This window comes from Electrophorus electricus, chromosome 3 (genome assembly GCF_013358815.1).
Source record: "Electrophorus electricus isolate fEleEle1 chromosome 3, fEleEle1.pri, whole genome shotgun sequence".
In the NCBI taxonomy this organism is placed as follows: domain Eukaryota; kingdom Metazoa; phylum Chordata; class Actinopteri; order Gymnotiformes; family Gymnotidae; genus Electrophorus; species Electrophorus electricus.
This window is the reverse complement of record NC_049537.1, coordinates 15,615,395-15,759,573: the sequence shown is the minus strand read 5'-3', so window position 1 is coordinate 15,759,573 and position 144,179 is coordinate 15,615,395. Positions and strand designations below refer to the sequence as shown.

Here is a 144,179-nt window from a genome sequence, read left to right as displayed (position 1 = left end):
CTTAATGGTGTACCACTTACTAATATTTGGCTGTGATCCCAATTACTTATCATTTGACACAGTGCGTGGCATTCGGGACTGACACTTCTTTGATCCCCAGTTGACAAATTCAAATGCTGAACTTAGAAGCAGCTCTTCTGTGGCTCACCTGGTAAAGCAGTTAGATGCAAGGTGCTAGCAACATAGACATATACATAGACATAGAAATATGCAACATAGATGTTATGGCTTTGGTTCCCAGGGAAGACGTACTGTTATACTGGTAAGTAAGTCAGTCTGGATAAGAGTGTCTGTTGTAAATGTATATATTGTTAGCTCTCTTAATGTAACTGCACACAGCACACAACATCTGCAGTGCAATTGTCCAATTAGTTTTGTCCCCATAAAATGTGAAGATTACGTTGTAAATGACTTATTCATTAGGATTAATCTGGTTTTTACATGCATACAAATTAAAGCTGACAGTCTATACTTTAATTTAAGTCATTGTTTAATCTTAGGTTCAATGTGCTGGAGTACAGAGCTAAACCTGACCAAAACTTATGTATTCAAAAATTCACGGTCCACACAAAAGATCAAGTTAAAAAACTAATTAAATAAAGGATATTCCAGTTTTGTTCTCTTACCGTTATCCACATAATACAAAAAACAAGCAAGGAAATGAATAGTGGCCTGCAGTTTTACTAGCAGCATAATAAAAAGCCAGAAAGGTGTTTCACTTTACACTGAAAATGTTGGTTCACATTTTAGTGAAGTAACACGTGCTTTTTTTTTTTTTTTTTTTTTTTTTTTTTTTTTTTAAAGTCATCCATGACTTCCTCTCTTACGAGGTAATAATTTGAGGTGACCAACAATAGGGAAGCTCAAAGAACACTTAGATAATAGTAGTCAGTAAATACCCACCAGCACTACTATGCAATTTTTAAAACTGGAGAGATGTTCCTTTCTGGAATAAGTTACAATTGTGTAGCAGCTAACCATCTCCTATACAAATGATGGGGTGCCCTAGACATCCCTAAAAAGATAAGATTCAGGGTATCCACACAACATGGCAACCCTGGTGAAGGTATATATTGAATAGCGACATTAACAGCCAGCCCGTTGTATTTGTATTACTAAGGTAAATAATGCCTGTTAAGCAATGGACTCTGCAACAGAGTGTGTTTGTGTGGATTCTGCACTTACAATAGGTAACCTGTTTTTGGAAGGAAAACTGACCTATACACTGCATCAGCACAATACCGTAATAAAGTTATTTCCTCAGGAAATTAAAGGAACCCACTGTACATGTACCCAACATGTACTATCTGTTGCTTTGTAAGAAACTACAGGTGCTGGATGTTAGACTTACACCAAAGCCATGTCCCAGTACCTAGAAATTCAGTTAAATACCCGAGATCAAACAAAACAGACACTGGGCAAGGAAAGACCATAAAGGGGATACATTTGCTCACATAAATGAATGGTTTCTGCATAAGATCACGGTCACCAAAGAACACCAGGTAAACAGGATGGAAAGGAGTATTGTTTATTTGTATTTACAAAACTGTTTACAGCATGATTTTCTGCATGAACTGTAACCCCCCACAGCACAGGTATGGGTGTTTTTGGTGCATTACAATAGATTCACCATGAATACAAACTGACAAAGGAGAAAAAAAACCCTGAAAGAGGACCTGAAACTTAGAACAATTAGGGGATGTCAATTCTTATGTCCAAAAAGGGATTTTGGCAGCCTGAAACAACAGACCAGATATTGGGGATTTATTTATGTTTATTGTCTCCCCTTATATGTTTTACCAATGTAAATTATGGGGATGTATATTTTGTGCCAAGAAACTCTGCCCTTCCTCATGCAGAAGCATGTTGACCAACAGAAATAATTATCCATTTCATATCAAGCGATGCCAAAAGTGGAAACATGATTGTTTTCAAATGAACCTGTGAGAACGTATATATTTTATTATCTAACAATTTCATAATGAGATCCAGACAATGTGGTCTATGTAGCATGCTGTAATAGCAAAACAAGGGAAGTTATTAACCAGGTTACTCTGTAGGGTGGGGAAGGGAAAAAAAAAAAAAAAAAAAAAAAAAAAAAATTTACACGGAAATCTGAACACCACCCCACGTGTCTTCCTCTTTAATCAATCAATGAAGTTTTTGTACTCTCTCGCATTGAACGAGAGAGCAGTCTTCCCGAGATTTCACAGCGCAGGAAGAGGACAGGAAGATAACAGTTTAGATAAGGGTATAGAACAGGAGGTGGTTCAAGGTAAGGCACTTAACAGCATTACCAGATTCTATTATGGTATCAGAATTTATTAGGCTTTGGTATCCACTACCCGAAACCAGGAAAAATTAAGTGTGGCTGATGCTTTGGGTTTAGAGAAATACCACATGCTAATTTCCAGGAAGCAAAATCAAACCAATCAGGTGTAAACTATGCCACAAACCACCTGAAATGCATTATACTTCTATTTTTAGCAGTTTACAGTTTTGCAGAGTGTCTTAGCTTGCAGAGGAAATATGACCTTCATACTGGTAATGCATTTTCAAACAACCATCTTTTCACTTCTAGTATACAGAGGAAGTGTAAAACAAGCAAACAACCCAACACACCACCAAATTATTTAAAGGAGCATTACGTACTAAATCTTAAGACAATATGTGATTGCATAATATGGATGTTTTGACCAGCATTCTCTAAAGCTCCATGTATCTAGAAGACAATCTAGAAATGGAATTACCAGTAATGTGACACTGCAGTTTGGGATGGAGAAGTGAAAGACAGGAATTACACTAGAAAGTCCTAATCATTGTTCGTCTGGTTTATTGACTTTCGCATCTCCTGACCCCAAACTACTTTGTCTCACGACTTCATTGGTAGCTCTTGTTTCAGCTCCTGTTGGCCAACCATCTTTAAAATACATTTATGACTTCAAATAAAATCTTTAAACTGATCAACACCCAGCCTGATGGAGTTACTTTAGTTAAAATTACTTTTAAAGATGTTTATTTAATATGAGATTGTTAATATGCACTTGCCAATTAGCTAAATTCACAAAGTAACCAAACTGAAATTAAAACAGATTAAGAGCACACTAATCCTGAAGAATTCATTACACTGGGGAACTTGAGGTTCTTGTTTATTCAAAAGTCAGTTTATGGTGGAATCTAGCTTCCATAGACTTTTGAAGCAAGTATCTGTTTCGCAGAACGTTTCTGCATTATTTCTTAGTACAATTTCCACAAATATGACACACATCAATTGCAGCAGGATGAAGTACTTAACTTGGAAAAACTGGCGTTTGAAAAAGGAACCAAAAAGATAAACTAACAGAATAAAGGCCAAGCATACACTGACTGCGACAATACATCTTTAGTAAATCATATGCCCTTGAAAAGTTAGGATGAAAGATTCTGTCAAGTGAAAAAAAAAAAAAATATATATATATAAAATTGAGAATAAAAATAATGAATTCAGCACAGGAACAGAGTGAACCATCTGAAACACAGTCAAAAAGTTGTTTTGTTGCCACAGCAACTACTGTAAAAGGCAACTGAGGTGCATATACATTCCAGCTACAGGTGGCACTGAAAAAAAAAAAACAAACCCCAAACAACAAAACAAACAAACAAACACATGCCACCTGCTATACTAATAGATGTGGGATTGCTCAACTCGCCATGTACTTAAAGTGGGGTTTTAGGTGAGGCAAGGTGCTTATACTGCACAAACCAAAAGTAACATCTGCCCACATTACCACTGTATGTAAACACTCCTATGCATGTATACATAAAGCACGTTTCAACACCTTTCATTCATTGCCGCAAACTGTGTCAGGCATTTTAGCCAACAGTAGTTGGCTGCATCAGTTTAATCACCATTTACCAGTTTATTAAGTCTAAATTAAGAGGCATTGCTTTAATAAAATCTTGGTGGCTCCAGAATCCCCATTTTAGCAAAATTGTGCTTTGAATGGACCTTTAAGCATTTTAACTGCAAACAGTCAGTAGTGTAATTAAGGCTACAGTAGATACTTTTGGTTTTTTTTCTCCCTTTTGTTTTGGACAACTCCTCACTTACTGTGTTTTTCTTCATTTCATACAAGAACCGTCCCATTTGCTGTGAGGAAGTGGGTGGGATTTGGGACCTGTAGCCCCACCATACTGTGGCATGCTGGCTGGAGAAGTCATCTCCCCTTACTGTGGCCAGGGAGCATTCACCGTATGTCTTTGAAAGGGAGTCAGCACCTACATCACCAAGCATTTCTTCTCCTCTGATTGGGCATTTCCATCTGCTTTCTCCATTTCCAGAATAATCCGCTTAAAAACCTCTACAGCCGTCTGTGACACAAGTGCATATAACTGTTACATTATATAATTGTGACTGTGTGCAATAATATATTGTATGTTACTGCTGATTGCCTCCTTTGCAAAGTCAATTTGTACATTTCAAATGTATTTGAACACAATTATCCTGTGATAAGATACCCTTTTCTTTCATTAAAAATAGCATTTAATAAAAATAATACATTAACAAGTTAAAACACTACCTGGTTTTCTTTAGCAGACGATTCCATAAAGGCAGCACCCCAAGAATCAGCTAACTTCTTGCCTTCTTCTGGTTTAATCACCCTGAAGCAGAAATTAAAGTTGTAAGACTGGATGAAACATTCTTCTCATGTTCAAGCCTTGAACATGAGGTTGATCAGCCTCTTCATGTTTACCTTTCCATGTGAAGATCTTTTTTGTTTCCAACCAGAACAGTAGGCACCCTGGAAAAACAAACAATATTTCATAACCACATTTTGTTTCACACATTTAACACACGTTAAGCGCAAACACATACTTACTGTATCTTTCCAACCATGTCAAGCAGCTTGTCATGAAGAATTTGAATCACTTCAAAGCTGACATCAAAAGTGAAAGTTACATGTGTGAGGAAAAACCAAGATATAATAAACTCCATGTTTATGGTGACCATACTACATGATTTACTACAGGAGACATCATCTGAACTAAAGCAAGCAGAGCACTAACCTTTTCATTGAAGTGACAGAGTATACCAGAACATAACCATGAATGTCCATTGAGTGAGACTGTGGGAAAATGGAATACTCATCCTGAAAGAGACAAAAAGACAATCAATACAGGGCCTTTCTAGCAATACTGCCACATACTCATATATACAGTAACAAGCAGGCTTGTAACATCTGACTAGCAACAAACACCTGGCCACCAGCTGAAATCATATGTTGATACAGGTGAGAGACTTGGCTTGTACACAAGACATTTCTCTTGCTGCATTGTTAGTTTGCTACTTTACGATGCATAGCATAACGCCTCAAGACCAGACTAAACCTACGCCTACTGTACTGATACTAATTCCGACAAATCTTCCCAATCTGAAATAAATTTCAAGGTCAGTAGCTCTATCGCAAGGGATTGACAGCACAGACATCCACCAATATCAAATGTTTTATATTTATGGTTCAAACTGTTTACGGATCCTACAATGCAATGTTAGCAAAACAATTTAATGAGTAATACTGGCAGTAGACAATGAGAGCACTGGAAGAATAAAATAAAAATGACAAGGAGATAGACAGGCACAAGTCAAGTGGAACACAAAGATGAGCTACTACTATTCTGGCAAATGTATGAGTGTCTCTATAACGTCTTCTGTAAGAATGATCAGTCTGTCTTCCCCCCCCCCCTTTTTTTATGCATCCTGTATGTGCATGTAAATGCACAAACAAGGTCTGCAAGATCCAACACTTTTACCTCCATCTTTGGTTTTGCTATGCAATAACAGTATTCCACAGATTCTCTCAAGATTTGTGATTCCATGGATATTCTTAGCTGTAATGAAATTTGTTGTGTGCGTGATACTGGTTCTTTGCCTGATCTGAGTCCGTGCGCACTTATGAAAGACATTAACTGCAAGATACTCTGTTTTTACAATCTGTTAGGATTTTAAAAAACATGTAGTGTATGCCCAGACTAAGCCACAAGTATGCCCAGCAGCACAAGTATGCCCAGAGACCATGCTGACTAATATAGCAATCAGGAGTGTGGGTATTGTTCTAGCAAGGCTTATGAAATGTGACGTGATGGTGCACAGTAAGATCTGTTTATTTCACATATGAACCATTTATATATTGGTTACACAGCAATGGGAAATTTTCTTTAGAAATGTAGGCATTTGCTGAAATGACAATATTCTTTATATTTTTCTTGGTACAGTACAGTACACCCCCACCCCACCAATTTTTTTTTTTACCTGTCCAGCAGTGTCAACCAGTTGAAGATTAAAGTCTTGTCCATTCACAGACACCATTTTATTAAACGCTATAATGGCAGAAATAGGAACTGGTTAATATAACGCATGTGAAAGGCTGTATGATTCATTGTTGCCCTTGTTAACGTTGAGTTAGAAATGAGCTTTTAAAAAAGTCAAAAGGTCTGAGAACCTAAGAAATCTACATTATATCACAACATCCAGACAAACAATACAAGATACAAATATTTCTGCATATAACTTCCCTTTAAAGCAACTTACTATTTTCGATTGTAGGGTCGTAGGAGTCTACAAACTGTCCTTCGACGAACTGAATCGTTAGAGATGATTTTCCTTTTTAAGGGGTCAAAAGGTGAAAGTTAAATATCATCACTGATTATAAGTTTAAAAAGTTTTATAGCAACTAGTCGTTCAAGGGCAATTGTGTCCAATTAAAGCTTACAATAATGCGCATCAAGCGCTATCCAATACCACATGTGACTGGCATTGCTATGCGGAATCGGCATGTTTCGTATGGGCGCGAGTGTTTGACTAGGCAGTTGAGTAGTAACGTTAGCTAGCCGGCTAGCTAACTTTAGATGGGTTGGAAAGTTCATTTCAATCGAAAGACTGTGTATATTCAATACACATTTGTCACTATTCATTAGTTACCACTGCCAATGTTTTAGCCTCTGACTAATCTAGGTAATAATTACACACGTTTTTAAGAGTGTAAGGACGGCAATTTAGCTAGCTAGTGCTAAGTCACCATTATTAGCTTGCTAATTTCCTAGCTACAAAAGCAGGCCATTGGCCAAGTTAACAATTGTAAACCAACTTACCCACTGATCGGTATCCCAACACAGCAATCTTCCTATATTTTGGTTGAGGCATTCTTTGAAAAAAAAACTGTTAAACGCTTAAATCAAATATGTGAAAGTAAAATATACAAATAGATAGCCACACTTTATCAGCACGTACGTATCTCGTCACATGACAACAACAAAACTTTTCCAAGCTCTTCGTGCAAGCTCGTGGGCCTCGAGCCTCAACTTTGATTTTAGCGAATGGTCTCGCGTGTCTTAAAATGACCAAAAAAACGACACCTACGTTTACTCTCGCGTTTAATATAACTATCTAAATCAATTGTCGGTATTACATTAATTTAATACTTATTACTAAAATAAAAAGAGATAACCGAAAAAGGCTTATTCACTGCCGAGGCGCCTTCGAGCCACTGTCGGAAATAAATTTTGTTGCAAGCTAGTAGCTGTCGTAAAGTGATTTCGTCACACGTAGCCTTCCCCTCATATATTTTTCGCTTTGGGGGTGGGGAAATGTGGAGGACGAGCCTTTCTCTGTTTACGTCCTTTGTTTAATGGTCAGTAATTCTGAAGGCTTTATGAATAAACCTGGATTAGCAAATTAAGCCTATTTCAGGAACAAAAGCGCACATCACCACTCCCTTTTAAAACTGATTAAGTATCTGATGAAGTACTGATGAAATCAACTTGATCAAAGCGTCTGAAACACTGGATTTTGTCCTCTTTAGCAGTCCTCAAAACGGTTCCTCCTCCAAGGCTTTTCTCTCTGTATCATCTTTTTTTTTTTTTTCAGTCAATGATAGCTCCCTGAAGATATTCAAATGATGACACCAGAATAGTATGCACTCAGTACAAGATGACATCTCACTTAAGATGACTCAACTTAATCAAAACCCAAGAGAAATAATCACAGAGAAGAGACTCCCTTCAACTAAAAAACACCACAACAGAATGTTTTTAGTTTCTTGGCACAGTCATTAACAAGTTTCCTAAGTGGAACACACATACACACATCATCATCATGCAAGACACATCATAATCGCTACTTTCTCAGGCTGGTTTATAAAAAAAAAAAGGGGGGGGGGGGGGGTTTAAACAGCAGCTTCTCATATTCAGTTTTAAACAGCCATCAGCTACAGAATTCTAACATCTACAGTGACCATATTATTGTAATTATTGGAGAGTCAGTCTAAATACAAATCACAACATATTGTTAACAAATCCCCCAATAGGTGCCTGCTTCCCTCAGTTGAATCTGTATATGAATCTGTATCTGCATATTCAGTGGCCATCAAGCATACCACAGAATATAATTTCTGACTTCTTTCATCCAACTAATCATTTCTTTCACTGCCATTACAAAGATTTTACCTATCCAGCAGAACATCTTGCTCCAGATTCTTCTTCTTCTTTCCAAACCTTTCTAAGTGCAAAGATTAGCACTCATTCCATGTAATGATTGTTGTTGTTCCTTGTATCCTTTGCTTATATTAGGCAAGCAAATTGCCACGACAAAAAATATACCAGCCTTTGTTGCATGGTTAATAAAGTGTCAGTGTCTTATTGGATGTTATTAAAAAGGAAGAAACAAAATATTTGACATGAGCTTTTTCCTTCTCATAACAAAATAAAATATGTCCAAAGAAAATGTATCTTTTGACATTGGTGTTCAATTATATCGAGGTTCTGCTCCATCCTCCTAACTGTCAACTGGATCAAGTTAAGTAAAGCTGCATGTAGGTTCAGTTTAATACAGCTGGCTACTGGTACTGCATGAAAAGAACAAATGTGTATAGGCCAACCATATATTTGTTTACAATTGAGCAAAACAAAATCTCAGACAATTTTAGGAATTGTATGACTCCTGACCAATGTGAAATTTAGCCAATAAAATCGAATATTCATTAAAATGTCATTTTAACTCAATGTTTTCATGAAGGCTAGGTTGTTTTTGAGTTGAAGGAGATTGCATTAGTTATATGGAAACTGTGTGGCTTTTGCAGGTAAGGGTAAACCAAAAGATGCAGTGATTTTGTATTTTTGTATAGTAAGGACCACTGCTCTCATTGGCTACCTCTCATTGGACATTATGGAGTGGTCAAGAGCTCTGTAGTATTTATAGAAATTATTTATAGAAAGTAGCAGGGGCACAAGTCCCACAACTGAAATATATGCTATCACCTGTTGGCTCTACTGGTACCGAGAGCTTGTAAAGGTGAAGTTGTATCAGGCCACATTAATGATTGTGTTGAATGCAACACTTGCAGTTGTTCACAAGGAAGGTTCTCATTTGCAACACAAAGCCCCTCCTGGACAAGCTGCAGTTAAAAAAAATGAATGGGAAGCCACACTGCATAAAGCCAAGGTATTAGCACCTGAAATGGGCATTCAGAGCAATGTCCCATGGGTTTCTAAATTGCTGCCCGGATTTGTCCAATTCCAAAGCAGAAGACAAGGGAACCTACTTTGTAATAATCAGAGTTTCTAGATATGGCTATTGTTACTGCATTTGCTAATACATTTGAGAATAACATTGACACCAGCATGCTCCACTCACAACTGAAATCTGCCCAAGCTCTCCACACCATAGCTGAGATGAAAAATTCTTCAAGATTATCAAACTTTCCAGATGGGTACCTTGTCCAAATCAGCTGCATCTGATAAAAATATTCTTCAGTGTTAACATGAGCCAAGAACTATTTGGATCCCATGTCATTGATTCATTTAATGGTGACACACTACTCAACTGAAGACACATGATTTAGATCATAATATGTTCTCCTTAACAAAGGTCTGCTTAGACTATTGCCACCTCGTTTGGCACATTGTATTAGAAACTTTGTGTGACTTGTGTCAGCAAAGCTACTGCTTCACCAAGGGCATTTACCAGAATTGAAGTTTTCAGTCCCTAGACCTCTGAGGGGGTAGGAGCATCTTCCCATGTAATCAAAACTCTGTCCTATGAAGTCTTTTTCTTATCCTCCCCCAATTCTGTGCTCATCTGTGTTCTCCCACAGAGATAAGACTGATCACCTCACAGTGGCCACTTTGGCCCTGCCCAGGGGTGGAGCTGGAATTTTCACTATATGGGTGCACGTGAGAAAGCCTAGATTCAGGCTACAAACCTTGCTTAAAGCCTACACTAACCAAATACATAGAACTGTAAATGTACTGTAAAAAGGTTACAGTAAATATTGGAGCAGTTGTGCAGTTAAAAGTGTCACTACTTTGTAAATAGCAACAATAAGCATAAATTAATGTTAATGTGTTTATTTCATTTTGATGCTCAACCAAATATGTGTTTAATGCGATAACATGGACATGTTGGACATGTTTAATGTATATGACATATTCTGATTGACTCTTGAAAATATGCTGCATGATTCCATGGAAACAGTCCATTTAGTTTAAGCAGAGTGGTGGTATGTCTGGAAGCAGCATGTTCTCAGCTGTTTGTAACTTTTAACGAGTGCAAAGATGAAAGAAGCATGAAGAAGCAGCTATAGTTTTATAGATTGTGAACACCAGTTCTCTGTAACATATCGTCTTTGCTGAGCACGGTTACTAGGTTAAACCATAAATTAGGCTAGCTGATCAGTAAGCCTCTGACAAATTTTATGGGACTTTATAAAGTTCGCTACCCATATTCTCATAATTTGCACTGGGCTATGCAATAGAACATGCTGTCTCTACCATATTTGTTCATTTTGCTTTCAAAATGTCAGACATACTCATTGATCACACAGGCAGTACTGAACTGTCTGCTCTGGCACCTTGCCAGTTTCCATACTGATGTAGCAGAACCACTGCTGATAGAAGCCAGTGCGAATGACTCAAGTACAATTTTTTCCTGTCAAAATATGCCAAGAGTATTACCAGAATATGGTGAGCAATAAAGAATGCAAATACTGTGAAACTGGCATGGTTAGCGTAGGGTGAAGTCACTGGCAGCACAGTGAAAGCTGAAATTGTTAATGGCTGTCTTCTCAACTCCTCTCTGCAACCAGCTGCTTTCGCCAACAGTAAAAGTGCGGTTTAATTTGTTCAAGCCTATAGACTTAGCCCACCTAACACTAAGGCATTACTGCCTTGTTGATTGAATCAAGCCACTGCACTTCATGTTTGTTATGTTGTTTCAGCTGCCAGTTTCATTAGGCAGTAGAGTTCATTAAGGCGATGTTCACATAGCAAGGTATGATGTCATTCTTAAATCTGATTTTTAAACCGAGTACCCACATTGCATGTAGTGACCTGATTCAATTTTTGTTTTTTAGACCGTAGTTGTGTTTTGCATGAACTGGTTGTCATGGTAATGATGCAGGCATGCATACACTATGTGAAGGAGGCATAAGTAGCTACATAATGTGGAGATTTCACAGGATTATATTTTCCATAAGCGCAATGTCCATTCATGGTTCTGAATATGTACAGTGCTGACAATAACATCAGAAACCGAATTGGGTGGCATGTGGCTTGTTACCTGCTGCTATTGGAGTTCATAAAGTATTACATTTGGCTGAGGGCCAGTGTTGGTTTTCATTCATGCTGTTTATGACATCACAAATTCTGACATCAAAAAGATCCATGCAACAAATGATGAGTAAAATAAATATATCTCACAAGTCCAGAGATCAGATTTGTATCAGATTTGAAACCATGGGAATCTCATTATCTGAGGAGCCCTAAAATAGGCTTAATGACACCCCTGCTCACAAAAATACACACAATTCTGTTACTAGGAGACAACAGACAACAAAGTATGGTAGATAAACACTGAAATTTTTGTTTACATATGTATTATATATTTACAATTTTCATTGAGATTTGAAGGGGTTCATTCAAATTTGAGTCAATAACCAGCATATCTTACTACATCATGTGTGAAGCCTGCTCAAGCAATAAAATGTGTTTGATATTCTCTGACTGGTCTGACACTACATTAGAAGACAAGGAATTAAAGTCCCTTATAGTTTTGAAGGCAGTTTCTGGGGAAAACTTAGGCTTAATAACAAAAATCCACAGGATAGAAACTTTATTTTAGCTTAGCAGAACATGAAGCAAAAACAAAACTGAAACTTAGCTGCCTTGTTTGCATGACTCCAGCCTCTCTCAGTGGCTCTTAAAGGGCTGGAACACCACGTGTGGGTGACTATGTGTGTGTATATGTGTTTGTGTCAATTAGGCCTATATATGCACAGGAGTGCCTATGCATGACCCCCAAAATCCACAAAATAGACATGTCCAGCCATAGAAAGGGCGTAGCCACCCAAACAGAATGGCTTTGGTAGTCTGGGGCTGAGGCTGGAGGGTACCTGAATCTGTTGATGTCATGGTCACCAATGTAGGAGTATTGAGGGAAGTTGCTGAGACAAACCTACTCTATGTTGCCAAAAGTATTCACTCACCCATCCTAATAATTGGATTCAGGTGTTCCAATCACTTCCATGGTCACAGGTGTATAAAACCAAGCACCTAGGCATGCGAACAGCTTCTACAAACATTTGTGAAAGAATGGGTCACTCTCAGGAGCTCAGTGAATTCCAGCATGGTACTGTGACAGAGGTCGCCAACTTTCTGCAGGGTCAATCGCTACAGACCTCCAAACTTCATGTGGCCTTCAGATTAGCTCAAGAACAGAGCTTCATGGAATGGATTTTCATGGTCAAGCAGATACCTCCAAACATTACATCACCAAGCGCAATGCAAAGCGTCAGATGCAGTGGTGTAAAAGCATGCCGCCACTGGACTCTAGAGCAGTGGAGATGCGTTCTCTGGAGTGACGAATCACACTTCTCCATCTGGCAAAACGATGGACGAGTATGGGTTTGGCGGTTGCCAGGAGAACCGTACTTGTCTGACTGCATTGTCCCAAGTGTAAAGTTTGGTGGAGGGGGATTATGGTGTGGGGTTTTTCAGCAGTTGGGCTTGGCCCCTTAGTTTCAGTGAAAGGAACTGTTAATGCTTCAGCATATCAAGAGATTTTGGACAATTCCATACTCCCAATTTTGTGGGAACAGTTTGGAGATGGCCCCTTCCTGTTCCAACATGACTGTGCACCAGTGCACAAAGCAAGGTCCATAAAGACATGGATGAGCGAGTTTGGTGTGGAAGAACTTGACTGACCCACAGTGCAGTCCTGACCTCAATGAAATAGAACACCTTTGAAATGAATTAGGGTGGAGACTGCAAGCCAGGTCTTCTCATCCAGCATCAGTGTCTGACAAAAACTGGGTCACCATCATATTAAACCGAATGGATTAAGATTGGGATGTCACTCAAGTTTATATGCATGCAAAGGCAGATGAGCGAATACTTTTGGCAATATAGTGTAGGTTTAATAACGAACAAAAGCAACCAAAATTTAGCTGCTGCACTTGTACAACTCTGGCCTGTCAGTAGGCTCTGAAGGAGCTAGCATGCCTTGTGTAGCTGACTGTCTGTGTGTGAATTGGGCCTATATGTGTACAGATGCCCCTACATCCTAACCCTTGCCCTCTTCTTGATTTTCTGTGCCAATTGCCAATTCTGACTGCCCCAAAATCTGAAGACTAGAGCTGACTAGGACAGATTTAGTATGACTATGAATTGTTTCTGTAATCATAGACAAAGGTACAGTATATAGTTTATCCATGGCTTTTAAAGTGATGTATTTTTTACTTTTTTGTAAAGCTCCTAAAGAATGCTTAAACTTTGAAGGAGCCACCATTGCCTCCAACTATAAGATGGCACTCCATTATGGGGCCAAGACCTTGAATCAATGTCACCAACTCTCTGTATAGTGACAACCAATGTATCACATAAAATGACTTTTTAGCAGTTTCAAGCTTTTTGTGCTACTCCTGAGTGCCAAAACACATCAAGTTATTTATATTTGTATAAAATACATTGGTATTCTAAAAAATAAATGCATTGTTGTACAATGTTTCCTGTATATACTATATACAGAAAGCATATGAAATGAATATGGCATTATTCTTATTATAATGAATAAGAAATATGAGATGGAAGCTTCATGCTACTAGATCGACCAAGTTCCCGATATTTCTTGATCTCTCAGGAGCTTTTGACATGGTCAACCACAAAATCTTGCTGTATTTCCTCACAAGCTTGGGATTTCTGGCCCAGTGTGGTGATGGTTTGCTTCATACCTTGAATTCATATCACGTGAAATAGAGGGGATCCACATCTGTTCTATCCAGACTCTACAACGATGTCCCACAAGGCTCAGTGCTTGGTCCTCTCCTATTCTCCCTCTATACCCATTCTCTTAGCGAGGTCATATCCTCACATGGTTTCTCATACCACTTCTATGCTGATAAAACTCAACTTGCTTATTCCTTTCCACCCTCCAAGACACAGGTTTCTGCTTGTATCCTGGTATGCCTAGCAGACGTGTTTTTAACAATGGCAATTCGTCACTTGTTGCTACATCTCAACAAGATTGAGCTGCTATATTTTGCAGGAGATGCCTCCCCAAGTCAAGACCTTGGGATTTTACTAAAGAACTCTTGGATCACTCCAAGTCCACTCCAACAAGGAACACAACCTTGGGGTACTTCTGGATAACCAACTATAATTTTCTCCTCATATAGCTAACGTAACTCTGCCATGCAGCTTACAACATCAGGAAAATTCAGCCATTTCTCTCCACGCAAGCCATTTTGCTGCTTGCTCTGTGCCTTGACATCTTAAGATTGGACTACTGCAATTTGCTTTTGGAAGGCCTTTCCTTTTGTGGCATCAGACCCTTGCAACTCATCCAGAATGCAGGTGCACTACTTTTTTTCAACCTCTTGAAGTCCTCCCATTGCACCCCCTAAATTCTCTCCAGCCTGTGTACTGCTAGAGACACTGGCTTTAAAAAAAACAACCCCCCCCCCAACCTTTTTTGTACTGTTTGCTTTTCTAGCCAGGGCTTTAGACTGAAAGTATTCTTAACATTAAGCTATCTATTGTCACATAAGGATGTAATTGATAGAAACTACTGCTCTTTACAGGGGTGTCTGCCAAATGTTGTAAATGTAATTAATGTGCATTAGTAACATTAAAATTACAACTCTGGGCCTTTGTAATCCCTTATTCCTTGTATGTTTTTGAGCCATGGACTGTTTTCTGGTTTGGATTTTTGGATTGCCCATGGTTTATTAGAGTATTCTCTGTACGTTTCTAAATCTGCAATTCGATCCTAACCCCTGGAGTCATTCCATGTACAGTTATGGCAGACATAAAAGTACATATGTAATTACCATTAGTGTAAAAATGCCAATCATTGCTCTTAAACTACAGACTTTAGATAATTAGTTATTCCTAAAATCACGCAGTGGAGTCACTGAAATTTTAATCTGCATTTGATGCAATATCATCTTATAAATGTCTTATTAGCAGACACAATGGACATAACCGTCAACACCAATAACTAAAATTGTCTTAAGATGCAATATAGCTTCATAATTTTGGGGTTCAAGAGCTTTTTTTCTTTGTTGAACAAGTAAGATATTTTAATCTACAACTTTCATTACCCCATTGTTAGCACCAATATACAAATGATCATTCAAATTCAGGAGACATTTTTAATTCAAGTCTTGTTTAACTGTTCAGAGTTCTCATTGATTGTTTATGTGAAAACAGTCATCAGATTTTTCAAGCCTGGGGAGAGGTGCGCATTGTAAATAAAGTTCCAAATTGTTCACAAGTTGCTTCTGATTTTCCAGAGATCCAGATGTTTTCACTTAGGCTTTAGGCAGAGAGAGAGTAGCATGCAGAGTAGAACAAATGGAAGATAACAGAAAAATATTGTCTAAAAAAAAATGGCATTTTTTAAAGCCCCAAATAAGAATTTATGATAGAAACATATATCATGTGTATATCAGAGAATTTTCTCCATACAAGTTATACAAATATTAGGAATAGTCTTTTAGTGAAAATAAAAATAAATAAAAAAAGAAAATATATATATATATATATATATATATATATATATATATATATATATATATATATATATATATATATATATATATATATATACACTAATTAGTCCAGCCTGCTATAAAAAAAGTCAGAAGTGCTGAATTCAACATCTATTAACAAGAATTTTTGTAATGTGCTGAACGATGTATCAGATTTGCAGTCATAAATCTGTAGACATCTATGTAGTAACCACCACACTTTTTTTTCCAATTTCTCTCACTCTTTGCTTAGAAACCTGATAAAGATACATTAATGCCATTAAACTGGCATTACTGAGGAAAAAAAAAGAAAATGTTAACCATAAACACATGTAAATGAATAGATCATTATTAAACTTGGAACTAGGTTACTAAGAAGCATACAAAATCTGTAGTGAGCGTGGCTGGCTCAAGTTTGCTGCCGATTTATCATGACCTACCACTTCAGTGACATAATCCAAAAACCTGAATCATCAACCAGTGAGAAATGTAAGCATAAATTATTTCTATCTATAGCCCTGATTAGGGAATTTATCTATTGTGTAGAAATCCACTTTGAATGTGTAACCCCTTTATTGTGTGTCTGTGTCTGTCTGTGACCATATATGATATAATCATGACTCTCCACACATCATTGGGTTGAGAAAATGTGTCGTATTTGTTGGCTGAAGAATAAAAATTATTTAGATTGTGAAAAGAGAACTTCTCTCAGATCCTATTCAGCAAAGTGTATACCAAGCAAACCAGTTAAGTAATTGTGCCTCTTACTTGGCGTGAAAACATTAGTAATGTTCACATTAGTTATTCTCTGCATATTAATTTTCATAACCTCCTCCCTGAATTTTGCTATAATAGCCTACACTTCAACAGTGCCACTCAATAAAATAGATTTTCATGAAGATTTTAATGATGTATGTACTGCTTTTGTGCACACAAAACATTTGGTAAATCTGCACCTACGTCTATAAACATGAATGAATGAATGAATGAATGAATGAATGAATGAATGAATGAATGCTTATACATAATGTCTGGTGACCAGATTGCCACTCAAAAACAAAAGCAGCATTTTTAGGCACAAACTCACCTGGAATGCACATCATTATTAAAAAAAAAATTAATAGTAAATCATTTTTGAACTTCATATAAACAATACTCATGGCTCAGCCTGGCCGGTACCCAGCCAGCCCTCTCAGACCACTTCCTCATTCCAAACAAACATTTATGAAATCATCACCTTCACCTGTCCTTCATTTACCATGTCTCCCCACAGGTGCCCAAGTTCAGTGATTTGCAGTGATGTTCCCTGGCTACCAGTCAGACACCTTGTTGAACTTGTTGCCTTCTTTGCTGAAGACTTGCCTTTATTTATTTTGCAAATAAAGTACTTTTTGAGATTAACACTTGGGCCTTGCTCCTGTCCTTCAAAGTCACAGTTTCTGGACTACTTATGAAAATGAAAGAAGCTGTGTCATCACTATAATAATAATAATAATAATAATAATAATAATACTGATATTAACAACAACAACAGCAGCAGCAGCAGCAGCAGCAACAACAACAACAACAACAACAACAACAACAACAACAACAACAACAACAATAATAATAATCCACATACATAGCATCCATCCACTGTTATTTAACAAATATACCCTTAAGGGCAGTGTAGTGTCATAACATTTTGGCATAATATTACAGCATAACTAGTATCAAATGTATATTTACTTGTCTAGTTGCACTGCTTTCAGCTACAACTTTTGGCAGTCTTGAAAAATCAGTGGTCTCCCTGACAGATTTCAAATGTAAAACATATCTTGGGGCCTGTTTAAAGAAGAAACAAATTGAACTTTTCTTTGTTCTTGTTAGTTTGTGTAGTGAAGTTACTGCTCTAGGTGGTCCTACTGTTCCCGAGGTATCAGGTTGTTGCTTTTTCCACTAATCACCTACACTTGTGCTTCATTTCATATCCCTATTACACATTTAGTATTCTATGTTTGCCTAATGCCTTTGTGAAGTCTTGTGATACTCCTCTGCACTGCTTGTGAGTCCCAGGCATTAGTTTTCCTTTCCTGTGTGGCTTTGAACTTTTTCTTTTTTATTTATTGGTTAAAAACCTGCCTATGAATGCACTGTCTGTCTGTGTTTGTGACCATGTTGCACATTTTTACAGCATCACTTGGAACATCTCAGGTTATTCTCAGCCTCCATCTACATACTGTCTGATGTGTGCTCTATGTTTCATTAACCCGCTACTCCTGATGAACGTTCTGCAGAACCTTCCGCAGATTTTGGTTGGTCCTCTCCAGATACCTTCTAGACCAACTTTGACAGTTGTGAGGTTCATTCAGGAAAAAACTGCATCAACCTTTCTTCTGCTTCAGCCATATGCTCTCAGGAACCATTATATATCTGAGCAAGGATATTGTGGTCATCTGAGACACATGAGAACAGTCGTAATGTGCTGTATGTATTCCTTCATGCTGGCTGAATATATCATAATGCCATGAATGTGCATGGCTACAAAACCTCCACTCATATTTCTTCAAGTCTTCAAGTGTTAACAAATGCCCTAAAGAGTGAAGATGCATTGGACAGACGACAACATGTTATTAAATACCTCATTAGGTACTAAAGACCATTTCTTTTATGGACTCCTCTCAGATATGAATTGGGTTACATTCACTATCCAGTTTTCTAGTTCATATGAGAGATGTCCCAGTGACAGAAAATAAGTGAGACGGCAGGATTATCAGGTTAGCTTTGGGGTCAGGTTAGTGCTGTATTGCCAGTCCTTGAGAATAATATGGATCCTACAAGATGCTGGCTGCAATGTGCTGGAATGTTTTACATGTGAAAAGGACTACATTGCGCCATTGTACAATCTGAGTGTGGGTAAACTGTCGCCGTGAAGGCGCTAACTTGAATGCTTTCAGATATTTTTCAGCAGGGCTGCCCTAACATGTTCCAGGAGAACCCTGACACCGCTGGCCTGTACCATAGAAACACAGCATGATGGAACCATGGGTTCATGCTGCTTGCGTCAAATTCTGTTACTTCCATAAGCACAATGAAGAATGGAGCTTTTTCCACTCTGCGGTGGTGCGGTTTTGAGGCTCCAGTAACAACTGGAAGCAATTTTCTTTTCACTCACTGTCACCGGCGACATGGTCTTCAGCTGTTGTAGCACACTGAAGACAAAGTCCAATAAGTGGTGCCCTTGGAGATGATGTTCTGGACAGCAATGATGAAGTCATATACAAATTGCCTTGGTGCCTGCATGATTCTTGTCATTGTCGCTTGGTCTGTCTGATCCACAAGTTGTGTGTGTGTGTGTGTGCACAGGATCCTGAGGGGACATTCTGAATCGCATGGGGGACATGTAATTTGTTTTCTTAAACAAAGCAATGAAAGGTAAAAAGTCCAAATTGGATTTTAGGCAAATGGGACAATTAAGGTAATCCAGAAATCAACAAATGAGAAACAGATTAAGACACGGGTGAACATGCTATTACAGGATAGGCTAAAGCAAAGGTAGGTAAACTGTATGCTGTAGAGATGCAGGCACCATTATGATTTAGAAACTTCTGTAGTGAGAGACTTCACAAAGAAAATAGAAACAAAGAGGTTAAGAACCATGATGGTTAGTGAGTTTGTAGTACGTGTCATACATCTCATCTGCACATCCTCAACAATACACCACCCCTGATTATTAGTCACCTGATGCTTGTTACAGTTCAGTGTATGCAATGTATATAAACCAGCTGCTCCATCTCAGTGTTGCAGTCTGAACACCATGACTCCTGTGTTGACTGTGCCACTTCATGGGGCTTCCTAGTGTGTGCCTTTTCATATTTGTTTTGCTCTCGTCTTGTTTTATTGTGTTTTGTTTCGTATTAAACTTGTTCAAGGTTTCTACACTGTGTCTATCTGAGTCTATGCAAGTATGAAAGAAATGTAAGAGATAAAAAAAGGCAGGTCAGTGTGAATGAATAAATGAAGTTATATAGCGCCTTTCAAGGAATCCAAGGTTGCTTTACAGTTATGACATGCACGGCATTTACATCCAGTCACACAATGTTGAGAAGCCAATTGCACATATTGCACTCTCATCCAGAATCCTCAGATGCCTTGTGGGACTGAATCAGGTCCAGGGAGGGGAGAGAGGACAGAGCACCATCCACCACTGGGAGAGAGGACAACAACTAGGACAGAGCACCATCCACCACTGGGAGAGAGGACAACAACCAGGACAGAGCACCATCCACCACTGGGAGAGAGGACAACAACTAAGACAGAGCACCATCCACCACTGGGAGAGAGGACAACAACCAGGACAGAACACCATCCACCACTGGGAGAGAGGACAACAACCAGGACAGAGCACCATCAACCACTGGGAGAGAGGACAACAACCAGGACAGAACACCATCCACCACTGGAAGAGAGGACAACAACCAGGACAGAGCACCATCAACCACTGGGAGAGAGGACAACAACCAGGACAGAGCACCATCCACCACTGGGAGAGAGGACAACAACCAGGACAGAACACCATCCACCACTGGGAGAGAGGACAACAACCAGGACAGAGCACCATCCACCACTGGGAGAGAGGACAACAACCAGGACAGAACACCATCCACCACTGGGAGAGAGGACAACAACCAGGACAGAGCACCATCAACCACTGGGCACACACACACATACACTCACTCGCACACACTCACTCTCCAGGACAATTTATTAGCCAACTGATCTAACCTAACAGTAGGCCAGCAAAGCAGAGTGCAGTGGGGCAGAAGGCTAGGTTGAGAGGTCAACACAGCTACTTTTTAGTGAGAAATATAAAAGGTTTAAAGACATACACAAAATTGTAGCTTAATGTAATAATAAAATGGCAGTTTTAATGAAAACATAAACTTCATCAGCAAGAAAAACATTACTTCAGCAAAATCGGAAAGGCCAGTGAGAAGTTGATCTAAAATTTAAAAAGAAAGACACCTGTTACTCTCTGGCCCTATGAGGGATATCATGATCTCAGGTCAGAGGGTGTAAAAACCCAACTTAATGCATGGATGAGCTTAAGAACAAACAATTTTAATAACTAGCAAACAACAAGTTTAGGTGGAGTCTCTCTTCTGTCTATTGACGGTATTCATTTAAATATTTAGCAAGAATTAACCACAAAAAACTTGGAAAGTATTACAGATAATGTCCAGTTTCTTATAGATAACAAAAAGCACAGATAAACAGCTGTTGCTTATTACTGAAGAGCAGGATAAGGAGAGAGCTTTCATACATCTTGTAATAAGTGGGGACATCATGAGATGTTTGTACTGAAACAGGCAGATTATTTAGACAGTACTGAATCCTTTTTAACCGAGAGGTTTAATCTGAGCAGATGGCTGCTTTTTCAGAATAATCAGACAAGCTCAATAACCTTAAGAACCTCACAGAAATATAATCTTCTGTGTTTTATTAAAGTTGTACATTTGGTCACTGCTTTTCATGATGGTCTAAATTCTAATTATATATAATCAACCAATGATCAGATTGCAGACCCCCATTGCCAAACTAATGATATGCTTAAGAAAAGCACACCATTTGAGAATTTACAAGAAAACAATTTTAGACAAAAAAAAAAAGTGCACACATGCAAAAACTACTGCAAGGGGACGTGATGCCATCAGTCAATTCTCCGTGGAAATAAATGCTTCTGGGTGTAAGAAGCCATGGTAAAGGTCAGACAAAAATATTTGCACATCACAGAATCCATATAGCTCATTTGAGCTTTATTTCAACATGGGTATGTTATGTTATGTTACTCTATCATGTCATAGGAGAATTTGAATAAATGAAATTCTGTTGTGATTTTAATTCTTCTTATCTTTTTGTAAACTGTCCCTTGCTCAGTGTAAGTGAATGACCTATCTGATATGGTCCACAAAATTAAAAAACAGTTTAAAAGAGAAATGGGTGACTTGATGTGTGGAAAGATAATGAAAGGAGGTGTTAAATCTGGGAGAATAAAAACTAACCAAAACTGACTACAGAATAAATGGCCTCAGCCTTAAAACTGTAGCCAGGACTTGGCTAGCCTATTGATTGTCTGACAAGGTCATTTCAACACCTTGGGTTGAAGCTGCCCTCTTTATCCAATATAATGTATTTAAGAGGTTTTAAAACGATCGAACTTTCTGATAGATTGCAAAACAGCAACATGACAATAAATGTGCTGTAGTGCATATGATTATACACAGCATGAGGAGTTATATTTGAAGAAAAAAAACTATATAAAAATAACATATGATCTCCCTATAGCCTTATTATGCATTATGTAGGCAATGCTTTTTTTGTTTCTTTTTTTTTCTTTTTTTTTTTTACACGCTTTTATTGTTATACATGATTATACCTAGGTGGTGGCTGGCTGTTCAGCTGGTTACATACAAACTTGCTGTTGTACCAGCAAGTCTAGAATATAGATGTCTTATTAGCCAATTTAAGTGTATGGTGGAAATGCAAGGTATATACTACATGTAGAAGAGGCTCAGTGGTTATGGTATTTGACTTGTATTCAGAAGGTTGCCTTTTCAAGCCCCACTGCTGCCACGTTGCCACTGTTGGGACCCTGAGCAAGGCCCTTAACCCCCTCTTCCTCAAGCTGTATTCAGACATGACAAGTCTTTTTGGATAGAAGCGTCAGCTAAATGCGGTAAATTGTAAATACTGCTCACCACAATTAGTTGTTTACTGCCATCTAGTGGTCATCATGGTCTGTGGCTAAAAAAGCCTAGATGGATGTGTTAAATGAGGATTCACAGGGAGAGTCCCCCCTAATTCAGTAAATGAGAGTGTTTGGATGTTTTAAGATCCTTTTATATTACCTTAAATCCTATTTACCCAGTGATTTCCATAATTGTATGACACTCCAATTACACATAGTGATAGAACCCATAATTTGAAAATTACAACGCTTCATCATTATATGTTCAAGTATTATGCGCTTAATCTTATTTAACAATGTAATGAACAGACACTCTGACAATCTCTTGATTAAAATTAGTTGTGCTTTGTGTAGAAGTGTTTCACAGATTACATACGAAGTAGCGTTTTTTAAATTTTTGTTTTGTCCCATTCTTCATCCTTAGAAAAAAATATTATTTACTGCTGTTCCAGTGGCTACAGATCACTTGCATTGATTTTGACACTTACAAATCCAAGAACATGTGCAAGGGAAGATTTGTCTGTTCAGATGTGAGCAGATTACACAGCAGGCCACTGCATGGTGATGGAACAGGGAGAACCCTCTCTGTTCATGGGCCTATATAGAGTACTCATGCCCCCTCCTGGACTAATTTAAATTCTGCTTTCGTTAACAAAAGCCAGACATCATAATACTCTGCTAAAGCCATAAAGCTTTCTGAATGCAAATCACCTTTTTAATAAATAAATAAAAACAATAAAAACACCAATAAAAGGATACATGCCAAACACATCCTTTCACCCAGATGCTTTAAATAAATAAATGCCTTGTATCTAGGTTTTCCTCTGAAAGACGATTGGATTTCAAAGTAGAATGAATTTGTTATACTTTTCATTTTGTGCATAAAATGCTTTTCTTCATATTAAATGTGTACAAACCCTCATGATCCTTTGTGAGTCAAAGCAACAAGTAAAATTCTTGTATAACAGAATCATATGTGTTACAAATGTCAAATATAAAAAAAACAAAATGTGTGTAAAAATTCCCCCTGGCCTAATGGTTAATATGAAGCTTGGGGTAACACACTTTAAGCTTCTTCACACATGGTTAGGAGAACTATCCAGTCTACTCACATAGGTAACCCACTCCCAACCCACTCTTTAGAGTAGGTCCATATTGACTACTACTGATAACCAAAAATACTTCTAAGAACTTCCAAATTATAGATAAAAATATCATAATTATATCTTATAGATGTTTCAGTGAGTGAAGAAGTTGACAAAAGGTCCACTGGTCTAATGAAGGATTACACACTCCATCCAGGGTATCACCCTACACAGTTTAGTTCCAACTGCCAAGATACTAAAGGCTTTCATTAACAGGATATGGCATGCTAAATTACAAAAACTTGCAGACTTATCCCTTTGCAAAGAAGACTGCCTATATACCTGACAGCTATTTTCCTACCCTTGGATTTATGCTAATATAACTTTTGCAGGTATTCATTTTTTTCTATGTAAAAAAAAAAGAATGAACAGAGACTGAGAGAGAGAGAGAGAGAGAGAGAGAGAGCGAGAGAGAGAGAGAGTGTGTGTGTGTGAGAGAGAGAGAGATGGAGAGAGAGAGAGGTGAAACGTGGTCCAAACTAATATCTGTCATACTATTCAAGACGTCGAGGTCAATTGTCTATTTCAAACCCATCATACATCACAAAAAGAAAAGCTACATTTACAAATTACAAAAATAATAAGTGTTCAATTATTTCCATATTCATTATGTATGCATCAGTTTATTTACAAGAAGGTAGTCTGACTAGCGTTACGACCTCAGGGTCAAGGTGATAGCAAAAAAGGTCATACATAAAAAAGGCCAGAAAAGGCCAATTAAACTGGACATAATTGGGCAATAATTATCATATATATATATATAAACTGGAATTATCTACTGACATTGTACATCTCTCATGCAAGTGCCAATGAGCCACAGAAAATAAAACAGTGGCAAGCTGCTGCCTCAACAATCTAGAAATCATCATCATACACAATAGAACAGAGGCACAGAATTCCACTGATGACAGCCACACCATCAATGCCAGCAGGCTCGGATACTGCCAGGCAGCCCAAACCTAGACAGGAGCAACTGATGGTTAAGGACCTTGCTCAGGGGCCCAACAGCAGCAACCCCGGCAGTGGCAGGGCTCGAACCAGTGAACCTTCCAAGTCAAAAAAAGAGAGCTGATAACTTAACCTAGGGTTAAAACAAAATTACCCTAACTTGAAACCACACTACCAAACAGGGCACACACTTCCTATTCCCAAAGCACAAAGCGGCATGTTTTATTTCGCATCCATTTGAACTACACAGGAATGTTGGGTTGATCTAGCCTGTGGGTGGGCTTATGGCATAGATGTGAGGCTGGAGCAGCACTCCACTGCCCTCATCCCAGTCTTTTCCAGCCCTTACATAGGTTGAGCGTCCTCTACTACACCAATCAGATGACTCTATGGATTTTCCTGTAATAAGGATAGATAAATGATCAGCAGAGCAAAAATCACCAATCCACAAATACTCAATTGGCTTGTAACACTAGTTCATATTTGAAAAGTGCCATCTAATGTTGGTTAGGTTACTCAATGGATTAGGTCTTATATGAGCATATTATATCCTTTAAGTGCAATTCTGTAATATAGAATTTAACCAAATACTTCATAGTAGTGTTCTAAAATTGCTCACACTTCAGAGATAGAAAAAAGTATATACTCTGAGTATAATACATGATTTAAGACACAGCATGCATTTTTATACAACTAAACATCTTTGTGCAGAATTTAGTTGGACTTATGTGCATGTTAACATAACTACTGGTTTACATGAGTTTCGCAATTTCTTGGTTTACAACTTCTTATGTTCACATAAATGTAACTATTGGTTTACACAAGGGGAACCCTACTTGCAGAGATCTACATCTCATCAAAGTATTAATACAATGCATTTATATTAACTCACCTGCTGTAGTCTGAGTAGATAAAGGCTTTATTTTATGGTTGGAACTAAAAAAGTTCTTAGCAGCACATCTCCAGAACAAGGCTTAGATTCTCCATATTTCTGTAGAAGTTACATTTTCAGGACTAATCTTGGATATTTCAGCAAGTCATCAGTGACAATAAGATTGTTCTCAATCTCAATACCAGTTTTGTAGACCAGTGCTTAATTCAAAAGTCAGGGCGTCAGAAAAAAAAAAACTTATCCTTGGTCACCTCTCAGCATCAGTAAGTGTACATTTACAATAGTGCAAAACATAAAAAAACACCAGTTACTCCACCATCCCCAATCTCTTTCTCAGGTAACCTTCAATTTAATTCAAATTTGTTTGTATAATGCTTTTTACAACATGTGTTGTCACAAAGCATCTTTACAGAAATCATATACCCAGAGAATTCAGGTCCAGGTCCCTATTAAGCAAGTCAAGGGGACAGTGGCAAGGAAAACTCCCTGAGAACATGAAGAAGAAACTTTGAGAGGAACCAGTGCTCAGAAGGGGAACTCATCCTCCTTTGGTCAACACCAGATGGCAAACTAATAACATGAATTGCTTTTGCTTATAACTAAAATGTATAAGAGTAGTTTACAACCCTTAAGAAATAACTAAGAAATATTTGGCAGAAGTACTCAGATTATTCACTGGAGACCAGTTCAGTGTCTGCACGGGAAATATAGTCTAGCAGGAGAGCCGATAGCTAGACTTCTCAAAAGTCTCCATGGCACCCAGTAACAGTTTTTGATCTTTTCAGGAGAGTAGATAGAACATGCAGATGATCCAATAAGGTACAGCTGGAGGGTCCTTGTTGGTCAGGCTGGTCTGAAGAGCAGACAAACAGGAACTCTCCTAGAGGGTTGAGCTTACATTAGCATCTGGATAGACAAGAGAAGCAGTTGTTCAGCTCGGAGTTAGTTAGCTCTGTTCAGAATGCACTGGACAGTTTTATATGATTAATAGAGTACAATAGAATGTTTGGCAGAGCTAGCTGAAACAGCTTAGCTAAAAGGGGAGAGTCAGATGTAGCACAGACATGAGGCCTCCCTGAGACATCAATGCCCCTCCACTCTACTGTCAACAAACCTGTGTGAATGCGAGATTGGTAGGATGTCAGCACCAACATCTCACTTTACCTTCATTTTCTGTTTCTATGAAACTGAAGATCTGCACCATTTATCTAACATGAGAATTTATTTCCAAAAGCTTGACCAAACAAATAAGGTTTCAATCTAGACTAAAACAGAAACCGAGTCCAGTGTCCATGTTATTCCACAGCAGGGGGAATTTGTATGAAAATGCTCTTCATCCTGATGTAACATTCATAATTATATGTAATAATAGATAAGCAGCATCTTGTGATCTAAGTAGAGATCATGGTTCATAATACAAAGTAAGTTTGCTTAGATACTAAAGAGCAAGGCCACGTAGAGCTTGCATGTTACTATGGCCACATATGTCAATAACAGAATTTTATAATCAATGCATAATTTTAGGAGTGGAGTGTTGATAATATGGGGGGCTAAGATGATCCGACTTTCTGGGTCTTGTAAGCTGCCACATTCTGGGCTAACTGAAGTTTGTTAAAACTCTTACTAGAACATTAAGTTAGCAGGGCAATACAGTAGTCCAATCTTGAGGAAAGATAAGCATGAACTAGTTTCTCTGCATCATGTACAGACAGTGCATTTCTGATCTTTGCAATATTTCGAAGATGAAAGTTAGTTACCTTAGTAATATTACCTATATGCACATCAAAGGACAGGTCAGGATTGACTGTGACAACAAGGTTTTTCACAGTTGGGCTTGGGCTATAGCAATGTAGTTATCCTCTGGCTCCTCGAAAAGCCTTAAAGCTACATGTATTAAAGACTGGTAAGGTCAGTAAGGTATTTTTTACCTACTGATAATAAAATCCAGAGTTGAAATCAATTCTGCATGAATTAAAGATCATGTCGGCTACAACTCTTGCATCCTACTCTTTTGCTTTTGGGGAAGTCACATCGGAGCACCTTTCAAAGTCTGCTGGGGCCCCGAGGGGTCCGGTCCCCTCGCTTGCTCTCTCGGGTGTATGCTGCACTTGTACAAAGGATGGATGGTGCCAAAGAAAGGCCACTTCTTAGGCTGCAGCTAAAGGTTAGTGAGATGTTCTAGTGAGAGTGGGCATAGCAAGATTTTAGCCTTCTCTGAAGCTGCAAAAAGCTCAATGTTACTGAATCACACCTGTCCCTTTTGGGGCGAGGACTTCATTGGGCACCCCATATTAAGTAACAGAACAAGACCTCTCTTCCATGGGATCATTCACTCATATCCTAATGCTCATTTCTAATATGCACTTCTAGGTATCTTAAGATGGCAAATAGGACAAATTCCAGCAGGACTGGTAAATGTTAATGCAGCTTTGATTGTGCTACCTAGTTACAAAAATTATTCATTCACTATTGATCATTGTAACCTTTTTAATGTGAAATACTTCAAGACCCATTTTTCAGTAGAACCATTATCTGCCTGTGATGGTCCGTTATGTCTCTTGAAACTGAGCTGTTTTTCTGCAACCCTCTTTGAAAACCATACATGGATATGGTATAAGGAGCCTGCTTCCTTGGGAACTGGAGAGCAAGAAAATATCTTAACAGTTCCACAGAGACACCTTGACACTTCTTAACCTTTATTTAGCCATCATGTAGGAATCCATCATGGTATACTAGCATTTATTATTCCCTGTTGTTTGCTTAAAGATGGAATGGTAGCTGTCCACCATCCACAAAGCGGCAGCAGCGGTAACAATCACAGAATGAGTCATCTAATTAAATCATGTTTTATCTTTATAATGATTTTTCTGTTACTGGTCTAGCTCCTTGAGCCCACATTGTGGGTATTTTCGTTTGGGCCAGGTGCCCCCAATTAGATTTTTCCAGTTTATCATATGTTTAACACTGTTATTGTTTTTTGAACACTTGTTTTTTTGTGTGTTTTTCCACATTCCTACAATTTCCCCATATGTCCAATAAGAGAAGAAGTCTTTATTGTCAACACACTGGTGTACAGTGAAAATTGGTAAGCTATAACATTTTATGAGGGTGGACAGCAGTGACAGGGAGATTGCAACAAACAAGGGTTAGCTGACCTAGTCTTTTTTACTAGGTGTTAAACATTAACCATGGAGAGTCAGCGAGAATATACTCACATAATGTTATCTGAAACTCTATACCAACTGTCTATTTATAGCAAAATCTATTTGTCTATTTGTGATTTGTAAGCCCTAAACATGTTCCTTAATTAGCAGACAATCTATTATTAGGCTGTAATTATTTAATTAAAATTATGTGTGAATCTTGGACACCTATCTGATTTTTGTATAGTGCTTTAACAATAGGCCATTCCATGAATTTTATTAGTCCAGTAAGTGATACCTTTGTAAATGCTTTCTGTTGATAAACAATAGTGTTTCATGTAAGGCATGAAATGTTACTATTTTATGCTTATATTACATACAGAAGACTTTCTACAGTTTACCTGGGAGATTAAAAAACGTGCATATCCCTGTATGCATCGGACTAGTGCTAGAAATTTAATGTGATGCCACCTGCTAATACAGGTTGGAATGGTATCTACATCCTTACAGTCTCTTGGCACTTCAATTTGAGGCTCTCTTTTGGAAATTGTGGTTCCTTAAACTGCCAGAGCACATTCATCCACTAATTAACCCTCCTTCTTGGTTCTGAATCGGTTGCAACGAACAAATCCACATCAAATTCCAACCAATTTTTAAAAGAAACAAAAACCCCCCAATAATTTAAAAAAACTTTATTCTTTGACCTGGTATAAATGCACACCAAATAAAATAATCTGTGGATTTTACAGTCAGATTTTTGATGATGTTATGATGTTGTGTACCGTGGGGGGTGGGGGTGGGGGGGGGGGGTAGGGACAGAGAGACAAACAGACAGATGGAAAGAAACAGAAAGAGAGGTAGAGATGGCTACAGCAGGCACACACATATACACAAACCCCTCGAAATGGACACCTGTATTTCTGGACTTTTGCATGGTCACAAGCCATTAAGTCTGCAGCAAATTAACGGATATGGAGAATAATACACCAACATGCAGAGTGACACAGCCACATTTTTCTCTTTTTCATTAGGTAAAAACTAAGTACAGCTCTTAGGAAACTTTCTGTTGTTTTTGTTTTCCCCCTTAAATATAAATTCTGAAATATACAAAAAAAAAAGCATGTTATACATTTTTTTTTTCCCTTTGAGTCTTAGAATTTCAACCTTTAGATGTAGCCTACATCTTATGAACCTCCACCTGACTAGATTACAAGCTAGCTATTATAGGGTACCAGTCCCACATGACATTGAGAGAAAGGAGAACAGAAAGGTCAGCAGCAGATTAATTATATCTTTTCTAAATGCAGTCCAAGGCCCTTCTACACGATACGCTGTATTGCCCTTAAGCCATGGATAACAGCGTACAATTGGTACAGTGTGAAAAAATTATAAGTGGTGGACTAGGAATGATGGCCCAAAACCTTCAATGGGAAACCCAAAACCCCAGCTGACTGTAAGCCCCCAGCCTCCTGCCCCAAGCCATCTGTGCTGTCTCTCGGTGTGTAGTACTACTACTCTGTAGCATGTTAGGAGATAGCACTAATGATGTGATAAGTTAAGGCTTTTTTTTTTTTTTTGAGGACCTGAGGATTTTAAGACATGAGACGAGGCACAAACGAGGTGAAGAGAAGCTCTGGACGTGTCACAAACTAAACGGTGAGGCCAAGAATGAGATGGCAAGAGAGCCATGTGAATGTCGATGTTGTTTTTGTGCAGGTGACAGCAGAGTTCGCTGATCAAGTCAAGGAAGTCGAAGCAAAGAGTCTTCAAAGAAGACCACCTCCATGTGCAGTATAAGAGACATTCTTGTAGGTTCCTAGTCTGTCACTGTTACCTTCTTTTTCCCTCTTTTCTTCTTCTTTCTTCCCAGCAGAAATGAATTCAGTTTAAGGATCCACTCGGGGTGAACGCTTAGAAGTCCTGGACAACTCTCGGTGTCTGGGCCCCTTAAGCAAGATCTATGTCATCTTACACTTTGTTTACTGCCACTGCTAAGGACTAATGGGTCTTGCTTTAAATGGTAAAGGATTGGAATACCTGCACTTCCCTATGAAACATTGTAAATGACATGCATCTACAACAATTTCTACACACCCTAACCTCATTGGAACAACAGAGGCCATTTGATCAGCTAGATCAAACCCCAAAACAGGATGAAAATGTAGTTATGGCATACAAAAATGAATAAGATGTATTCTAATATATATATATATATATATATATATATATATATATATATATATATATATATACACACACACACACACACACACACACACACACACACACATATATATATATATATATATATATATATATATATATATATATATATATAGTGTATTATCTGCTTTGGTAACAACAAATTCATGTCCACCGACAGGCATCCTGTTCTGAACAGTCATCTGAACCGCAAACCCATATAATCATTCCGGTATGTTCTTTCCTTGGGACCTGTCCTTCTGACCTTTTTCCTTCTATAATATGAGCGGGTTTGATTGGGTGGAAGTTTTCATTGATCCGTCCAAGTCTCTTCTCTCAGAGTCGCCTACCTAACGAGAGTGTCTCGTCTGGAACCGGGGCACCTGGGCTGCTTTTTGTCATAAGGACGTCCGGGCTGTGAGGGACAGGGCTATTGTACTGAGTGCAGAGAGAGTGGACACACTGGAGGCAGATCCGATTGCGTTGGGACCTGGGGAGGAGCAAAGACAAAAGGGAACGTGAAAGGGTGCTTAAGGACAAATGCATTTAAGGGCAAACACACTGAAGCTGAGTGAAGTGGATGGATGTGGGAAGTCTTGGGAATTTGGAGATTATCTTTGTTGAAACAAGTAAAGGCAACATAACCACAGAGGTCACTAATCATTATTTTGAGAACAAATATGCTGTTTTATTCAGGACAAACACAAACCACATTTGGTGAGTGAGATGAATTCCACACTCAGTACAATCAGACCAAACACCAAAATGTTGAAAGCACGAACGTTGAATAAACTTTAAAATGTTGAAAGCACATCATCATAATAATTCATTAATTCAGTAATTCAGTCAATATTTCAGTAGTTTTGTGATGCAAAACTAATAGTTTGATGCGCACATGTTTTGCCAGTAGCTGGATCTGAACATAATTGTGTTCTGCATAATCTTCTCCTATTGTTGGTGTTTAAATTAGTGCACTCGTATCCTGATGCACTACCCACAGGTCCTCTTCCAAAGATATGTTTTTAATAGTTTGAGGAGGAGTAAGTACCTGATATTCTTGGGATGGTGATTTGTCTGCTGCTGCTTCCTTCTCCTCCCTCCCCAAATGGTTTGATCTGAATGATGTATTCCTCGTCAGGAGGCAGAGACAGCTCCACAGATGTGGTGTTTGTCTCCATGACTCGAGTCCGACTATGACGATTCTGCTTGTACAAAACCTACAAGGGAAGTGCACAGGTCAGAGGAGCGTTCTTTAAGGTTTTGCAAGAAGGCTAAAGTTTGAGTCCAATGATTCGGCAAGCAGAAAGATCCATATTTATGTGAACTTCATAGTTCAGTTTCAGTTCTCTTATTGATGGAGCTGAAATGGACTGCAAGCAGGTCAGTTCCATTATTGACAGGAAAAGAACCAGAATGCTGCTCACCTTATATCCCGTAACCTCCGATTCATTCTCCAGAGCTTTCACTTGCTCCCAATTCAGAATGATCTTGGAGTTGGATGTGTTCCACATGACCTTTACAGGGGGCTGACTGGGAGCTGGAAATGAATGGTAGAAGAAATACTTTTAGAGCTTTCCGAGGGGGGGGGGGACAGAAAACACTGTAAATCATTTTTCTTTACCAGTAATTCTGTGCTAGAGCATCCATCGATTCACCTCTTGTAGGCACATTTCTAAAACTTGTTTGCTTACGAGGCTTCTTAGTTGTCACGTTGACCGCAGTGCTTGGTGGCCCAGTTCCAGCGGTGTTGTAGGCCCTCACTGTTACATAGTAGGTGCTGCTCCCTCTTAACCCCTGAATAATGGCTGATGTCCGATTTCCCACCGTCCTTAGGACACTAGCCATATCCTCTTTCTCCTTCTTCTCCCAGTATCTCAACTGAAGAGATAAAACCATAATAATTCCTTCATGGCCAACTCAGCTCTGATTTATGTAAAAAAAAACAAAACAACAACCCAAAACTGAAATGCTTGTCCATATGATTAAAAATTCACACACACACACACACACACACACACACACACACACACACACACACACACACACACACACACACACACACACACACACACACATGCATACATATATACACAAAATTTCTGTCAAATGCCCCTTGCAGATTAGAGTTTCTGCCTATCAGCTTCCCAATGGAGAAGGAGATTTGGAGGTCTGGTTAAGTAGCCACTGAAGTGTAAGAAGTATTTAAATGACACTGTCACGGGTGCATCATGAAAGGTGACATTTCTTAGCTGTCGGGTTTACTGATAATACCTGTCTGCCTCTCTCTCCCAGGATTGTCCTGGGATTGCCCTGGGAGAGAGCGGCAAAAAGGCTGGAGGAGAAAGCAGCAGGTGCTGACACAAATAGGATATGTCCTTCTGCTCATTGTGGAACTGTTTGCGGAGGATGAACTGTGCGGAGTGCATCATACACCTCAGTGTCTGGGCCTCCTTAAAACTACATACTGCCTTTGAATTCCCATGTTCTGTCAACTTAAAAATACATGCAGTCAGCAAACAAAGCCAAAGGTCAGTGCTACAAATTCAGTTATATATAAATAAAATATAATAAAATTATATATATATATATATATACACACACACACAAAGGGGGGGAATAAATATATATATATATATATATATATATATATATATATATATATATATATATTCCCCCCCTTTGTGTGTGTATATATTCCCCCCCCTTTTTTCTTAGCATCATAAAAATTTGCTGCATCAGCACTGGCAGCACAGAGGTAATGGAGAAGAAAGAAAATGAACAAAACAAGTGCTTCAGGACCAAGGAAGACATGAAACCACTTGCAACATGCTATTAGGTGGGTTATCCGCTGCCCAAAATGCATGAACAACTTGACAGTCATCAATACTGCAGCAGAGCCAAGATTTAAAGCCTTATTAGTTACTCAGTGTAGCACAAAATCCCACACTCAAGCCACAAACACAAACATGGATTTTTCTGAGGGGTGGGTAATGGGGGGAAAATGAAAAAGAATCATTCTTGGGGGTGAAAAAAAACAAAACACCCACAGCACATTCGGTGCAGCCTTTGTGTGCTACGCGGTTAAAAACACAATGGAACAGCTCCATGATGTCACTTAGTATTAAAAGAATAGTTCAGCCACAATAAATGGGGTAACTAATAAAGAATAAAATCTAGTAAGCATTCGTTTTCAAAATAGCGTTCCTAGTCCTCATTCAGAAATACTGCTACAATGTATGTTTTAGTGCACTTCCTTTCCCAAGTACACCTGACTTAAGTCATTCACAATTCATAAGGCTTAATGAGTTTAAATGGATGTTGAAGCAGGAAAAAAATGCAAAAAAGAAGTACAGGTAAGGGCTCCTGTTGGACTGAGAGTCAGAAACGCCAGCATAATGTAAATTAGGGCTTCCATTTAAGCTGTTCACTGCTAGCAGATGGTGCAAATTGAAAGTGAGTGCGGCAAATGAGTGACTGATGAGGATGTGCATGCGCAGAGCCAATGCTTTTAAGGGTGGGGAAACCCCGTCAGTTGGGAAGGCTACTCATTCAATCTCATGTTCTTGTGGTTGGGAGTGGATGGTGTGTATTTATCCTTCTGTGTTTGGCATTTTGATTCAACTTTGGAGCTTGCCAGAGCAGGTGCTTTATGACATTCTGGGGATTTGCTTTTATCAAGTTTGATTAAAGTTTCAGGGTTTCATATTGATTATTGATTAAGTATTTTAAGAAATTCCAAGTGTCATTTTTATTTGTTTTATTATGTAATTTAGAAGTATCACGTGCACTGAATGAAAGTACATCAGGGTGTGGGAGATCTAAAGCATGCTTTAGTCTCTGTAAATATTTAATGCACCATTTTGCACATTTCATTAGTTTGGTTTAAATGAAAGCTAACTGCATCTATTTTTCTTTGTTGATAATATGGCTAATGTTTTTTTTTGGTTTTTTTTTTTGTGTATCTTTTATGTACAGGGTCATGTTTTTGTTCCTACTTAGATTTTTTCCTGTGTGTTTCCATGACATGATTTTATACCATAGCTTCACGCTTATTGATCACTTAGTGTGGCATGTGGTTTGAAGATTTTTAAGGAACAACTGAAGGCTTTATTTATAAGGATCTTAATTCCCATATCTAATATTAGCCATGCATGTGTGTTACGTGATTCCATTTGACACTGAGACCCAGAACTAGACTAGTTTCATTGCTTGCTGCCATATTTTTTTGTCCATAAAAAGCTGTTGAGTGAAACCTGATTCTGGTGGTGGTCTTTTTTAAAGGACACAAGGTCATACCTGTTACACATAGCATTTTATGCTATTTTTTTCTTGTACCTCATAGCCAAGAACACGCCTTCGACTCGTGCTCCAGGGGAGGGCTTTCCACATCACCTCCAATTCTGATGCAGAGAGGCTCTGTGCACGAATCCTGGTCGGTGCTCTGCCCGGCTCTGAGATCAGAGAACAACAGCTTATCACAGTTTGATCTGCCACACTCCTGAGAAAGAGCACCTCTTTTCCACTAATCCAGTGGGGAGACAAAGTGCAAGAACTGATCAAGAGCACCATGACGTCAGTGGAGTACCCCCAGGGGTGAGCTTAAACCATTAAAAATGTCTTATGATGAACCATAATAGGTTGAGCCTCTTATCTGACATCTCAAGTGTCTTGTTTCAAATGAAAATGTGAAATTAAACCAAAATATAATTCTGTATAATCAGAATTAGCCAAACAGGAGCATTTAACCATTTAAAAGCATGCTTTTTTGGTGCAAGGGTTCTTTAAGGTATTTGTAGCATTGCAAATATAGAGGACATGCACTGCAAGATTAGTTACAAAGATGTATGCAGACCCACCCTCCTCAGCAGAGTAGATGGTAACTACAGGCCCAAAAGGTCCTTCGCCCTTGTTGTTGTAGACTCCAACTTTGACCTGGAACTTGGAGAAAGGCTGGATGCTTTCATTCTTGAAGACGTATCTGGAGGCTTCAGCCGAGGGCACGGCTGCTTGCATCCATCCTGTGGCACCGAAAGGTCGAAATGCGACCACGTAGCCAAAGCCCGGGCCGTTCTGAAGTTCCTCTGGGACAGGCTGCGACACACGTGCACACGCACACAACCCAACCCCGCAGACCAGTAGACATGCAAGCACATGTACCCACGTGCACACACACACGTGCCAACATGTATGCATAGACACACGCACACACATGCAAACACACACATTATTAGCCCCCTCAGCATTGCAGCTCTTTTAGAGTTAAAACCCATCATAGCCTCTATTTCACCTCAACACTTTACAGGGTGTAGCATTTCCTTTACCAAGTGTGGTAGGCCCTAAAGGCCCAATGTTTAGACCCTGGCACGCTCATGTCTGAAATGGGAGCCTAGCAGCTGACTCCGCGGATGGCTTTTCCTGACACCTGCCAGGCCTTGACGCCTCACATGCTATGTGGACTGACACTCTCTGCTGGGAAGAGAGCAGCAATTCCTGTTCTGGTCTTACATATCCAGAGGCAGGCATACAGTGAACTGCATCTTCTACAACTGGCTGCTTTTGGTGCTTGTCAAAATGTAGATGGGAAATGGTCCCTAGTGCATCAGACATGTCTGTCATAGAAAGGGGCTGCGTTTCAGATTGTCGGTGTCAAATTTGATCATTGGGCTCTACTCGGTGCAGCCTGTATGTGGCCATATGTGTTTCCAAAGATGTTTGCCCTATTGCTCATAATTTTAAAAGCATGCTCATTAATGCTGCTTTTTAGAAGAATCTTACACGGCACTGCAAACAGAATTATTGAAACCAAATTAAAAATGTAGAAACAGATAGAAATAAGTAAGTAAACAAGGATTCTTTTGAAGGATTGATTTTCTGGAAAAGAAAACTCAAAGAAATGGGAGTGGTAAAGCTGCTCATGTTACTACATCACCTTCAAGTAAAAGATACGTGAACGAACACCACATATTCTCAGTTTGTTACGCCAACACACACATGTGCACCTGCTTTGAATATCTCTGCATGAAGTAAATGAATAAATGAAAATGTAAATGTAATCAAGCACTCTGCCTGCACCTTGCTGCTAAATAAGACACTTTACACAACAATTTACCAAAAATGAAGCCAAGAATACAGACATGCAAGTATACACAAGCGAGCGTGCCCTATCTTTAACATGGTGGGAACAAATTAAAATAATGAATAGGATTAAATGTGCTACCACTGCAGTAAAAAAGGTACTGAAGTATTGAAGTTATTATTTCAAAGACAAGGCACTTGCAGAGAATTCCATCATTTGGCAGTGAAATATTTTAACCTCAACAGACACTGCCGACGTTTCTCACACTTAGCTCTTCAAAACCAGAACAATAGAAAATCTGTTATAAAAACAGAATGACAGACAGCAAATATAATCTTTTAAAAATTGGTTCACAGCTTGTTAGAAAACTTCTTAATCTTATTAAGGGCTCAAAAGCGTTTCTTAACTTTCTCCAAGTTATTACTTCTCAGTTATTGCTTTTTAGCAAAAATGATATTGCCATGCCTTACACAAACCATTTTTTTACTGTGATTTCCAAAAGCCTAGATAAGATGGTGCCTAGTCATGTTCTGGGATTAGGTTTGTTTATGTGAATTTTAAGGAGAAAACAGAACTGACTGTGTCAGGAAAATCACATGAATGTTAACCTACCTTATAAGAACCTGTAAAATAGTCCTGGCATTTACAGGACATTTACAGCATTTAGCAGAAGCTCTTGATGTCTCCACTGAAGTAATTGGGACAAAGTAAAGTAATATGAAATACAAAATCAACAACTGAAAGAGTAAAAACTTACTTTTTGGTTAGTGAGGTAAAAGATAGGGTTAGGTTTAGGATTAGGATTAGATTCCCATTACATAAAGGATTAGGATTCCTATTACATAAAGGTGATTGCATATGTATGATCCACATATTAGAGGTATACTCCTGTAGCTCACCTTGTAGAGCAGGAAGAGTATGGTACTAGTATCACTAAGGTCATGAGTTTGATAAATATGTAAGTTGCTCTGGGTGAGTATGTCTGCCAAACTCTGTAAGTGTAACTTTATAAAAATTCACATAAACAAACGTGGGAGTGCGTGCACACACACACACACACACACACACACACACACACACACACAGTTGGCCAGATTACCTCCCAAGTGATGACTAACTCTGAACGACTTCCACCTCCTCCGCTCACATTAGCTGGAGTGACTTTCGGGACTATAGGAACCAGGAAACACACACACACACACACTTAACTAAGGTAGGCCTGTTAGTTAACCCTTACTTCCACACCACAGATTATATTTAACGTCATTATGGACATTAACACAATCAAGATAAAAAACAGTGGGCCAGTATCACTTGCATTAACAATGAGTTCACCATTATGCATTTCTGTTATGTATTTAACTGTTTATTGTCTATAATCTTTTTCTCTTTTTATTTTGCATGTCATATAACATGTACATCATGCAAAAACATTATTTGTCCATATTGTGCATCTCTGGACTGGATCAAAGACTGAATTAAAAGTTTCCTGGCAAATTACTAGTTTATTTTGGTAAAATATTTCCAAAGGTGCAGTAAAATAAAACGACACCACTGAGTGCACCCATAATGGATCTCAATGTGAGCTTACATGCAACCTGCCTGCAGCACGTTTGGTTAAGCCATCTGAAAGAGCGGCATGTGTGTGGTGCAGGTATAGTGTGCATGCCCGAGAAACTTACGTGTGGCCTTTGTCCTCGCCTGCTTGGAGGGCTTGCTCGGCTCGCCGGTGCCCAGCACATTGCTTGCCAACACCCTGAACTCGTACTCCACCCAGGGGCTGAGCTCGATTACTGTAGCTTTCAGTCGCTGACCCCCCACCTCCTCTGGCACTGGCAAGGAACAAAGCACAGGCGGTTAATCAGGAGCTGTCCCGCCGCTAACGGCAGCGCTCTGGTTGTGCACAAGACGATAGCACAAACAATATGTTGGTCTGTGGCTGGAGAGACAGGTGGTGAAATGCCTTACAGGAAAACAAAGACCATAACACCAACACAAGCCATGCCTGGGGATCGTTAGGTTAGCAACTGTTAGCAAGGCTGCATGGCGACCTAACAAGGCTTTAGTGCTGAAGGATTTGTGTAACAGCTGTATATTTTAGTACATATGGAGCGTAGTATCTCTGCATAAAGAACATAAATGACTGCAAAACTACACCCAGAATATCAAAGTAACTGTCATTTTGTGATCACTGCTCACGTCATGTCCAAGTGATATTTGGCAGTGGGGGAAAAAACCAAACAAACAAAAAACAATGTCATTGGAATGTGGAGTGGTGGTGGTGGTGGGCGGCAGCATGGTGCAAATGATTTGATCAGACGCCTGCTGGTTAGAGGCCATACCTGTAGTGACAGCTTGCCAGCCCAGGGAGAAGGGGGTTCTGGCCTGGATGGTGTAGGCGGTAATTGGACTGTGATTATCAGGCCCGGGCTTCCAGGACAGAGTGGCGGTGGTATCTGTGAGCTCTTCCACATGGATGCTGGTAGGAGGCCCTGGGGGGCCTGAAATAGGAGGCAGCCACACACACATGCACACAAACACACACAGACACAGACACAGACACGCACACACACACACACACACACACACACACACATGGGCATGTTGTCTAAAGGCTTTCTTATCAACAGCTGCCTAAAGCAGAGAGGTCCAGCTTATAAGTTATGGCAAAAGGTGCCTTTTGTTTGCTTGAATCATTCCAATTAGTTATAGCTTCCTCCCTGCATCAGCCCGAGCGAGAATGGTTTGAGCCGGCATTTCTTAGGTCTCTAGGTCTCTCCGAATATTCATAGTGCACGTGGGTGGGAGTTTTTATTTCTGCAGCACTGCGTCATTGGCTTTATGAGCGTCTGTGAGGTAGCTAACAGCACAGATCCGCAAAAATGGGGATGATGCAATGAAAGAGAAAAGAGAAATGATCCCAAACATAATCTGTAAATATCATTTAGGCACCTGTGCAAGTGCACAATATTTATGCACTGGGGTGTTATGGGTGTGACAAAGTGTACATCCCTCCATCCTGGAGCTCTACCCTACTGAGGATGGATCTCACCTGGGTCAAGTCACCATACATGAACGTACCGACTGGCTGGACCAGGTGCTTTAAGTTAGGTGTGGGATTGAACTTTCGGAAGGAGATTCTCCAGGATCTTAGACAGATGTCCCTAGGGTGCTGTACGATACGTTTTTGCATTGCGGTTGGTACCTCTGACGATCAGGTCCGTGGCAATAGAGCTGCTGTCCACCTTGGTCTGCACAGCACAAGTGTATTTTCCTGCATGCCTCATTTGGATGTTCCGGATCATGATGTCACCCGAGGAGCGCTGTGGGGCAGAGTTCAGGGAACATCAGTCACTTATAAAAACCTGTGCTTCAAGATCCATCCACCAGAACCCACCCCCAGTCCACAAAGTCCATTTGAGCAAAAGCTTGAGATGACCTGGACATTTGGCTCTCTGCACTGATTCTTAAACTAAGAGGAGTAGCAGCCTGAATATCATTTGTGTTTCTCTCAGAAGTGTTGCCTTTCATATACACCATTCCCCATACAGTGAATGCACCAAGTAATGCGCGAGGGCTTTTAACGTGAAAATTAAGTGCACCAATTTCTTCCAAACTTCCTCACGGTGGAAGACTGTTGTGGTCTTACTGGTGTCCCATAATATGCCTTGAGTTGAGAGCCAAAACAATGAATCGGCTGAAGCTGAAGTAGTCATGCAATTCCAAACAAAAAAAGAAAGAAAGAAAAAATAAAAGATTCATGAACTTTTAATGAAAATCAAATAAAAGTGACTCTAAAGTGCTATAATAAACATGAGCACACGAGAAGCCCGATCTCACACTATATTAACACATTTCAGCATGTCATTTCCCATGCATAATGAGACTTTAATATTGCTAGATTCCTTTTTTTAATAAAAAATCATGCTCAAAACCTTCTGTGACGAATATAGCTGGAAACACTGAAAATGTTCAGGTGACAGTGCGAATCATTGCCACAGACTAGTGACCAAAGGTAAAAAGGTAAACCCAGCTGCTCTTTTGAAGTACATGCATGAGAAAGTGTGCATATGCTAGCAGATACGCACTAGTCTTCAGCACCGCTCAATGCAAGAGACATACATTTACAACACCAGTACTGTCCAAGACCAGAAAAATCAATAGTTTTCTGTCCCTAACCCTCGAACAGTTGCAGTTTCTTGGAAGATAAGAGTATTATAAATAATGCATTAGCCTTTGTAAGATAGAAAAAACACTAGGGCCACTATTCATTATGGGTAACAGTGGCAACTGTGGCCAGGAGAATAATGCATTCATTACTTATAATATGATTCCCACTATACAGCTATTAGAAGTACAGTAGTTTGAGTGCACTTGACAATAGCTATAATGCATTGTTACTTTGCTGTGAAAGTGATGCCCTAAATCTGTCTATACATTTTGCATGAATACTCGTTTGAGGAAAGTCAGCGAATCTTTAATGTTTTTGACATGAATAGGAGTGTTGGGATTAGTATGGAACAATGTAATGGTCCTTATTGGAATTATTCATTCATTATAAGCGAGCACTGTGTTTGACATCTGTACTTACTCCACCGACTTTCTCGAAGTATCCACCATGGTTGCCAAAATGAATGAGCTGCTCATTGAAGAACCAGGTGAACTTGAGCTCCAGTGAGGGGTCGTGGGCCACTTGGCAGGGCAGGACGATGCTCTCGCCCACGGTCACGTCCAATGTGGATGGCAGGGTCATGATGACGGTTGCCTCTGCAAAGTACAGTGTACAGAATTCTGCTTAATGCTCATCGTAAGAGCTAGCAGGCTGTGAAAACAACACAGCAATTCATCATTTGGTTGGCTGTCGAAGGCAAGTGCTTGAAATGTCCTCTTTACTCTGCATCATGCCCTACAAGGATAGCAAAGAATTGGCTGAAAAATTTGCCATTTCACATGAGCTGTATGAAAAAAGTAGAGAACATTCTCTGCAGAAGAGTAATTGGTGAGAGATGGTAGGCAGAAGGACGGCAGACCCTTCAAGGGCCCTCCAAGCTGCGTCATGTGTCACTGTTGGGGCTCCACCAAAGCCCTCGGAAGCTCTGTCTGTGCTGCCCCAGAATGCAGTGCTCCCTGTGTTGTGAGGGTGCTAGTGCTGTTTTGGTGCAAGGTGACGGTGAGAGTGGGGTGCAAGGCTGTGTTTCTTTCTCACAAAGCTCTTCAGCACATACAGCATATGTATGGAGAGGGACAGTGCAAAGGGACTGAGGTGGGTAGAGAGAGAGAGAATAAGAAAGAGAGAGAGAGGAAGAGAATGGATTTGAACTGAATCAGAAAACTCAAAGCTTTTTGTCCAACTGCAGAAGACCTCTTCAGCCTCATGGGGGTGCTGTGTGTGTGTATGTTTATATGTGAGTGGAATTTTTCTCCTGGACTAAATTAAGCATGGAAAACGACACCCCTATGAAGGCCCCGAATTTAGGTGGAACGTATCAGCTGGCCCATCGGCTTTCAATCTGCAGCTGAACATGTGGATTGTATTATAGGTCCCCTACATACGAAACAATCTCCCTCATCTCTTTTCTGATATCAGACGGTGATGGCAAGGCTATCAGGAGTGCTGCCGGGGGTTTTGTGCCAGACACAATAGGGAGGCGTCACTTCTTTTATTGCGCGGATGAGATCCCACTCCGACCGTCTGTCAGAGTGGCACAATGGCTGACAACACCGTGCAGCATGGTATTCTGATGGCAGCTCTTAAAGTGGATCTGCAGGCACTTTCATTCGACATGGGAATGTGTTGTCGAGAAGAAGGAATGGTCCTTGTGTCGGAAAATGCCGCCCGATGCCTTGTGAGAAGCACACTTCCAGGAGAATAAGGAAAGGTCTTTCGTTTCCAATCTGAGGGGACTTCCCTCTCTCTTGCTTTCTTTTTTCCGTGAGCTGTCCTTCCATGAAGAAATTTCCTTCATTATTGGTCTTTGTCTTTCCAAAGCGATGGGAGATCCCCTGATGGGAGGAAGGATGGGAACGAATAAATAAGGAAAGGTTATATTTAAACAGTAGTTATATTTAAGGTTATATTTATATTTTATATTTTAGGTTATATTTAACCAACCTATCAGTGACTAATCTGTTTAGATATTTGTAATGGAACAGCACGTTCTGTGTGAGAATATAGGGTAGTCCAGGTTTAGGCTATGCTCTACATACATACTACAGTGGACATTTAATAGAGCTCGCCACCCTGGTTGGGTAGTTGGCAAACCTTCTGATGCAAGATGAACTCATCTGTGCCAGACTGACCCGGGAGGCTGGCTCAGGAGACACATACGTGGAAAAGGGGCCTTATTATCCTACTCCATCATCATTTGTGACAGATTGCATGGACGACCCCTGCTTTATGAAGCAGACACTCCTGCCAGCACTCTCAAGTATAATCTGACTGATAGCCATCAATATAATACCTTGTTATGGACAGACGTTTGGCTCGCAGGATGGGTGGGGTGGGGCGGGTAGGCAACCTTCACTCGCTGCAGAGGTCTATCAAAGGCAAGGTGAAAAGATCTTCGTCACTCTGTCAGATTCCATGGCTCTCTCTGGGGGGCAGAGTTGCCGGCTTCTAGACCGAGCGTCGGTGGATGGGAAATTACACAGTAATCGGGCTAAAGGGAAAGGTCAGTGGCAGCAGGCCACGCTGTGTTTACACGCCACCATTTAATGTGGCTACCAGCTCAGGGCGCGGTGACAGGTCGGACATGTCTCAATCTGCAGGCTCCTCTGTGTCACACACACATGCACGTGCACACACTCACACACACACACACACACACACACACACAGAAAAGGTGTGCTCATGAATAATGGCTAAACCCTGCACAGTAAAACCAAAGTGAGGTAATGCTTCCATATTCCCCACGTTGCTCATCTGGTTCCACCTCTCCAATGGGCAGCTGACTAATGAAGGGGCTTCTCACAGGGGGGTATGAGCATGTGAAACTCAAGGCTTAACATGGAAAAGGATCAAAGTCAGCCTGGGTCAAGTGTCCCTATCAAGCTGCAATCTTCTTTTTGTCATTGTTATGCTACAGCCAGGTCATGACAGAGGTAACAAGTGGACGCCCTGAGGCCTGAGACTGACTGCATGAGCGGCACTGGTGAAGGAGGGCAAAGGTGCATAATCAGCGCTGATTACAGATAATTGGACGACACTCATGGTGGAGTTCTCCACCACAGCCCCTCCACTAAATGCAATGTTTTTCGAATTGATGCTGAACTGTTAGGTGCTCAGCAGTGTGGCTATCTGCTCTGAAGGTTATGGTATTGTAGCCACACAGCTGGTGCTACAGTGAAGTGCCTATTAAAATTTCCCCTATCTGTAAACCTGCTTCCGTGGCAGGGGAGGAATAGTTTAGAGCTTATTACTCAGACAAATCCAGTGTCCTAACAGGTTTTGAATACATTGTCTCATCTCAGAAATTTCCTGCCTTCATTTCAGAACAAGCATCACGGAAGATCGGGACAGAGTGAAGTGAGAGTGTAACAAACTCTGAAAACTTGAACGATGAATAAACTATGCCACCTTTCAGACACAAAGCCAGCTCTTCCAGTGATGACAATCTGCAGCCTGCAAAGAAAAGTCACACAACCCCCTCCCACAAACCACTGTCACCTTGACCAGTGCATTACAGTCACTGGGAATCAGCCAGTGAGCTTCATCTGCAGCTACTGGTCAGACTGGTAAAAGGGTTAGATGAAGCTCCGCCATGAGCATAGTAGCCACCATGGAGACACGCGCAGTAAGTCCTTCAACTCCTTTTTGCTCTTGGTTGTTAAGTCGAAAGGCTGCTATAACAGGCCTAAAGCTGTCCATGTGTTGCTGGATTGAGGATTTGGAGGAAAGCAGCACTTCTGAGTTTAAGGAAAAATGGTGTAGATACCACCAAAAAAAAAAGACACCACAAAATAAATGTGGTGGGCGCTGGGCATTGCTTTGAATAAATATTGTCTGATCATGTTTGGAAGAAGAGGCTTTGTCTGAATGAAGGGTTTCCCCATAAATTTGTCTGAGTGTGAATGTTCTTAAGGGCAGGAGATTGGATCCAAGGGTGGGGAGATATTCAGAAGGCACAGACATTTTGACTGGCTTTTATATTAAAGGCCAGACTTCCAAACACATGATTTGATCCTCTGTTAATCTCTGTCCAGAGAAAGTAATTTCTAATTAAGACTAATGAATGTGGTTAATATCCTCTTAACATTCAGATAATTGGGACATCACTTGAACTGATAAGTTGCCTTGCATCATTTGCTGTTTGGGGGGTATATATGTGTGTGTGCCTCTATGTACGCACGCATGCGTGTGTGTGTGTGTGTGTGTGTGTGGGTGGGTGTTTGTGTGAGTGTCTTGCATACACTTAGCTAGGAAGTATCTGATGTGACAGGTATTTTTCAGGTGTCATACCACAGCAGTCAATTTAAATAAACTACTGTCATGTCCCATAAGGGCCACCACAGTCTCCAGTATGCACACACACACACGCACCATGGGCTCTGATCCTCAATGAAATTGTGAATGTAAATTAGCCCATCCCATTTCCTGTGCATTATTGATACTGACAGTGAGGAACTAGATCATATGAGGGTGTATTTGTACACCAGCCGAGGATGCGGGAGCACTTAAATAGGATGATGGAAAGCAAATGCTTAGGGGAAGCTTGTCATACAGCGACCGGCGTTCCTCCGCCATGTCTATAAATCTGAAGATTATCACACAGTTCAGGCGAACAGACACAGGTGCATCTTCTGTCGCTGCAAAGATGGATAACAGGTTGAATACCCTGCGGCTTGTCTTTCGCAACATGCAGCAGCGTATTTGCCATGAGAGTAGCCTTTAAGAGCACAGGAGAGGTTGGGGTCCAAGCACTAGATGAACGGCTCCACGAAGAGCATGTTGGAGGGAGGTGAGAACGTGGCACAACGGAGTGAAAGGGAGCTGTGTCTGATTACCCAACAGCATCGGTGCGGAAGGACGACCATGTAAGGCCACGGTATCCATCTGGGAAATAGCTTTGTGTTACTATTCTTTCCTGTTCAAAGAGGCCATCCCTGATTAGAGACTGCGGATCTGACATATTAAAGGCTTCTGTGTATAAATACATAAGCAAATCTGTTAACACCTCTCCAAAAAAAAAAAAAAAACCCTGTCCAAGCTGATCTTCTAACAGCATCTAGATAGGATTGCATATCTGATTATGTGTGTAAATTAACACGCCTGAAACCTAGGTACTGACCTGTCGTGTTGTGTCTGCTGTCATTGTGATGTGAAGGAGACGATGAGGAATGGGTAATATATGTCCTCATTTACAAGGATTAAGTCAAGTGAGTCACGTTTCAGCAGATATAAGTGAACTCTGCTTCTCTCGCCCTTTCACTCAATCACACTCTCTCACTCTGTGTCACTGACCCATAAAATATAGTATGTATCAGGTACGAAAGGCTTATTTTAAATCATAGTATGTGAACATATGCTGACTAAGGTTTCACCTGAGCATACCTTTGAAGACCACATTAACGAGCTTCTCTGTGAGTCAAAATATGTTAAATACAACTTATATTTTGTACTCTTCAGGGTCTCCACTAAGTAGAAGGGAATCGGCCACCTTCAGCAATAATGATATGAGTCATAAAGCCTCTGCATACCAAATTCCCAGGTCTCCTAGAGAAAAAAAAACAGCCCAAGAGAGGAAATCCAAGCAGTCTCTATAGCAACCAGTATCAACCAATTGTAATAGGACAGCTACCCCAGAAGGTGTTCTAATATAGTTCCCACATTGTTGACTTGGTGTCTCAAAGGGACTTTTGGCGAATGCTAACTTGTGAGGGGCCAGGAATAAGCAAATTTAACAGATTGAACTAGTGAGTAAACATGACAGCATGCTCGCCTTGACTCTATTGTTGGCAGAGGAAGACTGCATCGAAGTTCAGACCCAAAAGGAATGTCAAGTATTCTGAGTGCTGGGATTTAAGCTCTACCTGAGCACACTAGGAAGAATGGCACTTCAATTTTCCTGACTCCGCACTTTTCGCATTGCTTTTTGTCAGTTTCCGAGAGATGACGTATAGCTGTCAGAGGCACAGTCACTTAAACCTACGACTGCACCTAGTTTAAGGCGACATGTCTGCCATTGTATGTTAATCAAAATCTTTCAATCTCCCAATTTTCTGTCTTGCCATACTCACCAATAATAGCCTGACACGATACTCATTGCGAATAGTGATGAAAGGGAGATCGATGTTTTGTTGACATACAATAAGTTGAGGTTAAAATATTTGACAGTAGGTTAATGAGATCGAACTCTCCACTGATCTGAAGTGAAGAAGCCCTTTGACTCATCTTTAATTGAGGTATTATTTTTTCTAACGCAATGAAGAGAATGTGCAAAACAAGAACTAAAGAAAGGGATTTAAAAATGTGCATCATATTGAGGTTTATGGAACTTTCTACCATTTTGTGTTCAGGGTCACGTTACTTCTATCGCCTCCTTCAACGATGCAAAAACCTACAGCTCCACGCCTTCTCATTCATATTAAACATGGCCTAAAAACTCTCTGCAGCAGAGACATGACATAAATCTGATCCAGGCTCCCCCAGGGTCTACCACGTTGTGTTTGAGACAGTGCACTCCGTTTTTGTCTCATTAGGAAATAAAGCATTTTTTCCCCTCTCGCTGCGGTTCAGCATCTCCTCACAGCCTTCCGCTAATCGGGCGGAGGGAGCCGGCGTGAGGCACTGCATGAGGAACTGCCGTGTTTGCCCAGCAAGAACACAGGGCACACAAGGCCATTCAGCTTTCCTAATTCAGAGAAACAAAAGCAGGAAAGGAATAGCTAGTAGCAAGCACAGAAGGAAACTGACTTCAAAGTAATGAGAGCAAACATGGAGAATGGATGCTCTGTAAAGTATGTTTGCATGCATCATTTGCTTTGTATTTTTTATTGTGTGTGTGTGTGTGTGTGTGTGTGTGTGTGTGTGTGTGTGTGCGTGTGCATGCATGCATACCTTTCACCATTAGCATCCCTGTGCTGCTCGCTTCCCCAAACTGGTTGTGTGCCTCGCACGTATAGGAGGCTCCGTCGGACTTGGTGATGTTCGCTATCCGCAGGCTCCCGTTCTCCAGGACGGTCACCCTGAAGGACAAACAGCTGTCCGTGACAACAGGCCAGGCTCCAAAACACAACCTTTACCTATCCAGAGGCAAAAGACTAGGCCAATCCCTTTCGCACAGCTAGAGGGGTTTGAAAGCAGCACAGACACAGCGTGCAGACACCCCAGCAGAGCAATCACAATGTCCCCTGCATCCAGTTTACAAATCCACTTTTGTGTCCTCTTTTCCGTGTTTATCAGAGCTGCCTGTAACTAGATGGACTTAAACAACAACAAACCCACCCTGAAGTAAGACAATAAAGCATTTCAGCATCAAGGCTGAAAATCACAGTAAGACAAAAGGCATGTCAGCAATGGGACCACAGTGCAAGAGACAATAAGGGATGTCAGCAAAAAAGAACACTAAAAGAAATGGTTCACATCTCAATGACTGCAGTGTTCCTTTGACCGCAGAATACTGTAAGTGCATTTACCGTTTTCATCATCCACTCATATAACACAGAATAATGCATACAAACATACATTTACCTGATGCTTTTATCCAAAGTGACTTACAGTTATGACTGGGTACACCTTGAGGGTTAAGGGCATTACTCAGGGGCCTGATAGCGGTAACTTAGCAGTGGTGGGGCTTGAACCAGCAACCTTCCAATTATAGGTCAAGCACCTTAACCACTGAGCTAGCATAAATTTCCAAATATACATAGTGAAAAAAAGCTTGTAACAGTTTATTGGGAAAGCTGCTTCTTCTAAGTGACAATCTTCTACCCAGCACTGTCTACCCAATGGTGCAGAAAAGGTCAGTGATCCTTAACAAAGCGGGATGCTCTCCAAGCTAACAGGGAAGACATGGATCTGTTGACCTTGAGAGAATAGAGAACAGTGAGGACTTCTTCATTAAGCCATGGAGCAGCTCTAATTATCCCAACTGCTCTGCTGAATCTGCAAACTGTAAATATGAAAATATGAAAAGGCCCTGGGCTGGGTTGTAAGAGAGAGAGAGAGAGAGAGAGAGAGAGAGAGAGAGAGAGAGAGAGAGAGAGAGAGAAAGAGAGAGAGAGAGAGAGAGAGAGAGATAGAGAAGTGCACCATTAACAGCTCATACACTATTAGGAGTCTCTAGTGTGTGTATGCAAGTAAGAGAGAGGGAGAAAGAGAGACACACACACACACACACACACACACACACACACACCCACTCACACACCCAAACACAATTATGCTTTGTCGCATTAGCGATGCCACCAATTTGAAATGCTCTGATTGCTTGGGAGAGAGCATGCTTAATTGGTGTGGACAAAACATGGAATATGAATAATCCATTTTCACTAACTGTGGACTGTATTAACGAATGCGAAGGGAATGATCAAAGCAAACAATATATTTCACGGTAATTAACAAGGTTCCAGTGTGTCGAAATGTATCTGTTTGCCCAGAGCTTTCAGCTAACTTTACTGCATAGAATCACAACCAAACTGGAGAGAGGATATCATTTTATTTTAGAGACTGTGTGGGTGTTCCCCAAAAAGTTTGCACACAAAGCCTGGCGTATTCAAACAATTCAATAATAAAATTCCATGCTACCATTCTGTGAAATATATTGAGAGATGGTACAAGATGATGTTCAATGGCTTTTTTTTAATATAAAACATCCAAGAAGGAAATGCACCTGTAAATAAAGCAAAAGACCTATTCTTGATTGGTGAAGACCCATTTAGGGTTCTGTTCCAGGAAAGAAACTATTAGAATCTATTCTGGCATTGGATGTTATATACAACTGAGGATGTTTCTGATAACCTGAAGTTGGGCAAACCATTCTAACACTCATGTAACATAACACTCAGTGAGACAGGATGTAATGGGCAGGCATATGTTTTGAAATTGCAATTCAAATCAGAGACTAGGCCATCTATACACAGGAAAAGGGCCCAGTAACTTAGCAGACCTTTGAGAGACTTTATGAAGACAACTGGAATGCAGGGATATATATATATATATATATATATATATATATATATATATATATATATATATATATATATATATATATATATATATATATATATATATATATATATATATAATCAGTCTTTTCTAATGAGACCATATGGCAGACTAGGTGTGACTGATAGTGGGATTGAGACAGAGATACTGCATGTTATTAATGCAACAGCCTGAGAATGTGTTGTGAAGATGTTTAGCCAACCTGCTCTTTAACAACAATTTTTTTATTCACAGTGTCTCCTTTAGTCTAACATTTGATGAAGATGGTGCATAAAGTTGATGACTTCAGTTGTACTACAATGGCAGGTACTGGAATTTATCCTGAATGCTACACTACATGTTTTCATGCTCATGGAAGTTTGTTAACCTGTGGCATTTCCTACTTTCCATTCACCAGTCTTTCTTAAAGCCAAAAATAACTATTTTTCACAAACTTCATTTCGTCTGTAATTAGAGAGGTTATCCCAATACATTTCAGTAAGGTAGACTTAACTTACAGAAAAAAGAATCTAAAAAGAATTTAATTTAAAAAACTTTCTCCACCAAGAAAAGATGTAGAAAACTATAATTAATAACTCTGAAGGACTTTACTCTGAACTTTTCATGGTGTAGTTCTGAACCCAAAATATAAAAACAATGTTTGCATTGTTAGGAAAAATGAATCACTGCTCACTGTTATGATGTCCATTATATCAAGTACAGTGGAGATGTTTTGCTTCTCTAACTTCTACTGAGGAAGCTCAAGAGACAAACAAAGAAGGCAACAGCAGCACAGCACAATATCTTATCTAGATCAAGCAATGACCTGGTTTTTCTTCTGGTTTCGCAGCTTCTAGGGATACATTAGAGCTTTCTCTCCCACATCTTCATACGGACAGTGTCTCTGTGTTCATCACTTCAGGGCAGCTTCTCCTGCCACACGGACTGTCTTTACCCACAGTGAAGAGTCTCCAAGTGTCTAATTCCCCAAAGAGGTCTGACATATCCAGGTTACACTCTCTTTGAGATTTGTTAAATAATCATAGCTGGTTTCAGGTGTAGGAATAATGTAGAAGTAATTTGTATGAAAGAGAGAGAGCCTAGATGGTGAAATCCGTGCGTGGGCTCCTGTGTGAACTAAGACGTCTGGGGTACGGTGTGCTGTGGAGTCAGATTCTTCAGCTCATCAATACTAGGCCCCAGAGAGCACTTCTGTCTCACACGTATGCACACACACGCACACGCGCACACACACACACACACACACACACACACATGCACACACACACACGTACGTCTGCAGCCAGCTATCCATTGAGTTAGTGCAGAGAAGAACGTATCAATAATTCACCAGCACAGTGACTCTGAGTGTGGCTCTTATCTCAGGATAACACTGGCTAAAGAGTACATCCATAACCTTCCTACCAGGAGGCCCATACATGTAGCTCTGGTGGATGGGGGCAGGGTGGAGGGGGGGATGGGCAAGCTTGTGAGCAGATCCCTGAACATCGGTCTAAATGTTGTCCAGCACGGTGCCACGTGTGTGAAAGGTTCAGAAACCCAAGGTGAGGAAGAGCAAGGAGAGTGTCATTCCTTTTCATCTCTGTTAGAGGGGGTGCTCGTAAGAATGGGCCATAAGAGTGTCCGACAGTGCTTTCCTACACTTTCTGCTGCTCTGTGAAGGGAAATTGAAGGTACTGAAGGAAACTTGCCTTGTTATCTACCCCCATGAAAAAAGAAAAAAAATCCATCCAGAATTCCATGTAGCTAGTCTTCTCATTCTTGGATGGCTTTTACAGATTTTATTATTGTTTTGTTTTTTAATCTAGTGGAATGTTTGGGCTCACAGTGTGAAGTCAGAAAAACATCGATTAAAAGCATGCAAAAACTGACCCTGGAGTTTTGTGGGTATGTTCTAAGTTGTCTTTGAAAGTGGGATTGCTGTGGATGTAATAATAAAATTATGGTTGAGCTCACATCTTCGGTAAGGGCGGCCCCGTGAGGTCGCAGCTTAATTGTATCGTTTAATAAACTTCGAGCCGCTCTCGTGCATGCCATTCATACTCTAGCTCTGTTCCACTTGACGTAACCTATCAACCCGCCACCTGTTCAGATAGAGCCGCTATCACCTGTGTCAAAATCCAATATGACCTATTCCAGCGGGACCCAAACCTAAAATGGTGATCCCTCGCATATACATGTAAATTTCATCATACTGTCCGATTACCATGAAAACATCATTAGTAAACATGAGGCAAGAGCAAGTTATTACTAGATCTTGTATACTACTTTGATTCTTCACCTCATGGTCGACGATATATTCAGGTGCACGCTTCTCAGAAGCCTATATGCAATCTTCATTAGCAGGGTAAATAACACCATGATGAGAATCAGGGTACGGTTTGATCAGTAAGCCCACTCAGGCATGTGGATTGGAAAGGGTGGGCAATTTTTTGCTTTCCTCAATAATTATTTTTTTTTAAACAAAATAATTAACCTTGTGCTGTGGCGCATTAAATTTGTTGTGCCTTTACAGTGTGGCAGCTAGACACAGCAAACACCTCCACCAACAAGCACCTGCTCTTCATGAACATATACAGGGCAATCCCCAGGACCTGTGACTGAGTGGAAGAGGTGGAAAATACCACAGACCTCAGTTGTGTTAGCAGCTTGTTCATATATCTGTATGTTACCTGAGTTATGCTTTTCACTCCACTATATGTTGGTCTTGGGTGGGTATTAGTTGTACCACACTGACATATGTTACTATGCTACCACTCATCCTAAATGACACTTTATAACCACCCCTCTTCTATTACCCTTCTATTAACCTTGGACTTGTCTTCAAAACAAACCCAGAACATCATACATTTCCATTTATGAACAACATTTTAAGAATTTAATATCATCAAACAAGACCAAATAGGCAATCGTGCAGGACTTCAGGAAAGCCATATCCTAAATTCAGCTGTGTAGCAGACTTTCACTACTTGAGGATTCTATGTCATGTTATCTGCATTTTCATGGCATTTTTTAGAATTTTATATTTTTCTCAGTGGTAATAACAGAGTGACAATGTGACAAAGACAGACCAGCCACTGAAATCAAAAGATTCTCACTTCTCACACCAAAAGAATAAAACAACAGGCCATCTCTGACCTACCCGCAGGTGGCATTTCTAATCATGATCGTATCGAAAGATTAAGCACAGACGGGAAGGAAGGGCGCGTGTGAGCCATCAGGGGGGAGAACAGCCCAGGTCTCAACGTCTCAGCCAGATGTGCACCGAAGTGTGCATCTACACTCCGGTCCAGTCCCAAAGCAAAACGGAAGGGAGGTTTCTGCAGAGGAGGAGAGCGAGCTCCTCTCAAGGGGCAGCTGCCTTTTGATTGCAGACACGTCGGACCGGGGCTCAGAACCTGCTGAGGTCTTGCAAACTGTTAAGAGGGACTGGTTGACGCACCTGCCTCTTCTGCCGTCTTGGCCACCTCAAGGTTAACCCCCCCTCCCTATTACATCCACATGAAAATATGTGCTTTTATCACCGGAACAGAGCAATCACTTGTTGTTGGTAGGAAAAAAGAAGGAGGGGGGGAAGGTTCTTTTCCTGACAGTTCTCCAATAGCCAGGTAATTGATATTGATTTTTTAGTGTATATGGGCCTGTCTCAATGACTCTTAAACTGCAACATTCATTATGTTGCTATCTGATGAGCACATAGCCAGAGGTTGGAGTCTGTTTTCAAATAAACCGAATGGGTTAAAGCATCCATCCATGCTTATTTAGGTGCCAGGGCAGTGGGGCTTCTTCCTTAATCTACTCTAAATTAAATTAAATTAAATTCATGTAAGTTTTATATATTGTATTTAATCTCTGAGCATAGAGACATAGTTGTGGGTTGTGCTGACAACTATATATGACAATAGGAGGACTCGGTGGTTCCAATCTTCTTTCTAACCTTCTTGAATACTGGTGCAGATATTTATAGTAGGAAATGAGCTGGAAAATGATCCATGGTGTTTCCTGCCAGTTCATGCTGCATTTCGTCAGCCAGAACTCACAGCTGAGTGCAAGAACACGAGTGTTGTTCGTCCCACATCGCATCTTAGGGGCTCACGGAGCCAGCGATAAGTGGCAACGATAACGAATGACTGACAGAAAGCGTCTAGACTCGTACTCTGCCTCCCAAGAACAGGCATGGTGTGTCTATGCGTGTGCGTGCCTATAAGTGTGTTTTTCTCTTTTCCTTCTGGTTGTATTAAAATAACAGCAGAAAGACACAGTTGCAGGCCAAAGCTGGAATGGCATTTCACCACACGCTCTCTGTGTTGACCCTTGTCTCCAGGCGACTATGTGGTATTATGGGTTTCCATGGAGATAAGGAGAGTCGTAATAAAAAGCCAAGGCTAGAGGGGAAGACCTGGGAGCTTCAGATGGAAGTACCATATTAATCTCTCTTTTGTAAAACAAATACAGACCAATGCCAAACATTTATTGTTATTGTAGCACAGGAAGGAGTCAGATTTGTCTGGGAGAAGGCATTGTAGTTTTCCCTACATAAAGTCAACTGGGTTGAAATTTTATTTTATTTCTTTCCCTTTAATAGAGAAGTACATACTGACCTGATACTTTCCTGGAGCTAATTTTCTTAACACATTTTTTGCTGTTCAATAATTCAGTGTGCTGATTTAGTATGGGAGCTCCTGATTCGGTTCAGTCCACAAGATGTTCTTCATTCAGATCTTCATCTGAAATAAATCCACATAGCCCTTAGTGGAGACTAGTGAGTGTGTGTGTGTGTGTGTGTCTGTTTGTGTGTGTGTGTGTGAGAGAGTATGTATATACCTGTGAGTATTTTAAAATGCCAAGGAAATACATACTGCTTTCTCTTATTTTTCCCATCTCCAGATAAACTAAACTGCTTTGTTACTAACAACACCACATGACAATATCCATGTATCCATGTTATACAGCTATTGTAATAAACTAGACATCATTGTAATCTGATTACTTCTTAATTTCAGGAGATGGTTAGATATCCTTGAATTAAAGAGTGCATGGAGTTCAAAGAGTATTAAAGGTGATGATCTCAATTAAGCCTTCTCATTTAGCCTGCATCTTTTCCCAGCTGAAGAAGAGAGACAGTGTTTGTAATTAAAGTAGGAGACAGGGAGCAAGAGAGAGAGAGAGAGAGAGAGAGAGAGAGAGAGAGAGAGAAAGAGGTGTTTATCAGAACTAGACACAGTGGTGTATAGATATATTCTGCAAATTGGTCTCTTGCTTTATTCCTTTCCATACATAGTAGTAGTCTCACTTTCACTCTCTCTGCCTCTCTGTCTCTCTTTGTCTGTGCAGGAATCCTTCCAGGAACAAAGAACATTACACGTGCGCTGCCCGAAATCTGCACAGGGACCAAGATGGATTACCGGTGCTGCGTTGGATGAGTCTTACTTTGAAAAATGATATCAACCCCCTGGTCCCCTAAGATAAAACTAATCCTACTGAGTCCAACATGGCATATGGAGCAGTAAAGAGCACAGTGACCTAATCTAAGGAAACATCTTTACCTTCACTTGTAAACTGGAGAAACTTTTTTATTTCATCCAGATGTATACAGTTCTGAAGTCTTTTTTAATGAAGAACAAGAAGAACTAGAAAGAAAATTCACAATGAGGACATTATTGGCTCGTAAAGACCTCCTCATAGAAGTTCTTACTTAACAAATGTGTTTTTCTCCTATGCCTTCAATTAATGTTGAGTATCAATTGTGTAAGTCTGTAAACATAACATTAGCGGCGGTCGATGGCCTGTCCACCATTGTGATTGACCAATTGACTGTTGAGAAAATCCATACATATGGATCTCCTGTGGCACAGCCTTGCGATGTGCCATATCAAATTATGCCCCACTGGTTAAAGAGTCATTTAGTCGACATTAGCAATAAACCTGTCTACAGGAAGTAATCCACATTCCTTTTGGCTTTTTTAAAGGGCAAGTGATGGGCTGTTTTAGAAACAGAAGGTTGATGTTAGCAGGGAATTACAAGCTTTAGGGCATGTTACAATTCTTTGCTGAGAAGAGAGTGCTCTCCTTCACATGACATTCCCAAGATTAAACATGCCAAATTTCCCTGGCGGGAGAAGAGGCCAAAATTTAAAGCAGCAAACATAAGGCATCCATGTAAATATTTGGGCAGGTGAACGCATCCCTTCAAAGTGAGGGAAAATCTGGATGATGGTGAAGTGTGTTTTTGTTTGTGTGTGTGTGTGTGTGTGTGTGTGTGTGTGTGTGTGTGTGTGTGTGTGTGTGTGTGTGTGTGTGTACATATGGGGTGGGGGAGTGCTGGTAGGACCTGATAGTCTCTAATATTCTAATCTGACATGATGGTCTCTTGCGAGTGATTTAGTCTCCCAGTTACAAGCAGATGTTAAATTAAAGCTTGTGCAAGAACATTACAGGAGAAAACAGAACAAGACATTTAAAACATGACAACCATCATTTGCTTAAACAGCAGCATTTCTGATCATCATGTGCTGATGTTATTTAAATAGTATGCTGGTGTAATTCCGGAGAGACCAAAGTGTCAGGCAACATGCATCAAGAGGCATCACAGAGGCTGTCAAATACACACATTTAGTGCAGGCAAACAGATCATAAATGCATCATAAATGCAGAGACAGGTAACAAGGTCGAAACCAGAAATTCTACCCAGATAAGAAGTGGAAGTTTGCAAGAGGCGTAGTAAATCATCATAATTTTGCCTTGTGTCATTAGAATCATAAGTATATATGACAGAAACAAAGGCTCAAAAAATATCAGGGGAGAGTGAGAACTGACGTGCTCCAATCAAGACCGAAGAAACTGGTGTGGACCAATCAGGAGTGAAGGAACTGGTGTTGAACAATCAGAAGCGAAGGAACTGGTGTGGACCAATCAGGAGCGAAGAAATTGGTGCTGAATCTCCCAGGGCAGGACCTCCATGCTGACTAGGTTCCCAGTGCCATAGTGTTATTAAATGGAGCTCCTTTTTCCACAGCAAGCCCAGTATCTGATTAGCATTTCAGTGATAAATCATTAAATGTTAGAGTGACGTCTCATCTTACTGTGTGTAAAGAAAAAAAAAAAAAAGACAAGGCCACATTTAAGAGCAACACAGAAAATCAAATTAAAGTTCAGTTCCAATATAACAAGACAACAGAGAATGGACAGGCTGTAATTAGATAAGTAAATGGATCTCGGCTATTGGGCATGTCCTCTGAATCAGGAATGACAGTGGCACTGCTGGCCTGCTGCTCCTCCTCCACCTTCGGCCCTTTGAACTAACGTTCAGCGAGCCTTGATTCACCTGGCACGGAGCCTTGGTGACAGATGTGCTTTTAAATGGAAATCATCCTGACAGCAATCACTTCATGTCCAAGAGTGTACAGTCGTGAAGGCTGACTCGTTCCCCTTTCCTCTGTCATGCTCTCTCTCATTTTTTTTCTCTCTCACTTGCTCACTCGCTCGCATGCTCTCTCTCTCTCTCTCTCTCTCTCTCTCTCTCTCTTTCAACACAGTGGGATGTACACGTTCTGCACGTGCCTGGTCCATCTGGAACCTTAAAGTTACCTGAAGGACGTGCTCCAACCTCAGCAGTACCCTGTGTCAGTGATCAGGGCTGCATGTACCAGCACGCCATCCCCCTGGGACATGGCCTGAGGACCTTCTTGGGTCACGCAATGTGTCGGTGGGGCCCCAGTCACCGCTAGCCACTGCTTGGAGATCAAAGAAGCGGAGCCTAAATTTTTCCCTTTCTAACTCATTCTTGAATACATTAGGTCCAACCTTTCATCTTCTTTAAAAGAAACAAGGTCTATTCTCTGTGGAAGCAATCCCAGTCACATGTAATGAAAATGAACTTACCATTAGATTGTCGCTTTGTTTATAATTACACCTCTGTATCAAACCCCTTCTGTCTTTCTATTCTGATATGAATGGATTTACGATGTGGAATATGGGACATGAACCCATATATAAATGACATTTTACACTTATGTATTTGGATATATTGGGATTAGTCCTCTATGAATGCTTATTTCCTGTTGGAAAATGCATTTAACACCATTTCCTGGATGCTGTCTAATGAAAAGGAAGGGACCTATAGGTAGGTCAGTCTAAAGTACAGATCATGGAAAACCATGTTAATCCACTGCTGTTGTGCTTTACTATAAGACACTATCCAGGAGCTAAAGGCTTGTTTCGCATCTGACCACTGTAATGAAGCCTCTTGGGTTGTGGAGTGTACGGAGTCATGGCTTTGGGTGAGCTCATTACACAGCACTGCCCGCAACACGCATGCACGTTAAAAAGAGCAGGGACAAAAAGGAGCTGCTGCCTTAACCGGCAATGGGCTTGCGCCACACTGTCTGTTTGTCACTGTGGGAGTCATGCACAGTTGCCCCTGAAAAGACCGGGAAAGAAAGATCATCGCCACATCTGCAACGTCAGCGACGAAATATCAACACACCCTTAATCCCAGTCTTAACTGAGAAACAGCCAGGTGGGTGACAGCTCATAGCTGCTTTTTTTTTCTTCGTTATGCTTAACATCACTTATTTCCCTACGGCAGGAAGCATATCGAATTTACGTTGGAAGCACTGGGCCCCTCCCACCCCTCCCACCCTTTCCCAGACAGTTGTCAGCCGAGAGCTGCTCTCTGTCATCTCAGCTGCTTCCTTCATCTGATGTCATCTAAAGCACGTCTCGTCTAAAGGAAGAAAAGATGGATGCAGAAGCCCCCCAGCCCCCTGCCTTTGCTCACTTGCTTTTTGCTCTCTCTCCTTCCCTCACTCTTTTTCTTTTTTCAAAAAAAAGAGAAAGGAGGAAAAAATTGTAGTGGAGGGAGGTTGGGCTCTGCTATGAAGATGGATTACCCTGCCAGTGACACAGACTCCCCTCCTTCCAGCTCTGCTGAGGAGAGCTCGCGCAATTAAGGCAATTAATCTTACACAAGGAGTTCACGCACACCCCGCTTTGATTACTCTCAGCTCCTAGACAGGTGCATACACGTGCACACACACGCACAGGTCCGCATAAAAGAATACGCCTGATTATTTATTAGTCTCGAGTGTCATTTGTAGTTAATGAGAGTGGCAGCTTTTTTATTGGTAGCTTTCGCAGAGCCGAGACCAGGTTCCACTAAGTTCATAGGGTAAACGGGATCATGGGCTGCGAGAGCGAGGTAAAAATGCAGTCAAATCTAATACTAGAGGGGTACAGCTGATATAATCGCTGTAATATAACATGTGAAGGTTGGATCAACAAGCCACATTTGCAACAAGGGTTTAAGATGGAATGGGTATGTGGGCACACACACACACACACACATACACACATACACACACACACACACACACACAAAGCAACCCACCATTCTCCAGGGGGTAAAGAGAAAGTCAGCATTTTCCAGAAATACATTCAGTTCCGCAAAAAGGTTCTTTGGCTGGCATCCAGCTATTGACAGTGCAATCCACCATTCTGACAAGACTTAATCCCCCACAATACGACCTACGATGCACATGCACAATGTGTGATCTACACATTTTTCTTTTTAATTACCCATGTGTCAAAGACCAGGTAAGTGGGCTGAACTACACTATGTTTACACAAAAAATAAATAAATAAATAAATAAATTAATTAATAATAATAATAATAATAATAATAATAATAATAATAATAATAATAATTTGGTTTGGTACATTGAGCCTGGGGTAAATAAATTAAATACAATTTATATATATATATATATATATATATATATATATATATATATATATATATATATATATATATATATATATATATATATATATAGAGAGAGAGAGAGAGAGAGAGAGAGAGAGAGAGAGAGAGAGAGAGAGAGAGAGAGAATGTGAGATTTCATCTCCACCATACTAATACATATTCAAACAGAAAGAGTGTTTCAGGAGTGTTTCAGGAGTTTCAGCAGTGTTTCTAAAACTTAATAACATACTATAATCTTGTGAAATGTCAATGCAGTGTTTAGTAAGATGAAATGTAAACACTTTGCAAAATAATTTAGTTGATTGACATATTTCATTAACTTCAATCAAGATCAAATATTTACCACTTTATGTGTAAATCTCACTTTGTATCTCACTTTATGTGCAAATGGAAATTTTATTAAAATGGGTAGCATCCTTGATTCAATTACGACAGTAAGTTTGGTTTCAAGTGACATTTATTTTACATTGTAGATTTCCACTGATTCCACCAACTTCTAAGTGAGTCAGATTAACAAATACCAAGGGAGGTAAGGAGAAAAGGAATATGTAGTCAGATTAACAAATACCAGGAGAGATAAGGAGAAAATTAATATGTAATCAGATTAGCAAATACCAAGAGAGTTAAGGAGAAAAGGAATATGTAATCAGATTAACAAATACCAAGAGAGGTAAGGAAAAAATGAATATGTAATCAGATTAACAAATACCAACAGAGGTAAGGAGAAAAGGAATATGTAATCATATTAACAAATACCAAGAGGGATAAGGAGAAGAGGCATATGCAATCAGAATAACAAATACCAAGAGAGGTAAGGAGAAAAGGAAAATGTAATCAGATTAACAAATACCAAGAGAGGTAAAGATCCTGTCTGTGCCCAGAGAAAAGAAGCAAAAGAGATTGTTCAGTGAAGTGAGAATGCAATGCTGAATTGAAACTCTATTTCAAAGTCACACCTTCTAAGTGCCGGGTTTGTGTGTTGAGTTTCGAACTACCTTGTTCCTCTTGGGTGCACACGCGCATGCAGAGAACAGCTGAAGGACACCAGCAGCGAACCCTCCATGCAAACATACCACCACTTTGTTTGACAAGCACCAACACCGACTTTGGATATGTAAACTGCAGGCAGCTGTGATGTGCTTTATTTCTGTCGCTTTCTCTTTTTTCTCTCTATATCTCTCTGTTTCTTATACATTTAAACACACACACACACACACACACACACACACACACACACACAACCCTGTTGATCTGACCCTCCCCCCCACCTCTTTGCCCCTGCTTCCAGTTTGGCCTGTCTGCTAGTTTCAAACTCGCACAGGGATGCAAGACTGCTGATAAGGGCCAGGGTGGCAGGAACCATGACCCCCCCCCAACAAGGCTGTGGAGAGAGCCTGATTACCGTCCAAGCCAGCCTCGAGAGGCTGTGGCCATGGTCGTAAACTCAAACTGCTGAGCCCAATAAGCCAAGTGTGTTTTATCCATCAGGTGCAACACATGCAAATATTGACAGTGTCATGCTATACTGAGGAGGTGGGATTTTTATTTATTTTTTGATGTTTGAAAGAGATACAGTCAAAGAGAAATGAGAAATCAGTTGAATAAAGGAAGAAAGAAAGAAAGAAAGAAAGAAAGAAAGAAAGAAAGAAAGAAACAGAAAAAAATGGAAACAATGCTAACACAAACATTTGATTTTTGATGTGTAAGCAACCATAACTCATTACTCAGTTGCCTGAACACAGTGATTCATATATTTTTTTTCACCAGGTATTTATGCTCCATGTACCCATTATTTAATTTGAGTAAAATTTCTTGTGTATGCTTTTGCGCTACTGTACCCATGTGTGTGAACACGCCACTAGTGGCCTATATCACAGTGACGCTTCTCCAAAACCTTTGCTGAGCATGCACTTCCTGGAAAACTTATACTGCACTGCTGCAGCTGGAGACAAATGGCCGTAATAAGCATGTGTGCTTTTGTTGCTGCAAACAACAGGAACAATGTGAACGAGACATTTAAAAAAGGGAGAAAGAGAAAAAGTGCTTGTTTTGAAACAAGCTAGCAGTGTGTCAGGGGGCTTCTCAGGACACTATAGGGGGTTATCATCTCGGATCTAGCGCTGCTTTCAGAGCCCTACAAAGGAACTTGTTACCGAGCGATAGGATCTGTGGAAGGACTACGGTGGGCTGGGGTGGGTGGGGGTGCGGTGGATGGGGCTGGGGTGGGCAGGGGTGGGGTAGTCTAGGCTGGGCTGGGGTGGAGTGAGGTGGGGGGGATTAGTGCTCCAAAGTACCTGCTGGTTTCTTTGAGAACCTCTGAGCCTTTCCTCCAGGAGACTGTACCCCATGGGGACATCTTGGGCCTGCAGTCGATGAGCACATCGCCTCCTTCTCTCACAAGGGTGTGACTCCTCAGCAGGTGTTCTCCGAAAGTCGGAGCCACAGCTGAAAAGCAATGGAGGGTGCATGGATTAGACCATACTATTGCACAGCCACTGTGCAATGAATGTTGTATTTAAAAAAAAGTTTATAATGCAAGTTTAAGGTTGATTATAAAGCATTGACACATGTGAAAGACTAGAGGTTGGCTAACACGAATTACACCAAATTGACTACTGACTAACTTGCACACATACAAAAGTTTACACACATACATACATACATACATACATATATATATATATATATATATATATATATATATATATATATATATATATATATATATATATATATATATAGAGAGAGAGAGAGAGAGAGAGAGAGAGAGAGAGAGAGAGAGAGAAAGATGAGAGGGAGGGAGAGAATTGTACAGGTTCCCAGAGAAACAGGATGTTTTGAAAAACGCTCTTTCATCAGCTGCGCAAGCCACTGTGTGTGTGTGTGTGTGTGTGTGTGTGTGTGTGTGTGTGTGTATATATATATATATATATATTTATCTGATCTGGCAGAGTTCAAATAAAATGGTCATGTGTGGGCACATCAACATGACCTGATCTGAGATCCAATCTGATGGCCCTGTTGCAGTGATACTCTCCTGTGTCACACGGCAACACCCTGGGAGTGGCAGGGTGGTACTAAGATCTGAAAACGAGTGTGGTGGTTTTGGTCTTCAAATGGAGTAGCTGGTTGAGACAGTCAGGACCTGTCATTGAGAGCCCGATTCCACTCCAGTCAGTGGTGTAACCCTCTGTAGGCCGGCGTCCAAGCAAGCACGAGTGCTCTCTGGGCAGGAAGAATGCTGATTTACAGCAGCACTGGCTAGATCCTGAACTGTGCGCTCAGCCTTCTCCTCTGAGCATGCTCAGCTGCCTGCACCCAGAATGCATCTCTGCATTTACGGTTCAAGGTGATGTGGTGGCTAGTTTCACATTCCTCAGGGAAGCCCCGTGTTTGCCTGCTCCCAGGGTGTGTCCTGCTCCCAGGGTGTATGACACAGGAGAGTATCACTGTTCGCTTTACAGTGCTGCAGTAATGGGTGCTGCCAGATTGGATCTCAGCTCAGGTCATGATGTGTCCACACATGACCACTGTATTTGGAACATACTATCGCACAGCTACTGTGAAATGAATGTTGCATTTAAAAAAGTATATATATATATAAATATATATATATATATATATATATATATATATATATATATATATATATATATATATATTAGTCACAGTCAACAGTGGCTCGTGATGAGAAACTGACCATCTCTCTCTTTTTCTCTGGTTTGAGAATCTCAAATAAAAAATGGGTTAGCTGTGTAGTCAGAAACCAGTAATGACCATTAATTAACACAGCGGAAGGTGTAAAGAAGGTACTTATACCTTCTAAAATGGCGGAAGGTGTATGTACATATTTGCTGATAGCAATGTTCTGTAATGTGATGTTTACTTACAACTCATCAGCAGTTTACTATATACTTCTTCAAAATGAAGTAAACATGTGCAAGTGCATGTGCACCTGTCTGCCTCGGCATGTGTATGAGTGCCTGGTCCAAGATGGTGGAGGTTGAGCTAAATATACACACCTTAATTACCACACATTCATTTTCTTTGGTTGGAAAAACACAGAGAAAATGTCACGTCCTTTCACCCCCCGCCCCCAATTCAAGTGCGTTTTTATTGTGATCATTTCCACTGTACTGCATTTCCACTGCTTCTCCCTCCGCTTTTTAAAAGCTACTTGATTTACTGAGACTGTCTTCAAGAAACCGATCTGTCAATTACTTCTCATCCCCTTTCCTTTGGCTTTCGAATTTTGGCTTTTGCCTCTTTGGCTTTTGAATTTTTCAAGCCGACAAATCACAAAACAATCAGACAATCAGGGGCAGTAAGATGAAGAGAAGGAGAAAACAGAGACAGCTCAGGAAGATGGAGGAAATGAGTGGGTTTCACGGCTCACGAGGGTCTGGCCATAGCCACAATGTACATCATCATTTTTCCTAATCGGGAAGCCCACACAAACACAACAATACATTAGACTAGACATCACTTAATGAGGGAGGAACTGATGGGAGGAAAAAATGTCACCTTCCTATAATGATGATATGCCATATATATGACAATGACAATTCTATTTCTCTCTCTCTCTCTCTCTCTCTCTCTCTCTTTCTCACACACACACACACACACACACACACACACAAACACACATTTTTTCTCTGTTCTCACTTGGCCAGAATCAAATTTCATTCAAGTCCTATCTTGCACAAGCTTCACACACAGCCACAATCTACACTAAGGGACAGTGCACACTTGCAATCCCTTTGTACGTGCACACAGCAAACTTGCAGCATGCACTAGTGTGTAGGGTCTTATTTCTTTCAATTCAATCAGGCTTATTGGATCATTGACACTCAGCAGCTTACCAATCACCCTGAGCTCTGCGTTGGAGTAAACCTCCCCGTGCTTGTTCCCGGCCACGCACTGGTATATCCCGGTGTCGGACAGTGCCAGGCGGCTGATGGACAGGGCGCCATTAACCACCTGCACCCTCTCCTGTTGAGTACAAAGATGAATTAAGGGTCTTTTACCGAGATTGCTAATCTGCATAAAAGCGGTCGGCATCTGGGAGCATGAAATATGCTTCTGGGCTGGCTGTCCGTATATTGGGCCGCTCGTTGCTAATGGGTGGGGGGAAAGGAAGCGAGAAGGTGGAGGGCACACTGATGAAAAAATTGACTGCAATGAATCTGTATTTAGTACTGCATATATTGTATGATAGTGTTTCCCAAGCAGTGTTAAAGTTTCGTTGGTTTTTTTGGTAAGAGGAGAGAGAGAGAGAGAGAGAGAGAGAGAGAGAGAGATGGAAGAGGAGGAGCTAGGTAGGTGAGCCTGGCTTATATTTTTAATCTCAAGGATGTGTCCCCATATTAGATCCACCCACACATTTGATGAGTGATCCTCTTGGGTATCATTAGATAAGAATAGATCACATTTATACACCTAAAAACTCAAAGGACATTGTTCTGTTATGACTTGGCACAGGATTGTTATAGAAACTGTTACAAATTTCAAGGCTTCTAAATATAAAATCACACTAAAAACCATCATAAACTCCAAGTCCACCATGTGTGCTTTAGACACCTCTCTCTCCCACTCCCATTACTATTCTCTGGCTCTCTGCCCTTGATCTCATGTTTTTCTTCAGACCTTGTCCCATAATGCTGTTAACGCACTTTTCCGACAATGCCTGTGGTCAGAGACACACACCGGCTAACCTTAAGCAAAACCTCAGCTGTTAATGTGCCACGTCTATGCGGGGGTACTCGCATAGTAGGGTGCTCTACCCTGCCCCAATCCAACCCTGCAGGGGCAATATAAGGGAGGGTGGTGGGACGGTGCCGGATGAGAAAGACGCGTGTGTGGTGGCATGCGTCTGTCTAGCACAGTTTGGCCAGTGCTATTAATTAACCTTGACAGTATTCTTAAATCAGCAGTTCTGCAAGGAGGGGGACCAGAGGGGGAAGCATATGCATGCCTTATGCTGAGTTAAAGTGATCGGCAACAGCTTTGATCACTTTGGTGCACAGGTGAGGCAAGGCAGCTGCTTGGAGCAACATCTGTGCTGTGGCAATGTGTACATTGTCGTACTCTATATCTTGGGCTGTTTTGACTGGTCTTGAGGGTTTAAAGATCTATAAAGGGAAAGTGAAGTGAAGACACAGTTGATCTTTGATTGAAAGGAATGGGCATTTAGAAGACTAGTTAGTGTATTTGTCATTATTGCATATCAAATCAAAGTCATTCAACTGCGTTCAAGTGCATTCCCACAGGCTAGCTTAGCTTAGCAGCTAACATCCCACCACACCAGTTCCATAGGAACTACAGAAATACTACAGTAGTAGTTCCATAGGAAGCTTCCAAGACTGACCAAGAACAGTTTTGAGCAGGTCACATTAGCAATGCTATATTTCAGAACACAGGGCAGAATGAAAAAGGTCCCCATTGATTAAGCATAATAAATGACAGTGAATGGCAGAACTTGATGCTTTCTACTTAAACAACATCAGTGACCTTTAGTTATCAGATTGATTAGGCAGCTGATGTTGACAATGACATTTGAAAATTGCAATACTCCTACACTGATTAATTCATTTACTTGACTGAGAAGCAGTGGCACACTATACCTTTCTGATGCAAAAGTCAAGGACCTCAGCTCAATCAAGCATTTAGCATTTTTCCAGCAAAATATTACTCGATTTAATATATATAGCACTTTTGATTGCTGTGTCTAGCTTTATAAACACAAGCTTCTGAAATTCACGTGTGCTTTGCAGGTATTGTGAACTGAATCAGTGAGAGAGTGACTTTTCCGATGAAGAGCCTAGAGTGAACTTCCCTGAATCTTGGCATTAAGACAAATGTATTATGCACAATGACATTAATACCTCTAATACCCCTGAATCATTCTGCTGGAGGTTGGAACTTTTCTTTCAATAAAGCACAAAGAAACCAACTGACAGAATGTTAATTATGCAGTGCTGAGAGCAATACAAAAGTGTTGGTGGATGGAAAGATGGCTTTTGCTGGGAATTCATTTGGACAGAAATATAGTCCCATTTCATATATATATATATATATATATATATATATATATATATATATATATATATATATATATATATATATAAATAAATATAATCTTTAGATGGATCAGTGCTGTTTTGTTTGCCAACGTATTGCACAATGAAGTAAAGTGTCTTTATTTATTTATTACATCCGTGCTGCACTGAGGATCTAGCGATCAATCTCTACTGAATAATGCTGCTTCCTAATGGCGGAATTTGGTTAGAATTCTGGGAAGTGGAGTATTTTGTAAATGCATCACTCTACAGGCCAATAACTCATCCAAGAAGTCAACAAATAGTGGCTGAATATTATCAAGGGTTGTGTTACATTTAAAGAGATAAAGGTGAATCACAGTTTATTGTATTCCAGTGAATTGCTATAATAGAGAGAAAAAAGCAAGGAGAGCATGTTTAGTAGACAGTAAAGGTATATTAGCTCTCTTCCATTAGTCTGTAGGGAAAATAGGATTACATTTTGCTCTGCAATTTCACAGATTTAATGGAAGATCACTGTGCCTCTGTCATAACTGTGTCCTAGGATGAGTATATCATGCAATAGATTGTCTGCTGCTAGCTACAAGAGACCACATTTAAACAATTTTATTCAACAGAATACATGCATTAATTAGAAATGGATTAATACTACTCATAGGATGACTCAGCATTGCAAGTTCATAGTCAAGGACAAAGGTAGACTGGTAAAAATCATTCCAAGGGGCCTTGCTATTGTTAATACAAGTTAAACGTTGTCTGCATTTGGGTCTGTACCAAATGAGATGAAACCACCAAAGCTCATCACGTCTCACACTAAACATGAGACAGGACCCTCTGCTGGATGGGCTATCAGAGAGGCCCCAGAGCCACCATTAAGGGCACTGTAAGGAAATGGTACCAGCTGTTTCAGGACAATTTTCATAAAAATTCTCATGTAGTAAGAAAGTCTTGCCTGCTAAAGGTAAGATTATTAAATCACGGCTATGTTTTACTAATCTGTGCAGTATCTTATAGTCATGAATTACAGAGAGAGAGAGAGAGGGAGAGAGAGGGAGAGAGAGATAGAGAAATGACAAACCTCAGTGGGTTCGAGGTTCTCTCCGTTCTTCATCCATCTGTAGGAGGGCTTGGGTTTGCCCGTGGCCATACACTCCCACACCAGAGAGTCATCGATGGCCTTCTGCACATCCTGCGGCTTTTCAATCAGCTGCGGCGGAGCTGGCAGAGAAAGGCAGGCACGGGAGTCAAGCCAAGTCGTGCTCTTTGCCCAGCCAACAAACAAACAAACAAACAGACACGCACATAAACAACAAAGCAAAATGGCTGATCGGTGTTTACAGGATGAACCAGGCAAAGATGTGCCACTGAGATGTGCCGCACTGCAATGATTGTGAGTGATGGTATGATGGGGTGGCCCCATGAAAGGTACCGCCATTTTGTGTATCATAGGAAAACAACAACAAAATAACAGCTACAAAAATAATCAGAAAATTGTGGGGATTTTGTGTTTTGCTCCACTACACTGCTAAGGGCAAAGAAAGGACGTTAATCCGAGCATCATTCGTTTGTGTGTGGGCCATACCATAAACTACTTTGCTCGATGCCATTAAAGTAAATTATGCCTTAATTATACATGAGTTGTATTGATTCCTATCTTTAAAGGCATGTAACTCAAACCTGGTTAATAATTGAGCAAAAAACCCAAGAGCACAGTCAGAACATCCTTTACGGACATGGTTCCTGTTGGGAAATAAATACATAAATAAACTGCAGAAATAAATAACTTGAATAACTAAGAGAGACAGACAAACATACAAATAGATAGATGCTGGAGGTCAGTTTCATGCATTTGCGCATTGCATTATGGCTCCCCTAAGACAGATAACTTCACTTGTTGTATTTCAGCACATCTGTCATAATTATGCTATAGTGGCCCAGAACCAGTCAGAAAGAAGCGGATGTCTTTTGCACACTGTGTACATGATGGCACTGCAAGAACGCCGTCGGTGTGCGGCCTCTCCCAGCTTTGTATTGTTGTTTGGTTTCTCCCTTCTCTCCTCCCTACCCTTGCTCCGTCTATCTCTCCACCTCTAGGAGAGTATTGACTATCAGCCCCCATCGCCTAAATCAAGCCCGGCAACCCGACAGCCAGGCAAGCCCAGCCTAAGCCCTGCAGAACACCAGTACACCTAGGTTTTTGCCTAGCAAAGAAACTGCAGGTCAGCCTAATTGGAATAAGTGCAGCGGGGTGCATTGTTCACGGACTGACCCTAGGTTGATTTGACATGTCCTGGAATGTACATTTCCACAGCCTTTCAATAGGTCTGCTTTATTTTATTATTTTTTTTAAACTCCAACACACTGCAGCTGGTTAAGAATATCACAGACATGCTAAAATGGACAATTAATAGCCCTCCTTTTCAGGTGGCCTTTGAATAACATAAAAAACTGCTGTCACTCTCGCCTTGCGAAGCAGGCTGGGAAAGCACTAATCGAGTTGACATGGGCAGAGAGGAGCGGGTGGACACGTGCTGCGTGGCTCTCGGCGAGAGTGACTATGTCTCCCTCTGCCTCAGCACTGCTGGTGGAAGTGATAAACATGAGATACACTTATTGATCTGCACATTCCCAGGCTCTGCTGACGAATGTCTTGCAGGGCTAATTCCACGGGACTTCAAAATAAGATTACAGATTTTTATCACCTGGCTGAGAGAGAAGTGGGGGTGGGGGGGAAAGAGAGAGAAGAGAGAGAAGAGAGAGAAAAGAGCGAAACAAACACAGAGAAATCTAGTGATAGACAGAAAAAAAGAAAGAGAGGACCAAGGCAACCGCAGAACCTAATCGTAGTTAAAATACGATTCACTGCTATTTGGCTATACATGCACCACAGAGTCCTTTATTTACTGGCTAGTGGTACTTTCAAGTGTCTTGTAAATAACAGCAAATTGTTTAATGCACAGAATGAGTTATAACCACTGGATGACCATAGGTGACATACAGGCAGAAGCGGGAGGGGACCCAATTGATGAGAGTGCGGCTGGTGCTGAAGGAATATCAAGGCGAACGGTTGTAAATTATCAACCCTTCTCCAAACGAACTGAGGCAGGTGGGTTGCAGAAGTGTGCGTATCAGCAAAACACAATCCTTTCCAAATAAAAAAACAACAATAACAAAACAGGCTTCACGACAGGGTTATGCTAGCTTCCTATGACACAGGGCTACTTCTCTAATGAACCTACTTGTATAAATCAGCACTAACACACATTTTATGCTAATCCTTTAGTTCAATCATGGGCCTTTTTTTGATGAACCTGTCCCCTCGCATGCACATGTCAAGGGGAAAATAAACAATGAGACAACGAGGCTAATAAAACATTCATCTCCGCACAGGCTATTCCTGTAAATGGGCCATTGGGCATCGGTGGTTGCGGCAGCGGAGCTAATGCGAGCGCTAGTGCCAGCGAGAACTCCCATAAGAGGAGGATAAATCCCACTGCTCTGTTGCCTACAGGTACTTACTTAATAGGGAGCTGTCTCATATGAACAATGCGGCGGTGCCAGTGTGGCGGTGAAGGGGAAAAAGGTCACGAACCCTTCATTTGAAAGTCCATATTAAACATGCTTCTCCTCATATGCCTGCTGGACAGTTATCCATGGATAGGAGCACAGGGGTCTGGTCATACACAATGAAAGGCTTGTTTTTACCATTAAAATATATATTCAGTTAAAACAGACTATAGAACAAATGTGCACTAAAGTTTATTGTGCAATTCACATAATGCAGACGTGTGAATTACTGTAAATTCTGTAACCATTTTTCATTCCTAGGCAAACTACAGTCCTGTAGGCTTCGAGTTTTCTTGTTTACCAAACAGTGACTTCAAACAGCCACGTAATATGTTAAATATTTCATAATTTCCTCCATTACTGAGACAGTATAGTGTGGATTAAAGAATTTCTTCAAAGGGTTTGCAAAGTAAATAACGTAAAGGAACAGATTAAAATAAACCTGAAATTAATACATAAACAAATTCCTAAGGGATATAATTGAAGTCAACAGTAATAATATTACTGGATGAACAAAACCAGGTGTTTTTCTTGATCCACATATTGCGTTTCAGTGTGTATTCCTGGCATATGTGGCTCCAAGAGAGTAACAGATGATCTAGACTTGACTTGGATGTCAGTCCCTGTGCCATCTAGTAGAGCACGCAAGCACACAAGATGAAAACCAAGGTCGTCTCCTCATTCTTTTTAATCTGGATAAAAAAATATCATAGGGCCTTATGACTTGAAAGCTTTAATCATTTTGATGCGGTGGTGAAATGCGGAGTCGCCCACACTCCTCCTTACGCTGATTTCCTGATGGCTGCCATTCAGGGAGGGGCGTAAGATTATGACTTTTGCGCTGAAAGAACGTGACACATGGCAATATATAGTCAAATATCTGGTGGCTTGTGGGTAGCCTTACCATAGAAGGAGAGCTTTCCCTGCACTGAATTCCTGCCTTTCGAGTTCTCTGCAATGCACTCGTAGATGCCAGAGTCCTCCGGCTGGAAGTATGGTATCTCTAGCACGCCGCTGACTGTCCTCATGTCCACCTTTCGAGAGAAGGGGACTCCGTCCACCCGTCGCCAGGTTATGGAAGGGGCCGGACTAGGTTGCAGGGTGAGGTGGGTGATTGGTGGGGTCATAGGTAGAATAAATAGGAAGGCAGGAATTGCCACATTAAGCCTGAATGCACAACACTATTTCATTTATTTGACATATTATTTATTTATATATCCCCCTCCTCCCCAAAGGCAAGTAATTTGCAAATTATTAAGTTTTTTGCATGCAGCCATCACTTACTTGCCCAATGCAAAGCACTCCAATTTCACTGTGGAGCCTTTTGCCACCTGGACCACCTCTGGAAACTGCACTTCAATCTTTGGTTCATACTCCCCCATAACACCTGAAGAATAAAGCACTCATCTAAAGACACATCACCTCGCAGGTACCTGCTGAAATGCAGGCCTCATAGTTTTATTACGTCTGCAAATGTTGCTACATATCATATTATATTCTCACTCATGCTTTTGATGTTTGTCATCTATTTTTCTTCATGAGTCTGTTTTGGAGACGCTCTGGATGAGCGGCGTGGACAATGTCTCTGATTACGAGACGCTTACGTTATCTGGAAGCTGCTGGGCTATGTGAGAAAGATTTAGGCAGATCCTCAAACATTCTACCAAACTGGTTGATTTCCAGACCTGTAGGCATTATTTTCTACTGTGACTGACTGCGAGCAAGGCTGTTTAAATTGACCCAGGATTTCAGATTAAGAACAGAAGCAGTTCTCAGATGTGATCTGGTGATCTTTTTATGTTTGTCAAACTGACTATTCCTACTAAGAAAATGATGACTCATTAAATGAAAACATAAAACCTTGTCCCTTGTTACTTGTGTGAGGATTACACTGGCAATCATTTTAGGTATAAACTGTAGTATACACCAAGCAATCAAGACAGGACAAATGCATTAAAGCTTCTAATAGTTCATTGGTTTCTTATCAGATAACTACATTCATTAAAGCTTACGATATGAAACCAGATAAATTAGGAGCTATTGTAATATTTGGCCATTCCTTATTTATAACCCCTGGTGAATTTGACTAATCTCAGTTGTTAACCCATAAGTCAGGAAACCCACAATTAGATCAGCACAGAACAAATGACCTTTCCATTCCAGGAACTTTGATAATGCCAGCCCATGGGGTGACAAAAAAAATGTGCACGGTATCTTATCTTAAATTTTGCAAAGAAACTGCTCATTAACCTTTGAGTATTGTTTGTATACCATGAAAAATAAATAAAAATAAATTAAATTTTGGCAAAATAATGCCTATTTTGCTTTATTTAATTCTGAAATGGAAGTTTTCTTTTTGTGAATTCTTTCTAGGGCAGGGTTTATCTGTGATTCATGAAAGACGAAACTGTCAGTCATATACCTATACTGCTACTAGATTATTGTAACAAAAATAACGATAATTATAATAATAAATAAGGATAATAATAATAATAATAATAATAATAACAGAAAGAAGAAGAAGAAGAAGAAGAAGAAGAAGAAGAAGAAGAAGAAGAAGAAGAAGAAAAACAAGAAGAACAATGAACACTTCCATGGCTGCCATGTTGACTCACCATCTATGCGCAGTATAAGAGGTGTGGGCGGGCCGTGTACATGGGTTTTTGTGACAGTATTGGTCACGACACAAGTGTAGTTTCCCACATCAGACGGTTCCACCTTAGCGATGTACAGGTTCCCTGTCTCCTGGGACACGAATCTTCGCACGTCCTGTTTCACGAATGATGGATACTCATTAAAAATCCAGCTGAACATCAACGCTGTTGAGAGAAATGGGGCGGGTGGAGAGACAAAAGTTGGCACTTAACATGAATTGAAAAAATATAAAGAGGTCATTTCACAGCTTGGAAAGCAGAGTATGTCGTGACATTTTCTCCTCTCCACTGAATCTAAATGGCAGAAGTCAGCACTGCTCATGAATCTTGTGCCTCCCCTGAGTTGCTAAATTAGCATTGGGGCTACATGCTAGGGTGAAAATTAATCAGGCTGAGGAGGGTTGTGGGGCTTGGCGGGTGAAAATTAATGACAGAAAAGGATAAGCAGTGTCCTGCCATTACTTGGCTTCCAGTAAAGAGGAGAGCAGAACTACTGTAATGATGCCTAACATCTTAAAATGTTTGCTGTTGTTTTTGAAAATTTTGTATCCACTTTTTCACCAGGAAATTAACAAAATAAGGTATTTAATCATAAGAAACTAAGGCATTATATTAGTGAATAAGGATTATGCATCAAAATGTCTTCTACCTGCACAAAAAAGAGGCAGAACATCACTCAATATTACATATCAATCAAATGAATAACACAAGATATTCATTGTGCATCCTGAATCCAAAAATAATACAAAATCTAAAAGTTATATGATGCTTTCGATGATTCACCATTCCACACAGTTCATTTCTATAAAAAAGGCATCTAGCTGCAACGGGCAGGGCTCTCACTCTGGGAAACAAGCTGGCTTAATTCACACTAGAAACATCCTGAAAAAAATTCTGCCAGAAATCTTGTTGACCTGTAGTTGCCACTCTTCATAGTCATTCTCCTACATGAAATGGCAGCATGCACTTAATGTCGTATCTAAAAGTGGAAGGTCACCCTACCGGCACAAAACACACAGCTAGAGACATGACCTTTGGGAGTTACAATTGCTTTGCTTTTTTGCTGATTCAATTACCTACTATGGCTGCCAGTCTTGGTTCTTTGCGAAAGACGGAAGAAACCAAAAGCTATGAAAGTAGCCTTTCAGTCCGTGAATATCAGAGCACGACTTGAGTCGACAAACACAACTGTTCTTTTGGAGAAAGAATGTTATATAGTGGAGTTGTATTCCTGCAACATTCAAGATCCTAAACGAATGAAACGTGATATTTGATTATGAAATAAGGCCTACAAAAGACCATGATAATATAGGTTAAGGGAGGCATGTGAGTTTTCCTTCAAAGTATATACAATGTATATTGCACAAGTTGTCTAAAATGAAAAAAAATGTTTTTTTGGTCTTCCAGCAGAGTCTCTGTTTGTCGTATCCCTCTTAAAGGTCTGTTGTGCCACCTCATGTGTCCCCATGAGGCTCATCATGGCTATCAAATCATATCAAGTAACTGCAGTGATTATGACGATCCCAATTTTCAATGCATTTTCATAATTTTTATGCCATCTCGTTATATTGCTTTTCTTTTTTTAAAATAACAATAACAATAAAGCACAAGCATAACAAAAAAACTAATTCAGAAAAGATTTAAAATTAATAAAAGCATTTTCTAATAGTACTAATATTATTTTATGTTTACTTCATATGTTGCAAGAAAGTTCAATTAGCACAGGGAATGGTACGGTTTCTTTAAGAGACCTACTATGTGTCTTGCTGTGTGACTAAATGTAGGTTCTGTGTTATACACTTGATGCACATGATGAAGTGTTCAGAGAAATAATGATTAATGAATCAGTCTGAAGAAGAAATGTTCCATGTCTGTTCTGTTTGTTCTTTAAACTGTGTGCTAACTCACTACCTCACTGAGCCCCTGAGGAGGGTGGGTGTCACTCGTGGGAAGAAAGTATTCCTACAAAGGCCCAGAAACATATGACACAAGTATCTACATATATGGTTCTTGCCGTTAGTAATGCTCTGAGTTCAGACAGGAACAGAGTACAGAGGACCCAGTCACAACATGACGCCAGTCTGAAAAAAAAGGGCCAAAAGTGCAAAAAATTGGAGGCAAAAAACATTATTTTGGTTATTTTAATGTAGCTTTAGTGTGAGTGAATCTTCAGTTTGGACTAAGCCATTTTCTATACCTTCTACACTATCTACACATCCACGATGTCTACGCTTCTAAACTATCTACTCTAACTATACTATACTATACTACTACAAAAGCGAAACTCTGGCTCCAGTCAGAGTTTTATTTCCAAGTCCTAGCGTGTTACCGGTGTTACAACACCAGCAGGCTCGTAGCAGAAGCAGTGCTACTGCATTGGGGGAACAGTACCTTACTCCACTGCGGCGCTAGGTCGAAAGCAGGCAAGTTTCAGGCTGGCTGGTGCAGGGCCACGGTTCCCATGGCTTCTGGAGTTTTTGCTAGGCAAGTTGAGAAGCCTTTCTCCCTGCTACCCATCTGATTTGTGCAATTAATACCCAAGACTTCAAAACCAGCAGCCAGGCACTCCATCAAAGAGCTGAGGACATCTGCTGCTGGAATCTGCCATCCTGTAGACCCAGTGAGACTTAGAATGTTTGACACTAGGATTCTGAATTTTCACCACTGAGACCTTACTTTATTTTTCATCAGGAAACCTGCATTTGTCTGTTTGCTTTATAGGCTGCTTGAAAACTATCCAGAAATGGGACTTCTTCCCGCAGTGGTATGCTTTATACCAAGAGGGATTTGATTCCAGTCCTCAGGGTCCAGGTCTTAGAAATTTTCCACTCTGCCTTTACATGAATCCAGTTACCAGTTACATGAATCTATTAAATCAACTAAGGGATTACAATAGCCAGGACTGGATTAGGATTCGTGGTCCAGATTTGAATGCCACTGTTCTAAATGTTCCCACAAATGAAATTTAACATTACATGTGAATAGTGAATACAGCCCACAAGTCTTCAGTGACAGATCTATTTTAAAAAAACAAAAAACAAAAAAAACCCTCTAATGTTGTAATGTTGTAATCAACAGTTCCCTGATCAAGTTGGATCTTGGCAGCCTGTTTAACTGACAGACATGTAGCATCTCCCCCTGCGAGCCCAATCAAGTCAGTTTGCTCATTAGCACACCGCTAATTACAGAAAGCAGTCTTGAAGGACTCCTGCCTTAGCTCTCTCGAATTGCCTGGTCATTCATCACAGTGTAATCCATAGTCACAGACCTGGGTCCTATCATGCAGAGAAAGGGAACCAGAGCAGGCTTTTCAAACTATTTTCCCCATGGTGAGTTTGGCAGAGTCCTGAGGGTGGAGGGAAACACAAAGGCTAACAGAACAATTGAGAGAGGCGCAGAGACCTGAGACACAATGAGAGGCAGAGGAAAGAAAACTTGTTTCTTCTTCTTTTCTCTCTCTCTCTCGCCGTCTTTCTATCACTTTCTATTTGACGCTTGCAGACACAATGATTACAGATCAGTATGCTGCTACCATACATGACTGAGAGAGGGATAAGATGTAATCAGCTAATGATTCTTTACTGTAACCGACTGCTGACTGACTCTTTTGGCCCCACTCATTGGCAATGATAATGTCACACTTTCAGAAATACTGCAGACTCTCTAAGTAATTGGATAGTAACACTTTTTTTGACTCAGAACTCAAGCACACTGAACATTAGGCTAAGCACAGAATGTCAGTCTTAATGTTCGGGTAGTACAGCGTGCTGGAACTATGTAGTAATCACAGGCATTTCTTGCTTCAAAGTCATTTCAGGGAAAAAAAAAGTAATCAGACCATCCACTCCTTGTTTGTTCTTAGCTCTGTGCTGTTACTTCAATAGTTTAGAAAGATAACAAAACATGTGGACTTGATTCTAGATGAGGCATTTGTTCCTGTGGTCTGTTGCTGTTGCTTCCTTGAGCACAAAAGAAGCATAATAAGGCTGAATAAATCAACTAGGGCCAAAAAATTGGATATGTCAAAATCAATATTTATGAACTGTTTGGATTTTTTTTAAGAAGCAAGAACCAGTATATTTAACAACAACAATGACTGGCATATCACAGAACCTGGTATGGTAGTGCATGGTCTTAATCAAGATATTTAATGAAGATAAATTTCTATACAGTTCAATCTCATTATGCAAGCACAAATGTGTCAATAAACTGAATGCACCAGCAAAAATCTCAGGGGACACAAGATGAAAACCACTGTTAAGCAACAAGACCAGGTAACACTTGCTTAAAAAGTGCACACACACACACACACACACACACACACACACACACACACACACACACACACACACACAAAAAAAAACACCTGTTGCTAAGTGAAAGGAAACTATGGGGAAAAAATCCCCACAAGCCACCTGGCTGTGTGTGGCTGTCAATAGGACTAGCTCACTTGTCTTTGCTGATGATGTAACTGCAGGATGAATTCAGAAGCAGACAGGGACATCTTCACTGCTTAGATACAACTCAATCCTGCAAAATGTAATGCTTTACCTTACTGCAAGGCACTGAGCCAAAATATACCACCAAAGCCACTATGGGCTTTTTCAAGGCTAAAGAATGGAATGCTCCTGACTGAAAGTCATGACTTGAGCTCCACTGAGCATGCATTTCACTTACTGAAGACAAAACTGAAGACAAAAAGCTCCTGAAACAATGAGGAACAGGAAACAACTGCATTAGAACAGGGCTGATTGGCAGAGTTTCACCAGGGAAGATACCTAGCATCTAGTGATGTCTGTTAGCTGCAGAAGTCTGACCCTGTGCATGTGAACTTTGCTGTCACTTTGCAGTTTGATCCAGTGTGTTGGAATAAAACAATCCAGAAACGGTCACTGTCCAATTACCTACAGCACTAAATTGTATTGATATAATAAGATTGTAAATTACAAAATACACATCTAAATAATCATACAGGTGCATGCCCAACCCCTTCATTATACAAGATGAGAAGAATTTCCAAAGTTACTTTGTGATGGCAAAGGCATATTTCACAAATACATGTTCATTAATGTTTTTTCCTACCAGGTGCTCTTTCAATAAACTGATGGTGTTCCCAAAAAGGAATTATGAATGGTACATGAACTATTGCAAGAATATAGGGACATCTATAGGCTTTGCCATAAAGAAAGCTTGAGTCTTCTCTCTTTGGAGGAGAAAGCTTGAGTCTTCTTTCTGAGGAGGAGAAAGCTTGAGTCCTCTCTCTCTGAGGGAGAGAAAGCTTGTCTTTTCTCTGAGGAAGAGAAGGCTTGTCTTCTCTCTGAGGAGGAGGCTGTCAGCTGCTGAGAAATACAGTTCACATTATGGCAACTCTGCTGGGCTTGCAGAAGAAAACAACAAAAAAAGCTGTGGTGAAGTCAACAAGGAATGAAAAGGGAAGAAAAAGGATCTTAAATGATTTGTGCAAATTCATAGGCAGTCCATTTGTGTGTGTGTGTGTGTGTGTGTGTGTGTGTGTGTGTGTGTGTGTGTGTGTGTGTGTGTGTGTGTGTGTGTGTGTGTGCGCGTGTGTGTATGTGTGTGTGTGTGTGTGTGTGTGTGTATGTGTGTGTATAGGTGGGGAATGTGGATATGAAAAATCCAAAAAACCTACAGAGGAGCAAATTCCTAACTCTTGAAAACAGAACTGTCTCATTACTAGGAAACGAATGCTGTGAGAGCCGCTACCATCTGATTAGTCACAATATCTACCGCCAGCTAAGCAGAGTGAACTCTTTTGGGTATTCACTGTTGAATCTGCAAGGAGCTGTCCAGCGCTGGTTAAATGAAGCAGCATACCTGCTATTCACCAATATCCACCAACCACTGCTTGCTGACTTTCTTAAAAGTTACCTCTGTAATCATTCCAAATCCAGAAAAAAAAGGTGATGGCATTTAAGGAAGTATTTTAGAAAAAATGTTTTGCACTTCCCAATTCTGACCAAGTGTACACAAACTGGTGTTTAACAGAGGCAGTACAAGCTTTTGCTCATGTTATGCAATTCTATTCAGATAGTCATTGTATCAAATGGTGGTCAGTGGGATCCAATGTTGCATTTAAAGTCTCCTCAGTGGATTAAATAACAAAACAAAACAAAAAAAAACATTGAAGTGAAAGTTTAACCGATTAAAAAACCACCCTGTTTGCCTATTAAGGCTATCCTCAGCATGGAAAGCCAGAAAAGCAATTAGTCCCCCCATAAGCACGAACTGATTAAGGTGACCGTGTAATCTAGCCTTAATGACAAACAAGCTCAAACTGCTTGGCCAAGCAGTCCTTAGGAGTATACAAGCCGCATCTGGATCTGGCGCCGTAACGTGCAAAGCGAGGCCCTCAGCTCCGTTCCCGCCATCTCTTATGATTAATATCAACACTCGACACCTTGCTTCTTCCACTTCATGCTCTGCAGTTAATGCCTCGGGGAGACACCTGTGCTTTGCCAGCACTTTTCCGTTCTTCTCTTTCAAATACAATACGTCGCAGACTGAACAAGCCAGGCAAAGCCGTTTGTTGGTAATCAGCCGGGTATCTATTTAAGGCTTCATTTTGCACCCTGTCACATCATATGGAGCTAATGGAGTTTGCACGTGTAAGGCGTGCCCATACGCGACGCGCTGTAACTGCACGCTATCAATATTGGTGCTCTCGGTGGATTTTAATAGCAACGCAGCTACCCGATCATCTTGTGTTAATAGCATACCTGAAGCGTGTCATGACAGCAGTACGCATCATCTGAGCTTTCTAGCAGATAAAAAGGTAAAAAAATAAGAAACACAGAACTACAAATAGTACATCTCTCCGGTTTCTGTGTGTACATGTAATTTATCATGCAATGGCAGATCACATGAAAGGTCATTTTGGCTTTATTGTGACAGAAGTATATTCTCCTTCAGTAAAGGAACTGGTTTCACATGCACTCATTTGAATGTTGTATTAGAATATCAAAAGTGCTACGGTGGCAATAGATGCAAGCGGGTGCCAATCAGCATGGTGTAATCTGCATAATGCTAATTGCCCCATATCATTATTAGCAACATTAGCATTTATGGCTAAGTAGGCTATTCTTTTAACATATTCTTTATTTATTGTGTTAACACTTGAGCATTTTTTGATACACTGAGCGTCAGTTAGGTTCAACTCTTAACTGCCACACTACTCTGTACCATCTTGCTAAAAGAGAACTAGAGAGAAAACCCAACACAACCACCACATTCACTCCACAACTCTGCTCAAGGTCTTGTGAATCCCTCCCCTTTTGTGCCTCCTTCTCTCTCTCCCTTTATACGCAACGAGATAGAATAATGCTTGCGGTGTGCTCCACCATGGCCTGGAACCCAAGAAGAGAGTGACTTTTCCATCCCTCTCAATTCTCAGGGTGGCACACGCAAAGACTTTCAGTCTTGGCTACACCTAAAAGCTTCTCTCTCCATTAGAAAATGGAGGGCAGCTACATTAGGTGCTCACACTAAACACGGTAATTGTGGAATATAAAGAGCATGCCGGGGTCATGTGGAGGAAGGCTCTGTGTTTGGGATGTGGGGGTGGGGTGTCCTGAGGGCTGAGACAAAGGACTTTGAGAGATAGGGGAAGTGACATGCCCTCAACAGCCTGCCTGTTGCTAATGGGAACTGACTGTGTGTGGCAAGTGGATTGAGATTTGATTCCACAGTTGCGCTTTTGAGGAGCGTGCGCACACACACACACACACACACACACACACACACATATACACATGCACCCACTTGTACACAATCCATTCTGGCCACTTAAAAGGGATGCTATATTGAGTGCTGTTTAACAGATGTTAAACAGACATACAATAGTCATGATTTTTTTGAAGGTGGGTCTTCTCCAGAACATTGCACTTTGACTGTGAGAGCTCTTTTAGATAAATTGACATTCAGGAATGTCGAGTGCAATACACTGTGGAAGCATGAAGTATTGCATTTTAGGGAAAATTTGCTTCAAATGACCTTAAAGTCAGGGATAATGTTGCAAAGCTAATACGGTTCCTTATCTTAATTCCAAGCCTAGCTAATAATCGGTTGTTTTTGTAGTCGAGAGTGAGTTTTAGTGTATTCCTGCAGGGCTGTGTTCACTCCCACAGGCACTGATGGATTAGTGCATGTGTGCGTGTGTGTGTGTGTGTGTGTGTGTGTGTGTGTGTGTTAGCAGGCAGCCTCAGGGACATGGTAGTGTGTAACTGGTGTCTGATGGAGAGACACGTGCTGTTTACAGACACCAAGTCAGCATTAAGGTGCTCCTGCAATTCTGTTGTAAGTCATACAAATCTTTATCAGCATATGAGCCATCATATGGAAATTTCAATGCGGCTTTAAGAAGCATTTGCTCTTTAGGTATCCTGCACTAGCATATATAAAAATATAATGCAAAGAAAATGTACTAAATAATAAGTCCTGTTTATATTCTTAATGAATTTAGAAGCCAGTTAGTACTCTCAGAAGTTTTCACATTCTCTCTTTTTAAAAATGTCTTCACATTTAGTAGGCTTTTTTTTTTAATTCCCGCAGTGTACAGATGTTTCAGCATTTCTATGATAAAAATCCTAAATTGATTAGGTTAATTATTAACACAAAATGACATTTGATTATATCTTAAACACTGTCAGACTATGACATCAAGTCATTAATTCAAAGCAAATCCAGATGTTTGCTTACATGCTACAACTAGGGATTTTTCTGAATTAGTACATTTGGAAGCTCAGTAAATAAACAAATAAATAAATTCCTATGATGCATGATATAGTTGCTTACTTTTTAACTTATAAGTGGTGTTGTAAACTCACGTCTCTTAGAGTCTTTCTGTAAAGGAAATTTTCCCTTGTGTGTCAATGCAGGCTGAACCATATATTTCACAATGCGTTTAAACATAGCTGGACCTTCCAGCAAACATGCTTGCGTGTGCTCAAAACGCGCATCGAAGGGAACTGCAGTCTCCTCCCAGCTCTCTCTCTCTTCTCTCTCTATACTCCACCCCCCATTCTCTCTTCTCCTCTGTCCCCTGCCAGTAGATCATATACAGCTCAATCAGCATGTGCGAACATAACCTCTGCATGCAGCCGACAGCCCGGGGAATGTCAGAGGCCAGCTGTCTTCTCTACCTCATGGCTCTCCAGACAGCCAGACAGCCTCCCTGGCATCTGGGCATGGGGTGTGCTGGCCAGGGTGGATAGGGGCATGCATCTCTGTTGAGCAGAAGCTGTTCTGGAGCCAGTTGCTACAACAGACCTACGCCGCTGTGTTTGCTCCCTACCACGCTTCCTACGGTCTAATTCAGGACAGGGGGTTGCCGATGGGGGCTAAGGAGAGGGAGGGGCTGGAGTGGGATGGAGATGTGGGGTTGGCGTGAACAAAGGTAGAGTGTTAACATCACTTCTCAAAAGAAGTTGGTGGTTTGAGGGGTGACAGTTTGGAGTCACATGATTATGCTACGTGTTTATGAATGTTTCAGTACTAATTAGCAAGTGACTGATTCTTGTCTCTTGGGTGTATTACAGTTTACGCTTGGATATGAAAGTGTGTGTGTGTAATACTTCATGCGTGTCCTTAAAGGGCACAGCAGCTAATGAAGCTAATGTCTCCAGTCAACAAGATCTCATGCATCTCCGCCCCCCGCCCCGCATATATTATTATCATAATATTACACTGCTTTTGTCATCTTTACACCAACATTCATGTGTCACCAAGAATCATGTGTCATTCAGGTGTCAGCAACATTCAGTTTACACTAACATTCAGGCGTCACCGAGAATAAGTTCCCCTTTTGCTTGGCTTGGCTTCTTTCCAGATTTTTCACCTGCTGCTCTCATTCTCAGATAGCTTATCTGAGGTCTGGACTTGAACTTCTGTAAAGCTGCTTTGTGACACAGCCCAACATCGGCATTGCGTGCTTGAGTTACAGTTGGCTCTTTAAGTGTGTCTTTTTATATAAGAAGTTAAAACAAGAAAGTCTATCTGGCTCCATTCATAATACCACTTATACAACAATATGGTAAAAACATAACATGCAAAGAATATTCCATGTTCTAGCTCAAAAACCTGATACTTGCAGACCCTGCACACAGCAGTCCTGCCCTGTGGAACTGGCTTGAAAGTGGCCAGTCAATCCAATAAAACAAAAAATAAGAAACAGTAGTGAAAACTTCAAGAAAAACAATTGACATTCACTATAAACCACTATTTTTGGTGTTTTTTCATCTTTTGATAGTGGATGTTATCAGTTTCTTAATTGAAACTAATATTTCATAACTTGGGCCCTGTATGCCAGATTCATAAACCATAATGGTAAGCATGCTACACCTCACAAAATATAGGACACAGTATTTAATTCCAATTCATGAAGTACCATCAGAAGGTGATAATTAGCACCAGTGTCAGCTTACTGCTGCACTTAATTCACCTGTGCCTGACGCAAAAGCCAATCAAAGTCAACATGTAAATGGTGCCATGCATATTAAAATCCTACACCAAGAGTCACATGACTGACAAACCCCAGTCTTGAGACCAGTGTTGCACTGAAAATTTCCAATTACATAAAAATTTAACTTATTTGTAAATTTCATCAAGACAGATTGTTTGAAAGCATGGTTGTGCAGAGCCGATGACTTCAATACCTCTTCTAAATCATGGCAGAGGAACATGTATTTTAACCCTGTCTTGTTCCCTTTGTCTTGGCTGTTCATTGGATGTTTGAATGACTGAATGTCTTTATGGATGTCTTTGAAAACCCGTATCTGCATGTATGTAGGTTTGTACTCCGTGCCTCCTCCTCTGTATGGTTATCCCAGCCTTCAAGTTTCTTAGCCTCTGTTATAGCCTGCTCCCCCCGTTTGCCTTCGTGTGCTTTTGTTTCTTTGTTGTCATGTATTCTCGGAATCTCTATGTTGGCTGTATGACCCTGGACTACCATAACGACTCTGAATCTGGATTTGTCCCTAATAAATCTTGCTCTTCTCCGCACGTGTCCGCTTCCTTACCGCTCACTGTTACAATGCTCACTCAGAACAGACCAAAAATGTCCCTTTTAAATAAATTAGTCAATTATCTAAATAGGTGCATGTGCAGAAATAACACCAAATATTGTTACAGAAAAGCTCAACTAATCCACATTAGCTTCTTACCAAGACATTTAGCACTGGACAGGTTTAGGTGGTATTTTTTTGCAGAGTGGTGTTCTAACATCATATGCAAACGAGGATGAAATGCAGTAGCACCCATATCATGCAAATGGTAAAATATACCAGCAGTCCACATTTATGAATGGGGAAATGTGTTATGGTGGCACTAATTACTACTAACATCATGTTAAATAGGTTTGTATGAATTTAGCCCCACATGTTTTACTACTGATATAATTTATTCATAAATGAATGCTAATTAACACTAAACCTCTTATTTCTGTTATGTTTCCTTTGGTCTGTTTATTTGGATTTTGTGGCCAAGTTTATGTGTTTGTTGTTGCTCTGAGTCTCAGACCATATATATAATGTACACACAAACATACACACTCACCAGCCACTTAATTAGGTACACCTGTTCAACTGATTGTTAATGCAAATATTTTATCAACCAATCACATGGCAGGTTCTCGATTCATTTTGGCATATAGACATGGTCAAGACGCCCTGCGGAAATTCAAACCAAAAATCAGAATGCAGAAGAAAGGTGGTTTAAGTGACTTTGAAGGTGGCATGGTTGTTGGTGCTTGACAGGCTGGTCTAAATATTTCAGAAACTGCTGATCTACTGGGATGTTCATATACAACCATCTGTAGGGTTTACAGAGAATGGGCCATAGAAGAGAAAATATCCAGTGAGTGGTAGATCTCTGAGCAAAAATGCTTTGCTGATGCCAGAGATCAGAGGAGCGTGGCTAGGCTGGTTCAATAGAAAGGCAACAGTAACTCAAATAGCCATTCGTTATAACCAAGTTATGCAGAAGAGAATCTGAATGCACAACACGTTGAACCTTGAAGCAGATGGGGGACAGCGGCAGAAGACCACACTGGGTGTTACTCCTGTCAGCTAAGAACAGGCAACTGAGGTTACAATTCACACATGCTCACCAAAATAGGACAACAGAAGATTGGACAAATGTCGCCTGGTCTGATGAGTCTTGATTTCTGCTGTGGCATTTGGATGGTAGGGTCAAAATTTGGCATAAACAACATGAAAGGATGGATCCATCCTTGTATCAACAGCTCAGGCTGGTGGTGGTGTAATGGATAATTTCTTGGCACACCATGGGCCCCTTATTACCAAGTGAGCATCGCTTAAATGCCTGTGTGATTCTATAATGTGGACCAAAATCGCTGAGGAATGTTTCCAGCATGTTGTTGAATTTATGCCATGAAGAACTAAACCAGTTCTGAAGGGTGTGTGTGTGTGTGTGTGTGTGTGTGTGTGTGTGTGTGTGTGTGTGTGTGTGTGTGTGTGTGTGTGTGTGTATAAAATATTTGTTGGTATATCATTCACTGTAATACACTGATTGCACTGATGAGCCTGAAATTCACCATCACAGAACCTGAAGTGCAGCCTGCCCTCTTCCGCCAAAAGCAGTGCTAATCGAATGACCCAGACTCCTCCCGCAGATATCAATAAACTCCCACGACAGAAGGGGCCACAGCTGGCAACGAGCATGTCCTGGCTCGAGCAGGGACGTGCGCAAACCGCATGCTAATTCCTAGCTGGCCCCGACCGCAGGTGGTGGCGGTCCTGTCCAGATCCCTTGCAGTGTGAGCGTCGGTAGTCTCAAATGAGTGGCTACACGTACGTGACGTACCAGTGCATGGAAAGCAGTGGCCATGTGCGACCAGGTCATGACTGGGCCATTTCTGTCCGGGCTGTGCTGAACAATTTGGGCTCTGGAATGTGAATGTGATTTGACCCGTCTTGAGGTCAGACAAAAGTGTGTGGTAACTCATATAATCACGGCGCAGAAAGAGAAAAAAGAAAAAAAAAACAGGCAGACCTTGAGAAAGGGAGGCTTTCTAAAGGGACGATACAGGCTTTGTTACACATACTTGTATCTCAGCTCTGCTTCTCACTGACTGCTCTCTTTTTGTCTGACTGAAGTGTCTTGCACCAACTACTTCCATACCCCAGTCTCTGGCTTTTCCTACCCATCTGATATATTGTTCTGCTTAATTATTCCTGCCAAATTTTTGCTGAGAACTGGAATAGCATTTTGTATTCCTCTTTGTGCCATGACTCTGCTCTACACAAGCACAAGAGAAATAATTAAGGCAACTTCTTTAATCGTATTAATGGATCCCAACCCCTGAAGGCAAAAAAACATATTGTTTGCTGCATTTTGAGCTCTTGGTAAATATAGTGTTGAGAAAGGTGCGCAGAATATTCGCCAAACAAGTTTTACTTTAGATGTTGTGGAGTTTGGTGGTGGTGGTGGTGGTGGTGGTGGTGGTGGTGCAGCTGTTCCTGATCTGCCAGACCAGACCAGAGATTTGAAATTCTCAAATAAAACTGCTGCAACTGTCAATTAATAAAGGCTCCAAAACAGAGTTCTGCCAGGCATCAATATGCCTTTTTTGCTGCAGAAAAGAATTTTTTGATAAGCATCACTGCCAACACCATTAATAAGCTGCTAAAACACATGCCGCATACTGCCGGATTAATTTATATGGGCTATTACGTTGATATGGCAACGTTAATGAAGACTTCAGCTTGGGAGGTAGAGAGAGAATTTGGCTGTGGGTGTTACAGTAAGACAGCATAGGAATACAGCTGCTCAGAAAGCTTCTATGATGTTTATGCTGTATTGAATATAGTGCAGGATGCTGGCTGTCAGTGTGTGGAGATGGACAGGAGAAAGTAGCTCGCACATAAACACCCAAAGTCTCTGGAGGTACACAGGACATGCCCGCACTCGCTGGGAGAGGGACTGAGAGATTCAAATTGGAGCATATCATCTGCTACTGAGGCAACACAGCACTGGGAAGGGAAGCTAGGAGATATCATAGCTTTATATTTGTGTAGTTATCATTGGGTTGTGGGAGGAAATAAAGAAAAACAGTTGGGCTGGGGAAAGGGTTGACAGCTGTTCCTTTTGATTCCTCTCATAAAATCTGAACAAATTTAATAGAACCAGTTTCCCAACCTCTGAAGAAAGATAAAAGTGGGAAAGCCTAAAACATTAAAAAAAAAAAGATATATAGAAATAATAGAAACAGGAGAGGCAAAAAAGAGACACCCAGTTAATTGGACTTCAAGGCACTAACCTCCAGAGTGGGGAGGTGGCCCACAGAGAAGCACCACCCCCTGTCCCTCCCTCACAGACACTGCACTTCTCCGGTGAGTCTTGAAGTTTTCTAAGTCTAGGGAAAAGAAAAAACACACAAACAATGAAATTCATGAATAATTCACTAGGTTTTATATGTGTGTGTGAGAGTGTGAGAGTGAGAGAGAGAGAGGAAAGACAGAAACAGAGACAGAAACAGAAAGAGACAGAGGTAGATGGAAAAAGAGACATAAAAAAAGACAGTAAGCAAGACAGTAAGCAAGAAACAGATAATACATTTTACTGATTGATGTACTAACCCAAAGCTTATACAAAAGCATACAAAACATAGAATTAGCAGTCTGTTCTTGTATTTTGAGGCAGTGTAGATTTTTAGAGCTGTGTTGTTGCTCTGCCAGAGTTGGGACTTCAGTGCGGAGAGACTGTATAAACAGCCTTTAGCTCATTCGGTGGCTGTACCACTACCCATCATATGTGTTTATGCAGAAGACTCAAACCTCCTGCTGGCTCAGCCTCAGAGTTTGAGCATTTTGGTTAAAGTGGGTGGAAGCAGTCAAAGACTCCCTTTGGCAAGTCCACTGCTTAGCGTATCTTATGATATCCTGCTGCCTGAATGTAATGTGGCTGAATTTGAATACTCAAATGATGCAATCTGTGAAGAAACCAATGACGGATGTCTAGATGACTCAGATTAAAAGGACACAATTCAAAAATGCTGTCAGTAAATGAAAGCCATGAATCTTGTTTGCATACCCGACACTTTTTTGAAATGTATTATTTCATCCATTATTAGGTACATTTGCGTATTTCAGTGCAATATTCCATTGACAGATATAATTAAAAGAGAGTTAGATGACTGTTTGGATCTGAGTTTGTTGATAAGGCTACCATACAGAGATGTGGCTTAAATCAACTATGATTTAAGATTTACTGTGCTCTAAGATGATGCACATATTCTCCTTTGGAGAAAGGGAAAAAAAAAATTCCAAAAGATAAAAGGAAAAAAAACCAAAAAACAATTCTGAAACCAAAAAGGAAAAAAATAAAACAATCCAAAACAAAAACCCATTCAAAAACCAAAAAGGAAAAAAAAAGAAATTCTAAAAGATACTGCAGTAGGAAAGCACTTTGCTAAATGCACACAACATTCTGCTGTTGCGACAAAAATCTTGTGTTTGTTTCTGATGCTTTTGAGAAACAAACCTTAATCACGATGCATAAGATATATGAACTGGATCTATCATAGTGGGAAAAACAAACAAAAACCGAATGAGACACTCGGCTAAATGGTGCTACTGAGCTGCAGCACTAGGGCACCTGCCACTGAGCATTTCAGAGCTGTCCCCACTCTTACACACCTAAATTAGCATGTGATAGATGCAGTAACTTGCTGGTGCATTGAGCTGATGGACCGAATAAAATAGATAGATAGATAGATAGATAGATAGATAGATAGATAGATAGATAGATAGATAGATAGAATCACTCAAAAGTTGCAAAAAAGCCTCCAGCTTGTGCATGATCTAAAACAATTCTCATCCTCAAACATAAAAAATGAAACTCTTTCTCATGTGCAGTTTTATGGGATTCAACAGACTGATTATCCAAAGGTGGAATCAATAACAGGCCCCAAGCAGATGAGCGATCCACTGCATACCGCCATGGCAATGGCAGAATTCTGCCCAGCATAAGTCACACATCAATGGCTTTAATGTCTCCCCTAGTTATCACGCTGCCTTTCTGTTCTATTCTACATGGGTTCACCGGCATCCACCACAAAGCCATTCCAAAAATACTTCAGAAGCTGAAATTACCTCTTCCTCTGGAACTAATTTAGTTTTTGACAACTGATGGAAAACAATAACATGCCTAGGAGTCCTGGTTTTGACTCGTGGGACCACAGGGCGTAGAATGTTGGAGGATGGCAATTTGTGGAGTTAGATATCCTATGGTTGAGTGGCCTGTGATGTCTCAGGTGGGCTTTGTACAGAGGCTGCTACATTCCACAACCCCTCCACAACCCCTGTTCTTGATTAGGTGAAACGCAGTCAAAGTAGAAGTTGTTTAGCTCCCTCCCACTACTGTTTAGGGTAAAGTTCTTATCTGAAAAAGGAGGGTGTGTGTAAAAAGGAGGGCTAAATGTGTGTAATGGCGTCCTGTTTGCAAATCATGGCTCAGAGACACAAACGGTGTCATCAGTGTCTTTAAAGCCTTTGATCTTGATGAGGTATGTTCCTGGTTTTCCAGCTGAAAAAAATGGACCTCAAAGTTTCAAAAGCCTAACTTAACTTGAATGGTTCAAAGGCAACCAATAAAAGGCAGCTTCGCTTCTCCAACTATCATTATCTAAATCACAGTAATAATTATTTTGTGTCAAACACCCTTATTCACTGTCAGCACCTGAGGCATTATATGTAATGTTGAGACAAAAGTCACCCAGGCACTGAAATTCTAAGAACATATAATGCCCTATCAGAAGAATTAGCTCTCATTAAACTCCCTTCCAATATGCCTGACTCGGTGATGTCACCTGGAGCACTGGAGCATGGATGAAGGGGCTCTTTGCAAGCTAAATCGATGCTAAGTCTCCCTCAGTCTAGCTATCATCCTCCTCTCTCGACGCAGACTTCTGATTGGTTCCGCTCCAGGGCCAGAATTAAATGCAGAACTACAGAGGTCATTGATTTATGAAGAGTGCTATAAGGTCAGCTAATAAATGTCATGTTGGCCACAGAACAAGTCTATTAAGTGGCTTTGCCTTAATTATTATGTAAAATGTAAATCTCTCTCTTAAACCTTGGGAGCCACTTTGATTTAACAGCAAACCGCGGCACTGCCAGCATATTAAGAAAAGAAATTCACTTTTTTAAAAGCTTAATGTGGGATTTGCAGCCACGGTCCATCCAAATCTGTAATAAACAGGTTGCATTTAAAGTTCTTTGAGCAGAACTAAAAATAAATTAGCGAGCCATTGTTGAACATTGTCAAATAACTAAACAAATACACTTCATGGCTTGAAAAATAAATGTGCCAAATAAATACCATGTCTGTAGCAACCTCAACAGCATGGAAAAGCAAAAACCAAAATAGCACTAAGTTACATGAACTTCCAAGTCACATAAAACTTTCACTGAAGTATATTTAACAAAAAACCTCATTTGTACTCAATTACATGCCGTTATGCTTCTTTAACCCGTCGACACACAAGTTCTTATTCTCGTAAATGGTTCCTACACCCTGGGGTTTCCGGAGGCTGCTCGTGCTTGTCTGATGTATTTCACTGCTTACACACATCTGCAGAGTATCTGCAATGTACCGCCTAATCAGCAGGTAATAAGAGGGCAACGAGCTGACTGAATGCTTTGCTGAGTGAAATTTAAAGCACGACACTGTTCTTCATAATGAGGAGCTCCAAATTAAAAAATAGTGATGGTTTTCTTTGTCCAGTGTTTCTTTTAACATGCTGTTGGCACTTAATATACCTATCCCAATGCTGACTGTGTGTAATAATACACACAGTGTATTAAGGTGTGTAATAAGACCTTAATTAAAACGTGTCTAGACAGGCTGGTTATTGAAGCAAAGAATTTCTGTGAGAAGTTTTCTAAGCTATGTTTTTAGGTAATATACTTTCTGTTTGAAGAATTACAAAATATTTATGTAAGGTGTGATTTAAGAAAAATTGAAAAAGAAAGAAAGACAAACACAGAGAGAGAGAGAGAGAGAGAGAGAGAGGGAGAGAGAGAGAGAGAGAGAGAGAGAGAGAGAGAGAGAGAGAGAGAGAGGGAGAGAGAGAGAGAGAGAGAGAGAGAGAGCTCTCTGTCACCATTGGAAGGTACACTCGAATATGTTCCAAAATCACACACTGTCATGATGTGATTATCTAGTTTCCCATATTTGGCACTGGTATTGGTAAAAAGGCCTACTGTTTTGCTAAAATTAGTCTGCATTTCTATTTCTTCCCTGTTGTTTTTTAAGGCAGTCGGTTTTAGATTCTGTCCTGTGTAAAAAGTAGAGTAACCCTCTTCAAATAGATGCTAAATCTTTTTTTTATTTATTTATTTTTTTTTTATGCAGTGAAAAAGCCTTCAGGCAGATGATCTTATGTGAGCTATAAGTCATAGGGACTGATTTTAGAAAGCTTATGTAGGAATCCTTGAATTCGGCTTCTTGCTATCTCTTACTACTTCAATCTGCTGACTGAAGATTTAGAGCTGCAAGGCTTTAAATGCATCACATCAGAGACCTGTGGAAATCACACTTATTTGGTGATTCTCTAATGAGGGCTCTCAGATGGATAAGGGCGGAAGATATATCAACCTCCTGTGCACAAAAAGGGCTAAAGCTTTTACTAAGCTAAATCTTTGCTCTCACTATTCCTATATATTCACAACTGTCTAGAAAATACATTCATTTAAAAGGAACATTAAAAAGGAGCTATATTAAAATTTCATACTAAAAAGAGCAAGATCAGGCAAAACAGGCAAAATTGTTCATTTCCTAACCAGTAAAATCTGTAAATTGGTTTTCATTCACTCAGCTGATGGTGAGTCACATGTTACAGAATATGACCATCATAACTGGCAAGCAGCTAGGAAGGATTCAGTAGTGCATAAAAATATAAATATAAAAGACAGGGCTTTGAGTACAACCACCTGTAACATAAATTTGGTGGGTTTCTCTTTTTTGCTTATTTCCGATCAATACCTCATTCACTTTTATTTTTGCCCTTTTCTTTTTTTTTTGTTTTAGTTAGAAACCCGACCCATTCGTTTGAGCAAGCACGAGCCCAGCAACCCCACACGATCCTGGCACTTGCGCACGCGAGATCGCTGGCCTATTGGGTCCAATCTGGGCGAGGACAGACTGGCAACAAAGGCCTGGAGTGGCACTTTCATGTGTGGCGCAGGACAGGATGTTAGATAAAAGCCTCACAGAAGTCAGAAAATTGAGAGCCCACGAGAACAAAGTGGACAAACGCATTCAACATCTAAGGTATTGAATTAATTCCCCAATACTCTCCACCCCCCCCCCCCCCCCCGCACCCCCCAAAAAAGAACAATCTTTTTGGGAGGATATTTTGGAGGGAGATGAAAAGGCTGTTGTGATTTGTGGGTTTGTGAGAGGATGCACATGGCCGTTTTGAACAGGACAGCCGCGGGGCTTGCCATCACCATCGGGGGAGGAGCTTACCAGCCTAGTGATACAATCGCATCAAGGTGTGTATCAAAAATGGTCCCATCTTTTCTTCCCCATGTCCCCAAAAAAAGGAGCAAATGGAGTACTGTTGGGCGAGAGTTGTCCTCGGTGGGGAATCTGAGCAAAACGCACCTTTCAAACAACCGAGGGAGAAAAAGGGCGGGAAGAAAGAGCTGCCACTCTTTCTGTTATTCCTTTCTGTAGACCCGTATGCACTACAAGGCTACCATCTTAGCTGTCAGAATGCTAAGAGCTGTTTGTGGACTGGAGATTATAACAAATACAATATAAGTGCAATAAGCCAGGACTGAATTTTGTTTTGTTTATTTTTTTGCATTACGAGTAAGGTTAGTTGTGCCAAAATCGTGAGGCAAAATTATCCTTGTACCAGTAAAATTATGTGCTTTTAGCTGATGTTTTGCTCATTATTAATCCTAACAGTAACCCTGTAAAAATGGATGTATCATTCTTTCATTTGTCTCTGACTAGCTTGGCTGAGGCTTCTTTAGTGGCAAATCATGATGTTTTCCCCATTCTTGCCTAACACCAATCTTAAATGCATATCGCCTTAACGTCGCCACTATTCTTTGACATGTTCTCCAGCCCTACACAGTTGCTATCACTTACCTTCTATCTGCTATCACTTATCTTCATCCCGAATCTAGCACCAAATCCACTCTCTGACCATCTAACTGCAAAACACCCCAACAGTAATAAAAAACAATCCTGCAGTCCCCCCCAAACATCAGGCAAAACTGATGACAACACATACGTCAATCTAAATTAATCTGAATAACATGTCCTATTACCATTAGCAGTCATTAAATACTGGAACAATTTATCACCATTCAAGTGAGCTGTCATCCCTCCATAAAGACAAGTGATTCAGGCCAAGCAAGCACCACCCATGGAAGATCACATATGCAAAGAAGAGGAGGGAGTCCGTTCTTTCACAGAACTCATTCCGTTTAGAGGAAAGGCAATCCATCTAGCTGGCCAGGAACAATGAAACAGATCGCTTTCTTGGCACTCAAGATTGCATGATGAAGACTTTTTTTTAGAAGATGGCAGGGTGAAACGCACTGTCAAACACGCAGTGTATTTTCCCTTGTAAACCAGATAACTACACCTAACACCAGATCTGCTTCTAGCTCTGATCTCATCCGTACCTATCTATACCTCATACTATCCAGTCATTTTTAATTCTAAGTGTGTATATATATATATATATATATATATATATATATATATATATATACACACACACACACACACACACACACACACACACACACACATACACACACACACAGGGCCTTGAAAAAGTATTCATACCCTGTGAACTTTTCCACATTTTTTCATGTTGCACCTACAAACTTAATTGTATTTTATTGGGATTTTATGTGATAAACGAACACTAAGTACCAATTAATTGTGAAGTCAAAAGAAAATGATACGTGGTTTTCAAATTTTTTATAAATAAAAAACTGGAAAGTGTAGCGTGCATTTGTATTTTCCCCCCCTGCTGGAAGGTGAGCTACAATGGAATGGTTTAGATCAAAGCACCTTCATGTGTTAGAATGGCCCAGTCAAAGTCCAGACCTAAATCCCATTGAGAATCTGTGGCAAGACTTGAAAATTGCTGTTCACAGATGCTCTCCATCCAATCTGACTGAGTTTGAGCCATTTTGCAAAGAAGAATGGGCAAACATTTCAGCCTGTAGATGTGCAAAGCTGGTAGAGACATACCCCAAAAGACTTGCAGCTGTAATTGCAGCAAAAGGTGGTCCCACAGTCAGGGGGGCAAAATACAAATGCATGCTATACTTTCCAATTTTTTATTTATTAAAACATTTGAAAACCACATATCATTTTCTTTTCACTTCACAATTACTTGCTACTTTGTGTTCGTTTATCACATAAAATCCCAATAAAATAAATTTAAGTTTGTATGTGTAACATGAAAAAATGTGAAAAAGTTCAAGTGGTATGAATACTTTTTCAAGGCCCTGTGTGTGTGTGTGTGTATATATATATATATAGAGAGAGAGAGAGAGAGAGAGAGAGAGAGAGAGAGTTGGTTTAGGTGGTACTGGTCTCGTCTTTGCATGGTTCACAGGTGCACTTGCAAATGACGTGGCCGTGCTTGAATGTTTGATGGTTCATGAGACTGCGGACTCTCACGCTTCCTTTTCTGCTTTCCCCAGGCTTAGGAACCCCCACAGCTTAAAAGGAACCTGCTTAAACCGCCATTTCTTTAGGACATGCCATTTGACTTACTTCACTCCTGTTGGCATCACATCTAATGCTTCACAAAGGAGTACTCCCAGATAGGGGAACTTTTTCCTTTTTTTATGCCTTTATGCTTCTGCAGCAGCGGTATGTGATTATGGCCTTTTCACGTGTGTAACCTTGGTATCACCTTCACACATTGTATGGCTCTGTCACGATATGGCCCCTCCCCCCGAATGCCTCTGTGTGTGTGTGTGTGTGTGTATGTGTGTGTTTTTCAAAGTGGCCACGCCCTCCCTATGTCTCACACCTGCTCCTCATTGTGTCATTAGCTTACATGTATAAAAGTCTATCGTTTATATGTTTGTGTTGTCGGTGTTTAACCCGTTAGCCTATGTGTTAAGTGCTATATGTTACGTGTGCAAATAAATGTATGTTCTTGTGTCTGCAACTCGTCCCCACATCCTGCTTGAACCGCCTCGTTACAGAAACACTGACCGGTGAAGGATGCCTGGGAAAGGAAAGAAAAAGAAGGCTAAGAAGGGAAGTAAACGCCCTCCCACAGCCCTCGCAGGGAAACCCTCCATGTTCTTGGGGACACTCCTGACTCCCACAGTAGGGGAGAGCAGTCCAGGTGAGTGTGGTCCTTCTGCGGATGCTGGGGAGTCGTACAGAACCGCGTCTGGCCACCGGGACTGGTACAATGATGTCCAGTACTCTGAGTCGGACTCCGTAGACTCCTGTTATCCTGCGGAAAGACCCTCACTCATCCTGGCCTCACTCCAGATGTCCACAACAGGAGAGGAACCCACTGGACGATTTTGGGGAGGATCTTGATTATGGTCTGGGGTCGGACTCTGCTGAGTCCTACAGAGATCAGCCGGACTACGAGAACCGGCACTTGGAAGTGGACTCCGCTGGGTCCTATGACCTCTACATGGACGACCATAAGGACTGTGATGACTGTGGAGATGTCAGTCTGTGGTCGGACATGGGGTCCGATTATGCGGATCCACCGATGGAGGTGGAGCAGGTCCTCCATGGGGATTCTCTCGCGGACAGTGACGCTCGGTCTGTCGTCTCAGAGAATGACGAGCCTCTGGCACCTAAGAGGTGGCCCAAGACTCCGCCTAGGAGGTATCACCTAGGTACAAGCAAGCCAGCCAGCACGAAACACCTAGAGGGAGCCTCGTTCAAGGAGAGAACTCCCTTCGCTAGGGCACACAGCCCCGAACTCTTTCACCCGTACTGAAGCCTCATAGAGGCAAGAAGAAGGCAATACCAGTGCCCACTCCAGAGACAGGCAAGGTGGCTGGTGCGCCCCCTGTGGCGGGACAGCAAAGGTTGCCGCCCCCAAATTGGCGAGGGGCAATTCCCCACAGGCGGGTTGGACTGCAACCCAGCTGACAACTGGGTAACAGCCCGGGGCTCTCGCCGGCTTATTTGGACTCGTTAACTTGTTAAATAATGTAACCATCCCAGTCACTGTGTCTGTCCTCGTCACGTTGTTTGTACTAGTCCTTTTGTCCCCTTTGGTGTCTGTGCTTGTGCCTGTTAGTGTGTCCGTCCCTGTATCTGTTGTCATCTTGGTGTCTGTCCTTCCCCCATCTGTCTTGCTCACGCTGACCCGTGTCAGGTCGTTCTGTCCTCTGGCCTCGCCATTTGGCGTTGGTCTCGGGGCTGCAGCCCGATAGGCTGGTGCGCATGGAGTCGCACCGTTGGGGAGGGGCTCTGTCATGGCCCCTCCCCCTGAACACCTCTGTGTGTGTGAATGTGTGTTCGTCAAAGTGGCCACACCGTCCCTGTGTCTCACACCTGCTCCTCATTGTGTCATTAGCATACATATATAAAAGTCTATCGTTTTCCCCGTTTAACCCCGTTAGCCTGCATGCTAAGTGTTATATGATACGTATGTTCTTGTGTCTGCAACTCGTCCCCGCATCCTGCTTGAACCTCCTCTTTACAGGCTCCCAGCCCCCACCAAGCAAAAATAAATTTCAAGTTTAAGTGAACGTATGAGGATGACAGCTGTTTATTGATCATAGACATGACTTATTGCTATATTAATACTATCAGCATGATTAAAAACATTGACATTCAAATGCATTATGTAGCTCTTGAATCTGTTTCTTGTTATGAAATATTTATTGTTATTTGGCCATTACAGTGAACCTTAGCGATGATAAAACTGATTATGCTAATAAACCACTGATTTCTCAGTACAGAAAAGTCATGATGAATGGAGCAAATAATTTAATAATCATGACTTGCGTATTTCAAGTATGTAATAGATGTGGGTGTGCATAAAAGGATCTAGTAAAACTGGAAGACAAAAGATGATCATGGGGAGTTGGAAATCATTTTTATGACAATTAAAAGTCTACTGAACTCTTTATCATCTTTAATAAGTAAAAAGCTGAGATCCAAACTACACTATTTGTTAGTACTTTTGATAACTATAGGCTTTAACTTGGAATATAAATAAAACAAGTCCGAACTGGATAGCTGAACCCAGAGAAATATAATAATTCAAATGGAGCTTCACAGAAGATAATGACAAATATGAAACACGATTATGGCACTGTGTGTGGTTCTCTCTCTATCAGTGGTGCTTTAATTAAAACACCTCGCTGAACCCCAGAACTCAATTACCACATTCAGACACAGTGTGCTCTGCTGATGACAATTCTTCTCATTTCCTATGCAAGCTGTTCAATATCTGTGCAATCAGACTAGCCATAGTGAATAGGAAGAAAGGGGTGGGGCAGAGGGCAGCTGGGGGGGAATACACAACTGTACCTCCTTGAAGGACAGCCGAAACATCTCATTGATTATAACCCTTTTTGCTGCTGTTTCTAAAGCCCAGAAGGGTATTAGAATAATCAAATGTAATTGCATGCCAAAGAAAGCTTTCAATAAATGTTTTTGACAACATTTTACACTGAACCACTCAAAATATAAAAATGAATAAGTGAACTGACCATTAAAAGCTGTACTCCTTGTGATTTTTTATGAGTGTGTTTGGGGATAAAATCAGTCAATTCCAGTTTGTATAGCGCAGTTTTAGTCTTGTTTGGCAAAAAGCCACATTACAGAACCACTAGTCAGTCGGCTCACGCTAGCACAGCACATGACCTGAGAATCGACTCCGCCCTTCTGAATTTACACCATGCACCACAAGTGGATGGGATCCCACGCATGCTTGTCTCTCAGCCATGTTCCCCCGCATTAACTGGTGAATCAGAAAATCTCCCGTCTCATAACATCGGCAGCCCTTTAAATGATTCTCTTGAACCTTCACTGCTCCACCACACTGCAGAGTTAATTAAGATATAGCATGGGTAATAAAGAAGATGGATGACAGGCAGGCGAAGGCACGTGCTCCCTCCTTGCCACGACAGCCTGAGCCTGTGTAAGGTCAGGAGTCTGGGCGATTGATGGATCTTTCAGCCAATCATCTTCATGTGACAGCGAACCTGCCAACAAACTGCCCACCACCTCCCTGTCGCCCTAAGCCACCTCATGCCACCATAGAGAACATGAAGAACATGACTGTTCCTACACATGGGCATCATCGTCTTCAGTCCAACAGGGGAATAAACAAATAAATAGACTGGCTGTTGACATAGGGATTCAAAATTCAACCTGGGAGGGCCACCTGTCTTCTGCTGTCTTCTGCTGTCAGGTAGGATGGGTTGGCTGACTAGAGAGTGAAAAAGGTGCCACTCCCTAATGGGTGGAAGTGGGTGGAAGAGGAGGACTGTAGGTGATCACTTAGAGGGAAGCTGCCAAGATCACAGCACAGTAATCATTTGGCTTCATTTTGCTTGGCCTTTTACTCAGCCAGACATTCTGAAGGACTGAAGATCAGGCTTCTTCGGCTATTAGACTCGAGTCATCGATGCATTAGAGTCAAAGCTGATGGTAGTGTTGATGGAGAAACAATGCTGCTGTCATATTTTTAGCTTTTTTTTTCAGAGTCTATGTTCTGCGCAGGAATTTGACTTTGCCCTCCACTATAAAGAAAAAGAGAGCCAGATAGATAGATAGATAGATAGATAGATAGATAGATAGATAGATAGATAGATAGATAGATAGATAGAGAAAGCAAGAGAAAGAAAGTGAGAAAGACAGAGAGAGAACAAAACAGAGAGAGAGACAGACTTGCCAGTAGGTATACATATCCTACTATATTTTGATGGCTTTATCAGCACACTTGCATACCAACTGACACATCGTCTATGTCACAACTGCTTTGACCGTGACCCCCCTATGCCTACAGCCAACCTCCACCAACCCCAACTCCCTCCCACCTCCCATCCCCCCTTCACCAACTGATCCAGACTGTGATAGTGGGGCAAGCACATGGGTTCTCACATGCAAAGGTTAGGCTAGCCTCACGACTGACGACAGTCCCAAAGGCATTGGAGGCGAGGCACTGGTAGGTCCCGGCGTCCTGGTCTTTGTTCAGCTGGCTGATACGGAGGTTGCCCCCAGAGAGGCTGTAGTGTGAGCCGGGCTTAGGCTCAACGATGGTTCCATTGAGCTTCCACCTAAGAGAGCACAAAACAGAGACAGAGCGCTCTCGTCAGATATATTTAAAACTGTAGCCTTTTAAACCAATTGCATTATGGTGTTGTATTTTGGATGTAGAAGTAAAAGTAGAAGGGCTAGACAAAAAAATAGCTGACAATGCTAGTAGCAAAAGATAGGACCGGAGAGGTAACATTAAGTAAATGAGGTTATGCTAACCGATCCCCATGTTTTAATCATATTTAAGTGTCATTAACATTTCACATGTGGTATTTTGACTGTGTTCGGTAAAGCATTCCTTTAGTGACCTGTTCATGTCAACATGCTAAGTATTTACATTATGGAAATAAAGAAATGATATACTAGTAGAAACCCAGCATTTAGATACCTGATATTGCTTCACCAAGTCAGAACCTGCATTGTCCAAAAAGAAAAAAAAACAACCTTACGACCATCCATCTTGTTTGATGCCCAGTCAAACAGCATCAAAGTGGGGCTTAATCATGGCAGAGGAACAATTAAAACTAATAGCCACAGTGAGTATTCAGAAAGCCTGTGTTCTACAGAGGGCTAGGTGATCATTGTAGGAATGTGATCACTGAAGGATGTAATTCATTTTTGATGGCAGCTGATTTTCCAGTCTTTCTCCATACAGTCTTTTTAGAGCAAACAAGGCCCAGAAATCAATATCGCTAAATTCCAGGGTGCCTGTTCTAGAGCTATAACTCATTATTCGAGTGTAAATCTTCTGTTTCAAAATGCCTCTTTTTTTCTTCTTCGCCCCAAGTGACACAGAAAACTGAGTTATAATGATTAATGAAGACTGGCATTTTGAAATTCTGATGTTGTGTTCGAATGTACATCAATTTACTGTTTTTAACAGGGAAAGAGTGACCTATGTCACTCAAAATAAATTTGTTAGTATAAACATTCTTAGTCCTTCAAATATCATATGTATCAAGTAAACACTGTGTTTCCTATTTGAATGTTTGATGTGCACAGATTCTTCACATTTACCTAAACAAAAACAGCGTCAACCCAATGTTGGTGTTCAGTCATTTGCACACGCAAAGATACAATCCACATATTGGCACATTGTGGGTGCTGTAGTCTAACACACTGAAGTGACTTTCTGGAAACTAATTAAGCTTAGTCCTATATTTCTAATAAACAATCCCAATTCAGTGCATAATCTGATTCAAAACTAGGTTTACTCTGAAGCTATTCTGTTTCCTCCAGTCTATCTCTGGAGACTTATTAAAACCAAACACTACGGTATCAAAGTAATCTTTGTATTGCCAGTGTTATGATTTGATAGGTTTCTTCCAAAAGTAAGGTTGTAAGCATGACAAACATTTTAGCACATTCTGATATTATCTGATAACAATGCAAACCTTATATAGTGCCACTGTGGCTGTAGGCTACTTAGACAATAGAGGTGTCATGAAGTGAAGGGTCCCTGATCAAATTACTGGCTCTTGATTCATTCCATTCATATTTTTCATATTCATGAAAATCAAGTGAATATTTCTGCATATATATGGAAGGTCTTAGTTAACTGTGCAGTTCTCCAGTTTCCTGTCTCTTCTAAATTATTTCCCTTTCCGATGTAAACTGTCAAAGCTGATCACTCTGAGCACCTTGGGACACACCGTGAAGTGAACCATTCGAATCACCCACAACAAGACAGATCAATTTATAAAACAAAGATCTCTCCAAAGATCTCTCTCTGATTTCTGATTGCCTGAAACTCTTGACTGAGCTCATTTGATATAACACAAACAGATACAAATGTGAAACTAGTCCATTAAAAATTGGATATAGAGACTATAGCCAAGTTATAAATGTATAATGATATAGATGTGACCAGGATTAAATGATAACCATTGAGTGACAACACATGCTTATAATGTTTATAAGAGTTTTGGTTTCTATGATGGTTTTAAGAAGCAATAACTATTTGCTAGTGTCATATTTGTTACTCTATAGGACCATTTGTAATTCTAAGCTCTGCTAAAGTACATGAAACATCACAGTTATGAAAGTGTGTTACTAGTTCCATTATTACAATGAATTCTGGCTGTAGAAAAGGATATCTGCTGCCGGAGAACTCTCTTCTTTGGAGGTTCAGCTTCAACTGCAATCGAACACAAACAACCCAACTTATCATGCTCTTCAGGGAATCTGAATACTAAAGTGAACTGTGTCAGGAATAAAACCAAATACAGCTGGGGGGCAGTTCTCTAGAAGCAGGGTGGAAAATGCAAGCCTAGAGGAACTGCGTCAAGCTACTGATTCTAGCACCGTCTCTCAGTTAGAGTGCCAGGGAGCACTGCAATGCATGGATCAGTATTATAACCCCCACCATCCACCACCCTTCTAGGATAACTGCCAACCCTCTATGGTGTGTTAATGCATTGGGAAAAATGCAAAAGAGCAGAGCAAAGGATTGTGAGCTGGACAGTGACATAAAAACCTCAAAGAGTTGATGCGAGAGTTTATAGCAGAACCGCTTACAGTGCTGGAATGGATGTCCCATGACTGGACTTCAAAAGACTAGCCACAAGCCACAAGCCAAGCCAGTTGGTCAACAGTTGGGGTGAAGAGGATTTAAAAAGGCTGTCTGTGGTTGGGAGTAGTCAGTGCAAATTTAGCTTTTAAGATCCTGGGAGTAGAATACATAACTGCATCCAACAGCATCAGAGGGCTTGGCTGGCTGCAACAGAGAACCAGATACACAATGTGTACTTGTGAATCTAAATCCAATCCCTGTAAATCCAGATTTGACTGCCTGGTGCTCAACACTCTGCTCTTCTCCCAGATAGCAAGAAATTCACTATATGTGACTTTTTTCCCTTTGCCTCCTACATTTTTTATGACACGTTTTCAAATTCAATCCCTGCACAATTTTCACTCAGTGTGTTTTGTATTAGCAACAATTCATCACTAGAGATGCATTGTCAGACAAGGCGTTGCCGGTGCTAGGACAGAGTATTTGGTTTGATTTAATCAGGAAAGAGAAGAGAAGAGAAGAGAAGAGAAGAGAAGAGAAGAGAAGAGAAGAGAAGAGAAGAGAAGAGAAGAGAAGAGAAACGTAACCAGTTTCAGTCACTGTAATATAAGTCGGCACCACTGTAACATTCGTCGTCAGGTGACTCAAGAATAACCAGCATCTTTCTTCTGAATTTCTTTAAATAATATTCATGTGGTGAGGTAAAAACTGCTTCAAAAGGGAAGGAGAGGCTATCATAAAAATATCAGGATCGTGGAAGGAGAGACCATCTCCATAAGAGAAGTCTTGCAGCTGTAATTTATATTAAGTTGTTAAACTTCAATTACATGACCTTCCCTGCTGTAACCTAAAGAGATGGAGTTTTTCATTAAATGTTGGAAAGATGGTAGTTTGCATTTCAGTTGCCTGAGCAGGTTCAGAAATAATCAGACAAGTTAAGATCTTATAGACTCACCAGTGTCTCTGTACTTAAGTGTTTGTCATTCATAGCTTTAATGGAGATGGAATAAAAGCCTTATGTGGCCACAGGTTAGGCAGGGGGCTGATATGCTTTTAAAAGAACCAGGATTTCATGTCATAAAACACAAATGAGTATGTTTAGCCATTATTAGGTTCAATGAATAACCTAGTTAGATTGTTGTTAAATGAATGGAATTTTTTGTGAACAGAAAAGCAAAAGCGAGTTTACTTTTCTACACACAAATACACACACACACACACACACACACACACACAGTAGCATCACCAGTGTTAAAAAATATCTACAGCCTAGAGTGACTAGTTTTAATATAACACGTTATATTTTTGTGAAACCCTTCCAAAACAACACATGGTATGGCCCACCACGTGCTTGTGTTGTTTTTGTTGACTGTTCTCACTGTGACTGCCCCTTATTATTACTGCCCCTTTAGTCAGAATTCTCACTTGTTACTTGTTACATGTTATGCTGCTGCATCCTGTTCTGTGCCCTGTGGCACTCGGGCGTGTGGTGTAGTGACAGCAGCAGTATCACGATGTTGATTAGCTGGGAAGGATATAAGGTGATTTAGGGAAGTTAGCATTGCCAAGAAACTTGCTACGATGTTCCATGCTCTGTGAATATGTCTGAAGGCAACAAGTACTACCGTAGGATTGAGTGTAATCAGAGCAAGCAACACACCGCAGCTGGGTCACTTCATTTACTCAGCACCTGCTTCATGTGACCATGTTCAAACAAACATTACGCAGCATTACAAAGCCATCTGGCTTCAGAGAGGAGACGGTTAATCTTAAATCCTCTGTGTAACATGTCCCTACCTCAAACCCCTTACAAACAGAGAGACACACCTGCTGTCTATATTCAAAAGCTACGAAACCCAGGTTTTATATACCTCCAGGCTTGTCTGCATTCTTTTAAAATGACTGCAGAAACGTGATTCTCGGGATTGAGGACAGGTTAGATTCTTCAGCTATCTTATGGCACAATAATGAGTGCAGCAGGCATAGCGCAGCGGCTATCAGTTTAATGACTTTTGAATGTGATGGACTTTGGAGCAGCCTGCAGGAAGGCATTCACCACATATCCAGATGATTCAGCCAAGTTGACAGGAAGCAGGAAGCAGCTTATTAGCTCGTCCATTAGGCTAGCTCCATCCTCGGGGAGTAAATGGACCTGTCGGGCCAAAGCGCCCCTCAGTTGCCGCAGTGAGAAGAATCCCAATTGATCCATACCTGGCACTTGGCTCAGATATAACATACTTGGCTATTGATAAACTAATGAAGCTTGTGGTCAAGAATTGGGGTTGCACTTTTGCGAAGTTCTACAGTACATAGTGTACATACAAGCCAGTCTTTGCAGCATGGCCTATTTATTAGAATTTAGGAAGACAAGTAATTGCGAGAGTTCAAATGTTCTTTACTTCTTTAATTATCTAATTTACTTCTTTTCATTTTTAAAATCAGAGCATTTTGGTCCTCAATGCCAAAAGGACTTGTGTGTAATGGGATTATATAATTACAAAGTGAGGTTATTTGTTAGACATGTTCTTTCCTGGGATGACTGGGGAACAACCGTAAGGGGCCTGACTTCATTTCTACCAAATAAACAGTCTTAACAAATAATGAAAATAAGAACTTTTAAGCTCCTTCCCTAGGAACTTTTGATTGTGTATGTACATACCTATATACATATACTCCAGGTAGCAAGGGATGTAGAGATGTTCAAAATTGTAGTGAACTACACTACGTTTCCAGAGAAACCTTGTTTACTACTACAATTTCGAAAAAAAAGAAAAAAAAAGTTTAAATGTAAAAAACCCCATTTATATATATATATATATATATATATATATATATATATATATATATATATATATATATATATATATATATAATTTATATATTATCATTTTATCATGTGTATGGTGTTAATGGGTTCACTGTTGCGCGATGGTAGTGAAAGTTGCACTGGAGGTGGATAGCTCACCTATAAAAAGGTGTGGGTTGTCCTTGAGCCTCGCAGCTAAACACCACCTCACGGCCCTTCTCCATAGAGTCCACCGGGAAAACAATGCTGCCCGGCTGCTTGGTGAAAACGGGACTTTGCAGCACACTGTCCGCTGTCCAAGCAAGCAAGAGAGAAAGAAAGAGACACGATCAGTGAATTCCTCTTACCGACAGCCGACCTGCTTACAAAACAAGCAATTAGTAATTGGCTTTGAACAGGCCAACACTAGTAAACCATTAGAGGGAAGAAACCACAAGGAGACAAAACATATCAATTAATTCCGCTTGCCACTACGATTGTGGCAACAGAAAGGGATCGTTGGGGGACAGAGATGCAACTTCAGAAGCTATTTAGAGGGTAATAGGATCGCTGTGCATTTATACTGAACAACAGTTTGGGCTTGTGCTGTCATCTGTTTTTTGTCATCTTGAGAGGCATTTTTAGCCAATGTTAGAGGAGCAGTAGTGTTGTGGGCAAAGTGTGGGCAATTAGAACTGTGGTTTACTGCTCTTTCTCAGGCCTCTGTCTGAAATGACACACTGAAGAGATTTCTCCACTGCAGCACAGGAAAATGCTGATCTAAAGACTTTTAATGGGCAGGCATTGCGAGACCAGTGTCTACACTGCTGGCGTGAATACAGTCTAATGCCTCTGCATAGACTGGTCGGTAGCTACTTCAAATTGGCCTCCTTCAGCTACAATGATTTTGAAAATTAAAGCAATAGTTTGCCCACGATTGTAAAGATGACTAACCCACTCACATGCTCTCATTTGCATAATACTTGCTTGCCCCTACCACTTTGAATCTATAATTAACAATGCAACTATTTTTGAGTCAAAAAACACCTTTAAAGCAAACACCTACACAAGCAAAATTCATCATGTTGTACCTCATTTAACATGTAACCTCCATAGTAACCCTACTTTAAACATTTAAACTGATGCCATGTGACTTTGTAGGACTCTGTCAAGGTCATTTGGGCAAAGCCGAGTGGTTTCCCAGTAGGAGCCGGATTCAACTGGTGTGAATCCAACATGCAAAATGAGTCTCAAAGCCAGTCTCACTTTGGGACTTGTTTAAGCGGTGTGAAGCCCTCTGAAGGTCAGCCGGTGGCCTCTCGAGCAGTACAAGCCAGGCGTTTGCAGTCCAACCCCCCAGTGCCACTGATTTGAGTTCCATACAATAAGAGCACAAGCACTTAATCTAGAATATGCTAAAAGTTAAAGAAAACACATAGAGTTAAGAAAGCCACCCCAGCAATTTACGTTATCCTGGCGCATTGTTTAACCAAGCCACGGGGGGGGTGGGGGTGGGGGGGATTAGGGAAAAATCCAGAAGTGAAAATCATTAACAATTTTCTAGAAGCTGCTTTTGTGTATGAACCACATGTGCGCAACATTTTCGATTCATGCTCATCCCCCAGCAACCTTTTCTAACTGCAGAGTATGGGGCAACTATTGATGCTTGCATGGAAGGAATAAAGAGGCAATTAACAACAATTTCCAATGTATGCCAGCAAAAACTCTGATGGAGTTTCTGAAGTAAAAAATGTGTCTGAATGTTAAAAGAGGAAGATACAATAAGTAAATCTGAAATTAAATCTGAAATTAAATCTGAAACTAGGTGCATTTTTTAAAAAACATTTCCAGTTATTCTCACTTAAAAAGATAGTAAATGCTAACTAGCCTTTTTTTTAAGATTTGTAATGTGTAATCCATGCTAGAAGCACAGCTAGTTATTATGTTCACTGACAACAGTAGGCACCTTAATCCTAATTGTCAGAAAATCAATTAAAATCTGGATTATCAGCATCTCTGATTAATCTAGTCTCTTTTGTTTGATGAACTCTCACTGTTAGCTGTTAAGTTTGTTTATTCACTATTTCTGCTGTTATTATTTCATGGAAGAAAATTACATAAGGCTACAGTCATAGAACTCAAAGCTGTTTGAGTGGCATCAGATTTATAGCATCTTTCAAGACTTCTATAAATTAGATTTATGAAGACATTTATTTGATTCCTCACGAGCTATCAAATGAATGTCATGGATACTGTTTATATGTATTCCATTTCAAGTGATTCATCTCTCCCTGATAAACAGATGTTGATAGTATTTATGCTGAAGAAGATGCAAATATATTCCACGAGTCACTTTGCAACGTTTCAGCAGGTAAGATGCATGGAGCAGTTGAATTGAGTGTGGTCTTAAAGTGTGTGCATGTGTGTTTTGTGTGTGTGTGTGTGTGTGCACTTGTCTCCTCCCAGTGTCAGCAAACAAGCGAGGAAGGTTTTTCAACATCGAGGTCGTCCGTGATGGCAAAGCAAAAGGAAGAGAATGTGGGGAGCCGGGTTGAGCCTCGTAGCTCTGGCTGCCTGCTCTGGAAAACCTCAGCTGCTGTAATTGGGCTTGTTTGGTTCTCTTTCCATCAGACACGTGTGTCATCCCAGCCCTGCTCTACTTCCACTAATTTCCCCCCGTGATATGACAGCCTGCTGCTGCTGTGTCCAAGGTGCAGAATCTCCACGCTGCTTGGGGTGCTTTACCCCTGAGGATGGAGGAAACTACTGTGGATCTGATGCTCAGAAAATACATACCCGGCTGACATAATGGCATCGTTGACATTTACGACGTATGAGGCAGAGCTGCTAGATTAAAAACGAAGGCATTAAGTCTGAATTGTTTCACAGATGCTTGTCTGTCATGATGAATAGCCTAGTGCATTAAAGCCAGTACATTCTTGCACTTAATCTAGAATATGCTAAAAGTTAAAGAAAAAATATTACAGTTGAGCAGGTGTATTTAAGAGAATGGGAACCTCTGGAGTGAACAGATACACACAAATACACACCCACACAACCGTGTGCGTGCACACACACACACACACACACACACACACACACACAAAAAAAATAATAATTAAAAAATATATATATATATATATATATATATATATATATATATATATATATATATATATATATATATATATATATATATATCCTGAGAAACATTTGACAAAGCTTGCATCATACCATGCTCCTTGGCAACGCTGAACCACAAACTGAAAACACGCATGCTTTCCAGTAGAGTCAAGGGGCACTCTATGGAAACTTCCAGAAGCCCGATCAGCCCCATTATTTAGGGCTGCCGCGAGAGAGGAGCATGGCAAAGTTTTAATTAAAGCTAAGATCTTTGGAGGGAAGTTAAATGACAGAGTCAGTGCAATTATTCTCAAGCAGGTGCGGCGCATCCTCTGGGACAGAGTGTCTGTTCACTGCTGCAAAGGAACACCTCCTGTTTCCACCTCCCACACGTGTGTGTTGATCAGCTCAATGTCCCAGCCTAACAATTAATGCTGCTCACCCATAAAAAAAAAAAAGAGAGAAAGAAAGGATGTGGTGGTGTCTCGAGATAAGAATGCAAATGCAGCAGCCACTGACCTATTTCGGTGTTGTTTTTTCCCCTTTTGTATGTGTGACAAGAGCATCTTATGTCTGTGCCGTGCATCTTCCCACAGCTAGTGAATCAGAGGGGCTCCTAAACTGCACCTTTCGAAACACCAAACTGCTCTCATTTAGCTAGATCGTGCTGTGAATACGACCAGAGAGCGAGAGAGAGAGATAGAGGGAAAGATAAAGATAAGGACAGAGAGAATGACACAGAGAGTGAGAGAGAGAGAGAGAGAGAGAGAGAGAGAGAGAGAGAGAGAGAGAAGGGGAAAGGGAGGCAGCAACGAAGACTGATTCGCTTGATTGCATGAATAAAACATTTACCGATATGCATGCACTTGAGGTCTAAGGAATATGCGTCGAGCAAGCACAAGCAAAAAAACTAAACAAAGTGGATTCCGAATTCTAAGAAAAACAAAACAGGACAAAAAAAGTGTGGTGCAAGTATAGTGGGTTGGGGGGGGGGGGGGGTGGATGGAGGGTGGAGCAGGTCTGGCAGTAAATCGCTGACATCACCAATTAGCAGGGGTTTGCCAGCATGGTAGGCTGGGGACAAGTGTGCCTTCATCCAGCAGCACAAAGAGTAATTGCATCCCCCGAGATAGGCCAGGTGTGTCCACCTGGAGCAGCATAGACTTCTGTTACTCAGATACAGTCTTGCCTTTCATCAACAAGCAGCCTGGCTCCTGCTAATACTGCCATCAACAAGATATCTGGGCTAATGAAAGCTATAATGGAGTCAATAGCGCGGAAACTGGAAGGGGACCGTAGCGAGGAGGGCATCGGCGGGCGTGCCTTTGCCAGATTGTTTTTCGCAGACTCAGGAGCTCCTTGGAATATTACAAGAATGCACAAAAGAGCCTCTCTCATTGATTATTCTGGGAGGTTCAGTCTCTTTAGAAGCCCAAATTAAGTGGTGGGGAAAAAAACACAATGCAGAATTTGATCTGGTTTCCATAGTGGGGTTGTGAGGTCTGATCTTTCAGGTGTTTTGGGATCTGAAATGAACTTCTTGCCTTTAATGATCTCTGAGGTGTATAGATCAGATCAGAACAATGTGGCCCAGCTGTGCAGAGTGGCCTTGCTAGCAGACTACTGATGCTGTTGGTTCGGCAACATGCCAACATGCCAACATGCCAAGCTGTCCACTGAGAAACTGCTGCCCAAAAACATAAAGCCCCACTTAGACTAACCAGTAATACAAACCCCTCCGGCCACTCCTTATCGTGATCGGTTAGGGTAAAGCTTGAAAGTAGGAAAATAACAGCTGTAGGTGAACTGAGGATTTTACTGCTGTTTCTCCATAACCTAGAAGATCTCTCATAAGTATCATGGGTGACTTACAGCAACCATTAGTTTGGAAATGGTGTGCAGTGAATAATGGTGCACTGAGCTTGTAGTGTGCACACCACCTGATCTCCTGCCAGAAGTACTGCATTATTCTTTAAAGGAAAGACATGAGAGAAGACATGACTGAAGCACTCAGTGATGTCATATATCTTGCAATATACAGTATGATCAAAGAGTACTGATAGGTGGTCAGGGGCTGTAGTGACTATATTGCAGATACGCAGATATGTTCATACTCGTGCCTAAGGTTAAAGAGAATGAATGAGTTGTGGGAGGTCTCTGAAGAACTTGTCCCAAACTGTAAACAAATAACTATAAATAAATGGACCACAATACAAGCAGACGTATTATACAAGTGGGGAGGCTATAGGCTCATGGGCTTCAGCACTCTCCCAAAAATAAACTGCTTAATATTTCCAAAAATAAATAATTGATAAAATTTATGATTTTCCTTTTGTGGTTATTTATGTATATTATGTATATTTCTATCCAACATGGCTATGTCATGGGATGCTAAGATGAATCAGTTCACTTTAGAGGTTTTTCAAAGCTACTTTCTAAAATTGCCAAACTATGTAATCCATAGACATGTTGGGACAGACAAAAGGAGAGTCAAAGCAAGCTGCTATATCCAATACTCAGGGGTATAACCAATGGCACTGACTGCTAGGACTCGTCTGCTGTTGATTAATGAGGCACTAATTACGGTTTGCTTTGTCCAAGTCTTCCTAATGATCAGATTACAGGTTCTTAGGTCTAAGTCAGAACAGCAGTTATTAATGAAGACCATAGCAGCATAGTGCAAAAACCTTAATAGGTAAATCTAATTAACAAAAGAAAATGCAAAGTTTAATAATAATAATAATAATAATAATAATAATAATAATAATAATAATAATATCTTATGTAGCCATTTTGTAAGGTTTACAAAGTGCTTTACTACTCAGTGCTTTAGAGTAGAAAAAAATACAAAGAAAAGATACAACAACAAAAATGAAAGTGGTTTCAGTTTCATAACCCTACTGTGAGTATACTTAGGATTTCTGCTTAGAGAAATTTAAAGCCAGACAGTACAAAAATAGCTATAAGTAGCTAATAGACAGAATGGAATTATAGAGCAAGCAGGAAGTGTGTGTTCCCAATAAATGACCCATAATACAGGACCAGTTAGCATTATTTAATTTGCCTAATAATAACTAACTAGTACTAGGTTCAATACTTTTTAAGCAGCAGTAATATTTTTTTTTTTTTTTTGGGGGGGGGGGGGGAGGCAATCATTTAATTATCTTAACAATAATATATAGCCACCATGGAGTTTAAAGCTTCACCTGCTGTTAGAATATTGTTATTGGAATTGGGTTTTTAGGAACTGAATTAATTGTTCTGATCACTGTCATCTATCATACAGCCTATGGGCATTACGTAAATCAAGTGAAATTTAATTATAGAATTGATCCCTGGCTTTCTGTTTTACTGTATACATCAACAGAGAGACATCGAGAGAGAGAGAGAGAGAGAGAGAGAGAGAGAGAGAGAGAGAGAGAGAGAGAGAGAGAGAGAGAGAGAGAGAGAGAAAATAATCCACTTCAGTATGGTCAAATCTGTTGTTTGCCTATGACCTCATATAAACTCTTCTAACATCACTGCAGATTCCAACATGCTTGGCAAACTGCCAAACTGCACAAGCCAATGATTATATGATGTATTTCACAGAGACTCAATAACCTTTATTTACACAAAGCAAGTGCATCTCTCCCTCTTTCCCTTTCATTCTCTTCACTCTCTCTCTCTCTCCCTTTCTCTCAGGGTGAGTGTGCATGTGCATTTTGCCAATACAAAGCTCTCAGAGCAGACGCTGCAGATGAAATCTATCTAGACTGTGGAAAATATCTTTTCAAAGTTTGAACACACTCTAAGGCAGATCTCTAGTGTAAGGATGGAAAATATATGCTTTGTGCTCTTGGTGTGTGTGTGTGTGTGTGTGTGTGTGTGTGTGTGTGTGGGTGGGTGGGTGGGGGGGTGTGGGGCCTGCAAGTAATACCTATCCTTTGATGTAAACACAAAAGAACTGGGTATATACGCTAAGGTGGGGTTAGTGATTTAACTACATTAGGTCAGCACCAACATGCCTTCTGCGATTAAAAAACACCTGTACCACAAAAAAAAACATAAAATGGGGGAACAAACATATCTCTCCAAGCAGTCCTCAATGTGAGCAGACTGTGTACTGCAAACAAGCCAGGAAAGAATCTGTCTAGGCAAAGGCGGTATATGCATTTGTGCATCATATAAGCCTCGGATGGAGAGTTTCTCCTGGTACGCTCTTGTGGATGCAGGCTGATAAGGCTTGAGGACCAGCTCTTGAAACCAGTCATACTGCTCGCTCCCCCGGGGGAGATAGGGCCAGCTTAAATTTACAGATACAGCCTTGCATCCTTTGGAAACCTTCCGCAGGAAGCCCGCGGCGGACTGCCACACGCAGCTTGCTCGGCTGAGTATTAGAAGAAATGCATTCTTCCGTGCTCGGTCTAACCCAGTATCTGATCACACGTGTGTGAATGGATTGAATGCAAAATATGATCATAAAGTGGTTCAAGGTCAGGAAAGGAGGAAGGAAACGTTGGCATTGTTCACACTCTACAGGAGCTATTAGAACAAATGGGGCAGGGAAACTCGGAGCCAGCTTGCCAGGAAGAACGCTAGAGAGAAAGAGCCACCCCTGAACATGTGCACTTTACATGTGTGTTGTCCTGGGCCCCGTTCCCGAAATGTTTCGTATGGTCATCTTAAATGAGCGACCAGGTGTTCAGTGTCATACTCGCTCTAAAATGTAAAAGTGATTTTTGTGGGGATGCTTGGAAACTCATCAGCATATATGTTAATTAGCATACAAAACATACAAAATTTGGGAAAAAGAGTAATGTTTGTGCAAAAATACTCCTTCACCAATAGGTGTTACCTCTCTATTAGATATCCCTGATTGATCTTTCATTCCCACTGCATATCAGAGTCTCACATATGACATTTGGTGTTTCACAGTGTACAACTCTGAAAGCTGTGATTGACACGAGTTGATCTATTCATGTCAGACCCCTGAACAGACAGGGCTGGATTTATGTGTCAGAGAACAGCACAAAAAAATATTCTTCTGTCAGGATTTTGCTGTCTCCAGTTCGAGAGCAATAAGCGCTCATGGCAAACTGTATTGGACCTCCCTGGAGACCGAGACGCAAGTCCAGGGACAGCAGTCCTCTGATCAGTGTAAAAGCCATGTCTTACAGCTGGGGGCTCAAAGAAATACCAACAAATCTTTTTAAGTAAAATCAGCTAGCAAAGCCGGTCGTGACTCCACAACCTGAATATCTAAGCAGCATACCACAGCTGTATAGCAATATAAGACTGCATGTCAGCCAATGGCTTAAAAACAAGAGCTTTAGGGCAAGTTTAAAGGAGTAAAACATAAATTGTAGTAAAGTGCCGAAGCCATGAACCTGGATTGGGAATGGGCTATGGGCACATTCCCTTTTTTTGAGAAACTCAGCACCAGTGTATGTGAGTTCAATTTGTTTCAGGGGTGCCAGGGATTTGCATGGGACCAATAGTAATTTATTTGCATAGAATTGTCATGCTGTGGTGATACATTCTGATCATGCTTGCATTCTTTCTCTCTCTCTCTCTCTCTCTCTCTCTCTCTCTCTCTCTCTCTATCTCTCTCTCTCTCGCTGATGCGGGCACAGCCACCAACCCCACCCTGGCTTCTATGTCCCTTTAATAACTAAATCAATCACCTGCCTGTGAGAAAACCAGGCCTCTCACCACACGGCAAGCCTATTTCAGGCCATGCCTGACAAAGGCATACCACCTCAAATTAGTTTCAGACCTAATAGACATAAGATTTATTTTTCACCTCCCCATCAAAACAATCCCCCCACCCGAATTGTGTTCAATGGAATACAACCTATATAAACTTCAAAGAATCTGATCTTATCCAATTTGTTAAAACCATGTCCGGGCCACTCTCTAACAGACACAGTAAATGAGAATGACAGTTTTCCAGCTTAGTTATGTATAGCCAAAGTGGTTCCCAAAATAAACGTGCTGCACCACGCACAGCTGGGGAACATGCGCTACATTGCCCACATTGTATCAAGGCGCGTTTGGAGTCTACTTGGCAATATAAATGATACAAGCAATATTTAGCTATTTTGCAGTTTTTGGAGAAACCATAAGGCAATTGAATATCTATTCGTCTAATTATCAGCATTATATTTTAAGTAAGGTGACTTACAAACTCCATCATACCCCCCCCCCCCCCCCCCACACACACACACACATACACACACATGCACATTGTGTGCACGTAAAATTAATTAAGATTCATTTTTCTGATTTCTTCTTAGAACACTAGGGCATGGGAATATATGCTGTGAAATGTGATAAGACACACATGCTCAACAGCTACAGCTTTCGTGAGCCAAAAATGATAGCCGCCCTGGAAATATGCACACTCTGGTGCATTATGGTGAATGGATTTGTTAAGAAAGAAAGGAAAAGAAAAGAAAGGGGAAAAAGCCATCACAATTGCATTCTTTCTTAACACTGAAAGCCAGTCGATGCAAGTCATTTGCTGTACCATTAGAATTTGTATTTGCTAAGCCAAAGGTGGCTCTGAGAGAGAATGCTGCTTAGAACATAACACGTTGCGCAAGGAAGTTTACAAAAATGCTGTTTATGGAATCCCCACTGGGCCTCGTCTTTACAAGCCATGAATAACTTGGTCACCAAACAACTGGTTTTGGGACTCCCGCTGTTCGTCTTTTCACCTGTCACCACTGAACAGAAAACCAAAAAAGAACTGGGCAAAGAAAACCAACTGAATAACAACTCTGCCAGGCTGATGGCCACATCCGAAGGTCACATGAGCGAATGAATCAAAGACAAGGTCCTACGATGCACTCTGCCTCAAATGGAGAAGCCCATCAATGACCAATGAAGAATTCTGTCTATCTGGAGGCTACAGGAGAGTATAGCCCTGAGGATCAAACATATTTCACTTAAATGTATGCTTGATTACTTATACAGTTAGCCACTAGTGCTGTGTCTGTAATGGAGATCTAAAAGACCTTGAGGTATTCTAACCCAGTCACTTTGATGAATTGCAAGAGCAAGAGCAATTTTGTTGGATTTCACATGAAAGGAGTTGAAGAACACTCTATACCCAGTAAACTAACCCCTACCCCCAACGTTAACCAATCTTAACTTTTTATAAGAGCTGTGTGCAGATTTGCAATGCTGGGACCACATCATGTATTCACAGCCTTCACAGTTTGGTCTTGGAAGAAGATGTGGATAAGCAGCTTCTCTGTTCTGAGCTTGGCAGAGGGATCCAAAGACAAGGAGATAAGCTCAACTGCAGCGAATAAGGCGAGCAAATATCATTAATTTAACATGCCGATTTGCAACATGGTGTGAAATGTCAAGTGGTCTGTTGGCAAGCACCGTTTGAGGTTGAGTCCTTTTAGACCAGTAGAGAGAGTGTCTTATGAGACACGATGAACGTGATACAAAATAACTTGAGACTCGAGACCTGGCAAGGTCATCACAGACACACTCAAGCAGCTGGGCGTGCCTGTGAAGACTTCATCCCCTCCCTGAAGGAGTCTCGGGACTCATTTCTTCCCAGTGAAATGCTACGCCGAGCTGAGACGGTTTGCCCGTTCGGATGTCGTCCCAGGTGCATGACTCAGAAATTGCTGAATGGGTGAGCCACTGGAGAGTTGACTTTTATGAAAGCACATTGAGGATAAACACAGACATGAAAGTGCCAGGCAGCTAGCAAAGCAACCCAGAATAAGAAAGAAGGTGCAGGCAAGGGATTAGAATGCGGAATCCGTCATGGGGAAGTGAATGTTTGTGTGTGTGTGGGTGGGTGGATGTATGTATGTATGTGTGTGCACATTGTGCTAGGGAAACAGCATGCTAGCAGGCCAGGCACTTGGAGTGATGTGCATGCACGCATGTGTGCATGCAGGTGCGTGCGGGAATACGTGTGCATGTGTGTGGATGTTTCTGCGTACATGTCCATGTCTGTGTGAGTATGTGGGCAGACAGTGAGCCCTGTCGCTGTGTGCTCTGAGAGAACAAAGGAAGACGTCTTGCAGGGGACAGAGATCACTGCGGCCACCTTTTGGCATTCTGAGCAGCCTCTCTCCCTGCCTGGTCTTTTTGAAGGGCTGCCTTCCACCTCTCTCCAGCTCTCTAGGTAGCTCGACCTTTTCCGTCACTCCCACAGACAGGACTTAAAGGAAGTACAATGCTAAAGTTGATTCTGCTGCCCACTACTAACTTTAACTGCAGAGAGAGACACTGCGATCACTCGCTACAGAGAGCTGTTGTATTGTATCACTCTTCCTGATCCAATGTGTAGTGGCAAAATTTCTGTGTGTGTGTGTGTGTGTGTGTGTGTGTGTGTGTGTGTGTAGGTGCGCATGTGTGTGTTTGTGTGTGTGTGCGTGTGTTTATTTCCCATATGATGTTATAGCCACACTATTACTTGTTGAGATATTCAGGAAGTCAAGACAGTCCTACATGATCCTACTGGAATCATTTATGATAAAAGTAAATGGTCTTAGGTGTCATGATTCAGCTCCAATATGGCATACATTAGGAGAAGAGTGTCTTATTACTGTTAGTCTAGTGGAGCAGCAACAAGGCCAATGTGACCTAATCCTGGCAATATTTAATAAGATGACGCAAGACAAGAGAAATCAAAGTACCTTTTGTAAAAATTATCCTGCAAAGCATATTCCCACTAATTAAACATGTCTAAACCATCCTGACTATGACCTCGGAAATTTTTGAAAAGGAAAACCCACATATTAAATGTCTTCATGAAACTCAGCTTGTATGAAAGGAGACTGCAGGTAAAGATGTAAAAAAAAAAAAAAAAGAAAGAAAGTAAAGTGTTAATAAAGACATCTTTCAGCAAAAGAGATATGTAAGATCTCCATATGATATAAGATCATTTTAACAAACTCTGAGTGAAAGAGAAAATGACACTTCCATTGTGCTTGTCCCTGGAGTCCTCATTTTCTCTTTTAGAGATCATAACCAGTGTGAACAGTGATGATCACCTGTCATGGAAAACTATCACTGAAAACTGAATTTCACTCTCTTTATTGAAATGAAGAATTTGTAGGTAATATTTAAATATTGTTTCAAAACACACTGCTCTCCCACCAAGTCCATACAATCCATATAAGGAATCTAATGTTCAAAAACACATACCCAGAGAACAAACATATTCATATATCTTCACCTCTAGCCTCTTCCACTTACATTGCAGTTCTCAAGCATATTTCGGCTCTGAGTACTTTTTGAATGAGGCACAATATGGGGCATTTATCTTAAATCTGTTTTAAAGGCACAGTAACAGAAACAACGTATTTAATTCTAAATGGAAAAGGGTCATGTAAAAATGAATGATGACTGTTTTTGGAACATAAAGCAACACAAACAAGTTGACATCAATAAAACAAAGAAAATGCAAGTAAACTGTAGGATATGGGCCCTTTAAAGATATGGCTTTGGTTTATGAACTTCATGTTCAGTTGCTTTAAAGGGGCAAACATTTCTGTGTGTACAGCATACAGTACACAGCCACAGGACACACATTTCAAATTTCACATTTCATTTGAGCTTCAAAAAACAATTTTGGTTTCTTCATTAATAGATAAATAATTTGTTAATATTTTATTTCATTATTTTATTTTAGTTTCCTATCTCCCTATTCAGTCTCATAATTTACATTCAAAGCAATGCTCCCAGCCACCAGCAACTGCCCTATTTTTCTCTGAGCCTTGAATCCTGTTGTTTACTTGTCCCATTAAATAAATAGCTCAACATATATATATATATATATATATATATATATATATATATAAACACACGCGATTAATGTTTGCCAGTGCAATGTTTCTCAGTTAGCTAGGCCTTTTTTTTCCTTGTTTTTTTTTTTTGTTTTTTTTTTTTTTTTTTTGCACTGCCACCTGCCCTAAATACATATGAATAAGGAGACAGACTTCACAAAGCATACATGTCACGCATGCATCAAAAAAGTTCATAATAAGATATTTTACCTGCAAGGCACCCCATGAATGACTGCAGCACCAGCAGTTTCCATAGCAACTTCATCTTCGGCTTGGAAGGGTCAAAGTCAGGTCCCATCCGTTCACGTATGTATGGAGTCCGTTCTAAACCTTCCTTGCACTTCACTCTGTCCACACCAAAATGGAAATAGGGATTTTAATGCATACAAAGGAACTCTGTTTTTGAATGGTTGCTACCATGTCACAGCACGTGTTGTTATTCCCATTTATGTTTTCACTAACAGGTGGTTTTACTTTTTTAACATAGTTAACATTAAGAAACCATCCACTTCACCATTATTACAAGGTAAGTTAATAAAGTGATTAAATTCATTGGCATTTTTCAAAGCAAAAGGAAACCTGTATGTGTTCCATTCTTGTCACTATGTTACCTTTCAACAATTTAGTCAAACTGCAATTTTCAGGTTTTTAGCATAGCCAATTTGTTGACTAGCAACTAAGATAAATGTTCATCTCTTTAATGTTTTTACTTGGTTATTTGGTTTATTAATGTGGTTGTTTGTATTTTTAAGTGAACTAATGTCATTAATAATGTTAGTTAAGGAGACCTTAATGTAATCATAAAGAGTACTTCATCATGTTCAGCAAGACATTTGCTCATTTTCAAGTCATGCTATCTAGTATTCCAATCCTGAGAGAAAGGTATACTAAGTATTCCAGTCCAATCCAATCCAAAGATAAGACAATCCAAGGGAACTAGGGTCACTTTTTACAGCCACTAAACCAATCCTAAAGCCCTGGGCCATTAAAACCAAAGTCCTCCACTGCCACAACCCTTCCTCACTGGTAGGTCCCCTGTTTTTAGGAGGGTGTGAAGATGGCCCACAGATGTTTGTTGTAACCATGGAAGTGGAGAGGCAAGGAGTCAAACTCTGTTTTTATTCCACAGAGATGGTCCCAGGGGTGTCAGTATGGAGTCTGTGCACCGAACCTGAAGGTTCATGCAGCGAGCAAGACAGAGAGAAATTTCTTCAAGAGCTACAGGCTCTTTGACACAGCAGGAACTCAAAGTAGACTGGATGGAGGTGTGAGGAAATCTATTGGCATGCGCTCAGTGGTCCATGCTGCCTTCCACATTTATTGAACAAAATTGACACCTGAAATGATCAGAGGCCATAAGTAGGCAGCAGGTTGGAAATCAAACATAATAAAAGGACATATAGTGTAAGAGTTACATGTAATGGTTACCATGTAATGGCATTTGCTCTTCCACTGTCTTCCACTGTTGACAGCTATACAAAGTCTGCATTTGCAAGCAAATATATGAGGCGGTATTAGCCTCCCCTGTTTGGTCTGTGAGTGAAACAGGTTTACTTTAACAGAATTTAACACTGGGGTTATGGAAATGCAGTAGCTGTAGCATCAGACTGCCTCAAACAGCGGACACCCTTGAAAACTAGAGACTGGAGTCCCACTACACCTGTCAGGCAAGCAGCCAGCAGCTCCAGGCTAGGACCCCTGCCATCGGCAAGTGTTAACGAGCCGTGAAAGAATCATGAACAAAGAGACACGTGCACATTCTGCCTATTACTATCGTGCACTCGAGCAGAGCATTTAACCCTTGTGTGCTCCAGGGGTACTGTACTTTGGCTGTACACACCGCATCAGTAATTTGAATCTGTAAAACAGCACAGTGCAATGCTTGTGAAACAGTTTGGTTTCCGGTGGTTTGCATGCATCGTGGATATTTCTGTCACATTGAAAAGCAGGGACTACATGAGTTTATTTGTGAGTGTTTATATATTGCAGAAAGGGACAGGTTTTAGCAAGATGGGGGGTGGGGGGTGGGGTGTTAATGAGCTGTTTTCATACCCCAGGTAGAAAAACCTTAATTACCAAACTTCCGTTGCATTCTGAGACTTTGACAGAATCACACATAACTGATATTTTGGATTCTAAGATTATCTGGGCTCTGACCCTCTTAAATTGTGTTTAAGATCAGAGGTAGGGTTGGAAGAAAGTATATCTGTGAAAACCATGAACACGATTTTATTTTAAAATAAATATACATTTAATTTGAGAGCCATGCTCCTAGGGAATTCAGGAAGATGATGTTGATAAGAAAACTACACTGTTCTATGTGACAGCTATTCTAACAAATGACAACCAGTATACTAATAATATACTGGTTCAAGAAGATGAAGATCTGCCTGTCTATAAGTTCCAGACCACACTGCACTGGCAGCATAGTGGAGTTGTAAAGTAGAAGGCAGCCCAACATAAATGGTCAGCCAAAATGTAACTTCAAGTTTAAGTACTTATCTTTGATCTGGTTGCAAAGTGTTCCCCCATTTTTATTAAAAGCATTTTTTGTAGACTGTTAATTTGTACTGTAATATCAGGCTTATGACAATCAATAAATGTACTACTCATGGTCAAAGAAGTCTGAACTCGCTGTGATTAGTGCAGGCCTGCATCTCTATTGTAATCCATGGATCTCTATATCAGCTAACCCAGCATGCAGGTTCTGTTGTGTTAGAACGAGTTCCATATAAAAGATTCCTCCACATCCTCATAGTATGACAGCTGAATGGACCTGTGGGGAAATTTGTGTGCTGCTTGGTTGTGAATTGCCAGCCAGAGGGAGCCAGATGTAAAAATGAAGCGGTGAATGCGAGGCCACCCCGCAGCACAGATAAAGAGATACAGAGCTGGGAGATATCAAAAGTCTCATTGAGAATAGCTAAGATTTAATACTTCAGGAGCAACTGTGGCCATGGTGACAGCTCACACAATTAAGTATACTTCCATAACCCACGGTTGGGGATGCACTGGATTTTTTGTTTGATGTGGTACTGTTGACCTGCCATGCTGACGTGAGTACAGTGAGTAAAGCAAAAGCTGTTAGCTGCACTATCCAGAGTAGTCATCCACTATTTCATATCGCAGGATCCCCCCAAATACTCGACAAACACTCCGACATCACCACTTCAAGGGTTATCCCAGATGGGAATGTGTATTGGCAGTTGTGACGATGACTTTCCTTTTCTCTGTAAAGAAACATCAACAACTTAAGCCAAGGATTTGTATGAGGAGATCACATATAATATTTAATCTCTATTTCAATCAGTACAAGCCTTCCCCTTCCTCCCCCTTAATCTCCAACCTCGGAGGACTGAGACTTTCATCGTTATCTTGGTCAGATATTGTCTTTCATTCAAGCATGGGCAGGAGTGCTGCTGTGTAGACGCTGTTGCCTAACAGGCTGCTTTATAAAGTAATCATACAAATTCTGTCTACATCTAGATGTATTCATTAAATATTCATATTATATTTATCTTGATCAGTGTAACTGATAAAAATCAAGCAAATTGGAATGTTGTAATAGTGTTAAATTAGAATTAGAAATTAAAACAAGATCTGATTAAAGAAAATAATTTCAATATTATCTTGTTATTTCTGAACTGTTAAAAAATGGTTGAAATAAAAATGCCATATTCTTCATTGTCAGGGGCTTGCAACAAACCCACAGCCTTGTGCAGGAGTGTAATTCCTAAGAGTGAACATTTTTATCAAGAAATAACATGAGTAGTGTGAACTTTTTAGGACTGAGCATTCTCGGTGTGACATGCTCCCAAGTCTCTCTGCTTTGTGAGGCCATGACTCAATCTGGCAATCTTCCACAGAGCTCTCAACACCAGGTTCTTCAAACATCCTTGGCTGCTGTTTGACTACTGCAGCAAACTTCAAAGACCAAATGTGGGTTTCAGAACCAGGTTCTTCAAACATTGTAGACCAGTACTTGACTGCTGTAGGAGGCTTCAAAGTCCAAACAGCCAAGTCTCACACTTTGAACCTGTCTGCACAGTCTAATGAAGTGCCTTTACACTGTGTTGGTTAAATTATACACTTTTTTTTTAAAATTAACCTATCACATTTCATCTTCTGTGCCCTCATAAATGTTAAATGGTTAATTTTCCTAAATATTCTGCATGATTAATTTGGTTTTGTGGAAAGGCAGATCTTGGTCTTGCTATACGCAAATGAGGAATAGATAGCAGAATTCAATGAAACCGCCCCCCAAAAAAATCAGATTTGGTACATAAAACCCCAGATGTCAGACATGTGAAGAGGTGAAGTGCTACATTTTCCATTTGTAAATGACATTTTAGTGGAACTAAAGTGTAACTTAGTGGTAAGTACCTTAATTATTTTCCAAGACAAAATAAATAGCCTAGTTAAGTATGATTTGGAATATCTTTTTTCCAAACTGACTCTTGGGCTCGTCTCCAGCTGCTCTCTTCAGTTTCTGTGGTGGTTTCCTGCACTTTCAGCAAGTCCCATGTTACTGTAAAGTCATTACATTTCAATGGGTGCTTTTAACTCTGAGCCATTCTGTCAGAAGTCCACATAGGCTAGTCCCATACCGCTAACTCCTTTGCTAAGCGCACACAGTAGAGAAGGTCCCATTCTGACTTTCAATCTGCCAATCCTCCATGTTCCTTCATCAGTTGGTTCCACCCTCAGAAGGGCTCTGGGTATTTGACACATGAATGCAGACTCTGTGAAAGGGTTATCTTTCGGTTTCAATAATTAGGAATGTTATTTCACTGGAAGACACCTCCTACTTATTTGACACCCCCTAATGTGTCTTCACAGAACCAGATTAATGTTCAGTCCACCAGGGTCTTTTTTTAAATTATTTCGCCTACAGATTCTGCCAAGCTCTGTTTTCAGGATAAGTAGAACACAAATTTACCACAGATTCATTGTTAAAATTCAATAACCACCTCTTTCTATAAAAACACAAGCATATTACTAATGGCTAAACAACTTGCTCATATAATGATGAATCTTTTGCTGCATACCAACTGTCATGGTGTTGCAATGTGGCAAGTTAAATATTTTATCAGCTATGCAGCTGGCAATATTAAATGATGATCCATAAAATATCCTAACTACCTATCTTGACCAGCCTAAGCTGAGATGATCTGCAATGAACAAAAAAATCCATTTTATATGAGGACTGGGAAAATGTTTCTTTTAATGAGGCTAAGGATAACTACAGCATTAATATCATGACTAGAGGGATACTGTGTCAAATAAATGAAGCCCTCCTTCACAAGCCTTAATTGGCACCCATAACTGAGACATGATATGAGTTAGGCTCGGCACAGTCCCAGCCACAGAGCATAGTATTGATCCTTTTTCCAAATGTAAATGTTTTCAGAAGACAGATTGAGTAGATCAGAGCCTATACAGAATTACACCCTTTTCTGAAATATTTCTGCAGGGTTCATTGAGGCACCAGCGTGCCAGGATCATGACCCTGTTGAGGACAGTTGAGGGAACAAAAACGATTCTGCTAGTCATTCATCCACCCAGATTCAAAAGCCATTATGGTGCATTATGTGGTTTCTAGAACTACCCTCCAAATGAACTAGAAAACCCAGTGCAATGTTGAACAAATTTTCCGTTAACCACCTGTAGCTAGATTATTGCCTTGTCTAGTTTGCCAAGTAGCTAGAGCAATTATTTTACATAAAGCTAAGATACGGTGATCTGTTAGTGTGAAAAAGATGGATTTTATCATAATGTCTTCTGCATATGTGTGCATACTGTCATTGTGGCAAAAAAAACAAACAATCTAATTGCCTGAGAGATTATTGATTGATTCATTCACATCATCTTGATTTACATAGCAATGCAAGCTTTCTCCAGCATTTTCTTTTGCTCACTTTTTGTGTTGGATGTAACCTTCATGGGTTAGGCACTCCCTGTCTTTGCAAATCCTGTTACCATGTCTGCCAAAAGAGCAGGAGAGAGAGAAAGTGAGTGTGTTGCCTTAGTACCACTTATTATATAATCACTATAATGAGCATGAGGCAAGAGCAGAGAGAAGCCTGAAGATTCCCAGTTAAACATTTTAATCAAATTTCTGACCCTTTCTCATGTATGTTTACATTCATGCATAATAGTTAGATTACGATAATAGATATTCACTGTAAAATATATATATATATATTTTTAAATTCAGCAAATTAAGACAAGTGTAGGGGAAAAATGTTTGGCTAAAGGCAAGTGCATAAATTTTACCAGAATGGAAGATATGAGTGTGTTTATAAATAGAGTGCTAGAAGCCTTACAACCAACCAGGATCTTACATTGACAGCTGACAAATGCCCATGCTTACCTGCTTACCAGCCCTAGACTCTCTTGGCTGCAGCCAAATCCATACAGTAACGTGGCATGTGTTATTGGTCTATAAAGTTCAGCAGAGCTAGAATCGGAGCTACTAGCAGAGATTGCAATGACACATCACTAGACTTTATGTAACGAGGTCATGGAGCAAGGCAGTGCCCTATCTGCGAGGGACTCAATATCAGTATGAGGTCAAACAAGGGCCAGAGGCAATCGATTGGGACTTCCTTTCAACCAGATGACCTGCCGAAGGCTCGGGAGACATACCTGAGGCTTCGTCGGCAGCATGCTTTCATCTTCAAGCTAAACTGCTGCTTAAAATTAAGATGAGCATGAGGCTAGCATGAGGTGGTGTAGGCTCTGAGGAAAACTGGATAAAACAGGTCCGCCGATCAGAGGATGCACAGCCTGAGCTGCACCACGTGTCATGGTCAAAGAAGCACTCATGCCTTTAGAAGCATTTAAGTTCACACTAGTGCTAGTCAACTGTGAGTCAACATAAGTGGTTAATGACACGTCATTTCAGGCATCCCTCGGTCATCCAAAGCCAAAAAAAGTGCCAATTCAAGAACAATGCAGACTGTCAACAGTCAACAACTTGCAACCATATAAGACAACAGCTAATATTTTTGCCAATAGAAAACTGAAACCCAGCAACAATTAATGGGGTTAGGCATAGAGCTAGACATTGATAACTGGTCCGCATCAGCTTTTGGTATTTTTTACTCTTATTACCAGATTTTTTAAGCAATCCTTTAAGAACCCTCCTGGGACTGAATCCGCCAAATGAGTCCGAGCTGTCTGCCTGGTTCTGTTGAAGCAGGCTGCCTTCTGATGATAGAGGTCCTAAAAGAGCCTCCCTTGTTCCTGAGAAACCCTGAGTTCCCTTTTGCCCATACTAATGCAGTACACTGCTTCTCATGGCTACTTTCCCAGTTTTTGGCCCCAGTTCTGTATTAGCTCTGTTGCATGACGTTTATAAAATACAATGCATTCAGTTTAGAAGAGCAATTTGAAAGACCTTTGTCAGGAAAAAGACCTTTGTCTTGTTGCAGCGTGTTGAACAAGGATCGGCTCGCTAACTGTAATTTCATTGAGCAAATACCCCCAGTTCATGTTTCCAGTATTGTTTTAAGGCTGTGTCTAACAGTATGTCAGAACTGCACTATATAGTACCTTCAAAACAGTGCACATTATATATAGCCTCTGCTTTTCACATACTATACACAAACAAACACTTGCTTTTCAGCAAGATAGTGGCCTATTTCCATTTAAGCACCTGTCTGTTATTTAACCCTCCAGAGGCATCGCTTTCCTGAATGTCATTTTTGCATGGCCTATTGAAATATAAATAGCACTTTATCACTTTTTATTTCTCATCCCATTCATCCATCTCAATTTCCAACCCTTGCAAGTCATGTCACAGTACTGACCATCCAGGTTTGCGTGAAGGTGGCTTGTGCTTTCTCCACAGAATAGTTCTGGCTGACGAGCCGAGCAGTACTGCCAAATGTATCAAATTACCACAAGAGTCTGTTGACTGCTTAAACTAACCATACAAGTGTGATGATAATCCATCAGAAGCACCAGATCTCCTGTCTGATACCTCCCCATCCTGCCAGTCTCATTGCTCTGCCTCTCAGCCACTGGCCCGCACATGGGAATTGAGACTTGACGAAATATAAATGAAGTGTTTATTTTAGGACTCTCAAGGCCTGGAGTGAACTCTCAAGGCCTGCAGGTGAAACCTGGAATTCATGGTGATCTTCTCTCAGCATATAAATCACGGGCAGCTTTACTGAGATAATGGCTCACTTCGACATGTCATATATCTTGAGAGTTTTTATTTTAATCAGAGAGCACACCCGAGTTGCTGGGAAATTATTATCATGTGATTTGCCTTGGGCGCTGAGGAAATGTTACTTGAGAGTTGAAAATTGTCACGTCTTAGTAGTAACAAGGGTCATGGCGCATCCTTTGTTGTGATAAGCTTAAACGGAACCTCTGGACCTCTTGAAACCTTTATATTGGCTCCCTCAAGAGTGTTGAGTTTTGACTGTAGACCTTTATCACTTATATGTGCAATATAGGGCTCTTCAGTGCACCAAACCAAAAAAAAAACCTTAGAAGAGGAATTCATAGTCTAATTCCAACACTCAAAACATACAGGCTTCCACTCTTTGAGAACAGTTGCCTGGTGCAGAATCTGAAATAGCTGTAATCCTGAGATATTTAACTGGTGCTCAAAAAAACGTGTATTTAATGTATAACTTACAGGTCATTATAGTTTGAGCATAGTGCACCATTCATTCTGTCCTGAAAAGATCCATGCCAAGCGATAAAGAACTTTAAAATCATGTCTGATCTAGGGGGACAGGCCATGACACTCAGTGATAATGCGGTGAAAATATCACACACAGCATGTTGCCCCAGCAGTCACTATTCCTGAATCCGCAGATGTCTTTTTGCAAGGAAGCAGATTGCTTATCTCTTCAAATTAACATAGTCACCAGGCATAGTCGCAGACACATCCGTCTCCAGCTTTTTGCTATATTGCTGTGAAGCACTGGCTGTTGCAATGACTGAGCCAATCTACAGCTATCTGAAGTTACATGTCGCTCTCTTTGGAAGGAAAATATCAGGAAGCAAATTAATGGTTAACAATAAAAGAGTCCCACCGCTCCAAAAGTGGATTGTTGAGTTGCGTCGCTATTATTTAGCTCACAATTAAACACATCCCCAAAGGTGGAACCAAGTTGCACCATGATTGCGTAAGAAACAGATGAGGATGATAGATGATATTTAGGATGGAGCACTTACAAAGAGCAACCCCAATTCTCCTCTCTATATTCTCCACTCTTATTAGATTTGAATCTATCAACCAATATCCCAAAAAGAGAAAGGAATTGGCCCATGGGGAAGCAGGCCATGGTCAAAAAGCAGCTGTTTCTAAAACAGCTAGTATGCATATATATTAAATGCCAAGAGGATTTGTAATTACTCAGTTCCATCCTTTTTTAGAGGTTCCCTTTAATGGGAACATTTTCTTTTTATCTTGTCATTGATCATTGGATGTTCTTTGATCCTCTAGAGGTTCAGAAGGTTCAGATAGAATTGATCATAATCAAGCATTAATTCTGATGAAAAAGCTACTGTATCAAAACCCTGAGGAAACACCTTGGCAAAATCAGTACAGAGTCAGATTCAGATACAACCTTGTAAACAGGAAGAAGAACTAAAGTGTAAAGAAGCACAATCACAGCCATTCAAACTAAATTTATTTTGTTCATTTCAGATTTACTGCTTAGGTGCCAGTGACTCTTACCAGCATCCTCAGACTTCTAATTTCAAGGTAAAACTTATATACAAGGGTCTAAATTCTACTTGCATACTATTAAGCAAAATGAGTATCTTTAAAAGGTTGACTGCATTTCCTAAAGAAAAAATAGCAAATGTTTGGGCCAGGTTGCTATTATGTTTCTAAAAATAAATAAAAATAAAATCTTTTAATGTGCAGATGGCATTATGAAATTATCTTCAATTATGACTGTCCACGAATCCATTCAAATGACTGGACATTAAGAAAAAACAGCAAAAAAAGTAAACCTTAACGATGGTATTAAAGTGAATGATGGTACTATTTGTATACAGTCTACTGGCATTCTCAAATGAGGACCATTACATGTAGCGAGGGAGTCAAACAATAAAGCTTTGTGCAGTTATACACAGCAAGGACGACTCATAAAACTGATGCCGACATGCTATGAAAAAGAAAATTACTTTCATGGGGAAGGAAGCAATGTATTGTCTTTTGAACTGTCAGAATGGGAGCTTAACATCAAATGAAGTGCATCTATTTGCTATGCAATGAAGACATTTTGCTGCCAAATCAGAAGCCAATAAAGTTGCTCCAAGTACCTTACTCATTCCAATAAGTGAGATGGCAAGATTTTCACTAATCAGGGTTTAGGCCTCATTGATGGAGACATGACTGGAAATTCCTAATGCGTTCCTAGTAACTTTTAAGGAGGCATAAAATCTTCAACCCTGATTCTCATGTGTTTGTGAGTTAACATAATGAATTTGAAGTTCTACTGATTACTCCATGTGAGATAAAACCACTCAATAGCAAACATGTTGGAACCAATAGGTTATTCCTTGGAATATGATCAACAAGCATTAATGTGATTCCTTTATTATCACTAAATACAACATTGTCTTTGATACTGACTGAGATTGCCTGTCAACTTTCTTGTATAGTTTTGAAAGCGTACAATACTCTCACTGTTTTAATCAGACTACATTTTACTAAGCACACTGTGAAATACTAAGTAAAATGTTCCCTGTTATATAAAAAAAAACTGCACTCCATAGGAGCCATTACAATTGTAGTAGACCTTTTGAGACAGCAGGTGTGCCATTTCAAAAGTGGCACCATGCCTTGGCCAAAGGCAAAGGCGATTTCAAGACGGCATATAAAAAAGTTATACCCCTTTCAGACAGAACAACTCATGTTACTGAAGCGTTACTGTGCCGTCATAAATGGGCTCTGTCTGAAAAGCGTAATAAGGGAGAATCCTTCAGGCACCTTCTACCACATGGCTCCCAATCATGCTCAGGCAATGAAGAAAAGAGATTTTAGAGGTTGTTCCACAAAATGCCGATGCCCTGTCCTTCCTGTCCTTCCTGTCCTTTGTGTGGTGTTCTCCTCTTTTCTCTCATCTCTAAAATCACTCACTCTCCTCTTTAAAGCATCTTAAAAGACTCCCGGTGTGTCTCCTGTGTCTCTGGCCTCTCTAGCCCATGCTGAGTGCTCTGAAGCTTTGTGAGCTTTGGGCTCTGATGCCAGGGGTGGTTTTAAAAAAAGCCTTTAAGAACAGTGTATTACAGGGACCACATGTCCCTGTCAGCTCAACCAAGATTGGCAGTATGAAGTGTGATGCTGTACAAACAGCTGTAAAACACAAATTCTGGACCAAGCAACAAGATTTGTGAGAACCTGCCTAGCGGAGACTTCAGTTATGTCCATGATTCTGCCACCTCTGCACATACCCCACGCACAGCACACGAACACTCTCAGTGACCTATCGGCCCTCAAGGCATTCCTTGGTGTCAGACATAGGTATGTGCACTGCATCTGAATATGCTATTCTAGAACTGCAGATATGCATTAGAAAGGTAACTGCTCAGTAATGCTGTCATTGTGGATATGGTTGTGGTTGTGGTTGTGGTTATGGTTGGTTGTTGTTATTGTTCTTGTGTTCATCATCATGTTGTTTTTTTCTTAACCTAACTAAGTGCCTAGCCGGCACTGCTATCACCGCACACGCTTTTGATCCACGGCATCATCTGAACCCATCTCAGGGCCACTGCAGGGATTAGAGCTCTTCTGTAAGAGGCAAGTGTCAAAGCTATGTGGCGTGACCCACGACACTCACTCTGTAAAGGTTTAGGAGAGGAAAAACAAAAACAAAAGCCAAAACCCAAAACCACCAGACACCCCCCCCCCCCAAAAAAAAAAGAAAAACAAACAAACAAACAAACAGTAGGTAGGGATGGAATTATCTTAATGTGCCACAAGAGGTTTGCAAGTCTTTCCATGCACACTGGCAAGAGAAACATCGTGGCTCTGCGCTTCCTCGCAATGGGGAAGACAAGGCACAGCACTGTTTACTTTTAAAAATCAGCAGAGTGCAGCAGAAAAAAAAGGGGGCGCGACTCCACTGGAGCCGCCAGGGAGTGACACGGAGCATTTGTCTTTGTGTGACTTCGCCCCGGTTTACTGTACAGCCAGTAAAAGGGGGCTGAGGAGGGGAAGTGTGGGGTCTATAGGAATAGAAAAAAAAAGAAAAGAAGTGCTAATGGACTTAACATGGAGAATTCGGAGAGAAACAACATTTCTGATAAGTGCCCAGCCGGGTCTGTTCTATATGTAAATGGATTCGCGCAGCATGCGAATGCCGTGTTTTCTCCTCACTCGAGCTGTCCGAGAGATTTACTCTCTCTCTCTGTGTTGTGGAGAGCTGCTTTCACTGCCAGGGACCATGCAGTAGGTCCTAAGAGGTCAGCATTTCCCCAGAGAAGGCTGTGCGGTGCAAGCGGCGACGAAATGGAAAAGCAGCGAAATGCACACAATCACCCAAGACAGCATGCTCCGCTAACGGCAGGAGCCACACACAGTGGTTTTCCAAACTGTCTGGCCTTGTTGACATTCACCTCCTGGACTGTCCAAGTTTTCCTAGAACAAAAGTTTTTTAATGTGAAGTCCAAGCAAGGAAGATGCCTACATATGTGTTATCTGACTCACCACAAGGGGGTCTCTGTGCACATGCATGTTTGTCTGTGTGTGTGGGATTCTAAAAATAATTTTAAAAGATATTCTTTTTCTTGAGATAAAGGAGCAGGGATACATAAATCAGGAATGCTCCCAATGATACTTCTACCAGCAGCAACCCACCAATGAAATTTTTATGACATGTCTCTAAATGTAACTACCCCAGAATCTTTTTAATGTCATTTTTGCACTATATCATTTCTGACAGGCTGCTAGGTTACAGCACACTCACCATGAAAAGACTGTCCTCTTTGTCTCTCTCTCTCTCTCTCTCTCTCTCTCTCTCTCTCTCTCTCTCTCTCTCTCTCTCTACCCCCTCTTTTTTCTTTTTTTCAGAGTTTGTGAGTTGTCTACCAAAAAGGTCACTGAGCACAATTCCCCTTCCTTCATGTCAACTTTATGACAAAGCATTCATCACACCGCCGTAAACCACTGTTTAATAATTCTAAAACACACTAACCATAACCTACGTATGCAGCATGATCATACAACGCATTGTACTCTTCATGGCAAGATGTTGTGCACTGAGAGTGATGGACATTACAAACCGTACATTTGAAAGCTAGAAATGGGATCTGAGGGGTCACATGCACACATCCAATATGATAGAGAGCAGACACAGAAAGCCTATGACAGGACCCAGACGCTGGGAACAGTCTACCCAAATGACTTCTGCTGAAACAGAATTCAGATCTATTAATTCTCAGTATCTGCTTTTGATATGAGACTAGCAGTAAATCAAAACTGTAACATGGTGCTGATAATTAATTTAGGGACTATAACCTGTAACATGCGGCAACTAATCACTTTGTAAACGAATGTATTTTTAAAAATTCTGAGTGGGTTAAGATAAATCTTGTATATTCTGAGAGAAGTTAGTGGTCAGCTATAATCAGCAAATCATAATGCGATAGGGGCAGTGAGACAGATTATCGAACATCTGCACTTATCATCTCTGAAAAGCTCATGGGCTACATCAGACCAGACGCTCACTGAAGTAATCATGATCCAGGCATTCATAATTTACCCTCACACACCATGGCAGTAAGCATCGGTAATGAACACCCGCTTTGAGGTTTCTATTTTGAATACACCCGCTAAACACAACTGAACCTTAGTATGAGAAAAGATCGAAAAGTTGCAAGGGTTTAGCTTCAAAGATAAGTTGGTTGATCATTCACGCAGCACTAACATTAATAACTATAACCTGCTCTCTCCAGGACTGTTAATTATACCTTTACCCCACACAACAGAATAAAATAAACAGGCCTAAAACTGAATGTTCAACTTAATCAAGTCTTATTATTATTATTATTATTATTATTATTATTATTATTATTATTATTATTAATAAATTTGTCCTGGTAATTGATAATGTGTAACACTAACCTAATAATTGTTCGGTGCAGAATTGTACCAAAGCACGTAGGCACGCTACGACATAGCATTCTCAGCGAATATTTTTTCCTTTGCACTACTGGAAGAAACATGTCACCGACTGAAAACAAGACAAACGTGCAATGTGGTTTACTCACACTCTTCGCATTTCTTTCCCGCCGTTAAAAACACAGCCAGCGCATTATTGAAGCGAGTCTCTAAGTACAGAGCAATCCACGACTGCCAACTAAAGACGCACTTACTATGATACATCGGCTCCTCTTCTCAGAGCGAAGCAAGCGCACGAGCGGAGTCTCGCGGTGAGGTTCTCACTGAACAGATCATCCAAGCGGAATAGACCTTTTTTGGTTGTCAGCGCAGTTACGATATAATGGACCAAATCTTTTAACGGGACTTGCCAAATATCTAACCACGCAATAAGGCGGTCCACGGTAACGTGAAGTAAGACCTATTGCGCTATCCCGTCCCGTGCATGCATCAGATCAACACAGTCGCGCTCCTTCGAGTGGCACGAGGTGGGCACCTCCCACGTTTTTGTGCTAAAGGGCTTGAATCGCATCGTCTTCACGCGATGGGGATGCGGCATCGAAGTGGGCATAATTATTTATACCGGACATGACTGAAAAAGAAAGACTCCTAGACGTATTGATTTATATTTGTTCATCTTTAGTATGGGATTTTATTGTCATAACTGTTAACATCCCATTAATTGTACTTGACTGTAGCGGATAGTTACTCTTTGATGATAGTTTAGAACATTTTTTATTCAAACGATTAGAGTAAAATTCAAACGCATACGGTTCCCGCCTGTTCACTTTAGTACATAGTAATATGATCAAAAACCTTTACAAAACTCAGATATGTTCCATGCTTCATAAATTATTAACTCCTTAATAAGAACACATCGATCCATCATGGGAGGAGTACATCTTACTTTTTTTCAATATTATCACATGAACCCCCACCCCTCCCGCTTCAAAATCACTGCACTGGATCGATGTGTGCACGTGGACTTAGGGACAGCAGGGTCCGCGGGTCAGCAAGAGTATCTTAAGCCTCTCAGTAAAGTGTCTTGATCAATAGCGTGGGTTTATTGACGTCCACCAACTCCCCGTGGCGCGCTCTGTCTACAGTGACAAATACTGCAGGGTGGCAAAGTGTGAAGTGTTTTGACATTCCGCTGGCAGCATTGTTATGTGCATTTGTGCGCTGTGGCTATGACTAGGTCTGCTTTGCATACAGTGACGCCAGGGAAAGCTGGGAAATGGAGCGACGGTGCGTGAATGGTAGTAGATTGTATGAGAAATGGGACTTCCTGTCTATCCACACTAACCCACATCTCACAGCTCTAGCAGGGACGGGCAATTGTTTATTTAGAGCATCACAGAAATGAGATAAATAGATTAAATGTATAGCTAAACATTACTGGTTTGTTTATAGCTAGGCTATGCATTTTGAACATAAGAAAACAAGAGTGTCACATGAATGAAAATGCAGATTCAGGAGCTCAATCAACAGTTACTAAAGATGTAATACCGTGTTCAATATGAAGAAGGTATAATCCGCTAGATGGCACAAGCTAACAAGTCTGTTGTCAAACACATCCTTCTGGGGAAAAACACTGTACAAATACTGCAGCTGGAACCATATCGCGCTGATAGTCTAGGTGTGAGTTTTGAGCTCGTTTTATGGTGTTATTTAGATAATTATGACAGCACTTTGTATCACAGTCCAATCTAGAGTGTGCGCAGCAATTTAGCTCCCTTCTATAAATGAATTCAACCTTTGATCCGCTTCAATTTTTCGTTATCCGCACATAAGCCCTAATTATAGCAAGTGGGATTTAAGAAAATCTTCTCCTTTTAAAATAGTCAATGGAAAAAAGCGATAATTAAAGGGGAAGTAAATTGAATTCCTGATAGGATTAGCTGGTGAGGAATGGAGGAGCAGTTTAGAGAGCCAGGCGAGTAGCAGCTGCTGCCAACCCTTTGCACCGGATGCTCCGGCTGAATTCAGCTAACTCTCCCTCAGAAAAGGCCACATGCACACAGAGATAATCGCTCGTAAGAGTTTTTGTTGTCCGATTATTGTCAACATGCCTAATTCAGTAACGTGGGCGAATACAATTAAGTAGTAACTGCTCTCAAAGAACCATTCTGCCCACTGTGCTGAAATGTTCTCAGTTTATATAGTCTCTGGGCATGTTTCACAGATTCTTCAGTTTATATATTTTGAATTAAGAGCACAGTGGACTAAGACATCAGTACTTAGGGTTGTGGTGGTTTGCACTTCGTCTCCGAATCCATCTGCATGGAGCTCGCAACTAAACATTCAGACTGAACTCATCGTGGACTCGCGTTGCTTTGCTTTCACGTCGCAGCTGCTAATGATTCGGAGACCGAGACATTTAACCTGGGGCTGTCCGTCTTTTAGCTACGAAAGGCAGATCCTGTGAACCATGAAATGGAGCGAGTTGTACTCCGCTAAGTGTTGAGTTATCTCACGCTGGACCAGGATAAATCAATTACCTGTCATCTCCATTTTACTGTTGTTAGGCAGGTGCGTATCCCTGCACGTATCCTCCTGAATTCAGTCTGCACGCACAGTGTTGATAATTAATACTAAGAAGTCTCCTTTTTCTAAAAGAACGGTATGCGGGGGATTATGAATTTATTTTGCGGAACATTAAAATGTAATGAGAGTGGTCAGTTTAATTTCAGTCTGGGACACCTTTTTAATGAAGAAAAACATGGCCTATAATTGAATGTCATTTTTTCCTCAGTGGATAAATGGACAGTGGCCTAGACTAAGTTCAAATCAGGACTTTAGTACTGAAACCCAAGATGTTTTACTCCAGATAAGAGTGGTGTCATTGGGGCTGAGTAGCACCTTAAGGTATCTCTTCTCTTTCGAACACAGAATGTGATCAGAGCACGTCTAAACATTAGCCAGATTGACTGCAGGCAGTGCAGATTTAGTCTTGCATTATGCAGGAAGTCTGTATTATCAGACCTTTTTATCAACGGCCACAGGCTTGTTGCAAATAATGACTGATATTTCCTTTCTATTTCTAATCAGATTTGAGATTGTTGCTGGCCTCAGTTGGCAGTGCTTCCAGTTCTGACCAGTGAAGCTGCCTAAACTGAGTGACATTTAGCACTGTGCTTAAATCAAGCGAGAAAACGCCAATATGGACTACATTGATATTGAGTCTACAGGATTAAGGTTCTATGAATTAAGTTAGACCTTTTAAAATAAAAGAACAACATCTGCTTTCTAAGATAACAAACACAAAAATTACATCAATTACTTTATGAAGTGGCTAAACTTCGAATTAGGAATGTAACATTCTAAGTTCAAAATGTCTCAGTTAACTGTTTAAAAATAATTTATCATGAAACTGCTGTTCAAATTATAATCCATGAATTTGAAATATCAGTTTAAAGAATGGTTATGTTTTTGAAACGTCTTGCTAAAGTTGGACACAACATATACAATGATCAATGTTCAACATTACTCTGGCTCCATTTGAATAATGTTCTTATGTTGGTATTCTAAATGTCAGCATTTCTTAGGAGCCCAGTGGCAAAATGTTCACATATCTGCTGAGGACATTTCCCTGCAATCAAATAACTCTATTCCATGCTGTTTAGGCCTAAATGTTAAACAGCTCTCTGTTTTGACTGCTGAGCCTCAAGCACACAGAAGGTAACACACCCTGTGGTAAGGAGGATCTGTCTTCAATTAGGACTCTCCTGTTGCCACTTTTTACAGAGGTGTTAGCCTTGAGTGAACCTGTGCTCTGTTAATGCTCCCCATAATTAAGACACTTTTTTTTGGGGTGCCCCTAAGTCACGCAGCACGATAAATCTGCAAAGCTAGCAGCCCCGAAATGGGTGCCCAGTGCACGGCGGTGTAAAAATCTGCAGTGGAAAACAATAAACAGAGCACAGTTAAAGCTCTATCTATCCCCGGACAGAAGAAATAACCCCCTTTTATGGGCTGCGCCTCAATGCAGAAAATTAGTTCCTGAAAAAGTCATTAGCAAGTTGCTCACTTTATAGGGTGACATGAACCCTTGTGCCCCATATCACCTGCTTTCTTCAGGAGGCATTTTATTGGTATAGGCCCAAGTGGGCCTAAATTCTGGCAGGCAGAGGGGCTTCTCAACATGAGCTAGCGAAACGTTTACTGGTACCTCTGTCAGCTCCCAGCCAGATTGTCTAATTCTTTTTCTTCTACAATAGAGTTTGCTAGGAAGGATTAGACTGATACAGAAGCAGAGAAAAGGCATTAATGTGAAGTGTTCAGATGTAATTGTGGGATGACAGCATAGCATTAGGCATAAAAGGGCATGTTAAGAATCTTCATAGACCTGGAAACACGAAGGCCATTACAGAGATTGTAAGTCATTTGATCTTAAATGCACTCATAGAAGTAACGGGAGGTATTCAGACCATTATGCAGACCCACCAGGGAGTGTCCAGTACCATCTGCCGGATAAGATACAGTTGAAGTCTGTGTTAACACATGGATGGGCATCTATACTGTAGAATCCTCTGCTGGAGGATTTTCCTGAATAAAATCCTAAAAGCTCACCCGTTGTCAATGTCTAAGGGCTATGAAGATGGCAAAGCTCTAAGTAGCATCTCCTCCTGTGTCTGGAAAAAGTTCTGTTTGCCAGTGAGCCTTCAGGGGATCTTACAGTAAACACGCACGTTTCAGCCGAGTGATTTTAGCCTGCTCAGTAGCACATATTCTTGCTTGCAGCTCACATGTGTATGACATAATGTAGGTTCTAAAGACTTTATGCCTTATTACAATGTAATAAGACTTCAGCTCACATTTTTTCACACAGAACAAATTTTACAGCCACACTGTCACATTTGTGGTACTTCTTGAAATATAAAATAACAATAGCCTTGAGCACTTAGGGAAGAGCTTTGAGTATGTATTTTAAACGTGTATTCTTTACCGAGATGTGGCGGAACTTGCACTTGAAACGTTATACAAAAATAAGCATCCAGCATCAAAGTGTCCGTAATATGACTTGGCATAGTCTTCCTGCGAGTCAATGTGATCTCAACCTAGATAACGTCTCTCAGATGAATGCTTTGATGTTTGCGTCTTCACTTTCCCCCTCTTTTTTTATCCTGAATGTGTTAAATCTTAATGAGTGCTTTTGTTATCTGTCATATCTGCTGATCATTTCCTTCCTGGATAAACATGTCTGAGGGGGAAGCGTTAGCCAAGCCTCTCTCTCTCGGTGCTATCTCTGATCAGTTCTTACCGAACATGTGACTGACAGCACCGCCATCAGACCAATTACTTCTCATTGGAGATGTGGAACCGATGAAAAGGAATTTCTGTTTATTACCTTCAGGCTGTAGGGTGCAGCATTCTGCAAATGGTGAAATCTCTGCGAGACAAAGACCAAATACAAGGACATGTAGGCAGGCAAAGTTAAAGGGTGTTTTTAGTTTTTGATTCTTTTCCATAAGGGACTAACAACACTTCAAAATTCACAGATTAAAAGCCTGGGCCAGAGGACAAGCAGAAAAGATGACAGGATCCATGCTGAATAAATCCATGTCGCTCCAGTAAGTACAGTGATGACTTTTCTGATTGGTGGAGATTATTTTTGGGGGGTGAGGAAGAGGAGGTTGGTGGAGGGGGATGTCAGATTGTGTATAAAACAGGGAAAAGAAGGAGTGCTGAGTGAGAAATGAGTGTCCTCCTCTCACAGTCGACACTCCACAGTGGCTTGGTGATCTTCATTTCCTTGCTCGCTGTAGCACGACTCATCACGCCGGGCTGTTCCAGACTCTGCCCCCGAAGGCGAGTCCTCTGGGCGTTACATGAGCCCGGCCCATGTAGGCTGGAAGAGGACACGTTAACAAGGCCACGCGACATGTGAAACACCCACGCATTAGCGCTAATGCGGCTAGTACGGTCTGGAGACGCAGCAGGGAGCTGTACCCTTTTCTCTCCCAAAGGGTTTGTTTATTTATTTATTTTTTGCCACCAAGGAAAATAGACCAAGATCACAAACAGCGTGCATCACTCCCTCTCTTAATAAGAGCTCCTGTCTCCTTAGTTACATGACACTAGCGAATAGCTCAACTCGTTGTTTCATTTTGGAACGATAAGAACCGAACAAATGCTTTACAGTAGACTCCTGAAAGTTGAAATGTAGTCATTTGTGAGTCATTTCCCCAGTGAGCAGCCAATACTCTATTACATTGGCAGACGATGGGAAAACAAGCAAGCAATATTTTGGATGGTTACAACAGAGGCTCATTAAAATGCCATTGTGCATATGCACTGCAGGGTTGTGAACCTTTGTAATTGGTCATTGGGGAGTGTTCTCATAGGGGTCATCATGGGGGATTAAATTCCCCAATGCCATTATTAGGAGTGACACAAAAATAATCATCTGTCCTCTTTTACAGCAACCAAAAATGAAAACCTTTGCCCCTCACCCAGAGAGCAAGACAACATTTCCATTATGAACTTGATGAATGTCTGGCTGAATGTCTGCCATGACAAGGTTTGGTTGTCCCAAATGTCTGCTGTCAAATGTGATGGCCTGATGGAGCAGCCATCATCTAATAACTTCTAATAAACGTATTTTTAAAAATCCTTTAATATTGTTCCATTCAAACATGAGAGACTATATCCTTTCAATAACCCACACAAGACACAATATAGGCTACTTCCTTTGCATTTCTGTGGTCTATGGGACAAACCATGACTGTCAAATTTATCATGAAGTACTACAAGTGGGAGGTGAGGTAAACATCCAAAGATACCTCTGCACTCTGCACTGATCTGTATATGCACATACCTTACTTGCAAGTTCATCAGCGAAAACAAACAAGCTTTGTATTTTCACAATTTGGCAAGATTGGAAAAAGATTGCCCCATGCACATTTTACAATTGGTGAACTCATCTCAGACGTGTTTATCTGAAGAGCTCTTCCACCTAATGCTGCTGTTTGTTTTTTGAAATTGCTATTAGAAGTGTGCTGTCTGACAGTAGGCCCAGCTACTGGTTGATATGCCTCTGGCCCACAAGTGACGGCGTCACTGAGCACAAGCACCCGCTACTCACCCATGTGCAGGCCCTTAAATGAACTCACTTTCCTTCTGCGCCTCCCCAAGTTCCATCCTGTGGGCACCTGCCTTGTGCCAACCACTCCAGACTCCATCTCCATGCCTCCCGTCCCACACCTGTGCCCCCTGTGGTGGCATCGAGGAGATGGTGGTGCGAGGGGACAGTGTTGAGAGGGGATGGTGGCGTGTCTCCATGTATGCTGGTTAAGGACAGCACCTAATGAGCCGAGATCAGGTTCCTGCATTGCCATGCCATTAAGTGCTAAATGTTGAGAATTGCATTAGGGTCAGCCGTTGTGATGAGGGGCTGATAAGGCAGAGCATTGCTTTCTTCTCTCCTCCGGCCCACCCTCCCACCGTCTCCTGCATGGCTGGCTTGGCGTTGCTTTCTGAGGATGAATTATTCATCTGTTCAAATCATCAACTGCCAACAATGAAGAAGCTCTAATCACCCCTCAAATGTATTGATTTCTAGATCGTTCACATGATGGTGGCCAAGTAATGGTGGCCACACAGCAGGGGCTGAAAACCGAGAGGGGCAGATAAGGTAAAAGTAGTTTTGAAAGCTTTTTCCCTACAATTTTTTTTCTGACACCTATATCTGGCTGTCAAGGACAGGGATGAACAAATGAAGGTGAGAAATTGATCAGGACATAAAGAGAGATAGGATGAAAGGAAAAAATAGATATTTATAACTGACAAGGTCTTTTAGTGAAGACAAATGTGTTTGCCATGGTTATTGAAGATGACATCAAAAGCATGTTGCACTTCCTTGTGGAAACATTTTTAAATATCACATTTCATAATGCGTAATATAATGTGTGCTGAAAATATTTGCACACACAAGGCATAATAAATAAATCTAGAGCATTTATTGGACTCGTGACTTTGATTCTTGATCCAAAAACCAAGTAAATCTAAAAGTGGGTAATGGAATTTTAGGAGTCAGCAAATGTGATAGTGGCCATTTTAAAGCATTTTCACAGCTATTAAAATACCACATGAAACAGGATCATTCCATTTAAGACCACAGGAAACTCTCAGAGCAAAGTAGCATATATCATGCTGTCATATTTGGTGTATGACCTCTCATAAGGAGTAAGGAGTCCTACGACGTCAGCCACTGGTCAAAGTCGGAAGTCAACTGACACGAGGTCAGCAGAATGCGACAAGCTTCCTGCGCCCAAGGCTCCGCCCAAGGCACGTTACTCTAGAGCTAGCAAGATGCCACGCGTGACTCGCAGGGAGGCGGCGTCGATGTCATCTGAAAACACTCCCTCACTTAAGGCACACAGCCCCAGAGCTCATGTGCCTCTGCACAAGCCTCAAAGAAGCAAGAAGCAGACATCACCAGTGCCCACCCCAGAGACAGGCAAAACAGCTAGTGTGCTTCCTAAGACATCTGCCCCAAAGCTGGAAAAGCCACCGCCGCCCAAATCGGTGAAGGGCGATCCCCCACAGGCTGGTTGGACTTCAACCCAGCTGACAACTGGGGGACAGGCTGGGGTTCCTGCCAGCTTCCCGGACTGTTTCCTAACCATTTATGTAGTTATGTTCACATACCTGTCCCTGTCATATTTAATATGCCGGATACTTTGTCCCCCTTTGTGTATGTGCCTGTTCCCATCAGTAAGTCCATCCCTGTGTCTGTTGTTGTCTCTGTCCTGCTCGCACTGTCCCTTGTCAGGTTGCTTGGTCCTCCAGCCTCACTGTTTGGCGTTGGTTTCGGGGCCATAGCCCGATAGGTTGGCGTGCCAGGAGTTGCGCCATTGGGGAGGGGCTCTATCATGGTACAGCCCCTCCTCCTAGATGTCTGTGTGTGTGTGTGTTGTGTGTGTTTTGGCCACACCCTCCCAGTGTATCACACCTGTTCCATGTTTTGTGTCATTATCATGAGTGTACATAAGTATCTTATTTAGTCATGGATGTTGTCGGTGTTTGACCCTGCATTAGCCTGTATGCTACGTTATCTTTTGTTTCATGTCATTAAACGTCACTGTGTTCAACATGGCGCCCCTTTGCATCCTGCCTAGCCTCCCGCTGCTACAGCTCGCTGTACTATATGCCATTGTTTTGTCAAGGAAAGCTGGAAGATGACTTGATTACCAAGAAAAGTATGCATTTATATATTTAAGTAATTAACATAAAATCTACAGTAGAAATGGAAGGGAAATAGCAATGCTTACTTAGCCTGAAACATGCATATGCAGTTATATAGTGCTTATCAAATTAAGCACCCACTCCAGGAGTTGATGGGCCAGTATTCTGATGCAAGATGCTCTGCTAGTTTCAGTGAACAGCACACTGGAGATCTAAGAGTTCTTAACCAGTCAATCACTCCCCTCTACCTAAAAGGCAAGTTCTTTTTGTGCACCCAAATTTCTAGTGATTTGACTTTGGAGGGGCTCTCAAGGATAATGACAGAATGATGATTCTGAAAAAAAAGGTTTCTGCTGAAGCCATCCTTTTAAAACAATGTGGAGAAAGTGCAAAATGATATTAAAAATGATGATGATGAAAACAACCTCACATCAACCCCAGCCAGAGTCCACTAAATTGCATTTAGAACTCTGTGTATTCTGAGTATCATTTAATATCTTAGAAATTGTTTAGGATAAATCTCACTCCAGGCAAGGCAAAAATTCATCGCTGAAGTCCTGAGAATGTTAGGGTAAGTGTTTTAACCATGATATATTTGTTACATAATTGCTGAATATTTTAGAATGTTATTGAGTGCTGCCACTGTCCATTAAACTCTAAAACTCTGCTAAGTCCACCCTAAGTGTCAGTTATTGATCAAAAGCATTTTAGTCATTCATTTAATATAATGTTTTCTACTTTTGAATTTTGAGGCGCAGATACCCTTTAGATTGAAGAGCAATCAATTCCTACCAACCTTCAAAAAAAAAATACCCCAATCATTTTGCTGATTTCTTGTCCTCATTTTATGATTGGTAGTGGCTGAATGCCAAGACTGAATTGCATATGATAATTCAAGTTCATTCTCAATGAAATGAGAATGGCAATCTTCTAAGAGTATACACGGCGTTACAGATGAGCATGCACAGGTAAGCTGCATGGACTTATTTTGTAGAACTTTATATTTACACATGAGTGCTGTCAAAGACTCAGAGGAGTCTTTCATCTAACACTGCAAACATAGCTAGCAATGAGCACAAACCAACAGGGACCAGTCAGAAGGTTCTCACTGGCATAATTCTAAGTGCCTCTTTGCCTGGCCCCCATCTGTTATTAACAGCCCCAGCTCGTTCTGGATGAAGTATTTCTTCAAGACTGGCAGGCCTACAAATATGACCCAAAAAACACGGGCTAGTGGGAGAAAAAGCAAACATACTGTCTGTTTTCTGCAACAGAGCAGTCAGGTGGAGGGGCAGTGGTGGTGGAGGATCTCTGGGCATGGACCTCTCATATAAACATTTTAGCTCATGTCACAGTATGGCCCCTCCTCCCACATGTCTCCACGTGTGTGTGTTCATTTGTATGGCCATGCCCTCCCCATGTGTCACATCTGTTCCTCGTTTTGTTTCGTTATTGTGAGAGTACATAAGTCTCCTGTTTCATGTAAATAAATGTCACTGTGTTCAACACGGCTCGCCTTTGCATCCTGCCTAGCCTCCCGCTGTTACAGAAACACCAACCACCGAAGGATGCCTGGGAAAAAGAGCAAAAAGAAAAGGAAGGGGAAGAAAATGCATAGGCACTCTTCCCCGGCCCTTGCGCGGAAACATTCTACACTCTTGGGCACACTCTCCACTGGCACAAGGGGGGAGAGACCCCCTGGAGAATTTTGGGGGGCCCGGTGTATAGTCCAGAGTCGGACTCTGCAGAGTCTTACAGAACACCATCAGACTATCAGTATCCAAAGTTGATCTCTGCGGGGTCCTATTATCCCTATTATCCCTATGAGGACTATTGAGAAGGTTACAGGGATTATGGAAGGAGTAAGGAGTCCTACGATGTCAGCCCCCGGTCAAAGTTGGAAGTCAACTGACACGTGGTCAGCAGATTCAGAGTGCGACGAGCCTCCCGCACCCAAGGCATGTCACTCTAGAGCTAGCAAGATGCCACGCATGACTCGCGGGATAAGCTGCATGCATTTATTTTGCAGACCTTTGTATTTACACCTGAGTGCTGTGAAAGACTCAAAGGAGTCTTTCATCTAACACTGCAAACATAGCTAGCAATGAGCACAAACCAACAGGTACCAGCCGGAAGGTTCTCACTGGCATAATTCTAAGAGTCTCTTTGTCTGGCCCCCATCTGTTATTAACAGCCCCAGCTCGTTTTGGGTGAAGTATTTCTTCAAGACTGGCAGGTTTACAAATGTGACCCAAAAACATGGGCTAGTGGAAGAAAAAGCAAACATACTGTCTGTTTTCTGCAACAGAGCAGTCAGGTGGAGGGGCGGTGGTGGTGGGGGATATCTGGGTATGGGCCAGTGCCCGAGCCGCATCGCAGCTTAGTGAGGCTAAGGCAGTTAGTGCTCCTGGGAGCGCCAGTGATGCGGGGAGACTTCCGCCTCCGGATGAGCCACCCCACTGGACACCAGACACCCCAATCAGCCAACCTCCTGCCAGCACTCTCAATAACAGATAAGAGCCTATCTCTACAAACCAGATACACAAGCAATTTAACATACATGGTGGTAGGGCAGAAAAAGAGTGTCTCTCTTTTTTTAAATCCATCTTCTATCCCTGTCGATCAACAACAATGTCTAATAATATATTGAGGTACTGTGAATATGAGCGAGGATATTGTTTAAAAGAAAATGTTTATTTTTAGTCCAATGTTGTCTTGGGCAGCGTAATGTGGAATTTAGATAATACACCTTGCGCTATGATGATGTAGTTCAGTTCATCTATATCATTATTACATATGATAAACTAAATGAATGCTACATAATAGCACAGATTAATCATAAATGTTTGAAAGAATTCTCAAGAAACTATTTACTAAATTTACTTATGAAAAGCTTGTTTAGACTGCATTAACCAATATCCAAACAGTGGGCCACATGATATCGCATTT

The 144,179-nt window shown here is 40.9% G+C and overlaps 2 protein-coding genes across 6 annotated transcripts; both read right to left on the bottom strand.

Moving 5' to 3' along the window:
* Window positions 1-1,512: 1,512 nt before the first annotated feature.
* rhebl1 (Ras homolog, mTORC1 binding like 1) lies at window positions 1,513-7,515 on the bottom strand. The gene is made up of 8 exons (XM_027005018.2): window positions 7,129-7,515; window positions 6,569-6,640; window positions 6,290-6,357; window positions 5,047-5,129; window positions 4,860-4,916; window positions 4,734-4,781; window positions 4,560-4,641; window positions 1,513-4,350 (listed from the first exon to the last, which is right to left on the bottom strand). Exons 1-8 carry the CDS (start codon window positions 7,178-7,180, stop codon window positions 4,258-4,260), a joined length of 555 nt encoding a protein of 184 aa, XP_026860819.1. The 5' UTR covers window positions 7,181-7,515; the 3' UTR covers window positions 1,513-4,257.
* Window positions 7,516-26,612: 19,097 nt separating this feature from the next.
* cntn4 (contactin 4) lies at window positions 26,613-132,528 on the bottom strand. Of its 5 annotated transcripts, XM_027005011.2 has the most exons (24): window positions 132,152-132,244; window positions 118,112-118,248; window positions 105,153-105,285; window positions 99,520-99,695; window positions 87,692-87,787; window positions 73,360-73,563; window positions 72,029-72,131; window positions 71,649-71,833; window positions 68,256-68,395; window positions 64,982-65,111; window positions 62,414-62,564; window positions 48,248-48,375; window positions 41,783-41,958; window positions 40,397-40,514; window positions 39,534-39,692; window positions 38,874-39,023; window positions 38,291-38,361; window positions 35,972-36,206; window positions 35,451-35,566; window positions 32,771-32,993; window positions 32,540-32,652; window positions 32,164-32,332; window positions 31,466-31,605; window positions 26,613-26,676 (listed from the first exon to the last, which is right to left on the bottom strand). In XM_027005011.2, the coding sequence occupies exons 1-23, from the start codon at window positions 132,160-132,162 to the stop codon at window positions 31,514-31,516; spliced, it is 3,216 nt and encodes a 1,071-aa protein (XP_026860812.2). In that variant the 5' UTR covers window positions 132,163-132,244; the 3' UTR covers window positions 26,613-26,676; window positions 31,466-31,513. The 5 variants fall into 5 exon arrangements, with proteins under 5 accessions (XP_026860812.2, XP_026860816.2, XP_026860811.2 ...); XM_027005015.2 differs by lacking the exons at window positions 26,613-26,676; window positions 132,152-132,244 and adding an exon at window positions 132,257-132,528 and having other exon boundaries at window positions 31,265-31,605; XM_027005010.2 differs by lacking the exon at window positions 26,613-26,676 and having other exon boundaries at window positions 31,265-31,605.
* Window positions 132,529-144,179: the final 11,651 nt, after the last annotated feature.

Coding starts and splice junctions, on each gene's coding strand:
- rhebl1 (XM_027005018.2), bottom strand. CDS start 7,180: ATGCCTCAACCAAAATATAGGAAGATTGCTGTGTTGGGATACCGATCA. Junction 6,641..7,128: donor GTTGGGATACCGATCAGTGG/GTAAGTTGGTTT, acceptor CCCCTTAAAAAG/GAAAATCATCTCTAACGATT. Junction 4,917..5,046: donor TCTGTCACTTCAATGAAAAG/GTTAGTGCTCTG, acceptor TTTTGATGTCAG/CTTTGAAGTGATTCAAATTC.
- cntn4 (XM_027005011.2), bottom strand. Junction 68,396..71,648: donor GGGAAAGCTCTCCTTCTATG/GTAAGGCTACCC, acceptor TTTCTCTGCCAG/CTCCGCCGCAGCTGATTGAA. Junction 38,362..38,873: donor GGCGAGGACAAAGGCCACAC/GTAAGTTTCTCG, acceptor TGGTTCCTATAG/TCCCGAAAGTCACTCCAGCT.